Source organism: Pan troglodytes, chromosome 4 (assembly GCF_028858775.2).
Source record: "Pan troglodytes isolate AG18354 chromosome 4, NHGRI_mPanTro3-v2.0_pri, whole genome shotgun sequence".
NCBI lineage: Eukaryota > Metazoa > Chordata > Mammalia > Primates > Hominidae > Pan > Pan troglodytes.
In genome coordinates this window covers 46,346,230-46,490,408 of record NC_072402.2, presented here as the reverse complement: position 1 = coordinate 46,490,408, position 144,179 = coordinate 46,346,230, and the positions used below count along the sequence as shown (strand labels likewise).

The window sequence follows — 144,179 nt, the reverse complement described above, 5'->3', positions numbered from 1 at the left end:
CAAATTAGGCACTCAATAAATATTTGTTGACTATAAAACTTAACTGATTGACCTCTTTTACAATCTTGGTAGTTTTATGATCTGATGAGATGACTCTCAACCTTCATCCATCTAGACTGGAGAGGGCAATTTTTTAGACCCCTGGAACATTTGAAGGTGAAAGTAAGGCTCTTTATTGAAAACAGAGTGATTAAGGAAACATCTGCATACTGAAGAGTAAACCCGCCCCTTCCCCAAGGCCTTTCCAAAACGCTGGCTGCCAGTCTTTTATGCACACCCCTACCATCAGGCAACTGAATGATTCTGTCTGAGAAAGCTGATAAGCCCAAGAGATAAATCTTAAAGATAACTGGCATTTGGGATTCCACAAAGAACCAGATGGGCCTTGTGTACAGAAAGGCCTACCATATGAAAAGCCCCACCCTAAGCACACAGGAGAAACAAGGAAGATGGTATCCCACAGAAGAAGTGATGAGAATTTCTAGGATGATAGTCAAGGAAGTCTGGGGATAACAACTCTTCAGTAAGCCAGATTGGAATAAGAAGATGGAGTACTCCAAGAGGGATGTCTTCAAGGGGGGAAAAATGGAACATAGAAATTACCAATTAAATTTGACAATATTGAGGGGCGTGTTAGACACTTGAATGGAGAATTTAGGGATAACTTATTGCTATGTGAATAGAATATTATAAATACAAAAGAAGCAATTAACCCCTGTAAAATTTAGAAGTTATACAAGGAAAAAATGTGTTCACAGGGTACCACATGGTTCAACCGAGAACAATACTTACATGATCAAAATAATGTAAATACTGTACTCTGATTTGGCCAAAAATTGTGAAAGATTTATGTTGGGAACATAAAGATGAAGAAGTAATTGTGTGCAGTAAAGTCTAGGGATGGTAGTTATTAAAGAACTAAATCCTAATTTAATAGAGAAAATCATGTCTAAATCAAGAAGTAGCAATATAAGTATGTTTCTTCAAAAATGGAATTTAAAATCAGAAAAGCCTGAAAGTTGAAAGTAGTTCCTCTAGGTAGTGGAACTCAGGAATGGGCAGGGTTAGACAAGATTAATTCTTTTTCCTTGTAAACCTTATAGAGTGATCAAGTTAAAAAAATGCCTACATATATTACCTCAAATTACCTAATAAAAATTAAAAATAAGGCCAGGCACGGTGGCTCACACCTGTAATCCCAGCACTTTGGAAGGCTGAGGCGGGTGGATCACGTGGTAAGGAGATCAAGACCATCCTAGTTAACACAGTGAAACCCCGTCTCTACTAAAAATACAAAAAATTAGCCAGGCATGGTGGCAGGCTCCTGCAGTCCCAGCTACTTGGGAGGCTGAGGCTGGAGAATGGCGTGAACCTGGGAGGTGGAGGTTGCAGTGAGCCAAGATCGTGCCACTGCACTCCAGCCTAGGCGACAAAGCAAGGCTCCGTCTCAAAAAAAAAAAAAAAAAAAATTAAAAATAAGTTAGTAAGTCAAAGATGTTTTACTTTTCACATAGATGGATCTGACTACATAATCAGGCTTTCGCCTAAAAGTTTGTGGTAAACTATACATACTATTCGATTTTTTTCTATGTAGGCACAGAGAGCAGCCACACGTCAGACTTTCTTTGACCTCCTCCCATAAGAATGTATCTGCAGTGTGTCTTATCTTCTCAAAATTCATATATAGTTAATTGAATTAAGAATTTGGGCCAGGCACTGTGGCTCACGCCTGTAATCCCAGCACTTGGGGAGGGCAAGACAGGCAGATTATGAGGTCAGGAGTTCGAGACCAGCCTGGCCAACATAGTGAAACCCCGTCTCTACTAAAATTATAAAAATTAGTCAGACGTGGTGGCGGACACCTGTAATCCCAGCTACTCGGAAGGCTGAGACAGGAGAATCGCTTGAACCTAGGAGGCAGAGGTTGCAGTGAGCCGAGATGGAGCCATTGCACTCCAGCTCGGGCAACAGTACGAAACTCTGCCTCAAAAAAAAAAAAAAAAAAAAGAGAATTTGATCTAACTTCCTTTCCAACCTGATCTGCTTGACATATCCCATATGAACAATTCTCTCTAGACAGACTGGTCTACTTCTTATGATTTGATTATGCCATTTGGCCAAAGTTAAAATTTCTTTCTCCCCTTCTCCTTCCAGAGCTTTGCCTATCAAATTTTTGATAATAGTTCAAAACCCAATTCCCTGCGGAAACTACTCTTGCCCTTTTCAATTGGAAGTGACTGCTTCTTACTGTATACGATCTGGTTTCATTACCTTTTAGCGTTTTTGAGAGATCTACCTTAGATACAAAAAGTATGCATCATTTATCCTTCCTTACAACTTAGAATAAAATAAACATCCAATAACTCACCTCTTAGCTTAAGAAATAGAACATTACTCTTCATGACTGCGTCTTCTCTCCCCACCCTACAGAGAAAATTGCTATCCTATTTTGGGTTACTCCTTTTCTTGCTTTTCTTTATGGTTTTATCATAACTAGATATATCCCTAAACAATGTCTTAATTTGTTTCCCCTGGAACTTTATTTGTCTCAAATTTTCTTCTTTTGTTCAAATATTGTGATAATTAGCTACAGTGGTGCACAAAGCTGTAGGTCATTCTTTGTCATTACTATATAATGTCCAATTGTCTTAATATACTATGAGTTATTTATCGTTTCTGTTGTTGATTGCCATTATGGGTTGTTGCCAATACTTTTCTGTGATGGTCGATGCTTCTATAAACTTTCTTATATATACATTCTATACTATACTATAAACTTTCTTGGTGCATACGTGCAGGACTTCTGTGCAGTACTAGTTCTCAAGGGGAGAACATTCTGGGAATGGGAATTCTCAGGCCCCACTCAACCTACGGAATCAAAAGCTCAAAAACTCCCAGGGTGGGACCCAGCAATCTGTGTTTTGTTTTTTTTGGTTTTTTGCTTTTTTTTTAAGATGGAGTCTTGCTCTGTTACCCAGGCTGGGGTGCAGGGCACCATCTTGGCTCACTGCAACCTCTGCCCCCAGGGTTCAAGCAATTCTCCTGCCTCAGCCTCCTGAATAACTGGGATTACAGGCATGCACTACCACGTCTAGCTATTGTTTGTATTTTTAGTAGAGACAGTGTTTCACCATGTTGGCCAGGCTGGTCTCAAACTCCTGACTTCAAGTGATCTGCCCACCTCAGCTTCCCAAAGCCACCACACCAGGCTGCAATCTGTGTTTTAACAAGCCATCAAGGTGACTCGAATGCTCACTGAAGTTTAAGAACTGCAGATACAGTGTGACAATGGATTTGTCATGTCAGTTTCTCCTTGTAGCTCTTTTCATATTTATTTTATATATTCTGAAGCCATATTATTGCACTATATGAATTAGAGTAGCTATATCTTCCTGATTAATTAAAACTATTTCAGTATATTTGGTAAAGGCTTTCAGGCTTAAAGTCTACTTTGATACTAAAATAGTCTTGCTAACTTTCTTTTGATATCTGCTTATTGTCTAGTTTTCCATCTTTTGACTTTAAATCTTTCTCTGCACTTAAGTTTTGGCTGAATGTGGCATTTGTAAAAGAGTGAATTACCTTTTTAAAAAAATTCAATCTGATAGTATCATAATTGGGGATTTTAGTCCACCTACCTTTTAATTCATTTCTACCATCTCACTTTCACAGTCTATACACTCCGATTTTTCTTTTTCTTTCTTTCTTTCTTTCTTTCTTTTTTTTTTTTTTTTTTTTTTTGAGACAGTCTTGCTCTGTCACCCAGGCTGGAGTGCAGTGGCATGATCTCAGCTCACTGCAACCTCCGCCTCCCGGGTTCAAGTGATTCTCCTACCTCAGCCTCCCGAGTAGCTGGGACTACAGGCACTTGCTACCATGCCCGGCTAATTTTTGTATTTTTAATAGAGACAGGGTTTCTCCATGTTGGCCAGGCTGCTCTCGAATCCTGACCTCAGGTGATCCACCCGCCTCGGCCTCCCAAAGTGCTGGGATTATAGGCATGAGCCGCCGTGCCTGGTCGATTTTTTTTGTTTTGTTTTGCTTTTCCCCATTTTTACTTCTTTGGGTTGTTTCAGATTTAGTTTTTCTTCATTCCATTTTTTCCACTGTAGTTTTTGTGGTTATCCTAAAATTTTTAACTTGCATATTTAATTTTCAAAAGTCCAAATTTAATTAATACTTCTAATCTGAAGAGTATAAGAAGCTTATGATGTTTTCATGTTAAATGGCATTTCTCCTGACATATGATTTCTTCTTGTTTTGTTTTGTTTTTGTTGCCGTTTTGAGACGGAGTCTCGCTCTGTCGCCCAGGCTGGAGTGCAGTGGCCAGATCTCGGCTCACTGCAAGCTCCGCCTCCCGGGTTCACGCCATTCTACTGCCTCAGCCTCCCAAGTAGCTGAGATTACAGGCGCCCGCCACCACGCCCGGCTAATTTTTTGTATTTTTAGTAGAGACGGGGTTTCATTGTGTTAACTAGAATGGTCTTGATCTCCTGACCTCGTGATCCGCCCGCCTCCGCCTCCCAAAGTGCTGGGATTACAGGCATGCGCCTGGCAGATATGTGACTTCTTAATCGAGCATTTTGTTTTAAAATTTATTTGCAACTCCAGAAATTAGATGTTATTGTTTAATTCCATCTTTGCTTTTAGATATTAACATATTATTTTCTCGAAATTGAGATCCTCCAAGATCCGTTTTCTTCTTTACAAAATCTATCACGTAGGAGTACATCAAATCTTCTAAGTTTTGATGGTGGTAAACTTTCTCAATATTTGTATGAAAAATTCTTTATTTCATCTTTCTATTAAATGGTAGTTTTACTGCGTAAACAATTATATGATCATGGTTATTTTCTCTCCAACAATTTAAAAATAGTATTCCACTGTCTTCTCACTTCCATGTTGCAAGTCAACTGTCAAATTAATTGTTCTTCTTTGGTAGTAAAGCTTTCTCATTCTTTCTAATGGATTTCTTTTTCTTTTTTGTTTTACTTTCATAGTTTCCCTATAAGTGTCTAAGTACAGATTTCTATTTAACTTGCTTGAGATTTGTTGGGATGTCTGAATCTAAGAATTAGTCTTGTAATAGATATAACAATTAAACTCTACAATTTTTATATAACTTAAAGTCTGTTAAATTTTTTATTGTTTTCTTTCAAATATTGTTTTTCTTCATTCTTCCTATTATCTTTTTAGAAATCTGATTACATTAGATTATCTCGCCTCATCCTCAATATCTCTTGATCTCTCTTATATTTTCATTCCTTTTGAAGTCTTTCTATTTCTAACTATATTTTAATCTGATAATTCCAATATCTACCATCTTTGTGAGTCCGTTTCTATAGTTTCCTGTTTTGCTGATTCTTATTCATGGTGGCTTGTCTCTCCAAGTTATTATTTGTATGTATGTCTGTGTGTGTTTGTGTGTGTGTGTGTGTGTGTGTGTACAGAAAGTAAGAGAGAGAATGTTGATGCCAGATATTCCATGGAATTCAACATGTAGAAGTTCATTTGAGATCTGAATTTAAGGAGCAATACCAATTTGGGATCTTTTTCTTTTTTTTTAAATCATTACAGGGTCTCGCTCTGTTGCCCTGGCTGTAGTACAGTGGCACGATCTCAACTCACTGTAGCTTCCACCTCCCAGGTTCAAGAGATTCTCATTCCTCAGCCTCCCGAGTAGCTGGGACTGCAGGCGCTCACCACCATGCCTGGCTAATTTTTGTATTTTTAATAAAGACAAGGTTTCGCCATGTTGGCCAGGCTGGTCTCTAACTCCTGACCTCAGGTGATCTGCCAGCCTTGGCCTCCCAAAGTGCTAGGATTACAAGCATGACCCACTGTGCCTGGCCAGGATCTTTTTAAATACCATACAGATATTGGCAATTATGGTCCCAAACCCGTGTGGTTAGAAATTCTCAGAAGAAACATTTAACAATATTTTGTCCATCTTTATCTGCTATTTGTATTTCACTAAATCAATTGATAGTCTATTTTACTGCAAGCCATCTTATGTCCTCTTTGAGAACAGTTTAAATTGTAACCACAAAATGAAAGGAATAAATTGAAGAACAACTAAAGGCTAGTTGATTACAACATTGGATTATTTTTAAATAAAACTTTGCTAGGATCTCAGGGAACATAAGTCAATGTGCTTTGCTTTTAGAGTAAGTTTCAGGCCATTGCTTGAAGCAATGATAGCAGAATGAATTGATTTTAAAGAGCGCTTAGGCAGGCTCAAAGTCTGAGCTGGGAAAACATGGAAGTTCCAATTCAACATTAAATATTTACATGGCAGTTAAAATTTAAAGACTTAGAAACTCAGACCTGGGTTTGCTTGCCAATATGAATGGGCAGGTTGGAGTAGCATGGACTCTGTGTAAAAGAGAGTGATGAAGTTCCAAAATATGCTAAGTGAAAAACTGTAAATGCAAAACCTTTGTCTAGTGTGCTGCCTTCCATGTAAAAATAGGAGGAGCCTAGGCGTGGTGGCTCACGCCTGCAATCCCAGCAGTTTGGGAGGCCGAGGCAGGTGGATTGCTTGAGGTCAGTAGTTCAAGACCAGCCTGACCAACATGGTGAGACCCTGTATCTACTAAAATTACAAAAATTAGCCAGGCATGGTGGCGAGTGCCAGTAATCCCAGCTACTAGTGAGGCTGAGGCAGGTGAATTGCTTGAACCTGGGAGGCAGAGGTTGCAGTGAGCTGAGACTGTGCCACTGCACTCCAGCCTGGGTAACAAAGCAAGATTCTGTTTCAAAAAAAAAAAAAAAGGAGGAGAAGGATGTGAATTTACTTGTATGTGCATAAGATATCTACAAAAGGATACCCAGGAAACCAAAAATATTGATGCCTCTGGGGATAGAAACTGGATGGTTGGGACAGAGGTAACACAGATTTTTCCGTATGTACCATTTTGAACCTCTTGAGTTTTGAGCCATGAGAATATATTATCTATTCAAATAAGTAGACATGTAGATGCACAGATTCATAGCTATGAAGATATATAAGAAGAAAAGCCAATGAATGAATGAATAAGCAGGCGAGTGACTGAATGTGCCCCTGACTGGATGCACTGCTTGCTAGCTGTTGCCTAACTCCTGTGTTCCTTCATTTCCTCATCTGTAAAATGGGAATAATAGCACCTACCTCAAAGGGTTATTGTGAAAATCAAATGAGTTAAAACAAGGAATTAGAACAAAGTTTAGTCAGCATAAGTACAAAAAAAGTTAGCTATCATTATTTTATTGCTGTTACCCTTGTGACTTTCGGAGCTTACTTACCCAACTAAACACAGGCTTTATACTCAGCTATATCTGGTTTTTTTTTTTTAGACCAAGTCTTGCTCTGTAGCCCAGGCTGGAGTGCAGTGGTGCGATCTCGGCTGACTGCAATCTCCGCCTCCTGGGTTCAAGTGATTATCCTGCCTCAGCCTCCCGAGTAGCTGGGACTATAGGCGCCTGCCACCACGCCCGGCTCGTTTTTGTATTTTTAGTACAGAAGGGGTGTCACCATACTGGCCAGGCTGGTCTTGAACTCCTGACCTTGTGATCCTCCCACCTTGGCCTCCCAAAGTGCTGGGATTATAGGCGTGAGCCACTGCGCCCGCCCTATATCTGGATTTTAACCCATGCTTGCCTCCATATCTTCTGTGAGATATTGTGCAGGATTTTAAACTTTTCTTTCCCTCAGTTTTGTATTTGTAAAATGTGAATAATAGTATAACAGCAACAATAATAATTAATTCAGAAAGCAGACTTACTAACTTGATATTTGTTGATAGTAGGAAATTCTTGATATTTTAGATGTGATAATCATACTGAGTTTATTTTTATTTTTTAGAGACAGAGTCTCGCTCTGTTGCCCAGGCTGGCGTGCAGTGGTGTAATCTCTACGCTCACTGCAACCTCTGCCTCCTGGGCTCAAGCAATTCTCCCACTTCAGCCTCCCAAATAACTGGGACTACAGGCATGTGCCACCACACCCTGGCTTTTTTTTTTTCTTTTGGTAGAGATGCAGTTCTGCCACATTGCTCAGGCTGATCTCCAACTCCTGGACTCAAAGGATCTGCCTGCCTCGGCCTTCCAAAATGCTAATATTACAGGCTTGAGCCACTGTGCCCAGCCTATTGTGTTTAATTTTAATGAGTCCTGTGTTCTATAAATACAAACTAAAATATTCATGGATAAAAATATATAAGATTTGCCTCAAAATCGTAAATGGAAGAATGGGTGGGGGTATGAATAAAACAGAAGTGGTCATGTATCGATGATTGCCATGAGAGAGTGACGGGTACATGGGGCTCAACACTTGATTTTCTCTGCTTTTGTGTATATTTGAATTGTTCCCAGATAAAAAGGGTTTTTCTTAAGAGACTACAGTAAAGTGAGAAAACACATCATACAGTAGCAGGAATGCAGTAATAACTTTAAAAAAAATGGCTGCTGGTAGCCAGGTGTAGCAGTAGTTGTAGTATCGTGATAGTTTTTATTAGCTTCAGTTAAATGGTCAGGCAGAAAGGCTGATAGGCAAGGGAATGGATTAACTGATATGTGAGGAGAATCATCCCTTTTCAAGTTCTTCTAACAAAGATCCCACTTTTCTTATGTTTAAGGGAGCATCAACCCCCACAGGTACAGAGGTCTGCAGAACTCTAACATATAACATTCACAGAACTCGGCCACAAACCAGACCCCAAAACATGCTAGAATTCTCTCTCCATTGTTGAATGTTAGCAGCCATTTTGCTTTCATTTAGAGCTTCAATTAAACAGTATCAAATACGTCAGGTATTTTCTTTTATTTCTGCAAATGTATCTTTACAATCAAATGCCTCATTTTTAGCCATTCACTCTTGAAAAACTGAAAGTGATTTCAAATAGTGATGTGTGGCCAGCTTTAACTTGGACAGTCATTAGTATTAGAGGAGTGGGGATTTGGAAATACTGCCTTAAGAAAAGTTTCCCCCTTAACTTATTTTTTACCCTTCCCACCTCTGTCTCCATGGAAATGAGGTCAGAGGCCACGGAGAGCTCCCGGGGAGCCAGCAGCTGGGAATGAGAATTCTCACTTAGAGATTTCAGCTGAAAGCTATAAACTCCTTTACAAAGACCAGCTGAGTCTTTTGGCCACCATAGTCTCCTTTTTACACTAATAAATAGGTGGCTTTTTTTTTCTTTTGTCTTTCTCTTTTGGCACATACATGGAGGAAGAAGAGGTGCCACTGAGTAATAACCATTTTTGCATTTATACTTGAACTTCTGTGCATTAAATCAAGATGGAGATATTCCTTAAGAATTTATTTTCAACTTAATATGTTTAAATGATAGTGTACATATGGAATTAAGCAATTATCACTTGCTTGATCTCTGTCCTTTCAAGTTTATGATAACACCAGATATTTGAAGACAAATATATGTGGTTATTCATTACATGCTATCAGTTATAAATGATTCTAATAGAATGTCACCATGACATAATTCAAAATCACTTAATTAAAAGAAAAAACAAATCTCAAGATATGAGCAGTTGGTACCATTAAACAAAATGTTTTATGAATTAACGTATACTTTACTATTAGTACCTGTTTTTGTTGAACTGTTAACACAAGTCCATATGTTTTTGCACTTTAAGTATTCAGTTTATTTACTCATAAATCATTTGAAAATATCTGAGAAGGGTGACTACTCAAATATGCCAAACACTTTGTTATTTTTATAAGTTATATATTATTATTTAGTAGCCAAATATTTATTAAAACAATATGAAATGTAAATTTAGTTTAAAAAAAAAAGCCCTAACAAGTTCTTTTTAAATTTGGAGCTATAGGAGTCTGTGTTTCAAACTTTTTTTTCCTTCATGCCACACTTTGTTTTATGGTTCAAGGTTTATAGACTCAATAAGATTCAGCATTATTTCCAAAAACTTTTACGAAATTTCATCATTACTCTTACATAAAACACTGAGTTATTACTTTTAATCATCAATCACAGAACTGCACTGAATTTTCCAGAACTTAGCTTCAGCAAGCATCAGAACCACAGCACCTCTCTCAGACACTTTCACATTCTTTCTCTCTCTCTTTTTTCAGCGTTGTGGTCAGCAGTCTAATGATGCTGGGCTTTTATTCTTTACCATTTCCTTTGTCTTTGGGCCCTTTCGCAGGTCCCTGCTGAGCTCTCTCTCTCTCTGTCCTGGGTTGAGCCCTTGTTCCATTTTCCCCTGCTCTCAGAAGTGAAACAGAACATCGTGTTCCGAAGCTGCCCAGCACACATGCTTCACGATGCTGCCAAGTTTGCAGCTGACCAATTGGCCTACTTTAGAGGACTCGCATTTATAAAATTTACAAGTCTTTATTTCCACCAGCCCATCACCTCCTCCCCACCCCGCCGAAAAAGAGTATGCCAAACACACTGATAAATCAAGAGTTTTTTGGTGTTGCAACAAAATGGGCAGTCATTTCTTTGCCCTTTGCTGGCTCTCAGCCTTGCTCTTCCCTCCTGAATAGATGGAAAATATGGGTTGGTGTACGGTACAAAGACATTCAAAAGTGATTGCCTCTGTATTAATAACTAATTTCAAAAGAAACATACAAACGAAATGATATGCTCTTCTATTTTTTTCGGAGATCGGTATTTCTAAAGTAATTCCTTTCCAAAAACTGATCCAGGCAAACCTGTCTTCTTCCAGATTAGGAAGACAGAGTTAATGCTTTGCTTTTTCAATGAGATTGGGTCAGGCAAGTCATGGATTTAGATATTTTGAACACTCCTTATTGGCATTTGAATCTTCTAAGCTTCTATAATAGATTCAAGATCAAATAGGAGAGGGTAAGGATTTAATGGAGCAAAGAAAAGTTGTAGGAATTGGTTTCTTGTGATTTTAGTGATTCCTGCCCCACTCTTCAAGAAAAGGAACTCGGTCAAGGGTAGATCCAGGTTATTGCAAAGCTTATAAAATATGGAGCCCTCTTTATGAAAAAGAATATGAAATTAAGCCCAAGAGTAAATATCTACTTAGAATAAGAGAAGAAACCATAACAAATGACAAACTTTAAAAGGCATCCAGAAAAATAGCATCATTACCATTAGTATTAAGAATTATTGTTATTATTATAACTTCACTGTTTGATCCACCTATATAACACTTCTTTTCCCTACTTTTTTTACTTTATCCTCTTTGATCGTTCCTCAAATAACCAAAACTTTATAATACTATTTTGTGTAGAGAGAATAGAAAGATAATTTTGGTTTTTTTTTTCTGGCATGGCAGATAGAAATATGTTTTTTGTTATTAATGGCTTAGAAAATAATCTTTCAGCTTGAGAATTATTGGTCATGCCACAGCTGAAACAATCTCTTGCTCCAGAGGTGCTTCGTGCTCTAAGAAAATTCCTCAGAGACTCCAGACCTTTGATCTTGCTGGGCAGGGCTCCAGCTGACCCTTTGGCCATTGTCTCAGCAACTGATCCAGCATCCCATTTGGTGTCCTGGGTGGAAAGGGCAGGGCTCGAGATGCTGGTGGTGGGGCCTTTGTCTGGAGAACCCTGAGCAGAGAGTGGTGGAGCATCTCATTCCAAACCTTCTCCTTGGTGCCAGAGTTGGATTTCAGATACCTGGGGAGGCTCCACATGTTGCAGGGCATCACTGGAGGTCAGCAAAAATTGAGAGTACGTTCAACCTACCAGCCTTCCACACAGACCGAGAATGTAGAGATTGACCCTCTGGCTGGCGTGGCTCTCCATGCATCCAGCTATACCTTAAATCCCTGCGAAGGACACACAGAACCTTGGAAGGGCCTGTGAAAGTAAGCGGCTGTGAAACTAAAAGCTCATTAACTTTATGAAAATCCTCCCCTCTGTTCAGTGCTCATAATATAGTGGACATTCATGGAACTGAAAATAGAAATGAATTCTCTGGCCAAAGTGACCCCTATTTAGTAGTCTCAAAATTTTAAGCTCCACAGGGCAAGGATTTTGTCTGCTTGGGTCACTGCTGTATCTTCATCTTCTTCTGAATATTGTTCCATTTGTTAAGGGGACCAAAATTAGTTAGCAATGCCTTTTATTTTCCTGGGTTAAAATAGGCTGGCCAACTGGAAGCTACTGGATATTGCTCACTTTTAATTTCTTCACATACCCTTGAGATACTTGTTCTTACATCATCTGAGCTCCTCCGCTCCCCCATTCATTTTGTTGTGGGGGTGGGTTTTGAAGCATAGTCTAAGCATCATGTCTTCTTCTTTTCATTTTGAGTGCATGCTCTATCGCTGCCCAGATAGTCAAAAGTCAAGCCTTTTTGGCTGGGACTCTTCCAGTTGTATTACAGTGCTGGAACTTTTTTAAAGTAGAAAAGCCCTTTACCCTGTTTTTAAATACCAGTTTAAGATATTAGAAGAATATTTTTGAAAGTATGAACATATTTTGTTGTTTCTTGAGGATTCTGAGATGCTTCTTTTGGCCTATGGGGAGAAAATAATGCAGTCAATTTGGTCAGTGTGAGATTATATTGGGTCTCTTCATTTCTTAAGCTTGCAAGTCGCAATATGGCCATCTAAGCATTCAGATAGTGAGTCAGTAGGTTCTACTCCTCCTCACTATCTATACATTTAGATGGCCACATTGTGACTTACAGACTTAAGAAATTAAGAGACCCTGAGGCCAGGTGTGGTGGCTCATGCCTCCACAGCACTTTGGGAGGCCAAGGTGGGTGGATCACTTGAGGTCAGCAGTTTGAGACCAGCCTGGCCAACATGGTGAAACCCTATCTCTACAAAAAAAAAAATACAAAATTAGCCAGGCATGGTGGCACACAATTGTAATCCCAGCTACCTGGGAGGCTGAGGCAGGAGTATCGTTTGAACCCGGGAGGCAGAGGTTGCAGTGAGCTGAGATTGCCCCATTGCACTCTAGCCTGGGTGATAGAGCAAGACGCTGTCAAAAAAAAAAAAAAAAAAAAAGAAGAAGAAGAAGCTGAAAACATAGAAATGAAGAGACCCAAAATAATCCACACATTGACCAAATCAACTGTATTATTTTCACCCATGGGCCAAAAAAACTCATAGATTACACAGAATATTAGGGCTGGAATGACACAATGTCTTCTCCCCTTTACTAGTGAAGAAACTGACCCTCAAAGGGATAAAATTAATTGCTCAAAGTTGTAATCACGAGTAGCATCAATCAGAAGCTCTATTAAGGGAAGCATAATAAAGTTATTCTTCCAAATAAGTGTCTTGGTTCATTCAGGCTGCTATACCAAAATGCCATAGATACGGTGGCTTAAAAACAAGGAGAATTTATTTCTCAAAGTTCTGCAGACTGGGAAGTTCAAGATAAAGGCAGCAGATTTGGTGTCTGGTTAAGGCTGACGTTACCTTGGTGCATAGAGGGTGCCTTCTCACCGTGTCCTCACATGGTGGAAGGGCAAGGGGTAACCTTTGGGCCCCTTATTTATTTTTTTAAGAGGCAGGGTCTGACTCTGTCACCCAGACTGGAGTACAGTGGTGCAATCATAGCTCACTTGAACTCCTGGGCTCAAGTGATCCTCCTGCCTCAGCCTCCCAAGTAGCTGGGACTACAGCCTTGCACCACCACACGCAGCTAATTAAAAGAATATTTTTTGAGGCCGGGCGTGGTGGCTCATGCCTGTAATCCCAGCATTTTGGGAGGCCAAGGCAGGAGGATCACCTGAGGTCAGGAGTTCAAGACCAGCCTGACCAACATGGAGAAACCCTGTCTCTACTAAAAATACAAAATTAGCCGGGCATGGTGGCACATGCCTGTAATCCCAGCTACTCGGGAGGCTGAGGCAGGACAGTCGCTTGAACCTGGGAGGCGGAGATTGTGGTGAGCCGAGATCACGCCATTGCACTCCAGCCTGGGCAACAAGAGCAAAACTTTGTCTCAAAAAAAAAATATATATATATATATATTTTTTTTTTGTAGAGATGGGGTTGGAGGGTCTTGCTATGTTGCCCAGGCTGGTCTTGAACTCCTGGCCTTCAGTGATCCTCCCACCTCGGCCTCCCAAAGTGCTGGGATTACAGCTGTGAGCCACCACGTCCGGTTAGGCCTCTTTTATAAGGGCACTAATCCTGTTCATTAGAGATCCAAGTTCATTACCTAATCACCTCCCAAAAGCTTCACCTTCTAATACCATCACCTTGGGGATAAAGACTTCAACATAAGAATTGAGGGGGGATAGCCAGGCACAGTGGCTCACGCCTGTAATCCCAGCACTTCGGGAGGCCGAGGCGGGTAGATCACCTGAGGTCAGGAGTTCGAGACTAGCCTGGCCAACATGGCAAAATCCCATCTCTACTAAAAATATAAAAATTAGCTGGGTGTGATGGTGCACACCTGTAATCCCAGCTACTTGGGAGGCTGAGGCAGGAGAATTGCTTGAACCCAGGAGGCAGAGGATGCAGTGAGTCGAGATCACGCCACTGTATTCCAGCCTGGGTGACAGAATGAGACTTCATCTCAAAAAAAAAAAAAAGAATTGGGAGGGATGGCAGGGGGGACTCGCAAACATTCAGAGCATAGCAGTAAGTTTTGAAACTTTCCTTATCTCTTATTTTCATTTTTCCATCAGCTCTTATCTCTAATACCATGATAACTGTGATTAACTATGTCTGAGTCAGTAACATTTGAAACCCCAATACCTATATATTATAAGGAACACTGGGAGACCAAGAAAATCAGAGACATTATCTTGGAGGGACTCGACATTGGCATGGTGCTGGCCACTGGTAGAATACTTTCTGAAGTAAAATTGAGTACACTCGAACCTTGTCTCAGTTGCCTATACAGTACTGCAAATGCAGGACTTATTCATTTATTCAACAGACATTTATTAGAGCATTGCTCCAAGCCAGGCACTTTGCTCAGAGGAGCTTAAATAGATTAAAAAAAAAAAGACATGGATTCTGTCTTCCAGATCATAATTGAGTGGAGAAGCAAATACATAATGTACAGTAATGCTCCGCATAATAACGCTTTGGTCAATGACAGACTGCATATAATAGGACAGTGGTCTCATAAGATTATAATGGAGCTGAAAAATTCCTATTGCCTAGAAATATCATACCCACTGTAACATTGCAGTACAATGCACTACATGACTCAAGTCAGAGTGTTAAAAAAAAATTTTAGTTCGGAAAATAAAAATGTTATAGTAAGTTAAAGTTAATTCATTTTTGAAGAAAAAAATTGTTATGAACTTAATGTAGTCTAGGTGTTTATAAAGTCTACAGTAGTTTACAGTAATGTCCTAGGCCTTCACATCCACTCACCACTCACTCACTGACTCACCCAGAGCACCTTCCAGTCCTGCAATCTCTAGTCATGGTAAGTGTCCCATACAAGGTGTACTTTTATTTATTTATTTATTTATTTATTTATTTTTTATCTCTTTTTGAGACAGCCTCTTGCTCTGTTGCCCAGGCTGGGAGTGCAGTGGCACGATCTTGGCTCACTGCAACTCCGCCTCCCAGGTTCAAGCGATTCTCCTACCTTGGCCTCCCTAGTAGCTGGGAATACGGGCACGTGCCACCACACCTGGCTAAATTTTGCATTTTTAGTAGAGACAAGGTTTCATCATGTTGGCCAGGCTGGTCTTGAACTCCTGGCCTCAAGTGATCCACCCGTCTCAGCCTCCCAAAGTGCTGGGATTACAGGTGTGACCCACCATGCCTGGCCTATTTTTAAAGTCTTTTATGCCATATTTCTACTGTACCTTTTTAATGTTTCCATACACAAATACTGACCATTATGTTACAATTGCCTACAGTATTCAGTACAGTAACATGCTGTAGAGGTTTGTAGCCTAGGAGCAATGGGCTATACCATATAGCCCAGGTGTGTAGTACACTCTACTGTCTAGGTTTATGTTAGTACACTCTATGATGCCCACAGGACCAAATCACCTAATGATACATTTCTCAGAATGTATCCTCCTTAAGCAACACATGACTGTATTTGTTTCTCCTGCTGTGACTGCAAATTACCACAAATTTAGCAGCTTAAACCCACACTTGTTTCTAGCTCACAGTTCTGTGGATGAGAAAATCTGGGAACAATACAAATGGGCTCTCTGCTCAGGTTCTCACAGGACTAAAATCGAGGTGTCAGGCAGCCTGCATTCTCGTCCGGAGCTGGGATCCCATTCCAAGCTCATGTGCTTGTGAAAGAACTCAGTTCCCTGAGGCTGTAGAACTGAAGTTCCTTGCTGGTTGTCAGCCAGAGGTTGCTCTCAGATCCTAGATGCTGCCTGCATTCCTTGCCATGTGGCCCCCTCTGTCTCCATGTAAGCAATGGGTTATCGTTCTTGCATCAAACCCCTCTAATACTTCAAATCTCTTTTGAAGAGCCTCGTCTCTTTTAAAAGCTGACCCGATTAGGTCAGTTGCACCAAGGGTAATCTTACTATCTTAAGGTGAGATTTGGCATGTTAATTACATCTGCAAAATCCCTTTGTCATATAATAGAACATAATCATGGGAGCAATACCACATTGGCCTTGTTCACACTCATTGGGAGAGGATTTAGGGAATCATTGGAGGTCATTTTAGAATTCTGCCCACAGCCTACAGCACGTAACAAAAAGTAATGATATAGTGAAGCGAGCTACAAAGAATGCAGCGAGCTGTGAGAATGCAGAGAAGGGTAAATGTAACTCTGCCTAGTGGCAGGATAGAGTTAGGCTAAGAGAAGAGGTAAAGTTTGAGCTGATTGGGAAGAATGAGTAGGAGCAGAACAGGCAGGAAAAGGGCAGGCCCTTCTACTTTATTGCATGTGTCTGTTTTACCTCCGCCAGTACAGCTGACGACCTTGGGTATGTGGAGCAGGCCACTTCTGGCGACTTCCTTCCCCAACTCCCAACACACCAACCACAGTCATGGACTCCTAGATAGTGTTCAAGAAATATTTTGCAGGCAGGGCGCGGTGGCTCACGCCTGTAATCCCTCCACTTTGGGAGGCCAAGGCGGGTGGGTCACGAGGTCAGAAGATCAAGACCATCCTGGCTAACACGGTGAAACCCCATCTCTACTAAAAATACAAAAAATTAGCTGGGCGTGGTGGTGGGCGCCTGTAGTCCCAGCTACTCAGGAGGCTGAGGCAGGAGAGTGGCGTGAATCCAGGAGGTGGAGCTTGCAGTGAGCCGAGATAGCGCCACTGCAGTCCGGCCTGGGCGAAAGAGCGAGACTACGTCTCAAAAAAAAAAAAAAAGAAAGAAAGAAAAAAGAAATATTTTGTATAGATTCAGTATCTAATTAATTTTGTTTCTTTAAAAAATATTTATTTATTTATTTATTTAGAGACAGGGTTTTGCCATATTGGCCATGCTTGTCTTGAACTCCTAGGCTCAAGCAATCCACCCCCCTCAGCCTCCCAAAGTGTTAGGATTACAGGCGTCAGCCGCCATGCCCAGCCAATATCTAATTTGTGATAGCCGTGTAATCATGAACCTCTCACCTACCTTATTCTTACTTTCTCTGCATCAGAGGTTTTAAAACAATAAAATTTGAATTTTATAAAACATTTTCACACACACACACACACACAGAGGAAATATCTAGTTGATTTTTGGTGACTGACTTCTATTAATCTCTTCTGTCGTTTTTTTTTGCTCCTCCTACCCACTTTGCTCACCTTGCCCCAGCTGAGTCATCCCTGGTCGGATGTTGTCTCAATCAGGATTCTTCAGAGAAATAGAACCAATAGGAGACAGACAGATGGATAGATAGACATAATTTTAAGAAACTGACTCATGCAATTGTGGAGACCCGCAAATCTGAAGTCTGAAAGTGTAGAGCCAGCCCACAGGCAGCCTGGAAATTCAGATAGGAGTTAACGCTGCAGCCTTGAGGCAGATTTCATCTCCAGAAAAATCTTGACTTTTGCCCTTAAGAATTTTCAACGGTTTGTATAAAGCTTATTCCCATTATCAAAAGTAACCCCCTTTACATAAAATCAACTGACAACTGATGTTAACCACATCTACAAAATATCCTCACAGCAACATCCTGATGTTGTTTGACTAAATAACTGGGTAATACAGCCTAGCCAGGTTGACATATAGAACTAGCCATAACATATTTTTTCATCCAGGCTTGGACGTTTTAGACCAGTCAAGCCCCCCCGTGACTGAACCCTCAGCCAAAAGGTGGAGTAGCAGTGATGGCAGTGATCAGCTGCACCCAGTCAACTTTGAATTTTGTGAAATAGCTGGGCGCGGTGGCTCACGCCTGTAATCCCAGCACTTTGGGAGGCCGAGGCGGGCGGATCACAAGGTCAGGAGATCGAGACCATCCTGGCTAACACGGTGAAACCCCGTCTCTACTAAAAATACAAAAAAAATTAGCCGGGCCTGGTGGCGGGTGCCTGTAGTCGCAGCTTCTCGGGAGGCTGAGGCAGTAGAATGGGGTGAACCTGGGAGGCGGAGCTTGCAGTGAGCCGAGATAGTGCCACTGTACTCCAGCCTGGGCAACAGAGCAAGACTCCATCTCAAAAAAAAAAAAATATATATAGAGTTTTGTGAAATAATAAAATGGTGGTTGTTTTGAGACAGAGGTTTTTTGTTGTTGTTGTTGTTTTTCTCTTATTTCCCAGGCTGGAGTGCAGTGGCACCATCTCGGCTCACTGCACCTCCTGGGTTGAAGCAATTTTCCTGCCTCAGCCTCCTGAATAGCTGGGACTACAGGTGTCTGCCACCATGCCCAGCTAATTTTTTAAATATTTTTAGTGGTGATGGGGTTTCACCATGTTGGCCAGGCTGGTCTCGAACTCCTGACCTCAGGTGATCCGCCCACCTCGGGCCCCCAAAGTGCTGGGATTACAGGCATGAGCCACCACATCAGGTCAAAATGGTGGTTCTTTTAAGCCAGTAAGATTGAGGTGGTTTGTTAGGGAGTAATAGAAAGCCAAAACACCTACCGATTAAAAGAAGGCCTTGAACCACACATCCTTGGGTACAGATAAAAGGTGGAACAGCTCTGGGAACAGAAGCAAGATTTTCAGTCCCAGTCTTTGGAGCAAGACCATTAATGTGACTGTGCTCCAGTGAGCTCAGAACCATGTTCAAAGTTCTTCAGGTATCCATCAGACATGTGTTTTATTACCTTCCCTTTTCTCAAGAACACCTGGTTTCTGTTTGGGAATCCAAGAAATATACTGTCTCTTTCCCCTCAAAGATGAAGCATATGACCTTGGCTAAGCCAATTAGCATCTCCTTGGATGTAGTGATTGATTCAAAGAAGGACCTATGACCTAAACCTGTTCAATCAGAGTGACTTTCTGAGCTTTTGCTGAAAACGGTGGCAATGATACTCTTTCTGCCTTGCTGGATGTCAGTTTTAAAGCACACAGTTCCTTCCAGGAAATGCTGGTAGCCAGCTGTGACCTTGAAGGGAGTTAAGTATTAATCCAGCAGCCTGGAAGGAAGAACAGAGAGAGAGAAAGATAAGCCACATCTTTAGTCCTTCCACTTAGCTGCTGGAGTAAGCCTCACCTGAAGCTTACTTTCTGCTGGCTTTTCAGCAAATTTCCTCTATTACTTAATCTTACTTAAGGTGTATGTTTTGTAATTTGCATCTGAAAGCCTGTATGTATCAGGGCCATTCTTAAAGAAGAGAGAATTGTTATGAGTTCTGCAAATACCTCAAGAGGTGTCTACAAAAAGGCTGTAACTCCTTTTCACCTATATCAAGAGATATCTTGAAAGCAGGGACATGGAAAGAGATCCCATGACATCCCTACTGACACAAGGACTCTGGACTCTGCTTGTCACCTGTTAGGAAGGGAGAATGATGAATGATGAAACTGGAACTAAAACTTACTGAGCACCTACTGTGTGCCAGGCACTGGCCTGGATCCTTCACATACATTATCTTACCAAATATCTACAAAATCCCTTTGAGTGGTTATTCTAATTCCTGCAGATGTGAAAGCTGAAGCTAGGAGAAGATAATTAACTTGGCCAAGGTCATGCTGCTATTTAGTTTCAGGCAAGTTTCAAACTCTTGCTTGAAGAGTTCTTTCTGACTCCAGTGCTCCTTCCCTCCCCCTAGGAGTCTTTAGACTCCTACCAGAAACACCCTCTCCTATCAGTTCTGTTATGATCACATCCACAGTAACTAGCAGTGAGGATAAGGAAAGGAAGGCATAAAACCTTGGAGGCGGAGGTGTGGGTGTGGGGAGGAACGAGCTCTACCCTCAGCCTAACTGTAATAGTTGCACAGGCTATCAAGTCTCATAGCCAGATGTGTTCCATATAGATTCTTCAAATGTCAGAGCAGAGTCATCTACTCTGACTTTCTCCTTTTATAGTTGAAGAACTGAGTGAGGCCAGAGAGGTCAACTGACCTGCCCTAAAGCCACACAGCTAAAGGCTGAACTAAAACCAGGCTGTGCTTTGGCTCCACCTCTGGTTCATAGTATAGACCTGGTTTCATTGCTTGGCCCTGCCACTTACTGAATGGTTTGGGCAAGTTATCTAATCATTCTGGGCCTTGATTTGCTCACCCGTAAAGTGTGGAATTTTAGCAGCACTTATCTCTTGGATATAAATTACATAAAACACCATCGGGGAACCTAGTGAGTGCTAAGTGTTAACTTCCACTGATGGGCTCACAGCTCACTGTCTCAATGGCACTGATTCTCTTCCCATCCAGCCCCAACTTCAGCATCTCTCAGGTGTCTTTTTACACTCTGGTTACCTCCAGTGTGATCTAAATTACAGTCTGTCACTAATCTGCGTGTATCTGCTCTAGAAAAGAACTTACAATGACTATACCATGAAATCAGGGAGGCAATAGGGGAAGAGCCCTAATTTTAATCTTAATTTGTCTAACCTTTAGTTTTCCCTTTTTCCTTTTTCTGACTGTTGATGGAAGTAGGAAGAGGAAGGTTTTCCTGTTTCTCTTTCCATCCTTTCACTATTGAAATCTGCCACCAGGAAAGGATCTGATAAATTCATTCTGTGGTAACTTACTGATAAGGCTTAACTAGTGACTTTTGTTTTTAAGGGTATTTGCAAGCTTCATCAAAGGTCAAAGCCTAAACCAAGGATCTCCAATGTTAGAGTTTTGGTATCAATCAAGAGTGGGACAGGTTTGCATTTTGGTTTGTTTTTGCTGGTGTTGGATCAGGGAGAATGAAAGGAAGGAAACCCAGAAGATTTTTTATAAATCCAGGTTCCACCCTCCAGGCTGAGAGTGAGCTAACCATGTGGGCAAGTGGGAAGGGGGAAGTGTTGAATATTCCCCAGGACTTCCTGGTAGACAATCAGAATTGCCTTTGAGGGAACCTAGGGGTGGGAGTGGAGGACAGATCCACCAAGAACCAAGGCCTTTACCGAGGACCAAAAAGCCATGCGTCATATCCAAGGAACCAGAAGGGGACAATGTAACCCGTGAACAACCTCTGGAGTAAGTCTGAACCCAGAGCTCACACCCTTCTTTCCCTTGAGCCGGCTCTGTGCTGTGGGGTGGGACAGATTCAAGGCTCTGAGATGGATGACACTCCCTACTGTTGCTGCCCCTCTTGCCACCCTCTACTCTCAGGGTTGTCACACTTTCCAAAGAGCTGAGGGGGCGGGGTGGCGGGGCAGAGGAGGCAATAACCAATGTTACCAAGAGTCTCTTGGACTTTGGAAGGGCACCAGAGCTCCAGCCAGGTCAAAACCATCAGCCCACATGGTGTTCTATCAGCACTTCCTTCTCACATTCTCTGAAGACACAAGGAGGAAGTGGGAGTCCAGGTAGAACAGCTCCCCTACTAGAAGAGAAGACCTAGGTCAGGAACACAGGGCTGGGCATGGGAGCAGGAGAGGCAGAAGTAGCACCATATGCCTTCCTGGTGAGGGGCCCCTGTGGTCCCAGGGCTTTCTGCAAGGATCTATGCAGCAAACACTCTATACAGACTTACCAGATGCATGTCTTCACACATATATGCCACTGGCTTTTCAAATGTATACAGAAGGCTATAGTGTGATAATGTGATAATATCATCCCTAATTTATAATTTATAATTCTTATTTAGTCAATAACTGGACAGTATAAGACAACTGCTCTTGTATTTTAGTAGAGATGGAGTTTCCCCATGTTGGCCAGGCTGGAACTGCTGACCTCAGGTGATCCACCCACCTTGGCCTCCCGAAGTGCTGGAATTACAGGCATGAGCCACCGTGCCTGGCCCAATTTTGGCTTTCAAAGGGGATTCTCACTCTTGAAAAGATTAGACACATTAGGCTACATCATTGCCTTTTCCTTTCCTCTCCTTACCACTGCCACGTGTGCCAATTATAGCTTTATGAATGTGAGTCCTTTGCCCATCCCCTTCACCAGCAGAAAACAGCTATTTGTTATCCTCTGCTGCACACTGGATAAAACTAATCAAATAAATATATCTGTTTAAAACTTCCTTTAAAAATGCCTCAGTGTATTTTCCATTGAGGAATATCTTTTATGTTCTTCCCTGGGGGGAATTTAGCCTAATCCATCCTGCCTACCAGCTCCTTTACAATATGTTGATTTGGGGGCAGATTCTTTTGAAAAAAAAAAAAAACTGAACTCCGCTTTCTGAATTTTCCCACTCACAAAAAAATTTAGCTAGATATGATCTACAGGCAAGATATACCTAAGTTGTCTGGGATTGGCACTCAGATTGTTAGTTAAGTATCAATTCAAGGTCAAAGGCACACTGCTAACTTTGTTCAGTTTTCTTTCCACTAAAATAAATTGACCATCAGACAATTTTTGGTTATATTTCTAACATAGTTTTTAATTAAGTGACAAAATGTTTAAATTTACAAAAATATGCTTTAAAACATTTAAGCAAAATAGAAGTGTACAAAGAAAAATGCCCTCATTAGCCCATAGGCAGAAGTGATTATAATTTGAAATGTACTTACATCTAAGAGATTATTTTATGTTTTTTTTTCTTTTCTCCTATAAATACCGTAGAAATCCAAACAAATGCGTTTGTATAAAACACTGAAGAAATGGTACTACCTCCTTCTCAAACTTCTACCCCTACTCATCATTTTTGTCTTCCGCCTCATCATCACCAAAGAATCAGCTACCTTCTGTGTTTTGTAGGGAAATTTGTGCCTGTTCCTCTTCGAAGCAAGTGGACTTTGTTTCCTTGGAATAAAACTCTGTGGCTTGGGACAACTCACTTTCCCTCTCCAATTTCTCTGCAAAATATGAGGGGTCCTTAGGACTTTGATACTAAAACAACTATGCCCACCTTTTTGTTTTTGTTTTTGTTTTGAGACAGAGTCTCGCTCTGTCCCCCAGGCTGGAGTGCAGTGGCGCAATCTCGGCTCACTGCAAGCTCCGCCTCCCGGGTTCAAGCAATTCTCCTGCCTCAGCCTCCTGAGTAGCTGGGATTACAGGTGCGTGCCACCACAACCGGCTAATTTTTTGTATTTTTAGTAGAAACAGGGTTTCACCATGTTGGCCAGGATGTTCTCGAACTCCTGACCTCTTGATCCACCCACCTCAGCCTCCCAAAGTGTTGGGATTACAGGTGTGAGCCACCGTGTCTGGCCGCCCACCTTTTATATAATTCAAAATAAAAACAAAACTGGGTCCTAAAATAAATGTCAGTATACCCAACAATTTGATTCGCCCCATGATGACTGTTTCCTTGCTTTGGGGAAATATAGAAAATTCTTCCAATACATGTATTTCTGTTTCTTCTGGCTTTGGCAATCAAACCCCAAAAGAACAAGGAGCAATACATTGTCTCTGAGCTCTGAAAGTCTATAATTTGTCAGTTATAATTTGGAGAATAGAAGTAGAGGTGATGAGATTGAAAAACATAAATAATATCAAATAAAGCTAAATAAGAATAGATCATTTTGAGAGATTGGGAGAAATGAACAAGACTCTTGCTAATGAGAGCCCTACTTCATAGTGAATTCCAAAGAATACAATATGTAAAGGGGCAAAAAAAAAAAAAGTAACTTTACAGTGGAGAAACCTGACAAACGCTACTCGGTCAGGTGATCAAGGTCAACAGCAACGGTCATAAATCATGTAGATAGTATAAACCCTTGATTTGATGTGACAAAGTGGTATCTTACCTCTGTGGTCTTCTAGAATCCGTTACCCCTAGTCTAATCATAAGAAAAACAACAGACGAATCTCAATACAGGGGGGGTACCCTCTTACCTCTTTCAAAATTAATAATCAGTAGTCCTCAAAACTATCAAAGTAATCAAGACTAACAAAAGTCTGAAAAACTCTCACAGCCAAGTGGAGCCTAGGGTGACAGGACAACTAAATATAATGTGGTACCCTGGATGGGATCCTGGAGTGGAAAAAGGAATTAGGTAAGAACTAAGAAAATCTGAATAATCATGATCTTTAGGTAATAATAGCATGTCAATATTGCTTCAATAATTATTAAAAATTTCATTATAAACGTAAGATGTCAATAATACGCGAAACTGGCTGGAGGGTTGATGGGAACCCTATAGTATCCTCAATTGTTCTTTAGATCTCAAACTGTTCTGTTTCACTTTTTTGCCCAGGCTGGAGTGAAGTGGCAGTGATCTCGGCTCACCGCAACCTCCGCCGCGCCACTCCACCCCACCAGGGTTCAAGCGATTCTCCTGCCTCAGCCTCCCAAGTAGCTGCAATTACAGGCACCCGCCACCACGCCTGGCTAATTTCTGTATGTTTAATAGAGATGGGTTTTCGCCATGTTGGCCAGTCTACTTTTGAACTCTGATCTCGGGTGATCCACCCGCCTTGGCCTCGTAAAGTGCTGGGATTACAGGCGTGAGCCACCGTGCCTGGCCTAAAACAATTTTTTTAATGAATAAGTAGTTATTTAAAATAAGAATGACAATGGCCTGATGGCATTACACATTTTTGCATAGGCTCACGAAGCCCAGGCTATAGTGTTTTTTCTTATTCTTTACATGTTGGGAAGGGAGGCTTTTTCAACTCTGCCTAATGATTTTACCTTAACTGAATTTTTCCTGAAATTATCTGCAGTGAAAAGCTCCTGTGTGTGTGGGTGGGGTCCGGTTCGCCGCGCCCCGCCCCCACCGCCGTGCGCTCGCTCCCTCCCTCCCTCCCACGCTCCCTGCCGCCAGCCCCGCCGCCCCTCGCGTCCGGGACGCCGGTCCCATCCTCGCGAAGCCCCGGCCTCGGGGAATCGCCACGCTCTGGCCGGGCGCGGTGGTTCACGCCTGTAATCCCAGCACTTTGGGAGGCCGAGGCGGGCAGATCACGAGATCAGAGGATCGAGACCATCCTGGCTAACACAGTGAAACCCCGTCTCTACTAAAAATACAAAAAAGTAGCCAAGCGTGGTGGCGGGCGCCTGTAGTCCCAGCTACTCGGGAGGCTGAGGGCAGGAGAATGGCGTGAAACCGGGAGGCGGAGTTTGCAGTGAGCCGAGATCGCCCCACTGCACTCCAGCCTGGGCGACAGAGCGAGACTCCGTCTCAAAAAAAAAAAAAAAAAAAAAAAAAAAAAAAAAAAAAAACTCAGAGCAGATATTATAGCGTATGTGAATTATTAATTTACTTTGTTTTCCCATGGCCAACTCACCTGTTCTAAGCCACAGCCACCTGGCACCTTCAATTTGAAATGTATAAGGCATAAGTTATACGTTCCTCATGGAAAGAGTAAAAGTTATTTTATAGCCATACCAAGATTGGATTTCGGGTGTACTATTTATAAGCTGTGTAATAACGTTGGACAAATTACTTAACCTCTGTGAAACTCAGTTTTCTCTTTTATTTTGTTTTACTTTATTTTTTTTAGACGAGTCTCGCTCTGTCACCCAGGCTGGAGTGCAGTGGCGTGATCTCGGCTCACTGCAACCTCTGCCTCCCGGGTTCAAGCAATTCTCTGCCTCAGTCTCCCGAGTGGCTGGGATTACAGGCGCCCGCCACCACGCCCAGCTAATTTTTTTGTATTTTTAGTAGAGACGGGGTTTCAGCATCTTGGCCAGGCTTGTCTTGAACTCTTGACCTGGTGATCCACCCGCCTCAGCCTCCCAAAGTGCTGGGATTACAGGCGTGAGTCACCGCGCCCGGCCGAGTTTTCTCTTTTATTAAAAAAAGAAAATCAACAACAAAGTTTTGCAGGATTGTAGTGAGTGAATATAAAGTATGTGATTCGGTATCCGGAACATAAAAGTTCTCAGTAAATCACCATTAATAATAAACAGTAACAAATAATGATCAGTCCAAACCAAGAGAAGATAATCTCCTTTGGCTGTAAGAAAATATGACTTAAACAGCTCTTTCCTTCAAGTCCTCCTTCCCACTTTAACAGGCCACACTGTACTGAGCATCTAGAAGGCTCTCTGCCAACAGCAGCGCCGGTTTGTTATCTAAGTGAGCCTTGGTCATTAAGCAAAGTCAGGGTCTTTGTTATTGGTTTCATCCCCACTGGCCTTGCAGAGAAAGCCCAAGCCACAGGGTACATCTCTGCCTGCCAATGCCCTGTATTCCTGAAACAAAAAGGCAATAAAAAACACGACAGTTAGTGTCAGACACGGAGCCCGGGCTTGGGGGCGGGCGGGGAGGGCTCCCTTTTCTCCTTGTTCCGCAGCACCTGTCACGGAGACGGGAGATGGGGGCCTGGCCCGGGATGGGCAGCCCCGCTTCCTCCTGCCCCCGCCGCGCTCCCTCCCGAGCTGCTCCTGCCCCGGCTCCCAGCAACGCGGCGGCGGCCCGCTCTGCGACTAGAAAGCGCCCATTGAGGGCTTGCAGCTGCCAGTGCCGCTTGCCCAAATCCGACATAAAGCCTCGACTTCAGCTCCAGTGAAGAAGACACTACTGTGTTCTTCCTGAGCCCCAGTCACGGCTATAAAACATTAAAAGCAAACTGGCGATTGTTAAACACTGCATTTGTTTACACCCCGAATCTTGAATCACAATGGGGCATCTTGGGCTGCCCAGGCCCGGCGAGGCCGGGCTTTCTCCTAGACACTGAAGTCTGTTCTCCGACCCAAGGGACACAAGAAAAGTTGAGTAAATACCATATCGCTTTTCTGTTGATAGATGTTTGTTCACGGAGACTTCAATAGGATATTTGGTTGGGGTTGGGTGGGGGTGGGGGGCGTTGGGTTGAAGGACACGTCCTTGCAGAACCAAGATGCTGTCTCACGTTAGCTTTGAGGCTTTCTAAAGTATCCTGAAAGAAAACAAACAAACAAAAAAAGCCGAGTTACATAAAATATATCCGACCGAATTAAGGCATAACTGGCATCCTTAAAAACAAACAAACAAAAAAACCCAAAACTGCTTGGAAGAAAAAATGGGGAGGGGGAAATAAACGAAACGATGATGGCAGTGTGGTTAATTGGTCAAGCCAATGGAACCTCAATACACTATTCTACTCTTGCAAATTTCAAAACAATGTTTCATTTTAAAAATTACACTTAAAAAAGTCCCTTTGCTCTCCCTTTTTCCCAGGCTACAATACATAAAACAGATTTCCTTTTAAATGTCTCACTCTATTTCATTTTTGAATTTTTCAGGGGTTTTTTTTGTGTGTGTGTTTTTCTGTTTTAAAAAGTACATCATAATTTGGTAAATTGAGAAGATGCAGAAAAGAAGTATAATGAAGAAAGTAATTATAAGTCCCATGATTTCAATTAGCACTTGCTTATATTCTTATGTATTACCTTTCAATCTTTACATACACACGTGCACACACAGAAAGAAAGAGAAAAAAATGAACATACATAAATGGAATTCAATCCTACTTAGCTTTATACCATGCTTTTTTTTTTTTCCTTCTGGTAACCATTCCCCATGCCATTAGATATTCTTAAAAGGGTGATTTGTACTGACTTTGGAATATTTCTAGGCTATGTTTCTTTATGCTAGAAAAAGTTCAGACAGTTTTATTTACACCATGCCATACTTAGAAACTAGAAGAGGATGCTTATAGTTAGAGATTACAAGGAAATGTATTTTGCACTAGATATATACCACTTTCTTCAGAATCATTTAAGAATTGCAGCTGGATTCAGCATAGTATTTGGCAAGTACAAATATAGTAATACGATGAAGTTTTCTCACCTTCAGATGTGCTCCAAAAAGAGAAATCAGAAGGAATGAAAATAGAGCGTGAGGGTGGGGTGTGGACGTTAGGAGCAAAGCAAGAGAAAGGGAGACAATGCTCAGCCCACCCACCCACACCCACACATAAACACACATACACACATGCACACACACACAAACACACCAATTTCCGTAAGCCTCACATCAGCTGACGTGATTTCTGTTTCTTAATTAAGAACCTCAGAATCAGGCCGGATGTGATGGCTCACGCCCATAATCTCAGCACTTTGGGAGGTGGAGGCGGTGCAGAGCGGGTGGGGTGGGGATCACTTGAGGCCAGGGGTTTGAGACCAGCCTGGCCAAAATGGCCAAACCCCATCTCCACTAAAAATACAAAAATTAACCAGGCATGGTGGTGCGTGCCTGTAATCCCAGCTACTCAGGTGGCTGAGGCATGAGAATTGCCAGGAGGCGGAGGTTGCAGTGAGCCACTGTACTCCAGCCTGGGTGACAGAGCGAGATTTTGTCTCATAAAAAAAAAAAAAAAAAAGAACCTCAGAATCAAGACTCAAAAGAATCCAGTGGAAAATCACAAGGATTAAAGCGAAGAGACATATTGCATATTAGAAATGCACAGCTAACGATGTGACAGCAGACGGGTCCAATGACAGGACACTCGGCATTGCTTGATCACCTGTTGCACACAGGGCTGTACAATGGACATGGAAACGTAGAGATGAATAAATAAGTCACAGGCCTTGGTCCCTTGGAGTTCACAGTCTAATGGGGAAGACAGGATATAAGCAAGTAGTTTCAGCATAGCTTTGGAATTGCATGCAGAGAAGTGAGTGAAGTGAGTGAGGGCCCAGCCAAGGTAAGACCAGGATTCACAAGAACATCCCAAGATCTCAGAAAGGAAGGGAACTTGGAGCAAAGTAGAGAAGAATAAGACCTTACAAACATAGGGGAAAAGGAGACATAATGGGAGAAATTTTAACAGTTTGATTAATTTTTTTAAAAAAAGGCAAGTGTATTTTAAAATGTCTGTTTTTCCTAGGCTTGGGAACCAATGTTATTGGATACAAACTTGCCCTTGTTTTTGTAATAAGAGATATTCCTTTAAAAGTTTGGTATATGGCAAACTTTGATATTTTAAGCATATTTCAAAAAAAAAAAAGGACTCACCATGTAAAGAAACTGAACTATGAATTTGTTTGTTGTCTAGATAACACCTAATTTGACTTTTTTTTTTTCTTTTTTTTTTTTTGAGACGGAATTTCGCTCTTGTTGCCCAGGCTGGAGTGCAATGGCACCAGCTCGGCTCACTGCAACCTCCTCCTCCTGGGTTCAAGTGATTCTCTTGCCTCAGCCTCCCGAGTAGCTGGGATTACAGGTGCCTGCCACCAGTCCCAGCTAATTTTTGTATTATTAGTAGAGATGGCACCATGTTGACCAAACTGGTCTCAAACTGCTGACCTCAGGTGATCCACCTGCCTCAGCCTCCCAAACTGCTGGCATTACAGGCGTGAGCCATCATGCCTGGCCTATTTGTCTTTTTTTCATATGGACTTTACATACCACACGTAGTTAGTGCAGTCATGAAAATAGTATCTCCCCACTTGTTCCATTCATTAATGTCAAGCCCAAAAGGACCTTGAGTGAGTTTTATGTTTATTTGCTTGAGCCCATCCCCCAACCCCCCACCCACACACATTCACTTACCCTACTTATATGTGAATATTGCAATTAAGATGGCAAAAGGCAGGCAGCAGCGCGAGCACATGTGGCCATGATGAATGCAAATGTTAAAGATTAACCTTTTTAAAAAAAGCAGGTTTACTTAATTTTGAAAAGTATCATATTTGCAAAGCTAATTTAGTATTTTTAATTCCCACACTGATTTTTCTTAACCAGTTTGCAGCCTTCCCAACCTACACAGTGACTTTGACTTCTTTTTCTTTTTCTTCCTTTCTTTCTTTCTTTCCTTCTTTCTTTTTTTTTTTTTTTTTTTGTAGTTTAAGATCATTTTTTTGAACAACAAGAGACAGGGAGAGGGAGGGGGCAACTACATCCCCCAAGCCCTACCATGGGGAATGGACCTCTCCCTGCCTCCTGCCCCCTAAGCAGCTCCCCTTGTACTATGGGAGGGAGACTTTGTGCAAACTCAGCCCTGAGGGGGTCACAGTGACTCTTAAGGTTGGTCAGGGCTGTAATTACAACTTAGCAAACAGAGAAACCAAAATAAAGAGGCAATTTTAGCTGCTTTCTCAGGTAGGCCCTCAAATTGTCACCTGTTAGAGTGCATTTTCTGCAGTGACTAGAGCCTGCATCTTTAGACAAGTGCTCTGTCCATAGAGTCATGAAGCTGCTATTCTTGGGAAATGGATCATGCTCCACCCTTTAATTGAACAGAGTACTTGAATTCTTATAGTATTGAAAATCTCTATGAATTTAACATGGGAGGAGCATGTGCCACACAATCTGGCTGGAGGGGTGGGAGGCAGGAGTCTATGCTTATCTTCCTATATTTTTCCTCCGATCACCAGACCAGAATGTGTTTCACTGTGGTTAGAGTAAATAAAGACTCAGGATAACTTTTTTTTTCAAACAAAAACAAAAAATTCAGTTGTTCTGAAAAGCACTGATAATGTGAAATAAGACAACTGTAGCTGTAATTTAAAGGGTCATCTTTGTTTTATTTTTCTTAAATTGAATGTTGTTTTTTCAGAATACTCATGTTCCATGAATATATTTCTAGTTTGAAGAAACTTAAGCTGCTTTTCAAGGTTATACTTAAAAAAAAAAAGTCATTTAAAACATTGCATGATCCAGTTTACGAGGTTCTTAGGTCAATTACACCATTGTTATCTTTCTCTTCTTGAGCATAGTCTATAACCATTGGGGAAAATAATTAAATATAAATGTTTCTGTATTAACTTTGATTCTGGATGACTTATCTTTTTTTTTTTTTTTTTTTTTTTGGAGACAGGGTCTCACTCTGTTGCCCAGGCTGGAGTGCAGTGGCGTGATCTAAGCTCACTGCAACCTCTGTCTCCCAGGTTTAAGCGATTCTCCTGCCTCAGCCTCCTAAGTAGCTGGGATTACAAGATGCCTGTCACCACACCTGGCTAATTTTTGTATTTTTAGTAGAGATGGGGTTTCACCGTGTCGGCCATGCTGGTCTTGAATTCCTGACCTCAAGTGATCCGCCCTCTTTGGCCTCCCAAAGTGCTGGTATTACAGGCGTGAGTCACCACGCAGGGCCTGAATGAGTTATCTTAAGAATAATATCACTGAAGATACCATACTGGTTAACAACTACTACATAATAAATTACTCCCCCAAACCAGTAGCTTAAAACCTTCATTTCATTTTGTTCACGGTTTTCTGGGAATTCAGGAAGTACTCAGTCCAGGCAGCTCTCTGTTGGGTTCTCTCATGCAGTTGTAGTCAGATGTTGACTCTGGCTCCAGTGACATAAGGATCAACTGTCATAGGTCCAGCAGTTGAGGCCCAGCTCTGCCATAGGTCCAGCAGTTGACATGTCTGCAGTGAGCTTGGCAGAGGCTAATAAGCGTAGCTACACCAGCATGGCTGTCTCAGGGTAATCAGACTTTTTACATGGCGGAAGACTTTCTCCAGAAAGGCTCAAGAGAATCAGACAAGGGCTTTTTCCAGCCAGCCTCAGACATCACACAGCATCACTACAAGATTCAACTGTTTCCTATTGAGTCACTAAGATTGGACCTCTCTAGATGGGAGGAGTATCAAATAACTTGCAGATACATTTTTAAACTGCCATACATGTGCATTTGTGTTTTTCTTCGCAAACAGCTCAGCATGTATTCTCTTTAGCTAAAGACCCCAGAAGTTTTTGAGTTCATTTTGTGCTTCCAGAACCTAGCACAGGGTATGTGTTACAGCAAATGCAGCCAAATATTTGTTAAACTGAACCAAAGGCTGACAAGCCATGAACTCCTGCCATCCACATGAAGGAGGGATTTTGTGGCTGCCAAATTTTTCTTTTGATAAGTTAGATGGCTTATCATGCTGATAATACAACTATATATATAGATAATAGAAAACCTTGGTTTTTTTCCCAAGGTAAAGGAGTCTCAGAAATCCTGTAGTCCCACCCTTTACCTTGTACCTCCCAGCCCTCCTCACCCCACCCCAGTTTCATAGCTGAAGCCCAGAGAAGTTAAGTGACCTAACCAAGTGATAAAGGTATGGTCTCTAGTTGTATAATGTTGGTGCAAAGTATTTGCGGTTTTTGCTATCAAAAGCAATTCCAGGCATTGTTTCTTGTCCATAACAAAATATTGTTTTCTCGCTTACTGTTTGGGGTTATGACTTTATCAAAAATTGCAGGGACATTGTGGGCGTTAGGTCATTTTTATACATGAGGGTGAGGAAGTGATACTTCTGCCAACCTGTTGATCTCAGCAAGAATTCTTTTCCTCCCTGACCTTTCTATTTATTCCATCAGGCAGATAAAGAAAAGACCCAGAAAGATCTCACCAGGAGGCTGTGGGACTCCAAGTTGCTCTCTTCAGATATAGGTCAAAAAAACTAACTTCCTGACCCTTTCTTCATGCCTTGCAATAAGATCTTGTAGTTTCTATGTCTGGGGCAGTGCTGAGTCTAGAAGGCTTCCTGTGATTTACAAAAAGCCTGTGAGGAAATGGAGATGTCCCTGAGCCTGCCTAAACCTGTAACAGTGATCCATTGTATTTCCAGGGGGCAACCCATCATACTGTGATGTAAGACGTCGTTCCAGCCCTTTGGGGTCAGGAATGCAAAATGCCAAGTCATCTATTTTGCATCACAATGATGCAGTTTTGTCAGGAAGGATAGTATTTTTAAAGTGATCACCCAGTTGATTAACAAAAGAAAAGAAATCACACCTTCTCCTTTGAAGTTTGCCAGGCTTCCCTTAACTAAAGAAGGCTCTTTCCTTAGCTTGTATCAGGACCATATTCAAGACTTTCTCAATTTGGAAAATTTCATATTTATTAGGAAAGGTGAATAATAGAGCTAGTATATGGAACTAATTTCTTAGGTCAGTCAACATTTCTTTAAGTCAATTCATTGAACTGATGTTTGTGTGAATGTCTGGCTTATAGTGAGCACTCAGTACATGTTAATTCCGCTTCTTTTCCTAACACCATTGTATGGGGAATGACTCAGGTTCACAATGTTTAGTATTTCTCCAAAATACTCTGAGTCTTCATTACCAAAAAAAAAAGTTCCATAACATTTGACCTCCTGTATTTACTAAGGCAGAAAAACCTTCTAAGCACCTTGTATTGTTCAGTGTTCTCCAGAGAAACAGAACCAATAGGATGTGTGTGTGTGTGGTGTGTGGTGTGTGTGTAGGGGGCAAGAGAGTTATTTTAAGGAATTGACTCGTGTGATTATGAAAGCTGGCACATTACAAGAGCTGCAGTGAGCAACCTGGAGATCCAGGATACCTGATAGTATAGTTCCAGTCTGAGTCCAAAGCCTGAGAACCAGAAGAGCTGATGATGTGTCTAGTCTAAATGCTGGCAGGCTGAAGACCCAGAAAGAGCCAATGTTTCTGTTAGAACCTGAATGCAGTGGGGGAAAAAGCTAATGTTCTAACTCTAGGTAGTCAGCCAGAAGGAAATTCCCTCTTACACATGGTAGCACCAGCCTTTTTGCTGTATTCAGCCTTCAACTGACTGGATGAGTCCCGTCCACGTTAAGGAGGGCAATCTACTTTACTGAGTCAACTGATTCAAATGTTAATCTTGTCCAAAAGAACCCTCATAGAAATACCCAGAATAATCTTTGGCCAAATACCTGGGCACCCCATGGTCAGTCAAGTCAACATATAAAGCTAACTATCACACTCCTTTTCCGTTGAGCACTAGTCAAATTGAAATTTCATAGAATTTGTGTGTTTGTAATAGAAATGATTTTCTGGTTAACCCTGTTTTACCAAATATGTACGGTGTACCCAGTTCTCCTTAGGATTTACTCTTTGCTCAGAGCATTTCATTTTGGGGCATGCAAATAAATGGGATGCCCCCCTTATCCCTGCCCCATTATCCCTTATCCCTGTCCCTGTATGGAATACAATGTACACTCATAACATGAAACCAAAGGGAGGATGTTCTATGTAACATTACTGATTCTGTGACCATCCTAGGAAGGAATGCTGGTGCGAGCTCTCCATCTTCACTTCATGAATTAATAGACTTGTCATCGGAGGTATTAATAGGGCTTGGAGTTACAGCAAAGCTTCACAGACATTCTCAGACATCAATCACATTTTGGTGTTTGCAGCTCTAAGGCAAATCATCTGCACAATTATGATTTATATGAAATTCAGAAATCATAAATGTGCTTCACTTTGGTCTTATTCAGAAACCAGTAGCTTTTACTCATGGATGCTAGCAAGTTTGGCTTGCATGGTGGAGGCTGTGTGCTGTTGAGGTTAACAGCATGCAATTACCCGGGCTCTAACTGCAGCTCTACCAACACAGAAGCAAAAGTGGAAAACATGGCAGAGTTCTTAGAGTAGAAATAAAACTGTAAAAACAATGGTTGAAGAAGGATCTTTGTGCTTGTTTTAGATAGAATTCATTAAATTTTTAATTGCTATGCCAAAGAGACTATATCCATATAATCTTTAGACATGCAGTGAGGTAGGTACTGTTATTATCCCCATGCTAGAATTTGAAAACAGAAACATAGAGAACATAAGTAACTTGTCCTAAGGTCACTTTGATTTGAAAGTAGGGAGTGTGGTTCCAAGACTAACTACCAAACTAGGTGTTTCTTTGCTGGGTGAGTCCTCTCTCCGTCACCCAAACAAACACACAGCCTGGCCCAGTGATCCCATAGAGGTGCTGCCTTGCACTGCCAAGTCCTATGGGAATACTGGGCAAAGGTTCTTTTCTGCTTTCAGACCATACCCCTTGCGTCTCAGGTAGAATACTACAGGGGATAAATGGAAGACCAGATCCAGTTGGGTCAGAGGCCTCCCCTCCAGATCTTCCGCTCTCCAGAGCCTTTTTCCACCCTCTCCCCTGACCATCAACCACATGTCCCTTAGAGTTTCGTACTGTCCATTCCGCTCAAGACTTGGGTTTCCCTTTAACATTTTTATTGGTTTTGTAATAAACATCTTGGTGCTGATTTGTTTTTGTTTTTTTTTTTTTTTTTAACTGAGTTTCACTCTTTCGCCCAGGCTGGAGTAAAGTGGCATGATCTCGGCTCACTGCAGCCTCCGCCCCTGCCAGGTTCATGTGATTCTCCTGCCTCAGCCTCCCGAGTAGCTGGGATTACAGGCGCAGGCCACCATGCCCAGGTAATTTTTGTATTTTTAGGAGAGAGGGGGGTTTCTCCATGTTTACCAGGCTGGTCCCGAACTCCTGACCTCAGGTGATCCACCCGCCTTGGCCTCCCAAAGTGCTGTGATTACAGGCATGAGCTACCACGCCTGGCCGGTGCTGAATTTTAATTCCGCAACCAGCTGGGCTACCCTTGGTAATACCCTCAGTAATCATTACCCTCCCCCTCACGAACTGCTCACTTGATCACTCAACACATAGAGAGAGTCTCCTTCATTCCCAATGTAGAATAGAGAGCAGAGATAACAGTGGAGAGTAATGGCAACATGGTCCCTGCCCTCACAGAGTTTATAGTATAGTGGGGAAGACAAACATTATTCAAAGAGTTACATATAAATATAAAACTATACTGTGACAAATGCCACAAGGGAAAGGTGCAGAGTTTGATGACCCCAGGACCTGGAATTGACCTAGTCGGAGAGATCAAGGAAGGCTTCCCTAAGGAAGTGGTGCAGAGCTGAGATCGGAAGAAGCAGGGATGTTCTCCACAGGAAGAACATGCTCAGAAGCCCAGTCAGCAGCAGGAAGGAGTGTGGTGATTTTGAGGAACCGAAAGAAGACCAGCATGGCTGGAGAACAGAGGATGGGGGTGTGATATGTGACGAGTGAAGAGAAGTAAGCGGGGGGAAGATTGTGTAAGCCTGTGATCAGGATTCTGGCCTGTATGCCTAGAGCAGTTATTTTCAACTTCGGCTACATGTCAGAACCACCTACAAAGCATTTTAAAATACTGATTAAAGGATCCCATTCCAGAACCATCAAATCCAGATTTCTGGAAGTGAGAACCAGGCATAAGTATTTTTTTTAAAGCTTTCAGGTGATTTTATCGTGAAAACAAGGGTGAGAATCATTGACCTATAGCAATGAGAAGTCACTAAAATGTTTGAAGATAATATGTATGCTATGAATCTTTAGAGGGAGTTGGAAGCCATCTCCAGATTTACATTTCAAAAAGCATCCTCTGGCTAGAACCATGGAGTTATCAATGCTAGTGATTGAGAGTTCAAAAAGGAGACCAATTCAGTGACAACTATTTTTTTATTTTTACTTTTTTGAGATGGAGTTTCCCTCCTGTCATCCAGTCTGGAGTGCAATCTCACAATCTCGGCTCACTGCAACCTCTGCCTCCTTGGTTCAAGTGATTCTCCTGCCTCAGCCTCCCAAGTAGCTGGGATTACAGGCACCTGCCACCACGCCCAGCTAGTTTTCGCATTTTTAGTAGAGATGGGGTTTCGCCATGTTGGCCAGGCTGGTCTCAAACTCCTGACCTCAGGTTATCCACCTGCCTCGGCCTCCCAAAGTGCTGGGATTATAGACATGAGCCACTGTGTCTAGCCAGTGACTGCTATCGATGAATGGTGCAGGTGAGGATTAGGGTAGCATCAACGGAGATGAAAAACATACATATACTTACAAGATTTTTAGTTGGTTAAAACACTGAGACTGGCAGAATGATGAAATGATGGATTCTATAATGGGAAAAAAGAGAGCAAATGACTACCAGGGTTCTGCTCACACAATAAGATGGATAATTGTGCCACTTGTTGATACAGGGACGAGGACTAGAACCAGAAATGTTTAGAGTGAGGGTACGTTTTCATTTGGGCATGTGAGGTTTGCTTTCATTTTGTCATGCATGTTCTTTACCTCTCTTTTCTGTAGGTCACCCATACTTCATTTACCAGTCCTTGCTAAGGATTATTCATTAAAACACACAACAGCAACAATAACCACAAAAGCAACAATAAAAATACCTTTGAACTCACTCAATCTTGAACTATTGAACATGCTAAGTCCGTGTCATTGGCCTACTTAATCAGCCCTCGATTGTAACTTGAAGAAGCTTATTGATAAGAAAATAAACTTCTCATAAAGTATAACTACTTTCTTAGCAAAACTATTTGTTTCATCTTCTCTTTAAAATTTTTGATATTATGTATTTCCTTTTTTTTTTTTTTTTTTTTTTGGAGACAGAGTCTTACTCTGTCACCTGGGCTGGAGTGCAGTGGTGTTATCTCGGCTCAATGCAACCTCCGTCTCCTGGGTTCAAGCAATTCTCCTGCCTCAGCCTGCCGAGTAGCTGGAATTACAAGCACCCGCCACCACCCCCAGCTAATTTTTTGTATTTTTAGTGGAGACAGGGTTTCACCATGTTGGCCAGGCTGGTCTTGAATGCCTGACCTCAGGTGATCCATCCACCTCAGCCTCCCAAAGTGCTGGGATTACAGGCGTGAGCCACTGCACCCGCTCTATTATGTATTTCTGAAGATATTTAATGCCAAGTAACAGAAACCACACTCCAATGAGTTTAAACAAAAATAACATTATTATAAGAATATAAAGGTATCTTATGGAATATAAGAATAAATCTGTGGCTAGAGTTAAGGAAAAGCTAGAATCACGAACTCATGACTTCACAGTTCCCTCTCCCCAGCTCTTCTTCTCTTGTGCATCTGCTTTGTTTTTCTTTCTCTGTTCTCAGAAACTAGCTCCCATCACTTTTCTTCTTAACATGAACAAAAATATGACAAGTGACAGCTCCTGAGGTTTAAGCCCTAGAGCTCAGACATCAGAGGGAAACAATCTTAACTCTTTCAGTACAAAATCTAAAATCCTGGGGTAGAAACTCAAGTAGACTAGCTGTCCTTCTTCAGACCAATCCACTGTAGCCAGGAAGTCGGAGCTGGGGAAAAAGCTGTAACTATCCCACTTTGATTCATATATGTTACTGAACTGTGGCCAAAATGGATACCCCCCTTGATAGTCTCAGGGGATTCCCTTAGGACTTGATTTGCAAGACCCAAAAGAGCAGGGGCTGAGCAAAACATGCAAGTTTGCCATTACATCCCAACTAAGTAAATTAACATGTGTGATCCTCAAGACCTAACTGAAGACAATCCTAAAAAGGCTGATAGTTATGCAAAATATTTCATCTCCCTGAACTAGTGGATTTTTTTTTAATTATTATTAAGGCAGCTGAAATTTCCAAATTTTTAAAAATTTTATATTTGATAATGATGTATGCCAAGAGATTTGCATTTGTCTATGATATGAACTATGATGTTTGAACTGATTCTTTCAACAAAGCAATGCACTAGTTCTGAAATTATCCTAATTTTAAATATCATTTGCATTTCTGTAGATGGAAAATTATATAACAAATTCTAGTTCTTTTCATTTTCATTTGATTAACACTAAGACTCTCCAAAGCTGTAAAAGAAATAGCAGGAGTTGAAATTTCAATTGCATTTGGGAAAATATGTACTTTGTTCCTTTAGAAATAAAGGAGAACATGTGAGATGACAAGTCATAAAGAAGCTGGTCTCAATATGTATTCTTTTGAAGCTCTAAGATGAAATGAGGGCTATGCACACTACTGGTGATGAAAATGATCACAAATAAAGATCTTTTATGAGCCTTCTTGTGGAAGGACATTGAAAAATGTAAGGAAATAATCAGGCCAATACTTTCCTTCTGACTTCCCAGTGTACAGCCTTCTCCTGCAGGAAAGAGAGACAGACCATACCCCATGTGGTCATGACTTAAACGGACTTTCCCTCAAGGAATTTATAATCTAGTTAGGACTGAACATATATATGGCTAATGACATTTATAAAATAATCCATTCTTAAGTGTCCAGTAGACAACGCACATCAGTGTAAACAGAAGTCAGAGACTAGGAGTCCACGCAGGCTTGAGTGGCCCTGCCAGGGCTGGCCCTTGACAAAGCTGTGAAGCAGATATAATTTGTCTTGGGGGCTGTTGTGCCCCAATTATCAGCACAGTCCCTGTTTCCTCCCTTTTGGCCCCCTTGTACTTAACTTTAACTTCATTCTTCATCCACTGGATGGTATCTATCATTCTTTCCAGTTTTGCTCCTAACTCATTTTCAACAAATCCCTGCCATGGTACTGACTGAAACTTGAAACTGAAACATAACAGATCTGTGGGTTGCAGAATTGAGTCCTAGTCCTGGCCTGCACCTCTCATTCAGTGTAATCCATCACTGTACCTAGCGAATTTTTGTATTTTTAGTAGAGATCGGGTTTTGCCACGTTGTCCAGGCTGGTCTTGAACTCCTGACTCAGTTGATCCACCCGCCTCAGCCTCCCAACGTGCTGGGGTTACAGGCATGAGCCACCACACCTGCTCTGCATTTGTATTTTTTAAAGCGGGAGAAGGACAGTCCCTATTATTTTCCAGTATAATTTACTGCAAGAGTCAGCAAACTTTTTCTGTAAAGAACCAGATAGTAAATATTTTAGGCTTTGTGGGTCATACAGTTTTTATTGCAATTACTCAGTTCTGCCATGGTAGCAGAAAAGCAGCCACAGACAACTTCAAAAGTCATTTAAAGGACAGGTGGTAGGCCAGAGTTGGCCTGCAGAGTGTAGTTTACAGACGCCAGGTTTAGAGGATGCTGTCTAGAGCCGATTTGCTTGAGTTCAAAACTCAGTTCTACCTGCTTACTAATCTCTTTGTGCCACAATTTTCTTATCTGTAAAACATCTACCTCATAGGTTGTTTGTAGGGACTAAATGAATTACTATGTATAAAGCACTCCTCTATTTGTGAACTTTCTACCTGTAATCATAGATATTGCCAAATCTTTTTACCAGAGCAAAAACACACAAACTTGGCCCGCCTCAAACTATTGACTCTAGTGGCCACTTGCATGGTATTACTTTGACTCTAAAGCCAAATGATCTTGCAGCCTTCTGCAAGGTAACTTGTTGATAAGCCAAGAAGTTTCTGAAGAAAGTACGAAAAAGAAAAACTTGGCGAAGCCACCTCTGCCAAAGTACTGAGCCTTGTGTTAGGGAGAACGCTAGGTTTTGGATATTTATTTATTTATTATTATTGTTATTATCATTTTTTGAGATGGAGTTTCACTCTTTCACCCAGGCTGGAGTGAAGTGGCGCAATCTCGGCTTACTGCAACCTCCGCCCCTACTAGGTTCAAGCAATTCTCCTGCCTCAGCCTCCCGAGTAGCTGGGATTATAGGCACCCACCACCATGCCTGGCTAATTTTTTATTTTTAATGGAGACAGGGTTTCGCCATGTTGGCCAGGCTGGTCTCAAACTCCTGACCTCAGGTGATCCACCCACCTTGGCCTCCCAAAATGCCAGGATTACAAGTGTGAGCCACTGTGTCCGGCTGGTTTTGGCTATTTAGTATGTAGTAATACCAGGTTTATAGTATTACATGGAAATTGGTATGGGAATTAGGGAAATATTAAGATATCATTTTAATGGGACCCAATATGGATTGGCAAATGGAGGTGGTGATGGTGGTGGAAATGATGGTGTGTGCAAACACTCCCAGACAGGTAAAGGGCTTAGGAACAGATGTGTATTCTCTTTTCCCTCCAAATTCAGTGACTGAAAAAAGAGCAGTAATCGCCAACTCCTCTGCCACAGTCGTATGGTAAAATTATGTGATAGAGTATTTTATAGCATTTCAGGTTTAAGTGAGTTTTGCCTTGGATTGCAACATCAACCTGCCTGGTTCCTCCTGTTTTTCATGTGGCGTGGTGCCCAAATTTTGTACAAGATTATTAATCTTTTACAAGGGTATTGTTGACAGTCCTGTAATCATGTATACAAGTCATAAATCTTTTCTTCAATAAGTCAATGGTGCCTGCCATATTTGGCAGGTATTTCCCAGGCATTAGCTAAACTGGAATGATAACAGTGAGGCCATGAGCTAGAACAATGAGGCCTGGATTGATTGATTGATTGATTTTTTCGAGATGGAGTCTCGCTCTGTCACCCAGGCTGGAGTGCAGTGACGCAATCTCGGCTCAGTGCAACCTCTGCCTCCCAGGTTCAAGCAGTTCTCCTGCCTTAGCCTCCTGAGTAGCTGGGATTACAGGCATGCATCACCACACCTGACTAAATTTTTTGTATTTTTAGTAGAGATGGGTTTTCACCATATTGGTCAGGCTGGTCTCGAACTCCCGCAACAACCTTGTGATTGCCCGCCTCGGCCTCCCAAAGTGCTGCGATTACAGGCATGAGCCACCATGCCAGGCCCTGGATTTATTTTTTATTTTACTATATATATTTTTTTCAGAGACAGGGTCTCACTCTGTCAGGCTAGAGTGCAGTGGTACAATCATAGCTCACTGCAGCCTTGAACTCCTAGCCTCAAGCCATCCTCCTGCTTCAGCCTCCCAAGTAGCTGGGACTACAGGTGTATACCATGGACCTGGATTTAGACTTAGGTTCTTCTCATGGTTCTGTCACTAACTAGCTGTGTGACTTGAAGCATTAACTACCTTTGTATTATAGAGATAAGGGTCTTGGTTTTCTTATCTGAAAAACAGTTAAATTAGATATATGTAGCACTTGCCAATTCTATAGTTCAATATTCCTGAAGTAGAGAGATTAGGTGATCCAAGAGGTCTGAAACTCTGTGTTAATTAGCCCAAAGCCTTTTTGGGCCCCTTCAAAATTTATCCTAGGTTTGTGGTAATGATAGGTCAGTTAATAATTACAGAAGTTAGACTGAAAGTTACCTGGAAGGAACACAACACGGATTTAGAATAAGGAGCACATTAACCCAGATGGAAGAATCATCAGACAGTGAGGCAGCACGTGCTGCTCGAAGAGTCAGAAGACCCAAGGGTAGATTTGGTTCTGTTGCTTCCCACCTATGCCAAATCATGGAGTTTTCCCAAGTCTTTTTCTTCATCTATAGAATGAAAATCATGATACATGCTCTGCTTACCACCCAGGGCTGGTGCGTCAAATAAAACAATTCATGTAAAAGCCCTCTTTCTTTCCTTTTTTTTTTTTTTATTTTGAGATGGGGTTTCACTCTGTCATCCAGGCTGGAGTGAAGAGGTGCAATCTTGGCTCAATGCAACCTCTGCCTCCTATGCTCAACCGATCCTCCCACCTCAGCCTCCCAAGTAGCTGGAACCACAGGCTCATGCCACCATGCCCAGCTAATTTTTTGTAGTTTTGGTAGAGTTGGGGTTTTACCATGTTCCCAGACTGGTCTCGAACTTCTGAGCTCAAGCAACATGCCCACCTCAGCCTCCCAAAGTGCTGGGATTGCAGGCATGAGCCACCGCAACCAACCCGTAAAAGCCCTCTTGAAACATTAAAATTGAATACCACAACCATCGTAAGCATGGTTCCCTTCTTAAAACAGAAAACATAAGCTACCTTTTTCAAACACATTAGTATTTAAAGAATCTAATAACTTCTAAAACATCCTAAATTATCCATAGTCACTCTTTCCAAAGTCATTCTTCCAAATAGAAAGTTGTTGCTTTCTATTTATAACAGAAAGGAAATCCTTGTTAACATTGTGATGCATGTACCAACAACGAGTTTAAGTGTTTAAATGAAAAATTCTAACCCTTTTGAAAAAAATCAGTATTGTCAGAATACAGCTTTGCCTGATCTAAAGTGTTTTCTTTGCACATAGCTTAGCAGGATTCAGAGAAAAGTCTATATGATAAGAGCTAGACTGGGGAGGCTGATGGGAATGTGTCTCCTTTATTCTGTAAGCTTGTTTGAATGCTAGGGGCCAGGTTCTGTCGGCAGCACTGACATCTCTGGGTACCCTCCAGTGGAGGGAACAAAGGCTGGGGTTTCTTTTGAAAAATTCTTTCTGAGCAGTGAGATTGTCCAACACAGTTTCCTTGATAAAGGGCTCATTATCTATCAGTGTGACTTTGCCCTTAATTTTTACGCCAGCAGTGCCAACATGAACATACTCAAGCAAATCCTTTTACCCAGACAGTTGTAACAGCACCCTGATAATTTGCGCCAGTGCTCAAGGCTTGGGTGTGGAATATAATCAACCATGCGCTAAATTTCCTATTAGTTGAATCTCCAAGAAATATAATTTATTAGCTTGCTCTTCATCATGTTTACGTTCCTTGTCACTTTTCAAACACAAGCTCATTTTCAGATAAGCAGAGTAGAATGTTTCAGAATTGCATCTTTAGTTCAACTAACACATTCCTTATGGATCTAAAAGAGTTGCTTTTGTTGGAGAAAGGTAGGTCCAAAACTTTGGGAAAAGTGACCTTCTGAGAAAGAAATCAATACAACAATGAACACATGATGACTCAGTCTGACAGAGTCTTTAAATGGTGGAGAAAATCTGGTATCTCCCAAATCTGAACATAGGGATTAAGTTTTAGTCTCTAAGAGGTGGGACTAGAGTATTATGTTAACTGAAGAAGCTGAACGCTAAGTGTACCGTAAGTGTTGTAACACAGTTGTAATCTAATGGAGTGGCTGTGTAGAACCTACACAAAAGGAAGCCAGAGAATACGAGTGAGTTCATGTTTATCAGGCAGTCCAGGGGAGAAGGTTCCTGGGATGGGGGATGAAACATTCTGCTCACTAGGAAGATGGACTCGACTGGGTGACTGGGACACTTCAATAGGGTTTTCCAAAGCCAAGATGAAATATCCCTCAAGACTCTCCACCATCATTTACTCTGAATCTATGCTCTTTAAAAACAACTTATCAATGAATAATTCTGCTTCCAGGTTTTCCTAGTATTGGGAAGGGGGTTCTGTGAACATGATTTCAGGCTGCTATTCATGGAGGTACTGGCTGTGCACTGGACAAGAGCATCATGTGAAAGGGAGCGTCAGTCACAAGACAAACCTTGTAGATTTGAATATTTCTTATGACAACTTTCTGGCAGATATTAGAAAATTCTCATTGTACTTAACAAAATCAGTATTTCCTAATAATTTTCTGACTTGATGAAATTAGAACATCATGAGGAAGAAGAGCTTTATAGTTTTCTATTTTTCTTATGACTTCATTGAGATATAATTGATATATAATAAACTACACATATTTGAAGTATACAATTTAATGAGTTTTGACATATGCAAATACTCAGGAAACTATAGCCTTCACCCCCAAAATCTCTGCATGCCCTTTATAACTCAACCATCTTTTCACTCCTGCCTCATCCCAGCGAGGCATCAGAAACCCACTGGACTGCTTTCTGTTACAGATTAGTTTGGATTTTCTAGAATTTTATAAAAAATAAAACCAAGTTGTACATATACTGTTTTTCTTATCTTGTTTCTTTGTATTAACATCATAATTTTGATATTCATCCATGTTGTGTGTATCAATAGTTTGGGGTTTTCAGGGCTGTGGTTGTGAAGAAGATCGAGACCCATGATGGGAAGCTGGTGTCCGAGTCCTCTGATGTCCTGCTCAAGTGAACAGCCACAGCAGCCCCTCCCAGCCTATCCTTCCTGCAGCTGCCCCAGAGCCCATGAGAAAAGCCACTGCGCAGGGGAGCACAGGGAACAGGAGACCCACCTGAGGCTCAGCCCTATCCCTAAGCCCACGTAGGGGAGTTTACTCTCTGGGGCACCCCCCTTGCCCATGCCTCCAGCAACAAAACAATTCAATTGCTTTTTTTTTTTTTTTTTTGTCCAAAATAAAACCTCTGCTAGCTCTGGAAAAAAAAAAAAAAAGAAGTTTGGTGTTTTGTTTGTTTTGTTTTATTTTTTTTTGTTGTTGTTGTTTTTTTTTTTTTTTGCCAAGTAGTATTCCACTGTATGGGAATACCATAATTTGTTTATTCTTTCACCTGTTAATGGACATTTCGGTTATTTACAGTTTGGGGCTACTAAAAATAAAATTCCCATGAATATTCATCCACAAAATTTTGTATGGACACATGTTTTTATTTTTCTTGGGCAAATACACAGAAGTGGAATCACTGGATCTTACAGTGGAGGTATGCTCAACTTTTAAATAAATGGCCAAACTGTTTTCTTGATTACATCATTTTACATTACCATCACCAGAGTTATAGAGTTGCACCTGTTCCATATCCTTGGCAACACTTGGTATTATCAACCTTTATAATTTTAGCCATTCTAATGGATATGTGGTCATATCTCACTGTGTTTTCTTTTTTAATTCAGAAAGTATTTATTGGGTACCTAGAGAATACAAAATAATATCCTTAATATGGTTTGGCTCTGTATCCCCCACCCAAATCTCATCTCAAATTGTAATCCCCGAATGTTGAGAAAGGGACCTGATGGGAGGGGATGGGTTCATGGAGGCAGTTTTTCTCATGCTGTTCTCATGATAGTGAGAGAGTTCTTACTAGATCTGATGGTTTAAAAGTGTGGCACTTTCCCTTCATTTATGTTCTCTCTCTGTCTCTCTCGCTGCCTTTTGAAGTTGTGCCTTGCTTCTCCTTCACCTTCCACCATGATTGTAAGTTTCCTGAGGTGAGGCCTCCCTAGCCATGTAGAACTGTGAGTCAATTAAACCTCTTTCCTTTGTAAATTACCCAGTCTCTGGTATTATCTTTATAGCAGTGTGAAAACAGGCTAATACATTCCCTTTATATATATTTGGCCCTTAATTATTTTTTAAATTTTTATTGAGTTAAAATATATAAGATAAAATTTGCCATTTTAACCATTTTAAGTGTACAATGTAGTGGTATTAATTACATTCACAGTGCTGTTAAACATCACCACTATCTATTCCAAAATTGCTCATCTCAAACAGAAACTGTACCCATTAAGCAATAAATTCCCATTCCCACTCACCCAATCCCATAATCTCTATTTTCAGTCTCTATGAATTCATCTATTCTAGATATTTCACATAAGAAGACTCATACAATATCTGTCCTTTTATGACTGGTTTATTTCATTTAGCATAATATGTTCAAAGTGTATCCATGTTGTAGCATGTGTAACAACTTTCTTCCTTTTTATGGTTGGATAATATTCCTTTGTATAGATACACCACACTTTGTTTATCCATTCATGTTAATAAATACTTGGATTGTTTCCAACTTTTGTGTGTTGTTGAGTACTGCTGCTGTGAACATTGGCTTACAAGTATCTATTTGAGTCCCCTCTCATTATGATTTTAATTTGCATTTCCCTAATGACTAAAGATGTTGAGCTTCTATACATGAACTTGGTTGCCATCCATATATCTTTTTTCTTTTTTCAGAGACAGGGTCTCAGTCTATGGCCTACATTGGAGCGTAGTGGCTGAATCCTAGCTCACTGCAGTCTTGAACTCCTGGGCTGAAGCAATCCTCCTGCCTCAGCCTCCCAAGTAGCTAGGACTACAGATGCATACCACCACACTCAGCTAATTCTTTCTTTCTTTTCTTTTTCTTTTTCTTTTTCCTTTTTTTTTTTGAGATGGAGTCTTGCCCTGTCGCCCAGGCTGAAGTGCAGTGGTGCGATCTCGGCTCACTGCAAGCTCCGCCTCCCAGGTTCATGCCATTCTCCTGCCTCAGCCTCCGGAGTAGCTAGGACTACAGGTGCCCGTCACCACACCTGGCTAATTTTTTGTATTTTTACTAGAGATGGGGTTTCACCATGTTAGCCAGGATGGTCTCAATCTCCTGACCTCATGATCCGCCCTCCTCGGCCTCCCAAAGTGCTGGGATTACAGGCATGAGCCACCGCGCCCGGCAGCTAATTCTTAAATTTATTTTATTTTTTGGAGATACAGGATCTTGCTATGTTGCCTAGGCTGGTGTTGAACTCCTGGCCTCAAGCAATCCTCCAGACTCTGCCTCCCAAAGCTCTAGGATTATAGGCTTGAGACACTGTTTTTGTTTGATTATTTGCTTTGTTTTGTTCCCCTGGCCCTGGAGTGCAGTGGCAAGATCTCAGCTCACTGTAGCCTCTGCCTCCCTCAAGCAATGCTCTTACCTCAGGCTCCTAAGTAGTGGGGACCACAGCCACATGCCACCACTCTCAGCTAATTATTGTATTTTGTGTAGAGACAGGGTTTTGCCGTGTTGGCCAGGTTGGTCCTAACCTCCCAGGCTCAAGCAATCTGCCCACCTTGTGTTCCCAAAGTGCTGGGATTACAGGCATGAGCCACCATACCCAGCCCTATATACCTTCTTTCATAAAGTGTTGTGCAAGTCTTTTGCCCATTTAAAAAAAAAATGCAGTTTTTTAAAAATTAAGTTGTAAGAGTTCCTAATGTATTTTAAATACAAGTTCTTTGTTGCATATGTATTTTGAAAATATTTTCTCCCACCAGGCGCGGTAGCTCATGCCTGTAATCCCAGCACTTTGGGAGGCTGAAGTAGACAGATCATGAAGTCAAGAGTTTGAGACCAGCCTGGCCAACATGGTGAAACCTTGTCTCTACTAAAAATACAAAAATTAGCCAGGCATGGCAGCACGTGCCTGTAGTCCCAGTTACTTGGGAGGCTGAGGCAGGAAGACTGCTTGAACCTGGGAGGCAGAGGTTGCAGTGAGCCAAGATTGTGCCACTGCATTCCAGCCTGGGTGACAGAGTGAGACTCTGTTTCAAAAAAAGAAAACATTTTCTCCCAAGATAGGGCTTTTCATTGTCATGACAGTGTCTTTTGAAGATCAAAATTCTCAATTTTAATGAAAGGCCAATTCACTGATTTTGTTTTTTTCTTAAGTTCAAGCTTTTTTGGTCCTGATATTTAAGAAATCTTTTCCAAACCTTTTTTTTTTTAAATTTTTTGAAGTATTGTGTTAGCTCTTAAATTTAGGTCTATGATCCATTTTAAGTTAATTTTTTATATGGTAGGATATAAGGGTCAAGATTTATTTTGCCTCGCATATGGCTTTCCAGTTGTTTCATGCTCAGAGATGTTTTGGCACCACTTGCAGATTGGCATAATGGGTGGTCCTGTTGATCTGTTTCCAGATCTGGCTCTGACTTACCAGACCCTCAGAAGGATAATCTAGACAGCATTTGCATTCTATTGTTTCAACTGCCACAAATGTAAGAAACTGGTGTCAAGTTTCCTTTCACCCTTCAGACCTTTCTCCGTTACTGAGTGCCCATGATGTATCAGGAAGTCTGATAGCTGCTGTATTTTATACAAAAATAAAAATTCGCTCTTGCTTTCAAGAAAATAGCACAGAAATCTTCTACATTTCATATTTTATCAACTCAACTGGGATAATTGTATTTTAATTTTTTTCAGGTGAGTTTTTTTTTTTTTTGCAGGTGATTTTGGGATCAGATATTGAGTAAAATTTATCTGAAACTATAACTCATGAGGCTCATTTACTTCCATTCTATACTGGTTGACTTATTTTCAGAGTCTTATTCCTGAAGTATGAGGACTGAAGAGCTAAAAGAGACAAGAATCCCTAGAGCATACATTATGATCAGAGACCTTTGAGTACAGGTGATTATAATCTGACTTGCTCTCTGGGATACATTAAAGTTCCCTCTCCTTCTAATGCTTCAACATGAATAATAGCTTGAAAAAGCTCAGAAACAACAGAATGGGAATTACAGTACTGTTGGTCTTCTGAATTCTTACTATGGTAGTATATTAGTCCATTTTCATGCTGCTAATAAGGATGTACCCAAGACTGGATAATTTATAAAGGAAAAGAGGCTTAATGGTCTCAGAGTTCCACATGGTTGGGGAGGTCTTGCAATCATGGCAGAAGGTGAAAGGCACATCTTACATGGTGGCAGGTAAAGGTAGAATGAGAGCCAAGCGAAAGGGGAAACCCCTTACAAAACCATCAAATCTTGTGAGACTTATTCACAACCACGAGAACAGTATGGGGGAAACCACCCCCATGATGTAATTATCTCCCACTGGGTCCCTCCCACAACACGTGGGAATTATGGGAGCTATAATTCAAAATGAGATTTGGGTGGGGACACAGCCAAACCATATCATTCCACCCCTGGCCCTTCCCAAATCTTATGTCCTCACATTTCAAAACCAACAGTGCCTTCCCAACAGTCCCCCAAAGTCTTAATTCATTTCAGTATTAACTCAAAAGTCCACAGTCCAAAGACTCATCTGAGAGAAGGCCAGTCCCTTCTGCCTATAAGCCTGTAAAATCAAAAGTAAGTTAGTTACTTCCTAGATTACAATGGAAGTACAGGCATTGGATAAATACACCCATACCAAATGGGAGAAATTGGTCAAAGCAAAGGAGCTAAGGGCCCCATGCAAGTCTGAAATCCACCAGGGCAGTCAAATCTTAAAGCTCCAAAATGATCTCCTTTGACTCCGTGTCTCACATACAGGTCATGCCGATATAAGAGGTGGGCTCCCATGGTCTTGGGTAGCTCCACCCTTGTGGCTTTGCAGGGTACAGCCTCACTCCCGGCTGACTTCATGGGCTGGCATTGAGTGTCTGTGGCTTTTCCAGGTGCATGGTGCAAGCTGTTGGTGGATCTACCATTCTGGGGTCTGGAGGACAGTGGCCCTCTTCTCACAGCTCCACTAGGTGGTGCCCCAGTAGGAACTCTGTGTGAGGACTCCAACCCCACATTTCCCTTCTGTACTGCCTTAGCAGAGGTCCTTCATGAGGGCCCCACCCTGCAGCAAACTTCTGCCTTGACATCCAGGCCTTTCCATACATCCTCTGAAATCTGGGCAGAGGTTTCCAAACCTCAATCCTTGACTTCTCTGCACCCACAGGCCCAACCATGTGGAAGTTGCCATGGCTTAGGGCTTGCACCCTCTGAAGCCACAGCCCAAGCTGTACCTTGGCCCCATTTAGCCACGGTTGGAGCAGCTGTGGAAAAGGTCTCTGGCAAGCCCTAGAGACATTTTCCCCATTATCTTGGTGATTAACATTTAGTGCCTTGTTACTTATGCAAATTTCTGCAGCCAGTTTGAATGTCTTCTCTGAAAGTGGGTTTTTCCTTTCTATCACAACAGGTTGCAAAATTTCTGAACTTTTATGATGTGTTTCCCTTTTAAAACTGAATGCTTTTAACAGCACCCAAGTCACCTCTTGAATGGTTTGCTGCTTAAACATTTCTTCTGCCAGGTACCCTAAATCAACCGCCTCAAATTTGAAGTTCCACAAATCTCTAGGGCGGGCCAAAATGCCACCAATCTCTTTGCTAAAACATAGCAAGAGTCATCTTTACTCTAGTTCTCAAGTTCCTTATCTATATCTGAGACCACCTCAACCTGGTCCTCATTGTTAATATCACTATCAGTATTTTTGTCAAAGCCATTCAACAAGTCTCTAGAAAGTTCCAAACTTTCCCACATTTTCCTGTTTTCCTCTGAGCCCTCCAAGCTGTTCCAACCTCTGCCTGTTACCCAGTTTCAAAGTCACTTCCACTTTTTCAGGTATCTTTACAGCAGCACCCCACTGCTGCTGTAATAATTTACTGTATGAGTCTGTTTTCATGCTGCTGATAAAGACATACCTGAGACTGGGTAATTTATAAAGGAAAAGATGTTTAATGGACTTAGAGTTCCACGTGGCTGGGAAGGCCTCACAATCATGGCAGAAGGAGAAAGGCACGTCTTACACGGTGGCAGGCAAAGAGAGAATGAGCGCCAAGTGAAAGGGGAAACCCTTTATAAAACCATCAGATCTTGTGAGACTTACTCACTACCATCAGAACAGTATGGGGGAAACTGCCCTCATGATTCACTGATCTCCCACCAGGCTTCTCTCACAACATGAAGGCATTATAGGAGCTACAACTCAAGATGAGATTTGGGTGGGGACACAGCCAAACCATATCAGGTAGTAAGTATTCCAGTCAATAATTTTTTCATGTTTCTCTTAATATGTAATTAACCTGCATAACTCACAATAGGTGCAGATTTTAATCTAAGTAATGCAAAGATTCATTCCACTTTCCCACCCCCAACACATCAGTTAGCAGGCAGGAGAAAGAGAAAATAAAAATATTGCATAGAAGACCATAGTGTTTTGCCCCAGGGTTGCAAGCATTGATATCTCACCCATTACCAATTCCCAGTCATTGAATGCCTACGGTGTTTGGTTCTGTTAGAGAACAGAACATTTAAAACACTTGACTCTTTAGATCATGAGGCTTACATTCCAAGAAGCCAGTACTCTTCTTGGGTGAATTTTTTTTCCCCACTTTATTTTATGATGTGCAGCATCATAACATCACACTAACCTAACCCACATTTCAAAAAAATCACACGAATGTGGCCTAACCTATATTTCAAAAAATGTTGACTTCATTGCCAGCATTCAATAATTGGAAAATAGTCCATAAAAATCTGTATTTTCAGCTTCTCTAGGAAAATTGGAAAATTTGGGCTCACATTCCTGTGCGGTAACAATTAGCTAAACTCTAGTTCAGCTGCCCCCTTTAAGACCAGCCATTTGTACTCTACTGTACCCAGAGGGCTTTCCTAATGGCGCCTTTCTTAAGTGGCTCCTCCAAAGCAGTGGTTCCTAAAATCTGGCTTCCCACTGGAATAATGTGAGGAGCTTGAAAAGTTACTAATGCCTGCATTTCACCCCAGAGATTTTGATGTAATCCATCTGGGGTGCAGACCAGGTATTGAGATTTTTATAAGCTCCTCAGGTATTTGCAATGTGTAGAGAAAACTGAGAACCCCTGTCTAAGATAGGGCTTCTCAAAGTTTAACTTGCATAGGAATCACCTGATAATCTTGTTAAAACGCAGATTTTGATTAAGTATGCCTGGGATAGGGCCTGGGATTCTGCCTTTCTAACAAGCTCTTACATAGTGCCAAAGCTGCTGGTCTATGGGCCTCACTTGAGAAGTAAAGGTCTAAGCCATTTGTATTTCACATTGGCTTTGAACCCTAAGATACATTCTTAGGTTTCAAGTCTAATGAAAGCTAATTCTAGCACTCACAATATTGATGTAGCTGGAATGATGATGCCAAATGAGAGTATCCTACCATACTTTGGGGAGAATTCTTTCTCAGCCTGTAGCTACTCAGCCTTTCTTGACATTGGGGGGTCCTTGACTTCTTATGCTTTGTATGTGACACCCCTGTATCAACCCTTTCGTTGCAAATTGTACATCTTCTGCTATTTTGAGCTCCTTGCTGGTGTCACTACCTGCTGGCCAACAGTTTGGCCATTACTGATTGAACCATGGTGTTTGGGTACTTAATGTGAGTATTTTATTGCAGAGGTTTTCAATCAGTGTTTCCAGAAGCCTTAGAGTAATAGTTCTGAAACCATAGCATGCATCAGATCACTTGGAGAGCTTATTAAAATACAGATTGCTAGGCTCCACCCTCAGCATTCCTGATTCAGTGAGGACAATTTGAATTTCCAACAAATTCTCAGCAGATGCAGATGTTTCTAGTCCAAGGACCCAGAGGTTCTAGACAGAAGGAAGGGAGGTGGTGCAATGGGCCTCTTGGCCTTGTTACATGACTTCTTACCTTATAGTTGTATTTGGGGATTCTAGACTAGATTTTATTAAATAAAAAGATTATTTTTTAAAAAGCTTGAATACTGCTGTTTTGTTGCCTTTGCTTTTGTTTCATAGAAATCAATTGAAGGTGAAAATAAATAAAAATGCTAATACTAGTGATATGGGGAGATACCAGTTTAAAACAAATGAAATACTGAATTTATTTAGTATATGAAAAGAGAGCCTTATTTTCTTCCCTTGGGACACTCTTTAGACTATGATGAGAAAACGTAAAGGAAATACAATGTACGCTGGAAATAAATTACTAAAGACTGTGTCTAAATGAGGAGGTGCATTTGGGAATTTTATTGTTTTTAGGTTTGCGGGTGAACAGAATCCCACTGCAATAGTGCATAAGATTCTTTCCAGCTATCTCCAGAAGAAGGAGATAACTAGCAAGGTTTTCACTGTTAGAGTTTGTTCAGAGCGGAACCTAAAGGAAATACTGGGAAGGTCACAGCAGTTTCATCTCAGCTTATTGGATTGGATCAAAGTAATTCTACTGCAAGGCAAGGTATATCATTCCATTTACAGACAGAGAATGCATGAAGTCCTTCATTTCACACAGTAGGTGTGAAGAAGGTACCTTGGTAAATTTCCTATTTGCTTTCAGATAAAGTGTATTCTTAAACATGATGTGGGTAGCTGCCTGTTTTTGTGTCGCCTCTGCAAGAGACATCTTGGAATAATAGAAACACCAGTGTCTGAATAGCCTAAAGTGGAGCTTACTTTTCTGTTAGGTGAGTCACCTTTAAAAATGATATTTTTTAAGGATAAGCGATGAATTTTAGGACGTTCTTCCCTCTACTTCCAACGTCCACAAGAATAAACCACCAAATTCGACGTTTTACAGAGGCCAAGTGCTTAGGTTTTGTGTGTTTGTTTTTAAAAGGGTTTTCTTGCAAGGAAACTGGGAGGGAACTATAAAAGGGCTTTAGGCAAACAGGGTGGGCGGGTGCAGGGCTTTAAGCTGCAGAAAGGAGAATCTGGAAAGAGCTTTTAGGAAGCAGATTCTCACATGTTTTAATATGAAAGAGTGGCACACGGGGTGCTGGCATTCCATCTTACCATCAGTGGAAGGTTTGAACCAACATCAAATTTTTCTGGAGCAACTTAGGTAATTATTACTTGAAGAATCTGCATTTCAAAACTAACACCTTTAAGAGACAATGTAATTCACCTGCGCTTCCCCGCCCCCCCGCCCGCGCCAACCCCGCCCCTCGCCAACCCCGCCCCCGACCCCGCGAACGCCGAGGGGCCCGTGGTCTGCCTGAGTGACCTCCATTTGCTCTGTCATCTCAGGACTAGAAGCCATCAGCCAGCGTACGCCCTCAGAAAACTCTCTTCCCTTCTCGCGGGTCCGCCTGGCTCCCGGAGGCGGCGCTGCCAGGCGGCCGGAGTTAGCCAGCGGCAGGCTGCGGGCGCCCGTCCCTCCGGTTCACCCTTTCACCCCTCCTTCACCCCCGGAGCGCCAGGCGGGTGCCGCGGGTTTTCCGCCCACTCGGAAGGCAGTGCTGGCGAGACCAGGAATTGCAGGGCCTCTCCGCTTTGGCGAGCTCTGGAATCCGAGTCCTCCCCACCCCAGCCACTCTGCTGGGGCGCTAGGGGCTCGAAAAAGCCTGGGGTTGGCTGAAAGACACTCGGATTAGAGACGCAGCCAGCCTCCAGGGAGGTCTGAACTTGTCTTCGACCTCCCCGAACCCCTCCGCCTCTGCGCTGGGAGACGCCCAGCAGCCGGGCGGGCCCGGGACGCGCAGAGCCAGAGCACTCCGCAGCGGAGGCAGCGCGCAGCACGGCCGCCCGGGGCATCCCCGCGGCTGGGGGGGCGGAAGGCGAGGGCGGTGGCAGGAAAGGTCCGCCAGGCCTGAGCTCGCTCCCCCACTGCCAGCCGCCGGCTCGGAGGCCCGAGCCGTGCGGACGGAAAGGGGCGGAGCCGCGGGCTCTGGTTGGTGTGGGCTCGGGGGCGGGGCGCGCGGGGCCGGGCCGGAGGCGGGGCTAGCGCCGGGCGCTGGAGCTGCGGGCGCACGGAGAGGAGTCGCCAGCAGCTGGAGCGGAGTTGGAGGAAGCAGCGGCAGCGGCGAGGGCGGCAGGCTAGCTGTCGGAGACGGCAAGCACGGATCGGGCACGGCCGGCGGGTCGCAGCCGGGCTGGAGGCGCGTCGGAACCGAGCGGGCAGGAGGCCACCGCTGCAGCGCGGGCCCCGCAGAGGAAGGAAGCCGGCGGGCGGGGTAGGTAGGCAGCAGCAGCCCCGGGTGTGTGTGCTCGGGCGGGGGAGGCGGTGCATGTGTGCACGGCTGCCGCGACTCTCTTCCTGTCACTGGCAGCGGCTTCTCCTTCTGCAGAGCCCCGCCGGGGGGAAGCGGGCTGGCCACCGGCCCTCCCCGCCTCCGGCATCTCCTGGCCGCCGGGCAGCACTACCCCCGCGCGCGGCCGGCGTCCTGTGAGATCCCGGCCATCCTGACTCCCGTTTCCCCCGTCCTCCTGCGAGCTGGTCCTGCACGCCGCCGGTCGCATTTGCCCCCGGAGTTGCCGACGAGCTCGGGCTTCCTCCCACCCTGCGTCACCGCACACTTCCGAGGGTCCCCGCTGTCGCCTTGCTGCAGTTTTCCGGGGCCCCTCACCGGAGGAGAGCGCCCTGGCCGCTGCCTTCGTGTTGCGGGAAGGAGCGCTCCCTTCCCCCGTGGCCCTCCAGCTGCAGCCAGGGTCGCTGCCCGGGCCCTTCCCGGGGCGGGCGAGGCGGCGGTGGTCCCCGGAGCTCGTCCCCTAACCCCCGCCTTCCGAAGTTTGCCGCCCTCCTCTTCCGGGGTGGGGGAAGTGCGCCTCGGGGCGGTTGGTCGCTGGGGCCCTAACTCAGCGTTTAGTGCCAGCCAAGCTTGGGCAGGTTGTTGGAGGCATATTTAGTGGGGTCTTGGAACCGCCCGGAAATCCAGCTTTTTGGAACGTGGGGCGAGGCGGGAGGGACCTGCCCAGCAATATGGAGCCGGCTGGGGAGAGCCAGGGAGCCTGCAACCCGGAGCTAAAATATCGTGGGCAATTCTCTGGAAACCACAGCTCTAACACTAGTGAGCTCTAACCACAGCTCTAACCTAAGCTCAGAAACTGCCCCTCAGATCACAAGACAAAGAGAACAGAAAACCTCTGGCCAGGCACTCCTGTACAGAAATACACTTTGATAACCAGAATTGGAGCCTGAAATGCAAGGGTATATGCAGAATGGCTGTTACGTGTTGAATGCAGAATGTGTGTCAACTGGGTTTGGGGGAATTCTTCTGTTTCCCGGGGCGCTATTAATATCGGAAAGGTCTCACTTCCACCGTTAATCCCTTGAGCTGCAGCGCTGTTGGTGTCCGAGTGTGAGTCTGCTCTTTATTTGGGGGCTTCATGATTTTAGGTTTTTTTTTTTTCTCTTCTTTTCCTCTTTGTCAGCCAGTGCGAAGTACCAATGGATAAAGCAGTTCCGGGTTTTGAATGCAACATAAGATTGTCATTTTGGTGTGATGAGGCTCAAGTTTTAGTAATCAGGAGGGATATTCACAGAGCTTATTGGTCAAGGCTTGATGTGGAGTTATATTTTAATGCTTCATTAGTTCTGTTACGTTTTGGCAACCTTAAAGATGGTTAGATATTAGCTAGGAAGGGTTGGAGTGGGCAGACAGGTTCATTTCTTAAGCAGGCTATTAGAATATTAGATTGTCACAGTTTGAATTACTAGGAATTTGGTGACTTCTGCACAGAAGGCCACAAGTATCTTTTAACATTGAAAAAGGAAGAAAAAGCAACTCACTAGCTATATAACTTTTTGACAGATTACACTGTTCTTGAAAAACCGTTTAGAAGAAAGCAGATAAGAGTTTTCTTAGGTGCAAAAGTTGATTAAACTTTAGGAAGCAAGTGTTTTTGACCAGTATAAAGAAAATAAGAGTAATGTGTGGGGGTGTGTGTGTGTGTGTGTGTGTGTGTGCGCGCGCGCGCGCGCCTGCGGCTAAAGTTTGGGAAGAAATGTTGGTTCAGAGTTAAGGTTTAAGTTGGAAAGGCCAGTGGAGGAGGCTCCCTGCCTTGCAGAACTGCTGGTTTTTGTCACTGCTTGCCTCTTCAGCTTTTATATGCAGGTAGGTACTAGACAGTCATATTACTTTTTCCAGAGAAGTGGATAGATTTTTATGATTGGGAGAAAGTTTAATGTATCTGATGCTGGCTTGCAAAGTGTAATGTGCATTTACTTTTAACTTTCATCTTGACTTGGGACCTGTTCTTAGTTGCATAACAGAACTCTGCAGTGTACACACTGCTATTTGATGTTTTATCTGCTTTTTAAAAATAATGATATCAGTGAGTCTCTTCCTATCCATGATGCTGTATAGTCAGTGTAAAAAGCATTTTGTTTCCCATTTATTGAATGTTTTTTCTTTAGCGATTTCTTGAGTTTAAATGTACTAAGCGCAGGAAATCCTCACAGAATAAAGTTGGTTCTGGGAAACAGAAGTGGAACAATAAGTTATAGGAATACATATTTTGATTATAGACAGTGATGATGGTGGTATGCGTTTATCTTCTGGTAATGTCAGTTTCACCTAACGTGATTTTTGAAGGACTTTGAATTGTAAATGCAAACCTACTCAAAGTAACCCAAATTTTGTACTGTTAAAAGTTTTGGCCATTTCTTTACATTTTTCCACGACTGTCATATAATTTTTAGGTTGATATGTTGATTGAACATATCAACCTAAATTGATATGTTCAATCAACATATTGGTCGTTCAGGGGAGTATTGTAAAAAGGCATCTACTCTGAAAGATTGTTCACATGATCATTAAAATAGGAACAATTCTAGTTCAGCTTTTATTGTGTTTGCATTTTGTGATTTGCAAAATACATGTTTTATTGAATAAAGAGATGGTGAATGAGCAGGCTGAAAAAAAATTGATTTTTATGCTCAAGTAGAATATAGCCAGTTGAGATAATGTTTGTGTTGGGTTTTGGAATTCTCTCACGTCAAGGCATACACAATGCAAAAGATATTGTATGTTTCATATGAGCCCCTCCAGCTCTCCCTCTTGCAGGGCACAGGGTTTGCAAGTGAAGGCAAGAGAATGAAGCATTTTAATGAAGCCCTGGAAGACTAGAAAGTTAGTTATCAATGGAAGGAATTATCAAGTTAGTTTTTACTTTAGAAAGCAGAATATAAATTATATCACAGCTTTTTATCAAAACCTAGGTTTTAATTAATTTTCAAAGTATTCATATCATTTACTGCATTTTCCCATGCCTCCTTTATGTACACCCTAATGCCCTAATGTGATTACTTGCCATGATTCTGCCAATACTTGTATGGAGTTACTTGCTTAAAAGAGTGGCAATTAACGACCATTTCATGTACATTAAGCCACATGAGCTGAAAAAATAGACTATATAGTTACTTATAAACTTGTCTGTATGGCCTTTATTTATCCCCTAGATGTTAGGTGTTTATTTATTTGAAAGGCTAGAGTGATTGTAGTATAGTGTTATTGGAAAAAATGTCTACTGTAGAAACATCTTTGGAGATTTTATTCTGCTAGCATTGTTTTCCTTAAAGTAAATCAAATACATATCCACAGGCACCTGTAGTCAAAATAGTTGTCAGGTTAATGATCATCCAAGAGAGTATTGAAGTCACAGGAGTCTGGCCAAAGTGTGAGGAGACTCCACCAGTGAGTGTAGTGAGTTAATAAAGCCAAGGCATCTGGACCAGCCATTCCTTGCCTGTTGTCTTCCTCCCCGGATGTCCCAGTGTCCCAGCCTGGGGTTCTGCCCCAGGATCAAGGGCTGTACCATGAGGACACAGCTACTCATCTCTAAATCCTGGGGATGCACACACACATGTACACATCCCTTGGCCTCTCCCAGGCCTCCTTTGTCCTGACCTCTGTAGAGCCGTCCTCTACCTCAGGTAAGGAGAGAACTACATGGGCAAAGTCCACACTCAGCCTTTATCTATTTACTCCAAAAGGGGTTTAAGACAGCGGGAGTTTTATTTTAGCTAGATTCAGGATTCACTTAGAACTGTTTGCAGAGTTAAGAGGCAATGCAGAAGAAAATCCCTCACAAATGTTTGTTCCTCTGTTAAGTCTGAATTGTATAAATGGCAGTAGGTGACATTCAATACTAATAGAAATAATAGTAATATAATAGTTGCAATTTACTAGCTATGTAACTTTAGGCAAAATATTTAACTTTTATCTGCTTGTTTTCTCATCTGTAAAATAGGGATAATTGTTGTACTTAGAGTGATTGTAATGGTTAAATGAGTTGATATATGTACAACTCTGAGAACTATGTGCCTGGCACATAGTAAGTACTATGTTGGCATTAATTATCCTAAGCTCCTATTATCAAGTATGGAGCGAAGTGCTTTATGTATGTCATTTTGTTAATCCTCATAATGACTCTGTGGGCTGTAGGTTTGCTTATAGCTGTCTCACAGATGATAAAACTGTGCCACAGAGAGGTTTAAGTAACTTTCCTGAGGTTACATATTTAGGCACAATCTGACTGGGGCAGCTGCCTGAATCTGAAGCTCAGTGTTCATACTAACCTTGCCAAGAAGTTTACAGAATAGCATCTTTTTTTCAAAAGAAGAGAGACTTGAAATCATCCCCTTCAGTCCTCTCATTCCTGCCCCCTCAGGTCCTCTTCATTGTGATGATGCAGAGAACTGGAATGGTCAGCCTCATGGCCTTTTCTGGGTGATAGGATCTGTCTGTCCCTCAGGTCCCAGAAGCTACGTCACCCTTTCTCCCAGCCTCTGCCTAATGGCTACTGCGTGCCTAAGCGTTGCTGTCACCTGGGCCAGGGTCATTCCTCTGTGTTTCCTGCAGTACCTTCCCCTCATGTTGGCTGCTTTCTGAAGAGCCCTAGCTCCTTGTTGTGTTACCTGGGCTTGTGCTACCTGTTCTCCTCTCCCTCACCCCACAAACACAACACCAAAAGGGCTTGTAGGCGAGAATTACAGCCTATACAGCCTGTTTACCCACACCACACACCCAGCCCTGAGCATGGCAGCATGCAACACATTCTATTTAGTTGGTTGGTTTGGAAATGAATTTGATGTCTATTATTTGGGGTTAATCTGAGCCCATTATTTTCATTTTATTTTAATTGATATAAAATCCACATACCATAAAATTCACCCTAAATTCATCATTTCAAATTGAAGGCAATTTATTATGTTTACTAGGTGCTCTGGGTTGAATGTGTCCCCCAGAGTTTACATGTCAGAAATGTAATCCCTAATGCAACTGTGTTGGGAGGTAGGGCCTAATAGGAGGCTGTGCTCTCTTGAATGGATTAATGTCATTATGGCAAGAGTAGATTAGTTATCTTGGGAATGGGCTTGTTATAAACTCGAGTTTGGCCCTGTCTTGCTGTCTTGCCCTTGCAAGAGGACATAAGATGAAGGCCTTCACCAGATGCTAGTGCCATGCTCTTGGACTTTCCAGCCTCCAGAACCAAATATACTTCTGTTGTTTATAAATTACCCAGTCTCAGGAATTCCAGTATAACAACACAAAATGGACTAAGACACTAGGATATTTTAATTTTGTTCATCTTGATTTTCATGATTTCTGGGACACCATGATTTGGAAGGTAAACCATTTTTAAATAATGATTTTTTTAAAGACTGTATGAATTTAGGTGAGGAGCTTGACCTAGACTCTGAACTAGCACACTGAAGTTAAAAAGATGGACTGTAGAGAGATATGGGCTGTGGGCCCAGGAACCCTTCCATACCCTCCTGCCTTGGTTGAAGACCCATTTCGTGCTGCCATCCAATGCCTAACTGCTAATTTCATTGGGAGATAGAATCACATGACTTGGATATATTCTTGATTAATTTAATGTGATTTAAAAATATCCTGTATTCCTGCCTGTCCATCAAGTTCTCCAAATTCTTGTCATTTCTAAATGGAGAATGGAGTAACTCAACAAAGTCAGAGAGGGCTTTTTTGTTTGGCTCTTTGCCAAAATGCCTATAGGTTAGAGGGTTACACAGAAAATCTAATTTACAGCAGTTGTATGTTAAGTAGCTGTGGATTGCTATTTGTCAAACATCAGAAACAATTTTATTTTGGGGAATAGAAAGAGAATTGCTCTGTATGTTAGCAGGGACAGAAAACATGCTTCTGATTAATGGGATTGCAGGCAGTCATTAGAAGGATTGAAAGACTGGAGAAAAATTCCTTAAACAAAATTTTGAACTGTTGCATATGATATTATATAAGAGTAAGTTAGTTTACTTGTTCGTAAGATTCCTTTATACCCTTTGTTACAATAACTTATGCATGCACTAGCTTGGAGCCTGTATCACAAAACTGCCTTGGTTATTTGAAAATATTACATTGTAGATAATGTTATCTACATATAAAAAGCCTTTGCTATGTGAATAATCATGTCAGAACTGGGTAAAAATAGTTTAGTGGGCAGGTATATGTAGTGAAAGAGAATAGAGGCATGATAGAGTGAATCTGAGGAAAAATCCTGTTGATTCGGATAGTTTAGGCTCCAGGTCGATCTCGGTAGGGGTGGTGGTTACACAGGTATTGCCAAATACCTCAGGCTGCTGGGTCTTCTGCAGTACTGTGAAGAATTTGAAGATGAGAGAAAAGAGAACTTCCCAGTCCTCTAGATGTGACAGTCCTTGTGGCAGTGCCATATCCCCCTAAGGAGGAGCTGGGTTATTGGAAATTGTTCAGTGGAGGGGCCTGGGATAGTGGCAGGAGGCAGAGGTGCTAAGAAGGATACAGGTGGCAGAAGCGAAGCTCATAGAGCAGAAATAGGCAGTATTCCAGAAGCGGGCAGCCTTCCAGAAGTGGTGTGCCCAGTATTCTTTTATTCACTAGTTTATGGACTTCTTTCGCAGGGACACATTTTAATGAAGTCTCTTTGGAAGAAAATTTGCATGGCTGAGATGCTGGGTTTTGGAGTTGATGGAACTGCCGAGTTAAAATAGCTTTTTTGTGTGTGCAGGTAGTGTGAAAGAGCCACATACACTATCAGTAAAGCCGCTGTCTGAGAGAGTTAAAGAGGCAGACAGACAGTTAAGGTTAATTGGAGTGATCAGCTTGTGCAGGCCACGAACCTGCATCATCCACACCAAAGCAAGTTGAGTTCAGGCAGTAGATGCTGGAGGTGTTAAAAATGGGACTTATGGAGCTAGACTGCCTGGATCTGAATTCTAGTTCCTCTTCGCAATTGCTAAGTATTATCGTGACAGAGATATTCTCTGTCCTATGTTAAGTGAGACTACTGATAGTACCTGTTTTTATATAGTTATCTACACACACACACACATACATATATGACTATATATATGACTATATATAACTATATATAGTCAGCATCATCATATCATCTAATACTAATTGGGAGCTATATGTGTACAAACTCAATCATCATCATCATCATCATCATCATCATCATCATCATCATCACCCAATACTTAACCGGAGTTTTATGTGGATTAACCCATTCAGTCCTCAAGAATGACAGACGTCAAAATGGACATGGCACTCAGGAGAAAGTGTACAATGTGCAAAAGAGTAGGGGTGGCTGCCTTCTCTGTCTAGCTAAGGGCTCTCTACATCTTATCACCATGCTGTCCAGTCCCCACCCCAATGACTTGACTGCTCTCCTTTTTTTTTTTTTTTTTCCCACAACATTGCCCTCAGACCACTTAATTGACACTGACTAATGGCTGGCCTTGAATTAACGTCTGCATCAATGGATGGATGCCCTGTTTGTATCCATCTTCCTGGCCTTACTTTGGGGTCTCAGAAGACAGAAATGGTGTGTTCTATTTACCATCCTAGAGTCATAGAAGATTTGTGGTTCTTTTTATCAGATGAGGACCCAGAGTTCTGCACAGGGTTCTTCTTACCCACAAAGTAAGGTTCTTCTTACAGGTGGCAAGGGAGAGAGAATTTGTAGAGACCTTTAGTTCTCTGTCACTTCAGACAGGGATTGCCTCTCTGGTGTCTAGCCTCTAAAAGTCATCATGTTCCTTAGGTTTCTATTTCCCTTTGCACAAATTTAGCCTCAGGCAGACTCAAGCACAGCTTTTAGGTTTGTAAAACCTTGACAAGTCCTGGAGCCTTTTCTTAATACAGAGCCCCCTGGCAAGGAACAGCTTCAGAGGTAAGCTGTGAGCAGGGGCTTGCTTGATGGTTCCTGGAGGATTGAAGATGGGGAAGAGTTTGTTCATTATACTTCCCATTCTATTAAGAATCCCACCAAACTGGCCCACTGGGTGGCTGGAATAGAGGAAGTGTTAGGAAGCAGCTGGCATAAAGATCTACCCAGCCTATTGGTTGAGGATTTTTTTTTCCCCCCTAAAAGACATACATTGCCAGGAAAAGCTAACAAAAATTTCAAGGCAGATTTGGAGGAATTAAATTATTCTTAGGCACATTGCCTGGTTTCTAAGCATTTAGGGATATGTAAATGTTCATGTTCTTTAGAGGTCTCTGTCTCTTTTGTACAGAGTACATTAGTACTAAAAATGAGATTTGCTAGTTCTACATTTTCATGTGAATTTATGCAGTGAATATTCAATTTGATTCTGGATCTTTCAAAAGGAAAGGCTTTCTTTAAACAAATAATATAGCTTATTTTTCTGATATGCTCTATTGGTTGCTTTGATTTTTTTCTCCGACAACTGAAATGCAAAGTAGAGTACTATCCCCAATTAATATTCTTGCTCCACAAAGACTTCCAGTGTTTGTTTTTGCTTCTTTTAATATGTAACTCTCCTAAGTGTGTTATTGTATTACAGCTAAGAGGCTTTACCCATGTAAAGTTGAATACTTTACACTTCTGAATGCCAACATAACAATTAATCTATGATTAGATTTTGCTTCTTAAGATGCCTCCACTGACGAGTGCCTGTAATATTAAACTTCTAAAGTGTTCCACTCTTTAAAACTTATAAAAGCTCTCTTTGATATAGCCCACTGAAATTGTGTGGCTATTGTTTTTATTGCTTTATTGTGCAGCCAGCTTAACTGAAACCTTTGGGTGGCTTTTACTCTTTATAATAAAGATAACATTGAGAAATGCCTGGAGTACAAAGTGTATATGTGTACATGCTGTTCTCAGCCATCTCCTCTGACTTAGTAACTCTCTAATTCCCTTGCCTCCACTATGTTTAAGAACAAAAAAGAAAAACACTTATATTTCACATTTCCTCCATCAAGCTGTCTTTATAGAGTGGTCTGTAGCAACCATTGCTACTTCCTCTCTAATATTTTTTAACTCCTTAAGATGTTGTTGCTGTCCTCACTGCTGGACTGGAATCTGCGTGATGATTCCATCATGGGTGAAGCCCCAAATTATTTAGCCTTGACTCAGTCTCTCCTGTCTGGATGCCTTTGCAGGATTTAGTCTTAGGGATCACATTTTCCTACTTAAACTCTTCTTCCTTGTTTTTGGGATGTTGTCTCTAAACCTTGACTTTCCTTCCTCAGTTACATACATTGAACTTCACTATTTGGCCCTTGGATCTTTTTTTTTTTTTTAACTTTTAATTTGTCCTTGTGAGCTCTTCCATTCCATTGAATTCAGCCCTGCCTAATTGTGGCTGATTGCCAAATCCCTAGCATGTTTCCTCTTCTGAATCACAGACCAGGGTTTCATCAGCCACTAGCACACTTGCACAGGGGTGCCCAGAATCACCGTCAGCCCATCAGGTCACCTGGCTTCTCTTTGCCTGATAGTGCTCCAAACTCTCATTAATGCAGGATCAGGCACCCTTTGCTCCTCTCGTTCTTGCCGCACATTTAAGCATTTGCCACATCCCACATGTTCTTTCTCTGCAGTGTTTATTTCACTCCTCCCCTTTCCACACCTGCTGCTGCCACCCTGGTTTGTGTCCTCACTACCTCTTGGCCAGACCTCTGCAACACACCTTTCTCACACATTGTGGTTAGATTGATATTCCTCAAGTGCAGCTCTGATCCTATTGCTCACTTTTCACCAAGCCCTTTCAGTGTTCCACATTGTGGGCTGAATTACTCACAAACTCAGCATGGGCATGCGTGATGTCCTACAGCCCCTACCTAAATCTCTAACCCCAATCCCACTGCTCCCTCTTTGGCTTCAGACGGATTGGACTGCCTGTTCTAGCTCTTCTCAGAATATGACATTTTCTTGGTCACTTCTGTAACTAGCGTCCCACCACACATGCCATTCTGTCTTCAGATTCCTGCAGTTAGTGTGCTTTCTCCCTCGTTTGAACCCTGTAGTGTTTAGTTTCTGCCTCTCTTATGACATGTACTAGTGTTGTGGCTCTGTGTACTCGTCTTATCGCTGAGACATTGCCTCATGCCGACACTCCTCCCCTCTGCCCCCGCCCAGTGTTCTTAGAAGGCAGGGACTGCCTTACTAATCTTTGTTGTGTCAAGCAGTAGCACACTGGCCTGTGTCTGTCTGCCAAATCGATTAAGTACTTGTTGAATGGAAGTAGAAATTCCAATTAACACAGATGGCAAAGTGTGCTGTTCATTCTTAAGTCTCGTTTTTTTCATTCCTAGGTGAAGCTCGTGTGTGGAGTGCCACGGTACAATCAGACGACAGATGGACAGTGTGACAAAAGTGTCAGAAAGGATTGGGCCTCGCTGTGAGAGTCAGCCTGGATTCAAAGTGTTGACAAGTTGCTGAAAAGGAAGCCAGTGAGAGGACTGTGGCACGCAGAGGAAGTGGAGCCCTGTCTTCGGTCACACCATTGATGGAGGACAGATGGACAGCCGTATGGCCAGTCACCTCTCCTCTTAAACCTTTGGAGAGTGGTCCTTTGTCCTCTGCTGGACACATAATAGGAATTCTAACACACTCTCTGAATTCACTTTTCATAAAAACGTAAAATCAGACTGCTCTGTACAACTAGGCTCAACTGTTGCATGGTAGCAGATTTGCAAACATGAGTGCTGAGGGGTACCAGTACAGAGCGCTGTATGATTATAAAAAGGAAAGAGAAGAAGATATTGACTTGCACTTGGGTGACATATTGACTGTGAATAAAGGGTCCTTAGTAGCTCTTGGATTCAGTGATGGACAGGAAGCCAGGCCTGAAGAAATTGGCTGGTTAAATGGCTATAATGAAACCACAGGGGAAAGGGGGGACTTTCCGGGAACTTATGTAGAATATATTGGAAGGAAAAAAATCTCGCCTCCCACACCAAAGCCCCGGCCACCTCGGCCTCTTCCTGTTGCACCAGGTTCTTCGAAAACTGAAGCAGATGTTGAACAACAAGGTCAGTATTGATAAGTGGTTGCTTAATGACTCCCTTTCTTTTTCTTTTTAAGGAAAAGTCTTAAGTTTGGGTTGAGTCGTTATGTTCTGGGCAGAAGTTATCTTGGCAACTGCACCTGAATTGATGTGTGGTGCATAAAAGCTTGGTCAATCATTACACAACTAGAAATTTGTGTTTGTGGGGTTGGAAGTTGTTATAAAAATAGGGACACAGTATCCGAGAACCTGTTTAGTGAGTGTCGTTGAACACTAGTATTATAGTTGTCATTGAATTAAACATCTACTATATTTCTTATTTTTGTAATTGGCATTATAGGCGGAGTATTCCTAGTCTGAAAATATGAAATCTAAAATGCTGAAAAACCCAAAATTTTTTGACACCCAAAGGAAATTATCATTAGAGCATTCCAGAATTCAGATTCAGTGGTCAAGGGGTATAATGCAAATATTCCAAAATCCAGAACAACATGAAATCTACAACACTTCTGGTTCCAAGCATTTCAGATAAGGAATACTCAACCTGTGTATATCTAATAATAATTTTGGGAAAGTGGAGGGTAAGTCTAATATAAGTATATTTAACATGATTTGTATGGAAAAATGTAGAGAGTAAATAAAATGACCACAGAACTCGGCTGAGAAGAAACCATTGTTTTTATAACCTGGTATCTACCTCTTGGTTTCCTCTCCAGGATCGCTGTGGCCAAAGCTGAAACCCAATCCTATAGTTAGTATAAAAGTAAAGGGATTTCACTTCCTTTGTGGGTAGTGTCATTTGTAGCATTAATGCCTATAGTCTGGTTCGCCTTCATGAGGGGGAAGAAAAATTCACTGAATACTTTGCTTAAATGGAAACCACCTTCATTCAAAAACCACTTATTGCTTATTGGAGATGGTCCATACTTGCGCTTCAGGCACAGCTGTGTCTTTAAGGTTTATCTTCTGTTCGGTTTCACACAGAGACAAGCCTTATGCTCAGCTTTGCTGTTATCAGCTTTGTCAAATACCGGTTTCCTCACTAGTAAATCACACGCATTTTTCTTTTTTCTCTTGTGTAGTCTTCTTTCTTAGGGTCTAAGAAGGGAATGGGAAGGAATGGTTTAAGATGGGTGGGCCTAACTGCAGTAGTTATATATTGAGGAGACCTGACTGGCATCACAGGATATTTCTGGAAGAGATTCTGATACCACTAGTAAGCTATTATACCTTCTTTAATGTTGCCTTATTCTAACACAAGTGAATAAGACAATGAGAACAGAGAAACAGAATGCAAGGGTAAGAGCTGCCTTTCAGTATTGAGTGGTAATAGATTGGGAATATTGTGTTAAAATCAAGGAATTTATTAATGATACCTGAAGGGAAGCCCTTTTCTTTCCCATACCCAGCCCAAAGGGATACTTATTTCATAAATGTTATACTTTATAATGTTCAAATAATATCTTTTATTATATTGTTCAAAAGCCAAAGTTAATTTTTCTTTGCAGATCAATCAAAAAACCATGACTCTCCGCACATACATAAGTGATTTTATCAACCATTGCAGCACTTAGCAGATTGAAGATACATACGTAATCGTTTTTCTCCACCAAGTTATATATTTTCACCTTTTATTTTTTTTAAGTTAAAAACGCTTTCTTCAGTAGCCTAATTCCAAAGGAAAAGTGATTTAATTTTTCCGAGAATACAGAGCTTTACAGAATCATAAACATATCTCAGTTGAATTAGAGAAGATTATTTAAAAGGTGGAATAAGGGCACCTTGTCAAGATTAGTTACAAAACAATTTTATAAAAGCAGTTTCTAAACAAAATTTGCATTTGATAATTGCTATCAGGTGCAAGTTTCTTTGGCTCTGGTGTACAGAAAAGCAAGTCTTTCCTTATAGGAAAAGTCATTTTCTCTTTTTATATCCTAAACTATTTTATAATGCTTGCTTTCTCATGTAATGTGATGACAATTGAGATTTTTAGCAGCTTTTTCGTTTTTCTTTAATACATGGAAAGATGGAGTGAAATGAAAATTTTTAGCAGAATTCAAGAAACAGACCCATGATAATGTGCATAAAAGTATTAGAGCCTGAATATAAATGAGAAATTAGGAATAACTGAAAGATTGAAAGGTGAGTGTTGGGGGGGGTCATGTGGGGAGTATAATACTAAACATTCAATTTTCTAGAAGTGTTGGTCTTGTATTCTCATTTAAATATTCCTATGAAGCGAGAATTCAATAGCTCCTATGAGTTGCATGTTGAATTGATATGGAAAGTAGTTATAAGGACAAATTTTATATGTTAGAACCTGTGAGACTAGTTTCTTTTGCCTCCGTTTGTATTTCTTTGAAAAGCTTTTGCAGTGACAAATTGTGTGAAGGCAAGAAATGATAGTTCTGTTCTATTCTTACCATAATTGAATTCTTTATTTCTTTTCTTTTTTTTCCTTTTAACACCCTCCACCTCCACCTGACTTAGCCAGTTTTTCATGTTATGCTGTGTTTATTGCATTTAGAAGGTTATTCCTCACCAACCCCCCACCCCAGGTCTAGGAACCACATGCAGTTTTGTTTTGTGGACTTGGCACACCTCGTTAATGGGCAGCAGGGTAGACAGAGGGTGCGAGGACAGCCTGCATGCCAATTGTGTGTCTGTGTCCTGCTGAGCCTTGCTGCCCTCTCTGTTTTTAAAAGGAAATTGTCCTTAGACTCTGGCCAAGAGTACATTCTGTGAGAGATTCCTCCCTGTACGATAGAGTCTTATTTTTCCACTTTGCTTGTATGTTCTTGGAAATAAAGCTGTGATATTTAACTTTTTGAGAGAAAGAATCAAAAACCCATTAGGAAATCTTATATACAGCACTGTACTTTCTTCCAATACATTTTGCATGCAGTTTTTTAGGAAGCTCTGGCATATAGATTGAATGAATTGTTTTAATTGGATAATTTTGGAAGTTTTTGGACTTAAATACATTCAGTAAGCATGGTCTGAGTCCTTATTTTGTGCTGGAAAGCAAAGATAAAAGATGAAATCAAGGCTCAAGAGCCAGCATGCCCTGAGATGCTCTCTCATGCCTCTCTTCCACCTTTGGAGCTGTGCTTTTTCTCCTCTGCTAGTACAGCTCTTCCCCTAGACATCTGCCTGACTGACCCACTCTCACTTCTCTGCTCAAATCTTTCGTCTCATGGAGTCTGGCTCTACTCACGCTATTCTATGCTGGGACCTACCTCTCTGCTTTTGCAAATCATTGATTACTTAACCCATGATATCGTTTACTTATTACGTTTATTGTTCATTGACTGTTCCCTCTGTTAGATTTTAAGCTCCATAAGGGGAGAGATCTTTGTGGTCCCCCATTATCCTGAGTACCTAGGACAGTGTGGTAGTTTCCCAACATGCTGGTAAACATGTGCTGCTGCAGCTTATCCTACAGCTATTTCACTTTCTGCATTGCTTTTGAAATTGACCACGTGCTCTGAATGTCATGTGCAGTCATACAAAGCTTAATGGCCCATCTTGTTTTAGAAAATAACAGCTTATTTGTTATCCACATCCTCCATCTGAGGCATCCTGCCTTGGCCTTAACCATTGCCTGGTATGTCTCCAGAACTCTTTATTTTCTTCCCAGGGCCTGGGACAGGTAGTTCTGCTGGTGGGAAAGTGCATTAAGCTGATAGTACCTTCAGTCACTTAAGCCAAGTGAGTAGAGGGGCTGTCATGGTCAGCGAATATCCTCAGGGCAAATTCTGTGCCCTTTCTCCCATCCTTTTATCTCCTTCCCTTTGCATGGGGGCTAAAATTGCCAATATGAGGATGACGTTTTATTTTATTTTTCTACAAGCCAGTAGAGCCCTATGTTATGTTCTTTGGAGAGAACCTCTTCCATGTTTTGTTTGGATAAAGAGTGTGCTGGGTGTGCAAGGTGGGTGTTACATGTCCTTGGGTGAGGCAGCTATTGAAAGGCAATCTTATGGCTCTTTCTGCTTTAGCTTGCTCAGATCCTGGCATCCCATCCCGCTACACCAACCCCATTCAGCCAGGGTCCTGTATTTTCTCTTGTACACAACGAAATGAGTTGATTGAAAATGGGGATATAGGGATATGGGAATAAAAATATATTCCTCTGTCATATGTAAGCCATCCAGTGGGGCTATTTCTCAAGACAGTGGTTTTAACTCATACTTTGAGATCCTTTAATTAAAGTCATGCTAATGCAGAATATTTAGACGGGTGAGAGTCTGTGCCCATGTTAGTTTGTGTAGTGCACTGAAACCTGCTAACACAAGAGATTACTTACTGCATACCCACCTCCATCCTGACCTGCACAACCCTCCCTGGCTCCTCCTGCAGACTCTGACAGTGGATTTCAGCTGGTTTCAAACCTAAGACATAAAGCATGCATTTGACATGGCTTATGCTAAATTTTGATCAAAATCCCTTTTAAACAGAAAGAAAAAGGCCACCATTGGTGTTGGTTTTCATGGTTTCCCAAGGCATGTTATTGTTACATTTTTCACATTCAGCATTTGAGTGTCCCTTCATGGTTGTTGTTCCCTGTCCAGAAAGCAGGGCTGCAATAAATCACAAACATTGACTACACGGTACAGAGGTCACAGAAAATAGTGACCTGATCCTAAATTACACACCTCTCCTGAGCCCGTTGGTCATAACCTACGCTGTCTCCTTGAGGCAAATAGTGCTTGTGCAAGTAATTTGCTTTGCTTCACAAATTCCTGCCTTTATGAATTCTGTTTTCTTTCAGAATATACTTTCTCATAACATTCTTCACCTTCCTTCCTACTTAAGTCTTTGCTGTGAACTTGGAGGTTTGTCTTGTTAAGCCCAAGTGATGGGGAAAACCACCCAATTTATGGTGCTGACTGCTCATTCTGCATCTATCGACCACTCTGTTTTTGCGAGAAAGTTGGGTCAGTTACAGGATCTTAGAAGATAAGGGCCTTTGAGCTCTGTCTCTAACTTCTGACCACAAGAAAAGTTCATCAGGACATTATGGAGATTTTTACCCAGGCATGAAAATTTAAGTGTTTGCCCTCTGTGTTTCAGTAGGAAATGAAATATATTTCTACTGAAATATAATTGATTAAAGAGTGTGTCTGGAAAAAACAAATGTGCTAATTATTTTGAATAAAATCAGATTAGCCTAACCACTTAGGGTCACAGAATATGTCATTTGCATATTAAATTACTTATTGCAACACAGTTCACCCTCTCATGAGCATTTATATTTTCAATACATTCTTGATTTTTTAAAAACATTTTTTCTGTTAACTTTGTTTCCCTAAAAATGTGTAAGAGAAAGGAAAGTAGCCCTAATTAGTGATTTGTGTATCCGTGGTTTTTTGAAAATGAAATTGACAAAAAGAGACAGGATTCTCACTTTTATTGCTTTTTGCAGGAGGGTTCTTACCCTGAGCTGGCCTGGCCACTTTAGGAATTCACAGGCACGCTCTGAGGGGCCTGTGAGTAGGGAGGCTCTCTTACCCAGAGGGGAGAGGAAGGCATTTCTCCCTCCTTCCCTCAGTCTGTTATTTGAAGGGAATCACTTGAACTTCTCTCCTAGAGCTGTGGTGACAGTTAAGTCCAGGGTTGCAGAATAAGACAGTATTTGAGGAGAAGAAGCTTTCTGCCAGGTGTCTGTTTCTGCCTCTGTCCTTTAGAATCACAGGGTTATGGTAGGCAAGTTATATTTTCTTATTTAAGTGAAATGTTTGTTCAGATGCTTTTGTTAAGGCTTCTGTTCTATACACTTCTTTCTGTGTTCTTTTTTCAAAAATGGGAAAAGGGTCCAGTGTCCTTGTATGTATATCCTAAGTAAAGCCCTCACACACCTCTGATTCAAATAGGAGTTATTTAATTAGAGGGAGCATATTTTGTTTTCTGGCAACTAAGTTAATGTTGATATTCTAATACAATTTTCTTTGTTATAAATATGGAACTCTCTATTTAACTTGTCAATAGATTCTTTGATAAATTTGATGTCAGTCTTTTCTGGTTTCTAGGTGATGCATCTTTGTCGACAACAAGAGACATTCTGATTAGTAAGAATTTCTTCTCTGAGTTAGAAAAAAAATTAGAAATTCTGAAATTCAACAACAAATGCTGACTTACATCTGCTAAGTAGCACCCAAAAAGGGGAGAATTTTTTACCTATGGCAAATAAGAGTGCCAAATATGACATCATTTACATATCCATGTTTTGATTAGTAAAAACCAAACAGATGTTAGCAGTACAGCTGGCTCTTGCACATATGTGTATCTTTGTTGCTAACAGATTTCCATGGGGAAGGATGTAGCACTGGTCTGAAGTCTCAGATAGGAGAAAATAACATGGTGTGATAGCTTGAAATGAGAAGCATAATTGCATGATGGATTATATCTGAATGTTTTGAGGTCTTGAGTTTATAGCATTCGATATCAAAGCAGTCCTTAGGCTTTCAATAGAGGAGGACACATGGAGGGGGACAAAGTGAACTAGAAATGGGCTTTATTTCAATTGCTTGGGTATAGTGTACCTAAAATGTCAAGTTGTTTAACAGAATATCAGACTACTTTATAAATGTGTTATTCCTTCTTACCAATTTATGTAATATTTTATTTTTACTATGAAAATTCCATGCAGTATACAAACAGTGCGTGGAATTGTAGTAGAAACATTGTTAAAATATAACTTTGAATTAAAAACAAAACATGGTATACATTGTTATATAACGGATAACATAGTGTATACATTGTTAAAATATATCCTTGCAATTAAAAACAAAACAAATCAGCTGCAAACCTTTGTTTAATTATGTATGCAGAACTTTCTCCCCATGGCTTTATACCACCTAAGGCATGGCTGTGATTTTCAGGAATACCCTCTCTGGACTGTTTCTTGCTTGGAGGTGTTTGCGATGTATGTGTATTCGTCTATCTATCTATTCTCAGTTGGTAGATTATGTAATGCCTATAGATTATTCTGTCCTGTCACAGTTTGATTCATTTTGAAGTTATAACTGTGAATTTATTACAGCGTATTGCAGGAGACGTAATTTGATGATCAAATCTGATATCCAAGATCGTAAAGAATATAGGCATAAATGAAATATAAATCTGTGATATATTATTTGAATCAGAAATTCCACATTGCTTTGCTTTCTATAAATTCCTTAACGTTCTAGTTCCAGTGTTCTCTAATTGTAAGATGAGAAGCTAAATGCTGCTGTCTCTTTTGAGTTTCGGCAGTTTTTGTTTTAATCCTTCTCTTCCCAGTCAGAAGAACTGTCGGAGAAATAAGACCCAGAAAAATTGGTTCTCACTAGTAGTGTTTCCCCAATAATGCAACCCAGAAGCCCTGTATATGAGAATAAGGGAATGTAGTGAGAGGATTTATGCAGAGAAACAACCTAGGATGGTTGGAAAGATGTACTTACATGACCTCATTGCACGATCTGATTGGAGACTGGTCCATGGATTGTATGGGATTATTGCTTATGAAAGTGCCCACCTGGTATCAAGTTTTTGCAGATGCATGCGGTGTATGGTTTTAAGACATGTTTCACCAGTGTGAATATTTAGGCTCTACTTCTGTTGGTGGGCAGTTAGCAATTGCTGGTATCTAAACTGGTTTGAGACTTACTGCCTCATTTGAACAGTATCTGTGCAGTAGCGCTAAACTCGTTGACATGATCTGTGCTGAGAGTTCCTACAGATTTGTTTCATATATATTTGTTAAATTTTCCAAGGTAAGTAGAGAGTGATGGTTATAACATTTGTTTATTCAGATCCCTCTAAATCTACCTAAGAGGTAACATGTTAGCATAGGCATTAGACAAGGCTGCATTGTGAAGTCAGAGTGACTGTCTGGGGTTGTCACTGTCATCTTCCAAGCTTTCTCCTAAAGAAGAAAATTGACATAATGCTCTCAGACTTGCACATGGGACCAGTGCCACAGCAAGCACTGGTTCTAGCCTGCTACTGGTTTTTGGTAAAATGCAGTTTTCAGAACTACTCAAGGGTGTAATAAGATTAATTTTTATGATATTAGATATAATATGTTAACTTTTTAGCTATTAATCTTAAACACTGATGGCTTTATTTTTATTCTATTTAAAAAAATAATTTTTGAGGCCAGGTGCAGTGGCTCACACCTGTAATCCCAGCATTTTGGGAGGCCAAGGTGGGCAGATCACTTGAGGTCAGGAGATCAAAACCAGCATGGCCAATATGGTGAAACCCCATCTCTACTAAAAATACAAAAATTAGCTGGGTGTGATGGTGCATGCCTGTAATCCCAGCTACTAGGGAGGCTGAGGTAGGAGAATCGCTTGAAACTGGGAGGCAGAGGTTACAGTGAGCCGAGATTGTGCCACTGCACTTTAGCCTGGGCGACAGAGTGAGAGTGTCTCAAAATAAATAAATAAATAAATAAATAAATAAATAAATAAATAAATAATTTTCAATGCTTAAGAATTTTTTATCAGTAAACAGTTCATTTGAATTTTTTTTTGCATTCTTGTTTCCCAACTATAGAAACATAGCTGAAAATTTGTGGCATCATTAATGCATAATTTCAAGGCATTTTACACATTGTTAATTAAATCTTACCATGTTCTTTCAGGTAGCAAAAAGTAAGTTTATTTTTGATTCAGAAGTATTTGAAGAAGTTAGAACAAGATGATTTTATTGCTAAATAATAAGGAATATCTGTGGAGTACCAAGGAATGAGATATAATGAATTTGGTTAGAGTATATCAAAGTACATCTTATAGTTTTTGTCTTACACTTCCCTGTGGGTCTGTTTAACTATTGAAAATGTCTTCTTCAAAATGAACCTTAAACATTTGCAAACTTACTCTTTGCTAGTTATTCTGCCAGGCATTTTTTTTTTCTTTTTTTTTTGAGTCTTGCTCTGTCGCCCAGGCTGGAGTGCAGTGGCTCAATCTCAGCTGACTGCAACCTCTGCCTCCTGGGTTCAAGCAGTTCTCCAGCCACAGCCTCCCAAGTAGCTGGGACTACAGGCACATGCTGCCACGCCTGGCTAATTTTTGTATTTTTAGTAGAGACAGGGTTTCACCATATTGGTCAGGCTGGTCTCGAACTCCTAACCTCAGGTGATCCACCCACCTCGGCCTCCTAAACTGGTGGGATTACCAGCGCAAGCCACCACGCTGGCCCTGCCAGGCATTTTATAGACATTTTTCATTTGACGCTCACAACCACCCTGCAAAGATGGCATATTATAACCTTTTTTTGTTTTTTTGTTTTTTTGAGATGGAGTCTCGCTCTGTCGCCCGGGCTGGAGAGCAGTGGCACGATCTCCGCTCACTGCAAGCTCCGCCTCCTGGGTTCACGCCATTCTCCTGCCTCAGCCTCTCCAGTAGCTGGGACTACAGGCACCTGCCACCATGCCCGGCTAATTTTTTGTATTTTTTGTAGAGACGGGGTTTCACTGTGTTAGCCAGGATGGTCTCGATCTCTTGACCTCGTGATCCGCCCACCTCGGCCTCCCAAAGTGCTGGGATTACAGGCATGAGCCACCACGCCTGGCCCTATAACCGTTTTTGAGATTTAAAAACTGAAGGTCATGTGATTGTGTAAATATTTAAAAAGAAAGGGGACTTCATAGTGATGGCACATTGATAAGATTCAAGAACATTTTGGGCAAGGCAGGCAGTCGTGAGGATCTCCTTAAGCAGTCTCTTGTGAAGTGATCGGTAACTGAATTTTGCTTTTTGGGTGGTCTTCAATTATGTCTGCTTTATCTGTTAAGTTTCACTAGCTATTACATTCATGCAACTCCAGAAATTTACCTCCAATTTATATGTGACTTACAACATTTTCTTATGTCTGGTAAATATTTGAAAGGATTGAATTACAAAGAGACGGATAAGGCCATGAAGCTAAGACAAAGTTTTGGGTATGTGCATGTAAATGCAATTTTTCTCAGGAAGAAATACACCATGATCAGATAACTCAAAAGTTTTATAACCTTGATAAATAGATTTACCTTCGTTTCTGTTGTTTTTGAAGAAGTTAAATGTCTGCTTTAAATGTTTCCCTGAGTTTCAAGTTTTCTTATTTCAGACTCATAATTATATCATTTTGATTAAAATGGAGCACAGACTGGAGTTATTACTTGCTTAAAAGCCAAAAACTTGAGGGTATCCAGCATAAGAATTGTGTGTTTTGGTCTGTGGATAGCAGCTGCTTGAAGTCCATAAAAACAAGAAACCTGAAGTTGATTCAGATGAATCTGAAGTCTTGTACCTGAATTATGTCAAGGTTAGCAGTAAATGCCATTTAAAAAGACTGAGTACAAATTGCCAAATTCCTTTGAATGCCAAACCATATTTCTCAGGAAAGTTGGCCACTGCCAAATTTATAACATTTGTGTTTCTGTTACCTGAATTCCAAGGGCAGAGGGGTGATTGAGGGGGTAAGGGAAAGGCACAGGTGAATTTTATTTTCAGATGTCTAATAGGACAGTGTGACATTGCCCAGAGATAGTCTCTCAAAGGTAGTGAGTGCCAGCAGAACTTCTCGAATGCGAAGTTGAGAAATTTTACTTATTTACTTATTTTCCCATTGAAAAAAAAAAAAACCTTTAAATGTTTTCTGAGTTAAAAAGGCCTCTGACTGGTAGTCCTGACACAGCTTCTTGAGAGTCTCCGAGAGAGCCTCTTCTCAGTACAATTCCTAAGAAGATAGGAAGAAAAAAAATATTCTTAACACATAAAACTAGAATTAGTGGGAAGAAATGCCTACTGTAAACTCAACAGAACCGGGGTTAAAAAATATAGGATAAGTTTTGACTACCTAAAAGTAGCAGGGCAGACCCATCTCTTCCCTAACTCTGTCCATAATTCAGAAAGGGCCCAGGGAACTGTCCTCAGGAATGCTCTTCCCCCCTCTTCCTTGTCCTCTCCGACAGAGCCTTTCCAATCAGTAGGAGGTCACAACTTAGAAAATAACCAGAGAGAGCTGGAATGGTAAGTTAGGGGCTATTACTGTTATATTCTGAGAATCCTGATCCATGAAAATGAAGTGCTGAAGGTGGGGTAGAGTTAGAAAGACCTGTGTTCACTGAGGGTTTTGAGTATTACAGGCTCTCCATCACTCAGAGCATCAGAAAGCCAGGCGGTGAACGCAGGAGATTTTTCTCTCAGGCTAACCAAAACCATGTTGAAATGAAAACCACTTTGGAATTGGCCTTTTCATCTCAGACTGCCAAACAACCAGCACCCAAGTGGATCCCTTAGCTCAGAGCAGTCACCAGGCATGGGTAGGTCTTTCCTTGTTTAGTGATAAACAGGAAAAACCTAACCGAGCCTACTGAACCATGTCCATCTATAAAAGAAAAAGGGAGATCATACTGGAGATTTGAAAGAAGGGTAGACCTCCAGAACTGATTGATTATAATTTATTTCTGTTATAGTATTTCCACTTAGTATTATGATTTATTTCTGTCCCTCATGAAAGGGACAGAAAGTAGTCAGGTGGTTATGAGATGAAAAGACAGTAAGATGGGATGAAATCGGAGTGAAACAATAAAAAAAAGACTAAGTTAAAAATGTAATAGCATATTAAAATTCATGTGTAAGGGGGTAATGAGCTGAAAATAAAGTCTGTGTTGTGAAGGAGAAACAAGATAAAGCTCTTTGGAATCCAAAGGATAAAAACGTAAAATGAGGGAGAAGATATATAGAGAGAATATCTAACAGGAGAATTACAAGTGTTGATAAACAGGGAACCAAGTGAAATAGAACAACATCATTATAAGAAGTTTTCATGCACATGTGCAGATTTGAAAGTGTTGCCGTATTTTTCATGTGAAATCAATGAAAAATATGTTTGGGCATTTCTATTTAAGAATAATGTTAAAGTACCTTGCCAAAATATCTGGCAAGATATTAGCTACCAGGGAACAAAGTTGTTTTTCTTCTCCTTTCTAGCAATAAATGCCAAAAAAAAAAAAATAGTGCATTGATTTTAGTAGAGTTTTGAGGAGAAAAGATGGTGACTTAAGAACTTACTGAGCTTCCTCCTTATATGTTATATGGAAAGGCAATTGAGAGGCATTCACTGATAAGCAGGAGCTCAGGAAAGCTACACTAAACCTCTTGTTCACGTGGGAGTACCTAAAGGTTGCCTTTTTATTGTTAAGCTTTATAATTTAAAAAGGTGTAAATTTAAACGTAATTCATTTTGGTTAACTTCAGTAATTATCAAAATAATAAAACTATAAAGTATGTATCTTCTAAACACCTAGAAATATATATTCCAAAAGATAGGCAACAAAGAAAGAATAAAAATAATACAGGGAAAATGTTTACTATATATGAATACTTTAAAGAAATACAGACATTAACATATGTATGTACGTATATACACATACATATATACATATAAAATTGACCATATACATATATTTGTGTGTTCAACACACGCATTATTTTTCAGGTACTGCACTAACCTTTTATTCCATTGACTTGTTACTTTTCCTAAGAACTCTATGACACTGGCCTTATTATACCTGTTTTAAAGATAAACAAGTTTAGTTAGAGATGGCCCAAGGTCACACAGCTAGTGGAGGAGCTGGGATTTGACCCCAAACAGTCTGACTGTTGACCCAATGCTCTTAAGCAACTGTGCAATACAGCGAAAGGGGCGCCGGGGGTTAATGTTCACACTGCTTGATGCTGCTGACTTCCGACCAGCCACAAGGCACCCCGGAGCCAAAGGCAGATGACTCCCTGGCTTGCCAGTGACGTATGATGCGGTCTGATATGACAAAGTGAGTTAAACAAGCAGATTTTTCCTCTCAGGAAACAGACACAAGAACAACTGAAAAGAATAAAGCAGATGTGTGAGTTACTATTCCTTACAGCAAAAGAACCTCATCAGAACCGCAGGCTGGAAAGAGGTGATTACTTTTAAAGGGCAGTTCATTCCTTCTGCATGTTGGAACCTGTGGCTCTTAACTGGCTAAAATTTTAACTTTCAGTGTAGCCCCCACTTGGCTTGTGCTTCTTAATGTTGTAGATAACATTATAGATTTATATAATATTCAACTTTTATATATATATTACTTATATATAAATGTTTATGTATAAATATATATTTGTATATAATATGTATTCGTATATGATATATAGTAAATGTTATATTTAAACCATCATATAGAAAAGCCATTATTGGGTACACTGTACAAATCTGCCTGTATAATTGAGTGTACTGTTCTACTAAAAGCAGCTTTAGAGAAAGGATTGAAAGCCAGCTCTTTCTACTTCACTAGCCTTCATTGTTTGGATTGGCATTACGTGTACAGTTATATTGTAACTGTCACTTGTGGTCTAATCTTCCCCTTAGGGGAAACTTGAGAAACCTGGTCAGCTTTAACATTTAGAGGAAGTTTAAACATATTGGAGCATAAAATTCACAGTTGTTTAACTGAAACTCCAGTTCTTGTCAGACCACATCTCTCCAGCCCTTCTGTGATTGGAATCATCTAACTTTGGCCCTCACTAAGGAAAACTTTGACAAGATGCAAAAAATGTTTACTCTTGTTTTCTTTGCCAGGAACCTGAGTCTTTGCAGCAGACTCTGAGACCTCTTTGCCTACCCCAAATAAGTGTATTGTCACTGTAACTGTTTTTTATCCCCATAACTGCTTTCGGTGAATGCCAATCTAGTTGTTACATCCCTTTAATATTTTGGGTAATTATGTTCTTTAAGAATGAAAATATTTTTTCCTTCCTTCCTTTCTTCTTTCCTTCCTGGTTTTGTTATAGTCTAGCTGTGAGACCAGCTGCCTTTCATATATTCTAGAAGAGAAGGATGAGGTGAGTTTCACAGTGATCTTTTTCCAAAATACAAAACCATTGTCACTCTCCACTTCCCAGGCAACCCCACTCATTCTATTTTCTAGTGAGGGTTTTGCTTAGATGATGACGAGTCTCTTGATTCAGTGGACTCCTAAGGGACCATCTTTCACCAGCACCAAATGCTGTTTAGTTCACATATTGAAATGTTTTAAATTATAACTTAGCAATTGTAGTTAGTAATCTTCACATTATATTGTCTCACATTTAATGTATAATTTCCTAAGAGAAGGAAATGGTCCTGGTGGGGGTTAATAGTTATAGTAACTATTAATAATACTGATGACTACTAGTTAATAGTAATTAAAGCCTCCTAAAATGAGAGGAAAAAAAATCTTTTGTTTATAAGGGTTAAAAAGAAGAGTTGAGACTTAATAGTTTTAGTAAAACCCCAGTGCATGTTCGATTAATTTTGTTACTTTATTCTGGGCATGTAGTTGAATAATTACCTGCATTTTTGATTTGCTGAAAAGGTGGTGGTTACAATTTTTTTTGTTTTTTTTTTTTACAGTACTGTTTTTAGTTCATTACATTGAGGTGCTACATTTTCCTTTTCTTAAATACATGCAAGATGAAATGTTTTACCTCTGAGATGAAAAATTTGAAATTTCTTTAATGTGTCTCCTTACTAACACAATTGCAGGCAAGCATTGAACATTTGCTTTGTTCCAGGCACCATGTGCTGTGTGCTCTACCTACCTAATCTCACTTAGTCCACTTAGTGCTATTTGCAGGTTGAGGCTTAGAAAGAAAAAGAAACTTGCCCAGAGTCCAACACTAGTAGCTGGTAAAGAGCTGGTCTTTGCATGCAGCCTCTCTCACTTCAGGATGGGTGCTTCCCAGCACCACACTGTACCACCCTCAAGACGAGTTGCAGGAGGAAAGGAACCTCTAGTGGTATTAACTAAATCTTAGCAAGTAGTTGCCTGTAAATTGTAGACTTTTAAATACAATCTCACATTTCTGTGATCTTTACCCATACACCAGTTACCTTCAAACTAATTTAAGAATCTTATAGATATTAAAAATGCTTGATTGGCCAATATCTCATTTCTGTCAAAATCATGTACTAGAAGCATGTATCAAATCAGAGACTTCTTTCAAAGTTTACTTGAAATAAAAAGGGAGGAATACGAAGTATCACAGGTTAAAGCAATGCCCTCATTCCATTTAGGCAAAAGTGTTGTGCTATTTGAATATTGTTAGTTTGAGAATATGGAGTTGTACTCCTTATAGCAATTCCAACCTAGAAAAATGTTTGTGTTTTAATTGATGGGTTAGGCAAAAAGTTAATCTTTGCATAGAGGAAAGAAACAGCTCTGACTTAGAGGTCTTGGGGCTAGAACATGGATCAAGTGTCTGAAGTTTTTCATGTGGCCTCAAGTTGAATCTTGGTCAGAGAATACACGGTGGTCAAACTTCACACCATAGTCATAATGTATGAAGCCAAAAGAAAAGTCCTAGTTGCTGGGTGCTTCCATTATATCATCAACCTGGGTTTAATGATTTTATTGGAAGCACGACTTCCAGTGAGGCAAGGCAGTAAGCCCCAGAAGAGGGCCTTCCATGGGTAGATAGGAACTCAAATGCTTTCCCAGGCCGGACCCAGGAGACTGTGTCAGCTACTGTGATATGGCTTGCCACCAGGACAGATCATTCTACCCGTCTAAGGAGTTAGGGTATCCCCAAGAGCTGTGATGGGAGGTGGAAATTCACACCTGTGAAATGGGAGGTATGCTGAGTTGAATGGGATAGCCCAAGGCCTGTCCATGAACTGAGCCATGGCCAAGGATTTCTTAATTCTAGAGGCCTCCTTCTTGAGCTTGCCTTCTTTTGAACTTGGCCCTCAGTGTCTGGGTAAGTTGGAGCGTGACTATCCAGGGAAAGCCCCTGGTTTGTATTTAGTCAAGTTGGCCAGAGAAGACTGGATCTAAGCGGGAATAAAATTTGCTGACCCCCATCTCAGAGGTTAACATTTTCATTTGTGTTTTGCATGACTCATTTTAAATTACAGTGCTCTACAAGTATAGAAAGAAGCCTTCCTCTTCCCACCCTCCCCCAGACACCACATAATGGAAAAAGCAAGAATTTTCTGCATAAGCAAGGCCTTAAAAAAAAAAAAAGCCAGCCTCTGATGGGACTTCTTTCCTGCCAGAAATCCCACTGGTCCACGGTCGCAATTTTTACAAAAGGCCACGATGAAAGAGTAAGGCCCATTTTGAGCCCTTTGCTTCTGTATTATGTGAAACATAACTTGTATTTCTGTTCTTGGTATCCGAAGAATTGTTAGTTTTTGAACATGTAAAATCTACTAGGGTCTCTGACTGTTAAAGTATAATTTTGATTAAGAAAAGATTTGTTCCACTGCTTTGATTAGACACATAAAACTTTGAAAAGTTTTGATGTTCTGTTTCCTGTTTTAAAAAAACATGTCCTCTCCTATGAACTCTAACTAGATGAGAGGATTTTCCTCAGAGAAAATTCAGCCCTGGGAAGAACCATCTATGGAGGTCATAACCTAGAAAATTCTTCAAGGGAAGTTGCAGTGAATTAAAAGAGGGCGGAGTTAGAAAGTCCTGTTCTACCAGATTTGTGCTAATAGTTGCACCTTTCTTTCTTTCCCAGAATGGTCACTGGAGAAAATGTGTAAACCAACTGCAAACAAGTTTATCCGTTGCCACCTTTCTTTTCCTTTAGTGACAGTTCAATTCGTTAACCTGAAGAAGCTACTGTACCATCAAGACTAGCTCCCAGCCCAGGGCTTCAGCATAAAGCAACTGCTCAGTTAATTTTGGTGGATCACGGGCAGAAACAAGTTACCTTTGGGATGCAGATTCTGAATAGTCTGCCATGAAATGATTAAATGAATGAGAGTGATGAGGGGCTACTTAATTGGACTATGTAAAATGGCTCCTTAAGCTTCGTGGACAATTGAGTAATTTCAGTTTCCTCTCTTCACTCTTGTTTACTTCCTGCTCTTCTAGAATCAAGTGTTAGGTATTCTGTTCTCTTACAATGAGAAGATTAAACAGCTGTAGTTTAAATTAAAGCATTAATTTGGAGTGTTCTGTGGCTACATTAATTATATTTTCTACTAAGATTAAATTGCAGATGGATATAAGCAGCAATATATGTTTATCCAGGGCAAACCAAAATTCTGTTAACCAGCCATCCTTGGTGACTTTTTATTTATATATAAAAACCTTTTTAAACTGAAATAATTTAACTTGATTTTTCCCCCCAGTTAGGTAGAAGAAAAAATAATTGGATGCAGAAAACAGTTGTATGGAGCGTATTTGCATAGGTACAGGACTTGAGTGACAGAAAATTCCTTTTATTTTTTTCCCCAGTGGGATTTAGCAAAAAGCATGTGTTGAAAGTCTCTTGACTAAATGGGTCATAATTAAAGACTTTGGGATTTATTTATGGGTATTTTAATTAGAAACATTAAGTTCTCTCAGTGGTCCTTGTGAAAACTTTTTTCTAACTGCTTATTTTATATCAAGTAATAAATAAAATTTCTGTGGGTATGAAGATGAGTTTTAGGGCCGCCTATTTCTCTGGGACCCCCCCCCCCCCCCCCGCTTCAGAGAGCTTTTCTCTTTCTTTCGCCTATTAAACTTCTGCTCTGGACCTCAAAAAAAAAAATGAGTTTTAGCTGTAACCACATTGTAATTCGTGCTGAATATATGAATGCTGCTGTTCACTGAATAGTTAACTGGTTATATCCCTTGTTAATTTGAAGTTTTCTTCCTTCGTTTTGGAATGATAGTTATAAGGCAACATGCATTTTAGAAAAATGCACTTGTTTGAACTTCTCAGATCTAATGTGACTCTGTGGGACTAGATGTTAAGAAACCATATCTTTAACTGAACATCATCTATGATATTCCATCTCATAACATGTTCCATGAGTTTTATGGACAATTTCTAAGAAATCCAAAGTTGCATGCAGTTTTATCAACCTCTCTGCATCCCTTGGCACAAGGAATAATTTTTCTGTTATTGAGGGGCAAAACAGAGGGGTAAAGGCACTCATACAGTTAAATGCCAGATTAAGTCAGGCATCCAAGTCACTCTGCTTTGGGTTGATTCTCTGAGACTCAGCTGGCTGACTTCAAAAGGACAAAATAGATTTCAACATTGGAAAAGAATACAGTATAGAATATATGATGGGTCTTGTTAGCTATCTCTTATTTTCTAATCCAAAGAGCCTCCTAGTTGGAGGAAAAACTTGAACTACATAAGTATATCAGCAAATTTTCATTATATTTTGTAATTCTTTATTGCATTATACGTGAATATATTTAGCAGTGGTAGTACGTCTTGGAAAGTTTAAGAATTTAGACAAATATGCTTTTTTTTTTTTTTAAAAAAAATAGTTGCGTTTTGAATATGCTGTTTGGGTCCTTATGAGCATGTGGGAGATATATAAGAGAAAGAGTTTGTTGCTGATGTTATAGAATCACCAATGCAGCATTGCACTTTTGTTCTTTTCCATTCATTGTTCTTGCTTACATGGAGCACTTGCAAACAGGCTGGACGTCTCAGAGTTCTGAACAATGCCCTTGGCTAACCGTTAGTCCTAATTGCTGTGACTAATGTGCTGTGTGACCTAAAGACGGTAACATACTTAACCTTGGTTTTCTCATCTGTAAAATAGAATTGATGACCTCTACCAAGCCAAGGATTTCAGTGAGGCACTCAAAAATAAAAATTAAAAAATACATTTGGGACAAACATGAAAAAAATTACTTTTTAGACTTAAGCAATGCATTTAAACCTGACGAAAATGAAAGGAATTGAAATTGTTTAGCCACAGAAAATAAAGACCAAGGACCAATTTAAACAGTTGAAAATTATATGAAGCAGTGTTTTATGGAGAGTAGTAATGAACTCTTCTTCACCTTTTTTGAGGCTGTCCAAAGAAGAAATGAAGTTAGATTATTGCAGAATTACATAAGTTAGTAGGCATGGACTGACCAGTTCTTTCTAAGACACATACTTGAGTATTCTCTTCAGTTGTAATGAAGGTGACAGTGAATTTGCTGAATAGCTGTGTACATGTTTCCCCAAAGAGACCACTGGAATAAAGTTTTGTTTCTTGAGACAGTTTCCATTGCACTTATAAGTCTTGTCCCTTGAAGGATGTTTTCTGGTAAACACCTGTATTCTTTTTACATTATATATCTTCATTACCGTACAAGTTGGTTGTGAGCCATTCCAAAGTCTTTAGTATGCTGTATGGGTGTATTCTATACTTTATGCCTTATTTGGAAGTCATAATAATGTCAAAACCATCCCTAGCCATCCCCTTCCCTGCAGAGTCTCTTTTGCTTTGTCCACTTGGTGTGTATCTTTTTTTTTTTTTTTTTTTTTTTGAGACAGAGTTTTACTCGTCGCCCAAGCCGCAGTGCAGTGGCGCGATCTCGGCTCGCTGCAACTTCTGCCTCCCGGGCCCAAGCGATTCTCCTGCCTTAGCCCCCCAGGTAGCTGAGATTACCGGTGCCCGCCACCACGCCCAGCTAATTTTTGTATTTTTAGTAGAGACAGGGTTTCACCGTGTTAGCCAGGCTGGTCTGGAACGCCTGACCTCAAACGGTCAGCCATCCGCTTCAGCCTCCCAAAGTGCTGGGATTACAGGCGTGAGCCACCGCGCCCGTCCATGTGTGTCTTTTTTATTTTTTATTTTTTGAGACGGAGTCTCGCTCTGTTGCCCAGGCTGGAGTGCAGTGGTGCGATCTTGGCTCACAGCAAGCTCCGCCTCCCGGGTTCACGCCATTCTCCTGCCTCAGCCTCCCGAGTAGCTGGGACTGCAGGCGCCCGCTACCACGTTGTGTGTCTTTTTAAAAGATTTCCGGGACTTCTTTTTCCTTTACAAATCCAAAATTGCAGTAGCTTAATAAATAACAAATATTTTGGTTTTATGATTACTGTCAAATAGCTCATTAGTAAGAGAAAAAAAGATGCCGAGCCTTAAGAGGGGAGAGGAAAGGCAGTCTTTCTGAAGCTGAATCCTTTGCCTAAATTGTCTTAGCAATAAATCTTGCCACCTATTGGTAAAAAGGAAGAACTGAAACTAAAAGGTGTTTGCCGTTCTCACAGGTAGTTAGTAGTGTGATCGAAATAGAATTCTTTCAGCGGTGCTCTTGGATAAGGGACTTGGAAATATGTGATTTGATATGGAACTTTTCCCTGTGCTTTGAATTTATCATGGCTCATCTCTAAGTCATAATAGTTTTTTGAGTAGAGGAGGTATGCTGCTCTCATGGTCTCTCTTAAAATTATTTTTTTTGAGATAGAATTCCATTTTAATAGATCAGTGGATTTTAATTGGACACATTTTAGAGGCTTGATTGATTTTGAAAACATTTTTCTTTTTTCTTTCTTTCTGTCTTTCTGCCTTTCTTTCCACCACGGCTAACTGCAGTCTGAACCTCCTGTGCTCAGTTGATCCTCCCGCCTCAGCCTCCTGAGTAGCTGGGACTACAGGCGTGCGCCACCATGCCTGGCTAATTTTTCTGGAGAGATGGGGTTTCACCATGTTGCCTAGGCTGGTCTCAAGTGATCTGTCTGCCTCAGCCTCCTAAAGGGCTAAAATTATAGGTGTGAGCCACTGCACGTGGCCTTTTTTTTTTTTTTTTTTTTTTTCTTGAGACAGGGTCTTCCTCTGTCACTCAGGCTGGAGTATAGTGGCATCAACATGGCTCACTGTAGCCTTGACATCTTGGAGTCACCTGATCCTCCTACCTCAGCCTCTGGTGTAGCTGGGACTACAGGCTGAAAACATTTTTCTAACTCTGTTGTTAGTTTGGGCTTTCCTTCATTCCAGCCTCTGAAATCCATTATTTCCTGCCCAACTGAAATGGGACAGGCCAGTGGTGACGTTGGCCTTTGGTGCCAGGGCCTGTTTTTCCAGATCATGGGCACCATACAAAGACAACTGCCCTAAACGGCATCGTTGCCCCAGAGTCATTGAATGTCCTTAAGGTGCATTTGATAAAACAAAAACAGTTTTTTGTTTTGAAAATTCTCAAGTATTTCCATACTGGGAAAATGTTCTTTTTTTTTTTTTGACAGGGTCTTGCTCTGTTGCCCAGGCTGGAGTGCAGTGGCGGGATCTCAATTCACTGCAACCTCTGCATCCTGGGTTCAAGCAATTCTCCTGCCTCAGCTGGGACCACCGGCACATGCCACTAAGCCCGGCTAATTTTTGTATTTTTAGTAGAGATGGGGTTTTGCCATGTTGGCCAGACTGGTCTTGAACTCTTGACCTCAAGAGTGACCCATCTGCCTCGGCCTCCGAGAGTGCTGGGATTACAGGCATGAGCCACCATGCCTGGCCAACAATGTTCTTTTTAATGGTGTTTTCCCCACTATTTGGATAGATATATGAATTCAGTTACTAAGATGACTTAGATTTAAATATAAAACACTAGCGTAGCAGTTTTTGATTCTTAATATTATCTTAAATCCACCTCCCTTCATTGTCCTCTGTATCTAAACACCCTTCAATTCTTGAGAAAATTAAGATTTCCATAGATTAGTAATCTGTTTGTGATTGTGTGTGTTGGTGGACATCCTAACAAATTTATGAATAAAGCCAATACTGTTTTGTTAGTGTCCTTATTTTTTCTTTACGTCTGTTCATATTTGGAATTCTAAGTTTTTTTTTGTATGAGGCACTACCCAAATAATCATTTGATACCCTTGGTTGGCATGACATGTTTGGTCAATTGTTTTGGCAAAAATTATGTATCCACCACTGGGAACTAAGCACTGTAACAACTAAAGAAAAAGGTCATACAAGGGAAATTGGAAGAACTATATGTTATTTGTTTCAATTTTTATGTAGTACACCTATATATGTGTGCAAAAAAATGTAAACTGTTACAAAGCAACATATTGATGAATTTAAATGAGTAGAGCATAATAAAAGCAAAAACCAAACAGAAGAGTGGTTGGAGTGAGGCCATAATAAACCAAGAGATATTTTCTGAAGGAAGTGAACATGTTTGCATTTTCCAGCATACTGCTATGGATGTCAGCATTAGGCTCATACATAGTATTGCAGCGTGATTCAAAAAGGTGAGATAGAGGGGAAATAAGATAGCTTCATAAATATTACCAAGGAATTTAAGACATGAGCATTTTATGTAGGGAGGTTGAAATGCATTGTTATAATCAGGCTGTGTAATTTCCTTCTGTCAAGACCTACCCATTTACCAGTAATGATACCTTCTTTCTCTTCTATTTTTGTCTCTTCCTTTAGGAAAAGGAATATATGCTTACTCATTATTTAAAATTCAGAGTCATTTTCCTGTTCCAGTTGGTTTTGTTCCTGGAACCACCAAAGAAGAGTAGAATTAGGTGCATGTGAAACTTTTATTTCTGCTTTTTCTACTCAATCAACTTTTATCCCTTTTTAATTTTTACTCTCTCAACCATCAGTTCTATATCACGGTATCTCTTCTTGGTCTTTTTGTATTATATTTCCATAAAACCAGATGTACGGGGTTGTTAAAATACTGCCTGGACATATTATCTACCCTGCACTAAGTGGTCCTATCACAAAATCCAGTTAAACACACACTGAAGTATTTAAATTGTTTCTTTTTTAAATAACATCATATTGGGCATTGGGCTTCTTAACTAAACTATTTCTTTCACTAAATGACATTGGTTAATTCAACAAGCCATTGTAGGAATTCTGTTAACCCAGTAGCTTCTACTACTATGTTACTATGGTAATGACTTAGCTTCCCATAAAGCTGCATTTAAATAGGTGTTTATAGTCACCAATTACCAGGTATTTCAAGTACTCTTTGAAAGGGGACTGCTTGTGGTGGGGTGGGGGGCGTTAACATAGATACTTTCTCAGTCAAGTAGCCATTTGAAGTTTTTCAGGTAGAAGACAGTTGATAGACTATTTGGTGAGCAAATGAATAACTGGATGAATACCCATCTGGGAACCCCTAAAGAACTGAAGATAATTCCCTGGCCACCACTGTTCAGAGTCATCTATTATGTGCTTACTCTATGCCAAGTGTTGGGCTGGATTCTGGGGTCACCAAAGGGAAGAGAAAATTTTCACTGCCTTGAGGGTAGCTAAAAACTTAATGGAGGGAAGCTGAGAGCATGAGCGAGCATGCCACCCCAGCTGGGTGAGCAGCACACCTTGGGAACAGCTGGGAGACCCCCAGTGGTGTGTGTCTTCCTTCACCCTTAGCACTTGCTCCTCTCCAGCTCACTATGTTTCTTTTCTCTCTGGGGTCTAAGGAGCTTAGGCTTCACTGCCTGCTCCTCAGATTGTGGGAGCAGGAGCAGAGAGTGGGTGCCTGCCACGGGACATGGGGTCCTAGAGACAGGCCCTAGCATGGGAAGGCAGTGGAAACCTATGCATTGCTCTCTGGCATTGCCACACGTCTTCTGCTGCCTGCCTTCCAGCCCTTTGCTTTTCCCCAGCTCCGTCAGCTCCTTGCCTCTGACATCAGTGATGAAAGTCAGGCGTGGGGGGATTAGATTATTTCCATTAGCCTTGATAGACTTAGACATATAATAGAAGCTATGATAAGTGAGTTAGTTTTCCATGTTTGTTTACTGAAGTTTATATTACCCTTTATGTCACCAAAACATGCCCATTTGCAGTCATTGCCAATGTAGTCATGCAAAATCACTTGAGTGAAATAGACTTTGGGGATCTAATCTCAGGACCTAACCACCATTTATAATGCTTTTTTGGGGAAAATGTGTTCTGGATTTCGCACAGCCAGCTTACAAATGAGCTTTGGAAACACAATCCACATGTAAGTTGGAGACTTCCTATTATTAGCATTCAGCCCTGCGAGGAGAGCCCTTGCTTTGTTAGCAGGCCTATGTATCCTCAGCCCTAAGTTCCTAAAACCAACACTACTTGAGGAGCTTGAATTGGTGCTCTTGGAGTTCTTTAAATTAGTTATGAGACTTCAGAACCTGCTTACCAGCAGTACTGAGCTCAAGGAAGCCTAATTCATATCCTTCAGAAGATAATTTTAAGAGAGTGTGTATGTTTTCCTTTTGTGAACAAAGGAAAGTTAATCTGGTGCTCCGTGTCTGTTTTGTAATTCCCCAAGGGAGAAGGAAAGGGAGGGAAATGATTGATTTCCAGATAGGATAAAAACCAGTCAGCACACAATGGGTTACTGCCACCGCTTTCTGATAAGGATCCTACTTCAACTATCTGAAGAGATTCTTCAAGGTGGAGGATACAGTGGTTATATTAGTTACTCTCACCCTTGTTATTATGGAAGGTAAAATTCCTGGATCCTAGATTTAATTTTAAAATAGTAATTTAATAATGTCTGGTGGAAACCTCTTTAAAAAAACACTTTGCAGCACATCTCTGGTAGCCCTGTGCTTGAGATGACTTTTAGGCTGCCAGTTCAGAAGGTGGAAGATATAAACTGTGTTGATGAGTTGGTTTTTCAGTGGACCCTGTTAGGTTCCTTTTTTTAAAAAATAATAATTTTTATAATGAGTATGTCTTTGTGAGCCCTCACAACCCTTGAAGTTTTTACTTGTTTGGCAGAACTAAGGGCACTGAACGTTTGTAAGCCATTCACTAACACTTACAGGAAGGGCATAAAAGGGTGCTCAAGTCAGTCTGTAGGTGGTGGGGGCGGGGTGGAAAGAGGGGATTCCTGTAGGCCTGGATGAATCAGCCACTGATTTCTGATGGTAGCCCCAGCTGCAAAAAAGTAGGAAGCTTTTTTTATGGACAGAACTACAACTCCTTTCTTTCAAGTTTTTCAGCCTTTTCACACTTTTCCATTCTTCAGACTTTGCAAGTTTTTAAACAAAATGTTTGTATTTCCCCAAAGGAAATCACACAGTTGACTGCATTATGAGAGGGAAAGGAGCAAACTCTGTCTCATCTGAGGAGGGGCTCAGATCAGGAGTTGTGTAGGGCCCTCACCCGGTTGGGGGTGGTGGAGCCTTGGCTGTGTGCAGGAGTGACTGTTCTTGGAGATGTTCTGGTTGGATCATGAGTTTGCGCTTGGAAAGCACTGCCTCAAGTTCATCAGCAGGAATGAGGTAGAATTCACTACTTGCTGTCTTAAGACCTTTCTGTCTGCCAAGTGTTTGAGCAATCCCTCACATCTCCCCCTTGAACTAAAGAGCAACAACTGGTCAAGAGCCCAGCAGGGATGAAAAAGGTTGGCCCCTTGCATCCTTCATCTGCTGTTTAGACTAAGGGCCGCATTCTAGACCACTCTCGGCCATGCTGTCCTGAACCCGAGGATCAGCAGAATTACAGGCCCAATTTCAGGCAGACGTGAGCTTGCATCTGATGACAGGCAAGTACCTACATGTGTCTTTCATTACTCCGCTGCCTTAGGAGATGCTGTTTAAGTTGGCAGATATGCTTATTGAAAGCAAAGCTTGTTGCTGGTGAGATTACTGAATTTACAAAAAAAAAAAAAAGTGGGGGGATCAGATGCCGAGGGAGAGGGAAGGGAGTGTGTAGCATTTAAAAGTGTGGTGAAGCCATCAAGTTAACAAGAAAAAGTAGAATAAAATGTGGTTCCAATTTGTTGTACTGGGCTCAAGATGATAATATTGCAATAGGAAACTGTAGGGATGTGTGCGTGCAAATGTGAGCACATGTGTGCTTGCTTTCTGAATTTCAAAATCGTAGAAGTTATTAGAAGTTCTAATTTTAGTTCCCAATTTAATTTACTCTGACAGTAAATTAGTAATTTTCAAGGGATTTACTGATAATCAGAACAAAGATTTGCAATTTCTAGGACAGATCCCCAATTTTGGGGGTGGGAAGGAGCTACTTTGTATTTCCCTGAAACCTTGAGTTACTGGGGCCGAACATGTAGGGCAGATATTGAATGACCAATCCTAATGCTCTTAGCAACTTTGCTAAGTAAAACCCCGCTGCCATCCAGTGGCAATTGGCTATACGGCATGGTAGCTGTAAAATATGCCCTTTTCTGCCTTTTCTCCCTCAGATTCCACCTTTCTCAGATGCTCCCAGTTTTTTTTCCCAGATGGCACCTGACACAGTACTTGACAGGAAAAATTGACTTTATGTCTGGCTTAGGTAATTCAGGGCAAGTGTGCATTTATTTACCTTGTCTCTTCTCCTAGCAATACTAATTTTTATCTCCGTTGCATTTTTATTTTCTCCCCAGATTTGTCGTAACACACATACTTTTTCCTTGAATATTTTTGTTACCTTAGCTAAAGAATTAATGCATTGTGGTATTTCTGCTTGTCATAGTTTTACTTTAGAGTAGATTTCGCTTATATCTTTGTATTTATGCTTTGAGCTGTGGTTTACCAATTTCCTAGCATGTTTCATGACACTTATCCTACATTTCAGACAAGGATTTATGTGTCCCATAGGATTCAAGCTGGACTTGGAGAAAGAGCCAGCTAGCAAATGGAATTATTCTGACTTGTGAAAGGTTCCAGCCTTTTAAAACTAGGCTCTGAGAAATAAAAAAACAAATATTCTTGGGAAGAAACTGGGTTTGTGAGTACTTGGCTAGAAATTTTAGGAAAGGAAAGAACATTTCCTCTGGCCTCGGGAGCACATTCAATGTGAAATATTGCTGCCTTTAAAAGAGCCAAACTTAAATTTCTATTTGGATCATTTACTTGACTTAAAAATAAAGGGATCTATTTTTTTTTTAAGGTTCAGAACCCTATTTTAAATAAAATGACATTCTAGTAAGTAAGGCAAGATGCCCCCAACATGAGCTATTAATTAAAAACAGCCGGAACTTCTGGAGGTGTTAGCAAGTATCTACTATGAGCTTGGGGACTGGCGAAATCTGGTACAAGTTAGTTCCAGCTGCGCACATTTGCCTTATTACAGTTCTTTATGATAAATTAAATGCATGCTTCATACATCCTTTGGTGTAGTCATATTCTCTCAGCACTTGACTAAGCAGGTGGAAAGCTTATTTAGTCAGAGGATGACTGAAAACAATGAACTATAAACCCATGTATATCCACTCCAAGAAAAGAGCTAATAAATGTCATGTTTTTTATTTTCCCGTGGACCCCCTTTTTTTTTTTGTATTTTATAACCTTTCCAGAATCTTGAGTGATTTTTAAATGTTTGCCCTTTGGTCATAAATGCAGCAAGTAAATGTGAGTCTGCACACTCGAATGTTATATAAATCAGTTGACCAGTCAGTGTTGGAGCAAACTTCTCAGGATTGCTCTGTGAACTCCCTGTTCTCTGGCAGTTGCCAAATACAAAGATAAACCAGGAGAGACTTATTCCCAAGAAAAGAATGATTCTGCATCCTTAACTTACATATAAACTGTTGAGATGTTTCATTGTTTTGTATGGTCAAGCCCCTTCTCTTGTTCTCTCTCTTCATCAGTTAGTATGGAAAATTGGAAGTTTACTGAAAAGAGTTTCGAATCATGGGATTTTAGATTTGAAAAGGACCAGAGGGATCATCTACTCTTCCAACAAATAAAAAATAAAACCCCCAAAGGAATGAATGATCCATTGCTGGGACATTGGAATCTCTCTATAAAGGAGAAATCATATTAAGGTATTTTCATCTTAGGCCTCTAACCCCAAGGGTATCTTTACAAAGACTTTATTTTAGTGAAGCCTTCAATAAACAGTGACCTCATGTCAAGAATTCTAAAGAGAGGGTTATGGAATATTGGTTTGATATTAAAGTCATTGTTATCTTGGAGCTGGCCTGAATGGACTAATAAGTGGCCTGTCACCAGTTGTAACTTACTTTTACAATTTTAATGTGATTTAAGGGAAGACACTCTTGGAAATGCTTAGTTATGGTTCATACCCATAATCGTGTTTCTTTTAGGTCTTAAAATTTTATATAATACAGGGGAGTAGATTGCATCAGTACAGTCTTTTTCTTTTTTCTTTTTTTTTTTTTATGATGCAAACAAAGCAGTATCTTAAATTAAATCAAGGTTTCTTAAGGTTCCAGATTGTTATTCCTAAATTTTCCACTGAGTAACCTCCAAATTCTTCTCCTGCCTTTGTCCCTAGTTGACACAAGTCAGGCCACAATTTTTTTTCTGCAAATGGACGAGCTGCTGCTCAGAGGCTGCACTTACTGGTGAGAGATCCTTCAAGGGAAATGAATCTGGAATGGCCTGGAACATTTGTCTTTGGGTTGCTCCAGAGCTTTATTAGAGCTTCTGAGATTTCTAAGTAGGTGATGAAATTTAGCAGCATCTGATTTTCTAAAATGACCAAAGGAGAATTGTTTCAGTCCCTGATTTGCAAAGTACTCACTTTTTGGTCCTCTCAAAATTTTTGTCAGATAAAGATTTTTCCGTGCCATGGATATAAGAAATAACCCACTCTTACCGATAAAGGGAAGTTAGTGTTGTAAAGGAACAAATGGTGATTCAGGGCTCTTGGGAGACTTTGGAGGTATTCATTCTCCACTAAGCTATATCCCAATACCATCATTATCTGGGTCAGCCTCCGATTCAGCCTCATCCTGTGCTTCAGCAGTGGGGTAAAACAAATGTCACTTGTTAGCTGCTTCTTCATGACCTTCATAGACTATGCATTAATTTGAAGCCCTGCCCCCAAAAATAGTGCTTGGGGGGGGAAATGAGTTAGTGATTTTGTGAAGATAATGGGAGTTGAGGAAAACACTTAAGTTTGCTTTTCTGAGCTCTAGCTTCATTTTACTTCTCAGTCTCAGTATTTAATTGTCTCCACTGTTTTTTCTAACTTGGAAGGAAATCAGATGGCGAAAGTGAAACATACGGCTATCAATGTGAAAAAGCTGCTCCCTATAGCACTGGAATTCTCTTGTCATTAATAGCTCTTGTAGTCGACAGATTATAATGTACAGAGTCATAAATGTTCTTGTTGTCATTTGGAAAATTACAAATTCCCAAAAAGTGGTGATTATTTGGGGCTTTGGGTCTGCAAGACGTTTCACATTAGAATGCTGATAATATCTTCAAAAACCACAGAGCCATGGGCCTTGCAGGCTTGGTAACTGACTGCCTTTGTGGTGTGGTTTTATTCTTTCTACTGAAGCACCTGGTTGAAAGGAGTGGGATGCTGAATTCATAGGGGCGTGTTCACAAAAATCTTTAACATCAAGTATCTGTTTATTCAAAATAGTGCATAGTTCAAAGCAACCTTGATTCCTTAAACTAGATGTTTTTCTGTTCTTTAATGAAAACAGCCTGAACGTGGTTATTAATCTGAGTCTTTCTCCATTCTGACCACCCCACTCTGTTTTTCTCTTGAGTATCAAAAAAAAAGGATAAAAACATTTTGTAATTTTTTATTTATTTATTTTTGTTGAGACGGAGTCTCGCTCTGTCGCACAGGGTGGAGTGCAATGGCGCAGTCTCGGCTCACTGCAAGCTCCACCTCTCAGGTTCACACCATTCTCCTGCCTCAGCCTTCCGAGTAGCTGGGACTACAGGTGCCCACCACCACGCCCAGCTAATCTTTTTGTATTTTTAGTAGAGACAGGGTTTCACCGTGTTCACCAGGAGGGTCTCGATCTCCTGACCTTGTGATCCGCCCGCCTCGGCCTCCCAAAGTGCTGGGATTACAGGTGTGAGCCACCGCACCCAGCAACATTTTGTAATTTTTTAAAGGGCTACATAAATTCAAGGTATTATTGCTATACTTCTTTTCTGTTACCTTATGAAGTTGATTGTTGTTGAAGCACCAACAGTATGCATGCATGGGTATCCAGAATGACCATCTAGTCTCAGTTGTGCAAAATTCACCATGTAGTCTCATGGATTGAGAGGGGCAATTAGCAAGAGTGTGAGATAATGGAGAACAAAAAATAATGCCAAGCTGGGTTAAAAAAAAAAAATTGGGGAAAGAAAAAACAAGTGCTCAAGACAAGCCTCCTATTTTTCAGTTTGGCGTAGCCCTAGCCCTGTTGAAGAAGGTTAGTACATTCACCTGGCCAGTTTTAGCTAACTTGGTTACCTGGCAAGTGGCAGGGATGCAGTACATTAGTACTTGTCCTGTGGTACAGAGCATGTGTCTCAGGGTGTGGCCACTCCAGGGAGAGGGAAGACGTGCTTTATGGGGCCTCCTCAGCCATCACTGTGATATGTGCCACCAGGAACCCAGGACCTTTCATGGTCCAGTCTGAGGTGGGAGCACCACAGAAGCAAGAGCTGCCTGGCCCAGCCAAGCCCAGATTACCCTAAAATCTTACTGCTTTTTTCCCTTCAGCATTTTAAATTATAGGAGCAAGTAAAAGTGTACATAACGCAAGGCAATCTGAACAGGTGGCTGATAGCTGCTCCATCCAGAGGAAGAGCCATGAAGTTCCCCCGACCCACACATTTCACCCCGTCTTGTCTACCAAAAATCACGTGAAAATGCAGACATAACCATGGAGGAGTAACCCATGAACAAAGGGCTGGTAATTACAATTTAATGTTGTTCTTTTTACCCCTTTGGCTGGCTGGCTGTGCAAAGGCAGGCCCCGGTAATTACGGTTTAATGTTGTTCTTTTTACCCCTTTGGCTGGCTGGCTGTGCAAAGGCAGGCCCCACAGGGGAGTAATGTATTTGTGACAGCCAGTTGGGGTGGGGAGAGATGGGCTGTACTACACTTTGAATTTATTATGTTCTGCTAATACTTTTACTCCTATGCTGGAAAGTTATGTTTTCCTTCCTTTGTTAGACAATTTTTGCAGAGTAGTTTAACATTTTCAAACATTTACTATATATAGCACTTTTAAAATCCAGGAACTGTCATTTCCAAAGAAGATTCCATGTCTATAATATTAATTCCCTGTCCTCTCCTCATTGCCTTTTTCAGACATCCACTGTAGATAGCCTCTGTTCCCCAGGAACTAACATTTCCAAAGGAAACTCCCTTGCCTATAATTCCCTGTTATCTTCTTGTTGCCTCTCCTGAATAATAATTTTTGATTCAGTACCTTTTAGCTATTTATAATGTTATCGTATAATCTGAGTTTGGGAACTGCTTGCCACTTCCAGTTTCTGACACCCAAAACACATTTTATGCTTAGAGAAAACAATAGCATCCTGACTTTTTAGAAGACATAGTTTTCCCTTGGGGATCCAAACTGGAAGCAGATATTTGAGCTGTGAACACATTTTTTCTTAGAAGAGTCAATTAGGAGCTGGGTTGAAGCTTCAGTCTATGCACTTAGAGTTAGGTTTTAGGACCAAGAGCAAGCACTGTGGGCACCTGTTGTAAGAAAACATCTGACAGCATGAGGTGCTAAATTGCTTCAAAATCCTCCATAGCTCGTGGGGATGCTACCTTTTTAGTAGGAGTTTGAAGCCCAGAATGCACTTTATATTGTAACCAACACAGTTGAAAAATAGGTTCCATGTTCTATAAGAATGGATTCATTAAACTGCATGTTCTGGAAAAAGGATGTATTAGAGACTTTGAATTTGAGGATCCTGTGTTATATACATCTCTGAGCCATCTTATCAGGAAGAAAAGCAGCTCCTTAAGGTGCCTGCCTCTTCCTCTAATACTATGTACATATTTCGACCTCTGCCCTCTTTAAGTTATTTTCATTTGTCTTGTAGCCAGTATCAGACATGTTAATGACCACTAACTTTGTAAATGAAATTATTGCAGCTCATAATGTCAAGATGTGAACCTAAGCAGGCCTTAGGTTTTCTGACTTAATAGCCGAACCATACCAGTCTTTCCCTGATCATTGAACCTTCTGTCTTCTGCAGTCAGCAGACCGTCTCTAATGAGAGGTGCACAGACACTTTTGATGCTTATTTTAACGGAAGCCAGTGGCAGATGGAGAGCCATCAGATGAAACTGTTATTAATCACACCATTTCTGAAGCTGTTCTGACTCCACACCCTGCATTGTGACAAACGCCAGGATGCCAAGTTCCTAGTATTGCAGCAGGTTCTTAGTATATAACAAACACTATCAGTGCCCCCAGCTCAACTTCGACTAAATGCCTTCCAATAGAGTTAAGCTGTTTTTATCTAATACATGCTAACAGTAAAAGGACACAGACCCTCTTATTTGACCCTCTTAGCATCTAAGGAATATGATACTTTTTTTCTTTATACTTAGCTGTGTATTCAAAGCTAACACATTCTCTAAGTAACCAAGTTCACACTAAAGAAAAATTGAAGGCCATCCTGTAAAGCCATGCTGCTCAGTGTAGGAGCCACCAGCCACATGGTCAAAGCCACACAGAGCCACTGAAAGGTGGCTGCTATAAATTGAGATGTGTTATGAGCATAAAACAAGAGAGAAATGAAGACTATCTGCTTCATAATTTTTATATTGATTATATGTTGATTATATTTTGGATATGTGGGGTTAAATAAAAGATTAAATTTCACCTTTTGTTTTTGCTTGTGATGTGGCTACTAGAAAATGTAAAATTACATGTGTGGCTTACAGCGAGACCCCACTATTTACAGGGCACTGAAAGTCATTCTTCCTCTTAATTCCTCATCTAAACTCTACTCATTGACTATTTTGTGTATCTGCATCTTTTCTTCCAAAATGAATGATCAGCTGCTAGAAGGCATGACTGTGGAAACAGTTTATCTTCTACTGTGATTTTTCAAGAGTGAGGAAGTTTGGCTATCACCATGGGCGTGGGGAGAGGGGTTCTGTTCTCATTTGGTAAACATACACCAGATATGCTAAACATCCCATAGAATATCTTAGACAAAGAAAATTACAGTAAGTAGAGAAATGGATCAAAGAGTGGCTATTCTTGAACTCTCTACTTTCCAGGTCTTTTTGGCTAGAGAACTCTTTTTCTAACTTTGTTGCCTGGCTCTTGGCAGTCAATGTCCAAAGTAGTGCATTGAGCTGCCCCCCAAAAGGGGCACAGTTTGTAAGGAAACCATATGCCCTATGGGACCTCATGGGATGACACTCAGTTAGTACATAAGGATCTCTTGGAAGGGAGCTGCCTTTATGTCCTCTAAACCAGGTCATCTCTTATCAGCTAAATCCTGGTGCTGACTAGTACAGCTGTATGAGCCTGGACAAATCACTTCTGAGCCTGTTTTTCCTCTCTGTACAATGACAATGATGATAGAACCTTTCTTATAATGTTATGAAAGATTATATTTTCTGAGATAATTTTAGTAAAGCAACTTAGCATAGAGCCTGATAACATGTTAAGTACGTTGTGTATATTGGCCATGATTATTATTGGCTTCTTGGTAATGAAAGCATCAAATACTAAGGGCAGCTTTTAGTATATTATTTCTGATCTTGTGTGATCAGAAATACCACATTTTTGAGAATGTATTATTTTCCAAAGAATTAAAATGACTCTCAGAGGGGAATGGATAAACCCACAGAGGTTCTGGAAATGGAGCAGTTTCCTGTAAGTATCATGACTTCTAATTAAGCCCCTTTATCTGTTTTATCCCTGACACTTGTACTCACTGTGTAGATCATGAGCTAATTTTGCTTGGACTCTCCCCTCCCGCCATCTCTTAGAGCCCAGCAGTGCTATGCATGCATGGGTTAAACATTTCAAACTGTCCAAATGAATTGCATTTATTGGCAATTTAATGCTGAAACTCAAAGAGGGAAAAGAGGAGAAAAAAAAATCAAAGATGAAGTGGAAAGACAAGGGCCCTTGGATGCAGCCGGACAGAGGTTGTAATATCTGCTCTGCCAAACACTAGTTAAGTGATCTTGGTGTAGTCACCAAACCTCTTGAGTCTCTTTCCCACATACAAAGTGAGGTTGATGTATTTCACAAGGCTGTTATCATGACTCAAGGAAATAACCTAAATGACTAGGGCAGTGACAGCTCACCTCTCTCTCTTCATGTTGCTCTCAATTTCATGATCTTCTTCTCCCCGCAACCCCATGATTTATAGAAGCCAAGTTACATTCTCTGATGTATAGCTGTTGTAACTTTGGAATACATTTAAGAACATGGAATTAGCTGTCTTTTGTTAGATCCACATACAGAAGTCACAGAAATGTTTTCATCATTTTGAATTTTACTGTTCATTCTGGCAAAGTGAAAATGTATACCAAAACACTATTTTAAACCACCTATCCCCTGGGTTAGAAATTATAAGTTAGTGTAGCCCAGTGAAGTATAATTAAATGTTGCCATTCTCCCATTTATTTAACTTCCTTCCCTCCATATTTGAAGTAATTTTCGCTTGGTGCCAACTCCAGTCATTCTCCAGATGCCTGTGATTTCTTCCAGATTTTCAACACACTGTGGCTAAAGATAATATAGAATTATTTTTTAAGTAATTTGTGATTAAATGTAAATTTAGTAATTTTATGTTGGGACATGTGATCTCCTTGACATTTTCTCCAAAACACAGAATTTAAGAACTAGAAATGATTTTAGAACATCTAGTTAAACCATTACCACTTCACTGTTATGACAGTGAGGCCTGGAGACATTAAATGTTTTGCCCAAAGTTACCAACATGTTGTTGGCAGAAAAATCTGGAACATATGGCCTCATCTATTGTCTAAATTTTTTCTACTAGTGCACAGTGCCTTTTCAATTGCTTTTTATTTGATATAGTGACAATCATAAATAGGGGATTTAATCAATACTCTTTTTTAAAAAAAAAAAAAGTCACAGAAAGAATGCAATTGTATTGAAAACCCCTCTCTAGTTTTTCCAGTAGGTTACATTAAATGGCCCCAAAAAATAATTTATGGGCTAAAATGAATGTCTTCAGAAGGCTAACATAAAAGATGACCAACAGGGGGAAACCTGAAACAGCCTTTTAGGTAATTTGCTTAACTTCTAGCCCTTTTAAAAAAATTACTCAAGCTCCTGTTAGAGCCAACAAAAAACATCTGTTGTTTTATTTATAGCCACAATTTCTAAGAAGCATATTCTATAGCAGATGAAAAAGTAGTTGACAGCTTATAATTCATAAAGTTACTGAGGCCTAATCTGATAGAACAAAATGTACAAACTCCCTCCCGTGGTTCAGACCCTATCACTTCCCTTTCGGCTGAAGACAGAAATGGTGCAACAGAGGAGTGGAGCATAGGTTATTACGGTTGTTAAGGAAGAGGCGACTCTGAGATGATAATGCAGAAAGGAGTACCCCGCAGTGATAAATGATTGCTTTCACCTCTGGGCCATCCACCAGCCTGAGTCACTGCTACTTTTTCATTAACATTGTATGGACTTTCATTATAGGAAGCCAACATTTTGCTGTGTTCAATCTACAGATTGTTAAGAGCGTATTTCCATCAGGAATCTAAAGTGTTAATTAAAATGACTGATTGAATAGTTCCCTCTCTGAGGGAAGCTTTTAGTTTGCCCCTTCCTTTCACCAGTTAGCTCTAGTCTATATTGACATAACTTTCTCCCTGCTGACTCTTAAGCAATTATTAGAATTCACTCATTACTCAAATATCACCTATCTGTATCTGTTGGCTTATTTCTGAGAATCTTTTTGAGAACATGACCAGGCTTCTTTCTATAATTTTTATATATATATATATAACATATATATATGTAGAATACATATATATATTTATATATGTACATATATGTACACATATATATCTATATATGTGTACATATATATGTATACATATATATCTATATATGTGTACATATATATGTATACATATATATCTATATATGTGTACATATATATGTATACATATATATCTATATATGTGTACATATATATGTATACATATATATCTATATATGTGTACATATATATGTATACATATATATCTATATATGTGTACATATATGTATACATATATATCTATATATGTGTACATATATATGTATACATATATATCTATATATGTGTACATATATGTATACATATATATCTATATATGTGTACATATATGTATACATATATATCTATATATGTATACATATAGATACATAGATATATAGATACATATCTATATGTATAATGTATACATATATACATGTATATACATGTATACATATGTATATAGATACATATATAGATACATAGATACATACATAGATATATAGATACATAGATACATATATATGTACATATATCTACATATATATACATATATCTACATATATATCTACATCTACATATATCTACATATATATCTATATATGTAGAATATATATATATATTCTACATTTTAGTTCTGCTATATCTATAGGGCCTTCTATATATCACAGTTTTGTGTGTTGTTTTTTTTTTAAGTGCATTGGTTTGGCACAAATAGCTATAGTACTATTTATTATCCTGAGCTTTTTTGAGAATGTAGTGATAGGGTTCAACATCTGCCCAAATTGACCCATCTAGAATTATAATTCTAAAACCATAACCAGAAGAAGCCCATTAATTTCTTTAGTAGAGAGGTGAGTAGCCTCTTGTTTATTTCACTACTGAACATAGTCTATTGTGAGATATGAAGATGTATTAGCCCACCAGAATTAATCACCTTTGTCTGAAGTAGTTAAAGTATATTGCTTCATTTTGTTAAACTCTGATTCCTTACACAATTGTTAAGGATTGTGTTTACTTTTATCTCAAAATTGTTACCTTTTAATATATATAGTCTTATATCAGTGATCTTTTCAAACTTTTAAAATGAAGTCTGAATAAATATTATTTTCTTATGCATTTCTTCTGCACCAGCTGATAGGGAATTTTCTGTACAATGTTTTCAGGCCTCTTGCCTTTCTTGCCTTTATTTTTCTCTGCAATTCCACACACAGGTCATTGCTTTCCCTTCCTCTCCCTTTTTGATCATGGGTGCTTCAACTCCCTTCATATATTTGTTAAGCATATTTTACTAAGATTTCATTTTGGGATGCTTGCAAATATACATTACAAAATATATACTTTTAAAAAGTGATTTGAAGGGCCCTCTGTGCATCTGATGATTAACTAGAAGAGTCTTTTGTACCTTGCTAAAAGTGATAAGTTAGCCAGCTATATTTAGCTGGATAAAACCCATTACATCCTTGGGGAAGAATGTGCTTTGTTTAGCTTTATGAGAAAATATTTAATAAATGCTGTCTTGAAAATATTTAGCCTGGCTGAGTGGGCTGGCAAGGCTTCAATACCGATAAAGCAGAGGTGATGGTGAGAAGCTGGCCTGCCAGTCCAAGCTCAAGTTGAAAAAATGCACCTCTTGTCACTAAGGGTTGCAACTGTCACCAAGTGCTTGTCCATCAGTGTCACGTAAAGATTTTTTAACCTCACATATGGCGTCATGCAGTTTGTCTGCCTAAAAAGGCAACCTAGATTCACAGAGTGGTTACAGTTGGCTTTGAAGTCCCATCTGTTCTGTAAAATCCTAGCTTTATTTCTTACTGCTGGTATGACTTTAGGTAACTTGTTTAACTTTTCTTAATCTCAGTTTTCTCATCTGTAAAATGGGGACAATGATAATTTCTTAGAGCGTTGTACAGATTAAATGAGATTAAACGCTGAGCAGAGTTTCTTACACTAAGTGTTCACTACATGGGAATTAATCAGCAGTAGTAGTGATTTTTAATCAGCCTAACATTTTCGGTCCCTCCCTAACTCTTCCCACCCCACAGGAAATACAAAGAGCAAAGTCCTCTTGAATGTGGCGAGGTGGGAAAGGCTCTGGCATGGGCATCAGGAGGCCTGGGTCCTCGGCTTGAACTTCCTGTGGGACCTTGGGCAAGTTGTGGCTCACATAATCCCTCCCCACTCATCAGTACACAGTGCACAGGGCAGCAGAGCTCCTGGCTGCTAGTCTCTCTTTTGATACCTAATTCGTTGTGGTATCAGACCAAATTTGATATGATAGCTAGACCCTCCAGTCCGTCAGTATCATTTGGGGTCTGGTGTAAGGTCAGCCTGTGAAACTCAGGCATGTAGGCAACAAGTTATCAGTAAGAAGGTCAATCATTGGGATTCTGTCTCCCACAATGGTCTGGATTTTCTCTCTGTGGCTGGTGGGCTCAGCCCCAATCCTTGCTACTCAAAGTGTGATTGTGGTCTGAGGACCGACAGCATGGGCATCACCTGGGAGCCTGTTGGAAATGCAGAATCCCAGACTGCACCCCGACCTCCTGAATGAGGCTGTTAATATGTACATTAAAGTTGGGGAACCACTGCCTCAAACTACTGCCCTTGGGAATATTCTGACACGCAGAGGGTATTTATTTACTAAATACTTACAGAATTTGTGTTTGACATCGACATTTTCTAGACAAGGTTCCATTCCTCTCTTTGGGTGTAGTGTACTGATGTGTTAGGTCAGGGTTACCATAACAAAACACCACAGACTGGTGTTTATGTCTGTACCACCATAGACATTTAGAAATCTATTTCTCACAGGGTGCCAGTGTGGTTGGGTTCTGGTGAGGGCCTTCTCCCTAGCCTCCAGGCTGCCGCCTTGTCACTGTGATCTCACATGGGAAGGGTGGGGAGAAAGGTCTCTGGTGCTGCTTCTTATAAAGGCACTAATCCCATCGTGAGAGCACTTGCCCTCATGACTTCCTGTAAACTCAGCTGCCTCCCAAAGGCCCATCTCCAAATATTATCACATTGAGGGTCAGGGCGTCAACATGCATCTGGGGGAAGGGACACAATTCAGTCTGTAGCAACTGACTTCCACATCTGACTTTAAAATGCATCTTTAAAAAAAATGTGCTGGCAGATAAATATGTAAATAAAGCAAATATGAAAATGTTAATCGTAGAATCTAGGTGAAAGATAATGTGGGCGTTCACTAACCAATTCTTTCAACTTTTCAGGATATTTTAAAATGTCAGAGAAAAAAACCCCCTACTCTATATAGTTATTTAAAAGGAATCTGGTGCTGCTTTTTTCTCCTTATTTCCATCCAGGCTTTCTTAAGAGTGCTTGTTCGGTCTGGCTGGACAAACTTGCCTTTTTGGCAGTTTCTCTCTCTCTCCCCACTCACTTTCTCCTTGGTCAGCCAGTGGCCTGCTTCTGCACTGTCAGTGAGGTCCCAGCCTGGATCCAAAGCTTCTTTCTGGTCTCTAGTCTGCCAGTAGCATCTTTCTGTCCAGTTCCTCTCCATCCCCCTGCCCTCTCCTAATACTAATCAGGGGATCCTTCAATTGCTTGTGACATCGCAGCTTCTCAAGTTACATTTTACAACTCTGCTTTATTATTTTTAAGCATTTCTAACATGACATTTTATAAGTTTGACTCTGAAATTTATCATCACATGTAAGTAGGAAAGAAGTGTCTCCACAAGTTTGCCCTCAGCCAGAGATAGTGTGGTTCATCTGGAATGCCCCTGCCTTTCTCTGGTTATTAATAGGGGCTCCTATTGCTTTTCCATTTACAGTGTTAATTATCTGCATTTCAAAGTAGTTCATAATGAGAGGGAATATATTAACTTGTTATTTGGGGAGGAAGTACAAAAACTGCTATTATCAAGATCATTTAACTTGAGCATAATCAGAAAGTATTAAGGTTATTCCCTTGTGGGATTGACCATCAGATATCTGTGTGTTTCATAACACCCTTATTGCAGATACCTTTTAAAGAAGGGAGGCTTGCAGGAAGTGTTGGGAAACTTACTATAAGCTTCTTTCCTTGACTGGCACTTGTATACTCTGGCGCAGGGAAGACAAGCCCAAACTAACTACATAGGCATTACTTAAGAGCTTTGTGACGTTGGACAATTAGTTTCCTTGCCTTTAAATTGGGGATAATAGAGACTATACACCTTTGAGCTGCTATGAAAATATTTCTGTAAAATACTTTGGGAATGTGGCTCCTAGTTGATGTTCAGTACTAATCATTCATTCAGCAAACAGCCTACCGCCCACTGTGTGCCATGGCCTGTGATTTGTCTTTTTTCTTTTTGGGGGCTTCTGGGTCAGACTTCGTATGAAATCTTTCTTAGCACACCGAAAGACCAACTTTCCTTATAAATCATTGGCTTCAAAAATCCTGTGGACTCAGGTATAAATTATTTTTCTGGTGAGGAGAGGAGGAAGTCCCTTTCTTCCCCATTTACATCCTGCCTAGCTATTTTAATTTGCTGTACACTGTAAATTGTAATCTTAGAATCAAACTCCAATTTAGGTGATAAGGATCACAATTAATTAGGCTAGCCTGTCAAAGATTAAATGTAATCTTGCATTTCAGTTACCTCTTAACTCTGAGGCTTTAGCTAAGGCCGTCAGAAACAAAGCTGTTAGGTCTGCTTAGGTTTAATAAGATCTTTGCCTGCTGTTTGTTTTCTATGCCAGTCTGTTGTCTAGAAATAAAACGAATGGACAGAGGATCTCAAATCCCTTTCATTTGTTTTTAGCTGTGCAGCAGGAGAGATAAATGAGAGAAGATAAACTTAACGACATTAAAGACTAATTAGGGTATCTGAGGAGATTTGCAAACTTCTAGTTTAAATCTATCGGCAACTCTTTTAATTCCCTCCTGCTAGTTATCTCTGAAAATAATGTAGTTATGGCTGAAGATTTATTTCCACATCTACTCTTTGTACTCTCATTTTCAGTTGCACATACTTTTTTTCTCCTTCCTCCAAAAAAAAAGCTCTTGTTTCGGCCACACTCAATATAATTTAGCACACAGTCATTCCAACTTCATTTTGTCTTCACATTCAGAAAACTGAAGTCTAATATCTCAAATATATTAGTATTGTGGTCCTTTTGGGGAAAAGTATGATAAATTGAAAATATTTTGGTTTTGACTTCTGAAGATTTTGAGTATTGTTTATATATACAAAGGCAAAATGCAAATATATACAAGGCAAAATGCAAATGTGCTTCCAGCTTGCTTCCTTAGAAAAGTATTGAGAACAGTCTAAGTATGATAATTTCTGGTCTTAAAACCTGCAATTGCAATCGGGTATTTCCATAATCTAAACAATAATAAAGATTACATGACTAATTCTGACAATAATAACTACCTATTTGTGCTTTCTACATACTGGGCACGATGCCTGTCATGTTTATATATATATATAATTCATTTAATCCTTATTACTGCACATAATTACTCCCATTTTACAGATGAATAAATGGGATTCAAGTTAACTAACTTGCCCAAGACTACTGAATTCAGTAAGTGGCAAAGCAAGGATTAAAACCTAAGCCTCTTTGGCTTTAAAGCTCTGCTTCTAATCACTTTTTTACTACTGATTAAACAGATGTGTCCCAAAATTAAGGAAGTCATCGTTGGATTTTTTTGCTTTGTTTTTGCTTAGTCAAAGAGCACAGGCCATCATTTGTTGTAGTGTCGCCCGTAAAGCTTAATAAGTTTAAAGATCATTACAAGCATAAAGTATGAATATGCTTTAAAGGTTTATTTAAGAAAAGAATTGGGATTAGATTTGCCCACCAGAATATACATTTTTCACTTGAAGTCCTGAGAGAGATTCAGACAGAAATAGCTTTGACTCAGCAGCAGTTAGCAGACAAACATCTTGATATAATACTGATCCACACTTTGCATATACACTTTCTTTTCTTTGTATTACATTTTTAGAGGTAAGTGGTAGTTTTTCACACACTTCCAAACTGCTTCCATCAGTAATGAAATATTTGGCTTGGGCAGCCTCTGGAGTCCCAGTGTTTCAGCTTAAACTTTCCACTGGGCCCTGCCAGGCACTAACTTCAAAATATCTTTTTTTATGGTGAATGCCTCCCGAAGGTGCAGCTGTGTGGTGGTTTCATTTTGCACTTCATAACGGTGTTGGCAACACTTAATGCAAAGAATGCCACTGTCTCCCACACACTGCTGATGCCCAAGGACTGTCGAGGCCTGTCCATGTTAGTGGTTTGGGAAGGGCTGAAGTTTGGAGAGAAGGCTCTTTTTCTATTCCATGTGATTGGCTGTCACCAGGGCAAAGGGGGAAAACTAGAACGAGTGGAAAATGCAGCATCGGATGTGTCATCAAATATTCTTCCTACAACCTGGGACACCTAGTTCATTGGTGTTCTGGTCAACATTGAAGGCTGAATCCTCCTTTCTTTTGAAATAATGCGTGTCTTGGATTCACTACTTTTAAACCTTTCTGCTGATCTTTATCCTTTTCTTTCTAAGCAATACTGATTTCTTTCAATGCAAAATGATTTAGCTAGTGAAAAACTGGGATTGGGTTGTAGTAAAGGAATCAACAAATTTGCCCAGATTCTTAAGAGTGGAGTTGGTTCTCCAGACTTATACGCTGTGCTACAGCAAGCTTCACAACCAAAACCCATTACTTATTCAGGTATAAAAATCAAAAGCTGAACTGTAATGAGAATTTAAATGTAAACTGTTGGAGGATGGTGCTCTGTTAATTTGTGTTTGCTCCATACCCCACCCTATATAATTGATAATATTTGCATCTTTTTGTTTTTAGTACTATTATTTTTTGGTTTATCAAACTTTGTAACATGGTGCTTTATTGTGGACTTTTCAAAGAGCAACTTGCCAAATTTGGTAATTCCTAGCAATTGTCATTTCCTGTTGGAATTTCTTAAAGTGGAATCTAATGGAAAAGTAATTCTTGACCTTGTGTATTTAGTAAAATTAAAGGCATAGTTGATTTTAGGATTGTCATAAAAATTAATATTTTGTTTTAAAAGACTTTTTAGACTTTCAATGCTAATTGATCCTATTGTTGGAAGTAGATGATATAAACTTTAAAGCTTTTTGGGTAGAACTTTCACATTCACCATGTCTAAATATTTTAAAGAGGAAATGGATTGACTCGCAGACATTTTGTACTAAGGAATAGAAAATCTTTGAATTGCTATTTAAAAAAAAAAAAATCCCTGTAAAATTTACCATTTTAAACTCCAGTTGCAAAATCCTGATCAGCTATGATGATTCATACATTTGAGCGATAAAGCTTTTTTCAATATTAAAAATTCAGTGGGGAGTCACTCAATACATTACAAAAAGAGTACTTACACTTCCTAGTACCCATGTGTATTTTTTTTTCTTTTTAAAGCAATCTGGTGTGCCTTTTGAGAAAAGTTCCAGTGTTCTCACAGATCCTGACTTGGTGTAGCACAGTGCTTTTCAGAAACTTGGTCCAACACCTGAATGAGTAATGTGTAAAACATATAATGTTTTGTAGCTCAGGATACTGCAGGTAAACTAACACTTTTTGCCGAAAAAACATTGAAAAGACAAAGGAAAGCAAGGAAGTTTTGCTTTTTAAAAAAATTTTTTCAAGCTTAATGAAGAAAGAGCTGGAAACCCTTTTGTATGGAGCATTTGCCAGCCCAGCAATATAACAACTTTTGGGTGCATATTTCAATCACAATTAGATGAAATCTTTAATTATCATTTAATTTGACTTTCATATTTGCCTGCAGAAATGATTGTGTTGATAAGACTCTGGAATGAGACAAACCTTTATTAAGTAATTCCATTTTCAGAGCCAACATTAAAGTTTTTTTTAATTAAAAAAAATGCCTGTGTAATTTATGAGAAAAGGGGAAGAGGAATTGGCATGTTGGTTGCATGAGAGTTGCATGGATATGTATTTACTATTTAATCTTTAGCTTTTTGAGATTTGGGGTGTGCTAAGTCTTGTTAGTTTGAGAGGCCTAAGGAATGACACAATAATGGATCTTAATAAATAACACTTTTCTACATCATTTCTCTACCTTTATATTTCCCTTCTATTATATATGCTGATAGGATGATATTTCATTGTATTCAGTGTAGAAGGTGTTTGTGAGAGAGGATACTTTTGTGAGTTGATATGAAGGCAAAGGGAAGTGGTTTATAATTTATCAGAGGAAATGAAATGGTGTGCTCTTTCATTTTATAATATTTCTTTTAAAATTTTATAATGCTTTTAATTGGACTGTGAAACCTTTAAGACATTTGTATTTGAAGTGCTTTTCAGATATATTTACATTTTAACGTACAGGGATTTGAGAGATGTCATTGCTGGATTTTTTCATAGGATCACCCACATGAATTTTCTTATCAAAAGAGTATGTCCTAAAGCTTATTTCTAACCCCAAACAGGTTACTAGCCCATTCCTGGATGTTCCGATTCTGAAGATTTAGGGTGGTACCTGGGAATCAGTATTTCTAGCACGTCCTCCAGGTGGTGCTTAGCTCTGGCAAGTGTGGGAGACACCGGAGAGAGGTGAAGTTCCCACCCAGCCCTCTGCACAGTGACTGGAAAGTTAATGGCCAGTCGTTTGTGCTTTTATGAAACCTAAGATGTGTTACAGTGATGTTGCAGTAGGACAAAGTCACTCAGGAAATCGAGTGGTAAACATTGCAGGGCTTTGAGTTCAAATATTGATTAGCTCTATGTTAAGATGCCTTGTCTTCAGGGATAGCTTTAGAGTGGGATCTCTAACACAAAGCTGACTCGGGAATCTTTCATCTGCCGTTGACAAAATTTGCCCTTGTGCAGGCAAGTAAGACTATACTCTCTAATTTTATGGGCACTAGCCACCTATGGTTGTTTCCATTTAAATCAGTTAAAATAAAAAATTCAGTTCTTCACTGGGAATGGCTGCATTTTACTCAATAACCGCTGTGGCTAGTCATTGCTTTATCGGAGAGCACAGCTGTAGAACATTTCCATCATCACAGAAAGCTCTAATAGTGCTACTGTAGGATTTTCCCTCATAATATAGCTCTTCTCTTTTTATCCTGGGTAGTTGCAATGGCTAATAGAATTAGGTGGAAAGATCATGCATCCATCTATGTACTGCACATTGCATACTGAAATCTGAAAGAATGTTTTTGCAAAATGACTTAATCATACTTCTCTGAGATCAAAATTTAATAACATTACTTTCATAACGTGAATTTGTTCTATGTTGACTTTTAGTACTTGAAATACAGGCTTAATTAAAAATTTGTTGGCCAGGTGCAGTGGCTCACACCTGTAATCCCAGCATTTTGAGAGATTGAGGTGGGTGGATTGCTTGAGTCCATGAGTTCGAGACCAGCCTGGGCAATATGGCAAAACCCCGTCTCTACTAAAAATATACAAAAAATTAGCTGGGAGTGATGCTGTGCACTGTAGTCGCAGCTACTCAGGAGGCTGGGTGGGGAGGATCACATGAACTCAGGAAGTTGAGGCTGCAGCGAGCCATGATCACGCCACTACACTCCAGCCTGGGTGACAGAGCGAGACCCTGTCTCAAAAAAAAAAAGAAAAGAAAAAGAAAAAGGAAATTTGTTTACCATAGTATATGGCTTCTAATAAAGAGCTATATTGGTAAAATCTCACAGAAACAAAATTGCAAATATTTAGTCTTTCTCAGATTGTATAAATTATTCCTAGAAAAGACTGCAAGCGATGAGGCTAATAAACAGGTTGTACTTATATTTTCATAATGACTTTAATTTACCTTTATTTTGCAGTTTCACAAATTTAAGATGAATATATTTAGCTCCCTCTTCTGGCATAATTTGAGAATTTTTTTGCTTACAATGGTCTTATTTATTTTTTTTGGACTGAGAATAAGGTTATCAATGTAATGTTGAAGAATGTTATTTATGAGTGTCATCCAGTTAGATTTTTTGGTATCATTGTAAATGGTTAAAACGCATGCAAAAAGTTTATGAAAACACCACATTTTAAAAACTACTAATTGACCAAAAAATACATAAAGGCTTTGACAAAGTTATACAGAAATTTATTTTGATATCAAGTGGGCAGTGATCATTCATATTGGCTTCTGGATCTGAGACTCAGCCCATACCTGGCATTTGTGAGGCTTGGGGCAAGAATGCAAAAAGAGGCCCAAGTACCCTGTGCCTAAGTATTTTTGTTATAAATCATGTCAACTGTTCAATAAAATCTGTCCCATCCTTTCTAGGCAGTTATTTCTTCCTAATGACCAGGAGGAGAGATCTGAATTCAGGTTCTTGGGCTCCTGAGAGTTCTGCCCTAGAGTGTGGTATTATGGGGAGAGCTGGATCCTGGTTCATCCCTGGCTTCTCCCTGCACATCCAAACTCCCATCCATCCTGCCACTCCCCCCACCTTTGGGGCCCAGGGGTGTACCTAGACAGGGGGGTTTGTCCTGGGGAGGGTGGACCCGGGGGAAAGGCCATAAGAGGCCATTTAGCAGGAAATCCTGGAGCATTACTCTGAGTAGACCTTAGGTGAGAAGCAGTGGGCATATCACTTTGGCCTGGAAAGTGCAAAAGCCCAGAGCAGGGGTTCTTCTTGCTTGGGCCTGATGTAATTAAATTATTTTGTACGTCCTTCATTGTGGTCTAATGCATTCAACTATCCAAATTAAATACAATGGTGGGATTTTGTTGTTTGCAGCTTTGACTCTCCCGGATCTTGCAGAGCAGTTTGCCCCTCCTGACATTGCCCCGCCTCTTCTTATCAAGCTCGTGGAAGCCATTGAAAAGAAAGGTAACCAGACTGCTAGAGGGCATCAGTTCCTTTGTTCTACCCTTACTTCATGGCTCTTATTATTTGTCTCTTGTGCATTCATTAAGTAAATTTCCTACTACCAGCTATGTCCAGATACTCTGCTGGACACTCAAACTGTTTGGGGCTAAGTACTGGGAAAAATGTCTCGGTCTATAATTTCTAACTCTAGATTATCATGTAGTTTCCATATGGAAACTATTAAATTCTTCATAATTTAATAAATATGATTAACTTTCTTCTTAGAGGCCAGATGGTTTTGCCAAAATTATCGACGTGCCAGATAAGATTAATAGTAGGAGTTGACTTCCAAGAATATTTGGTACACATCTAGAACAGATACTGGATGGAAACTGGAATGTCTCTGGCAGCAGCCTCACAGGTTCTCCAGAGAGCTGTGTTTTGCATACATGGTCTGTGGTCTGTTTTGTGTCCTAGGTCTGGAATGTTCAACTCTATACAGAACACAGAGCTCCAGCAACCTGGCAGAATTACGACAGCTTCTTGATTGTGGTGAGTGTCACAGAGCTAGAAATGCAAATGGGAAAGACAGGTCTTGGCTTTCTGTTTCAGGTAATGCACACACACAAAATTGAATTTAATCTATGCAGTGTTCTAAATTTAAAGGGAACTCAAATCATGCACAGTTCTCCCTGCCCTGTTATGGTAACAGTGCAAACCTTTGAAATTTTTCTCCTGAGTTGGGCTGCAACTGTGTGCACGCCTCCCTGCAGGCATGTTGGTCATCATCATAGCCATCAGGCCCTGGGTCCTGCAGAGGAGAGAAACCACCTCTTGGTGTTTCTCTCGCTCTGTGTATCTACCATCTTTCCTTGACCCTGAATTTGGCTACATCTAATTCGTCTGAATCAATTAAAAAATATTTTTAAGCCTATGTCACTTAAGAAATGTCTCTTCTGACATCCTTTTTCTTTTATTACCTTTCCCTTCCATTTTCCTTTTCCGTTTCCCTTTCTTTCTGGCTTGCCTTCTTTCTTTTTTTGTGTTGAGTGCATTAAGTAACATCATGATATTGTTATGTTCAGTGGTGTGCTGATAAACCAACTCTCTAGGAAGAAAAAGGCCCTGGTTTGTAGCGTCTGCCCATTTTTGTGGCATGAATATTCCCACCGGGGCTTATTTCAAGCTAACCAACATGATGTCACTGGATGTGGAATTGGGAAGAATTGAGGACAGTTTGTTAAATAACACTAATTAATTTAGCCAAGAGGGCTTTAGTACCCCAAACACCCACTCCCTCCTTTGGCATAGAGGAAAAACTACAAATCAATTTACTCGCCAGCATTCCAGCAAGTCATCTTCTTATAAATCTCTCAAGATCCTTCATTCCCTCATAACACTTAAAAAAATTATATATACTGCCTCACATCATTTTAACTGAAATTAGGTGTTTAAGCCAAAAAGAGTGAAACCCAGTTTTGGACTCCTTCAGAGGTATAATTGTACGAAGAATGCCCACATGACAGTAAATGAGAATTTGAAGCATGAGGCAGTTTCAAAATGAGGCAACTTCTGAGACTTTTAGAAAAGAGGTTTTTTTGGAGAAAAGGAGGAGACTAGACCTTTATCAGTATCAGTAAATTCTTACACTTGAAATGTTCTGACCAGATGTTTTAAAAGTTAAAAAAATGTTTGACTCCATTTTTCCTTTGTACATGGAAATCAGTTGCATGCGAACAGAGCATATCCTTTGCTGCTCTGCCTCCTGCACTTCCCACAGAGCAGGTCATTAGAAGTTAACATGCAGAACACTCAAGGTGAAAAGGCTTGTTTTTCGGTGTTTCTGACAGCTTTATCAGGGCTTTAAGGAAACGCTGAATTTTGCCCTTAGCCAATTGAAATGAAGACACATGTTTGGGTCAGAAAATTGGTCAAATTATGAACACGTTTAGTCACAGGAAGAGTTTAGACATCAGAGCCTGATGAAGTGGAAGTTATTTGAGAAATAGTGGTTAGGTTTATAATGTGATCAACACAAAATGATGCAGTTTAGTTATTAAAAAAAAAAACAAAAACTCTTCACACCACTCGTGAGATAGAGTCAACAACCAAGATTCACGTCAACGGTACATTTTGACCAACAGGTTTCCTTCCCCAGTGAGATCAAAACACATAGAAAACTGGTTTCATTTGGAGTCTGTGCTAAAAAAAAGTGAAATTTGTGCCCCACCCCAAAAAATATAAATAAATAAATGATGTCCAAACTTGGGAGTGGATCTGCCAGATCTGTTTCCAACTCAAAGATTTTTCAATACATAAAAACATTGTATAATATCCTGGAGGAAGCTCCAAAATAGTCACTTACACCTAAAAAAAAAAAAATTATGGCTTTTAACTAACCTTGTGAATTACCAGTCTTTGAAAAGGACAGACATGGCAGACAATAGCCCACTTTTATTAGCACCTGTTATGCTAGTTCATCCACACATTAACTTTGTGATGTATGTCCTAGTAACTTTAACTCACCAGAAAAGAAAGCTGACCCTCAGGTAAATAATTTCTTTCACATTTTTCAGTGGCTGAGTGGCTAATTTTTCTGACTCCAAAAGTCCTTGATTTTTTTCTCTTTTTTAATTTTGCCCTAAAATGAATTGTTTCTTTGTCTCATGCAAGTTTTAATGATTCAGATCATTAAAACTGAATCAAAACAAAAAACCTGACAGTTTTTGGTTTCATTTAACCTAATTCAGGCTTTCTTAGCCTTGGTACTATTGACATTTTAGGCTGGATAATTCTTTGCTGGAAGAGTGGGAGCTTGTCCCGTGCATTGTGGGAAGCTTAGCCACATCCCTAACCTCTACCCATGAGGTGCCAGCAGCATTCTCCCCCAGTTGTGACAATCAGAAATGTCTCCAGACATTGCCAGATGGCTCATGGCAGAGGGCAGGATCCCACTCCCACTGGGAACCACTAACCTAGGGAGAGACCTAAGGAAGAGGAGACTCCATTCCAGGGGGAGGGAGGGAGGAGTGAAGGGTTGGAGAGTTTACTGGGTACCTGTCATGAGTAGACTCAGTGAAAAGTGAGGTAGGAGAGAATGCAAACTCCTCCAACCCAGACCTAAAGATTATGTAGCTCTTCAAAAGTCATCGCATGACAGGTGGGAATAGCTAATGGAAGAGCATGTTAGGCCAGTTTCAATGCAGAAAAGGATTCTTAGAGAGCAGAAGTCAGATAAATAGAACAGACTTTGTCACTAGCTCTAGTAGAATTTGACATAAGGTAAGGTTACCCAAAGACCTGCATAGGATAATTTTATTCATATACTATGAAAGTTCTTTTGATATACCTCATGTGTTAGAAAAGGGCTTTGACGAATTAACTTCACTTGTGGATTGAGCCTTCTAGTTCAATCCACATTTAACACGTTGTATGTGCTGGACACTGAGGGATGCCAGAAGAGCAGGTGACAGCCACAGTCCCTGCCCTTGACGTACCTTGGTCTAGTAGGGAGACACATAATCCCACACGATGATTATACTCCTTGGGAAGTGTCTTGTTAAAGGGGTGGCTCATTAGCACTGCAGAAGCACAGAGGGAAACCCTGCCTGAGGGAGGGATGTATGCATATTTATTATCTTAACGTTTATACTGCATCACCAAATGTTTTATCACATATTTTAGGATAAGAAAATTCAGTAATATTAATTTTCCGGGCAGAGAGACATTAGATGAAACACGCGGGGCAAAGTGTATGGGAAACCAGAAGCACGGCCAAGAGTGGTGACCATAGAGAATTCCTATAGCAGCACACACACAATTTTATTTGACAGTATTTAATTATGCTCACAATTGCATTACCTTCAACATAGATCCTTTATGCAGAGCATCTACTACAGTGGTATTGCCCCTCCCACACTTGTTAAACATGTGATATGTCTCTGGTTGGTTGGTTGTAGGACATTTAAGTGATTTAACACTTCGCCTCTTCACCTTTTAAATTTAATAATTCTTTTCCTCAAGTTGACCTATCCATATCCTATTCCAGACCGACTTTTCTTAGAGCTGTGTGGTTGTGTGACTCACTTTCGGAACGTTGGCCTACCTAGTGGGGCAAGTTTGGTTTATGATGATATGTCCAAGGAATTTTTGTAGTCTTAGGCTCAACCTAGAATGATTTGTACTGTCATATTTCATTCAAGGTTATCTAGGATACTACCTTCTCCCACTCATTTATACTCAAACACTTTGCAGTAAACTTTCATACTTCCTCATTCTCTCCTAGGCCACAGCCCAATGCAGTCAATCACTGAGTTATATGAGGTCTCGATAATATTTTGTACATTTCTAACTGCATTAGAATTCAGACCCCCATCACCTTGATTCAGAGAACTAAATCTGGTAGTTTTACTTCTAGCAGCACTCCCTTCCAATTTATTCTTAACACTGTCGTTAGTAAAGCTGTTACAAACGTAGTATCTTGCCCATCAGCCCACCTTCGCTCCACTGAGTACACAAGTCCCCAGATTACTTTCCTCAAGTTATCCTTCGCATTGCTAGTGTACATCCTTCAGCAGCAGCCAAAGTCCTCTCCTTTTCTAGAGGCCCATGGTCACCCCTGCCCCCAGATCTTTGTTTCTAGCATCCCTTTTTTCTGCTGGGCTTTGTGTCTTTTTCCAACCCAAGTACTTAGAGTGCCATGCGTAGTGAGTGCCTGGAGGGTGGTTTTGATTAGTTTTACCCCCATTATTGGATCGCTTGACCTGTTTCCCAGCTGAGGGATTTACTGGACAGGTATGCTCATCTTATTTTCTGAGATTGTCTGATGTCCACAGGTTAGATTAGTAATAGACAGAATTAGGGAGAAACATTCTAAAAATGTTCAAATTATTTTCATGGATATTCTTGAGATTGGTTGCTAAAAGTCTGTAGTATCTTACTGTTGAATCCATCACTCTGTTGGTGACATTTACATGAATTCTGAGACATATCAACTCAAGTCTTAGGAAATCTGGGAATATGCATTTTTAAATTTTTCCTGTTGAGGTTTTAGGAAACATTTACTATATGACTAACCATTCCTAGTTAGAACCCTTTTCAGTCAGGGCAGAACCACCCTCAGAGGATGTTAGGAAATGTTTGGGTTCTGTATTCGTTTGCTCAGGCAGTTATAACAAGTTACCACAGACTGCGTGGCTTAAAACGCAGAAACTTGGCCAGGCACAGTGGCTCACACCTGTAATCCCAGCACTTTGGGAGGCTGAGGCGGGTGGATCACGAGGTCAGGAGTTTGAGACCAGCCTGACCAACATGATGAAACCCTGTCTCTACTAAAAATACAAAAATTAGCCAGGCGTGGTGGTACACACCTGTAATCCCACCTACTCAGGAGGCTGAGGCAGGAGAATCGCTTGAACCCGGGAGGTGAAGGTTGCAGTGAGCCGAGATCACACCAGAGATGCACTCCAGCCTTGGCAACAGAGTGAGACTCCATCTCAAAAAGCAGAAACTTACTTCTCGTGGTTCTGGAGGCTAGAAGTCCGAGAAAAAAGCATGTTTGGTTTCCCCTGAGGCTTCTGTCCTTGGCTTGTAGATGGTCACCTGCTCACTGCATCCTCACAGCGTTTCTCCTCTGTGCCTGTGCATCCCTAGTGTGTCTCTCTCTGTGTCCTCATTTCCACTCCTAGAAGGATATCAGTTACATTGGATTAGAGTCCACTCTAATGGCCTCATTTTAACTTATATGCAGTCACTTTCTGAGGCACTAGGAGTTTGGGCTTAGAGGGGTGGGACAGAGGATGGGGTAGGTAACCACTGAAGATGCAGCCCAATTCAGCCCATAACAAAGGCATTATTTTTTGTTGCCCCAAAGTGTGGAGGTCTGCTACTGGCATCATGGGTAGGGGGTCAGGCATCCTAAGTGCTTGCAATATGTCAGAGAGGCCTCCACAGGAAAAACTGTTCTACCCCAAATGCCCGGAGCAACCCCTACAAGAAGTACGGCTAACGAATACTGTGTCTTGTATTTATCCTCATATTGCTTCCTTTTTTTTTTTTTTGTCACATGTGAGTCAAATTGTTCAGAAAATTAGCCCAACTGATGTATTCTATAAAATAAATTTCTGAAATATTTCTTAAATTGTTTCCTAGATACACCCTCCGTGGACTTGGAAATGATCGATGTGCACGTTTTGGCCGACGCTTTCAAACGCTATCTCCTGGACTTACCAAATCCTGTCATTCCAGCAGCCGTTTACAGTGAAATGATTTCTTTAGCTCCAGGTTTGTTTTTTCTCTTCTGGGAACCTCATTGAACATACATGGAGATGTAGAGGTGCTTGTATATGTCTTGCATATATAGAGATAGTGGTTAGAAAATAGTAGTAGTAACCTGTCCCTCCCCCAACAATACCACCTCAAATTTCCTCCTCCACCCAAGCATCCAAGAGAAGACCCAGATTCTCATTTGCTTGGGAAGCCCGTCTGCATGTCAGAATCAGAAATGGCTCATTGTTAACCTATTGGTCTTAACAAAGTTTGTACGTCAATGAAGGACACGGTCTTCCAAGTACTAGTGTCAGATTCAAGGAACTGGGACTAGAATCCAGTGATGGGGGATGTTCTTGTCATCTTTCCTGAGTGGCCATAACAGAATGTGTTGAGGGAAGAGGGCTCTCAGTTTTAGGAGATAAGGTTTAGTTAAGTGCTTTGGGGACAGGAAACTGTGGTTCGTAACCTTCAAAGTTAAAACCTGTGATACTTATCTGATGCTCCTCTGAGTTAGCCAATCACACTTGAAGCTGCTCAATACTGGGTAAGTTGCTGCCAGCACACCCTGAACAGCTTGTGGTTTCTTTACACACTGAGCTTTTTGCATTTCCATTTGACCTGAGATTTCTACTTTCTCATAATGCGTTTTCTAATGAGAAGGACAAATGTACTGTGTGCTTCTCCCAACAACTTTTTAAATGACTCCTATAGCTTGAAGAAAGAGCAGAACTTTTCTAGGTGTTTATTCACTGATACCTGGAAGTAGTCGCTTACTCATTTCTCTCTTTTTTTTTTTTTTTAAACTTGTAGAAGTACAAAGCTCCGAAGAATATATTCAGCTATTGAAGAAGCTTATTAGGTCGCCTAGCATACCTCATCAGTATTGGCTTACGCTTCAGTATTTGTTAAAACATTTCTTCAAGCTCTCTCAAACCTCCAGCAAAAATCTGTTGAATGCAAGAGTACTCTCTGAAATTTTCAGCCCTATGCTTTTCAGATTCTCAGCAGCCAGGTAAGTGAAAGGAGACAAACATGTATTTTGGGGTGATGAGGGTAGTCCTAAATGGATTGGTCATGAAAATGTATTCTGAATATACTACTCCAGAGATGCATGTGCAGATGCTATCACACACATTGACTTGAGTGTATATAAATGAAAATGAGTTTGCTTTTAGGGAAAAGGTTTCTAATAAACTCTCTTTCTTACAGCTCTGATAATACTGAAAACCTCATAAAAGTTATAGAAATTTTAATCTCAACTGAATGGAATGAACGACAGCCTGCACCAGGTAATGCTTTTTGAGCATTTAACATTCTCTCATTGTTCATTTTTTAGAGCCTTAAAAAATGATGGCTATAAACCTCCTTTGAAGTAACACAGCTTCTTATGGAATTACAGTTGGTAGTAATATGTTACCTTGTGATTTAAAGAAAAAATAGCTGAGTGGTAGTGTATATGTTAATTATTATCCGAGTTTCAACATTTGTGGATTTTAAATTATCTTGGTTTTAGGTGAGAGTTTGGAGAGTTCCCTGTACCCTTCAACATTTATGCTTCAGGTTGTTGAAGAGATTTATGGAGTTCATTTTAGTTGTTGACATTTTTGTTTTTCTTTCTAATACTTACAAAGTAGGGGATTTATAATTACTATATAATTTAAAGTATTTTAGAATGTGTTTTTTGGAAGTGGGTATGCTGAGAAATGCCTGTCAAAATAAACATTTTCAATAATGCAAGCAGTATGAAACCAGAGTGTTCACTGCAGCAAGTTCGAGCAAGCCAGACACTTCTTTGAAAGCAGGCTGCTGTTCAGTTAGCCATTTAACAAAGCAGGAAATGTAGACCATGTTAGCAATGCATTTAATTTAAACTGATGTATTTTTCTTCTACCGTGGAAAGTCTAAACAACCTCATTTTGCTATATACCAGTTAAAAGTTAGCTAATCGACACTGGTCATTTAGAATAGTAATTAGGGTACTATACGTGTGAAGTTTCAGGACCAGTAAAAGGTGTTGCTTGTAGTCTTAATTTATGCCTGGAACTTAAAATGAAACTCCATGAATATATTTATTATAGGTAATATATGCAGATTACCATATTTATCTCTGTATGAGCAGGCATGGGGACTCAGTTTCATCTTCATGCAATGGAGAGTTAAGTTGTGCTTTTTCTTAATTGGGTATTGCACAGCCAGGCTTGGTTACTTGCATCTGGATGGGGCAGCCTAAGAGAGGCCAGGGCCTAGCCTCAAAACCCACCTGCAGCAGGTAGGATAGAGGATAGGGTAGGTAAACACTGAAGATGCGGGTATTGGGAAAGGTTTATGTGGACAGGCCCAAAATGTACCAAAGGTGAGAGAGAGGTATCCAGTATAGTAGATAAGGCAAGCATGGGATGTTCCAAATCACAGCAAGCAGAATGTTTTAACAGGGGTGCCCAGAATTCTAGGTAAACTACGTCAAAGAAGACTGTCAACAGGTAGGGACTAGGACTTCAGTCCAGGGGTTGGCCAAAAGGCTTCATCTCGTGTGAATACACAGGTCACTGTGAATGGATTTGGGAGCTCTGTGCTGGTGTTCAGAGGCTGCCTTTGGACTTAGTGGAAAAGAATTGGGGTAGGGGTGTGGCACATGGCACTTAAGTTGAGGTTTATGTTAGAGACTAGGGAGAGCTGGACCCTGCTCTCAGTGAAGGGCTAGTGGGTAGTCCTGATCTTTTCAGCGGCCACTCCTCTAGAGAGAGGAGACACATGGAAGCCAAAGCCAGACAGGGTTTGACAGATACCCACAAATGAATTTATCACATGGAATTTTGGAGAATTTCTACTACACAAGGTATAGCAGAATCAGTGGTAGAGTTTGATTAGCCTGACTGGTGTAAACTAGTTAAACGCCTTTGTTAGTTTCATCCTAATTCCACCAAAGTAAAAACGGGTATCTGCACTATTTTCATAATGCCACCGGGAAAGCTGTTTGATATGTCAAAGGACCCTACATTTCTCTGCTGAGCAATTGGTGCGCCTGTTTCAAAGGAGGATTAGTTCCATCAGCTCTGCTAAAGAATGACAAAGCCTTGAACATTTGCTAGATCATCCCAGTATTTATGTGGCCTCTGAAAAAAAAATTAAATCCAAGTCGGTTTTAAACTCTAGTTTGAGCCGTTTTCCCAGGAAGTTTGTGTGATTTGTATAGGACCTTTGGGATTAAATGGCTGTTTTAGTATCTCTCATGTGTGCATACATTGTACTGCCCACTCCAGGAACAAAACGTCCCCATCCAGAACATCTTTGTATTCAGGAATGGCTCCAGTGCAAATGACTGCTATGGCAGCCTGGGTTGAAGAAATGATTCTTAGGCCTGGTTTAAAAAATGCAATAATTTCTTAGAGTCCTTCAGCATTGCCACAGCATGTGCTAGTACCAGACAGAACTTTGAAAGCACAGCACCTTACATCTCCAGCGAATGGCCATTTACAGTAACATTGTTGTGAACACAAATGAGTACCTGAATGATGTTTAAGGGAGACAAAAGCAAGACTCTGTTATAGGGCAGATAGACAGCATTTCTAATTATTACCAGATAGAACTTGAAATGACAACGCTTATGATGTTTGAGGCAAAGTATCAGTTCAAATAAGAGCCATTAGCACATAGTATCTAATTAAATGCTAGGTGGGAGTGCACATACTCTAAGTACAAAAAGAACTTTAGAAATGCAGCTGGTGACTTTCTAGGGTAACGGAGTAGACAGAAAAGGCTCATAGAAGAAATAGGGCTTGAAATGTGCCTTGAAGAATAGGTACAATTTGAATAGGCAAAGGAGAAATAGCATTTTGATGCATGGAGTTTAAAGACTTATTCAAAATAAATTACACAGTACAAAATAATGGCTTGGTATTTTACAAAAGCAGTACATATTTTAAGTGATAGTATCACAAAAACATCATTTTAGAGTTGAAAGCATTGTCCAGCTTTACCAATTTGGACATGAGGAAACCGAGGCCCACAGATAGAGGTTCGCTCTGTGCCACCCGGCCAGTATGGGCCCAAACCGGGTCTGCCCAGGAGCCGCCTCCTACACTCCAGCCCATTCTATCTGCCATGCCCTGCTGCCTGGATTTTTGGAAACTTCGTGAGCAATGAGGCTGCTTTTAGTGTCCAATCAAAAACTCCTCTGAAGTTTCCAGCATGTAATAAACTAAAAATATGTGAAATTAGCCCCCATGGGTCACATATAGTAAACAAAGTCAGGGCAATGTTTATACTTTTCAGGATAAGGCTCCAAATCACTCCATGAGCCGTGCAGTGGAAAAAAAAGTGGGCTTCTGACTCAAATAGATCTGGATTGGAATCTCAACTCTTTCGAGTAACTCAGCTTTTCCAAATTGTTTTCCAGACTGTGGAATTGGGTTAATGCCTCTCTCCTGGGGTTGGTATGAGATTTAATGAACTGATAATTTCTCTGCTATCTATCGCATCAACTCTAGCTTTTGAGGCCTTATGGGAGCTGTCCTCATTCAGCAGGTCTGATTCCTTCAGTCCACCCATTCCTCATTAGTTGTGTGAATCCTGTCAGGCCTTTTTCCTTACTGACGCCATGTTCCCAGCCAGCAGAGCTACTACGGCCTCTAGGAGCCTGTAGGGGCTAAAAGGGACACTTGGGAAGTTGCCACCCTGATGTGGGTACATTGCTTGGAGGGAGGAAGGTGCCTTTGTATGAATATGTGGCTTGGTGAATGGAGCAGCCTAGATTTCATCACCACTCCTCCATCTTGCCTAGGTGCCTTTGCACAGTGCACAAAATATGCAACCATACGTCGCTGCCCCAAGCAGTGCCATCCACTTTATCTGCACTCAAGTAGGTCCTTCCCGTTTTATATGCAAGTTAAGTCGACCCATTCAGTATGTTTATGCCTTTAAGCTTCCTGTCACCTTATGTTTAACTGTCTATAGTTTTTCCTATTCATCTGCTGAATTACATTTCTAAAGGGTAGGGGTAAAGGCTTTTTCTCCTTTTGAGCTCTTCCTAGCAGAGAACTAGGTACAGCATAATAATTATCTAAATTTATTCTTTGATAAACTTCCAACTTTCAAAGAATAGTAATACATCAACACATCTAATACACCCAGCAATCCTGGGAAATAAGGCTTCTCCTCATTTACAGAGGGAAGCTAAGATTTGGAAAAGGTAGGGCACAGAGTAAGCTCTCTAGACTTTGTTGATAGTTTGCTGTTCTATTTTGTTACTAAAAAGTCTTAACTTGTCGTTTGGCTTTCAATATTTTTTTCTTGAATCATTGTGTTATCTTTACCCAATTAATGCTTAGGCAGGTAAAGTAGATTTCTGTAGGCAAACCAAGGTAAAAATAAGTCTATTTAACACAGGGTGCCTTTGAATGACACCCATTATAAGTGTATTTACATATTTCAGATTTCATGGATATATTCAGAAATATTAATGTAATATAATTGAAGTCTAACATTGCACCCTCAAGCCCAGAGTGGAAAATAAATGACTCTTTCTCCCCCTTGCCCTTCTACACCTGTCAAAGTTAATTTTTAACCACTGGCACATTGCAAAACATTCATCCTGAAGAGCCTGATTCATAAATCTTGTTTTAAATGCTCTGGGCTTGGTTCTCAACCCAGACTAAAGGCAAGCACTAAGGTAGAGGGAAATGACATTCAAAGAGTTTTACTTGTCTCTGATTTAATTTTTATTGGTTTAAAATGTGGTCTGACATTAGAGGGTTTCTTCAAAGGTGAAAAATGAAACTTTGAAAAATTACATGTTTGTAGATGCGTAGAACTAAACGGGCAAGCCACACTAGGTTTTGTCAAACAATAGTTTTATTTGTGTCCTGACAGACACAGGTATTTTGGTATGTATGTGTTTAGGAGGGGTATATAGTCAGTTTTACTTTTGTTTTCACAGTGCAGATGTCTCTTTGTCTCAAGGGACAAAGATCTGAGGGAGAATTGCAGGGGGGACTACTTTATTCTGCTAAGCAGTGGGGATGCCTTTTCAGAAACCTGGTAGAATGTGTCAGAGTTTATACATATGTAAACCTGGGCTTATTTATATACTTAAATGGATGTTTTCCTTAGCATAATGTCAATTAAGACCAGTGGATATGGAGCAAATAATTTGAATTACCCTAAAAGGCCCTCTAAGTTGTCTTAAGTTAAAATTATGAAGAGAGGTATTCATTTTACCCTTAGATGAAGATTTTGGTTAATTTTTGTTGTCTATTCTTTTTTTCATGGTCTTTGTTCATAAATGATGTCCAGAAAAAGAAGAAGTTTTCTAGGTTGAAAGCTGCTTGTGCAACATTTGCCACTTGATGGTGACTTGTACATATGAAATATAGTATTCAGTGTGTAACTTTTGAACAGTTTAAGGATCAAGAGACATTTTCCTGACTATATCTGCTGAGAAGTGAAACAATGGGCTGTATTTGCCTCTGAAATGAGTTTTACGAAACTTTGAGGAAAGGGAGAATGATACATATTGTTTTAAAGAATCCAGAAGGTAAAGTTAGTTTTCCAGTGTGTCTAGGCCTTTGAGGTCCCAGAGAAATGCTGACATTAAAATAAAAGTTTTCCTACAACACTAGCAGCTTCGTGAAAACTGTACTTTTGATTTACTAATTAGTGAGTCATATAGATCAAGTGACAGTAATACAATTATGTACATTAGTTGGTGTCAAATTTGGACATACGAAATATACAGAAAGTTGATGGTTTTCTCCCAAAGCAGGAATTACTGATTCAGTTCTACCAGCAGAGGGCTCCCTTTTTTAAGCTAATAAAGAACATGTGTCTTGCAGATCACTTTTTAAACACTAAAATTCAACGGGAAAAAGATTCAGCTCACACTTTCCTAATATAATAGGACCTCTTTGGTAGATGATTGTACATATTGTGAGAAATTTGTTTAAGGCAAAGTTTTTCCAATCTATTTCAAGACTTTCTTTCTATACGTTGAGGGAGTACTGCTTTCCAGTGGCTTATTTTCTTCTGAAACAGAAAATATACTGGTGGACTTAACAGAGCATTTTAATCTTAGAAGGTTTTGACATGAAACATCATGTGAATCCAGACAGGTATGCTTAGGAGACTGATGTTTCCAATGTTTCTAGCTTTAGAAAGGCTATTTTTAAAAGTAGGGCAAGATTATGCAGCTCAGGATGCAAGGGTATTCTCTGAACTAACCATATGTCCCTATGATCAGATGGCAGATTCACTTATAGACTGTTATTTCCATTGGGAAAGTTTTTCAATATTATATCAGTTGCACTAAAGGAAAGTTTGTAAAATCACTTTCATCGTGGGTTTAACAGCACTTTCCAGATATTTCAAGTAACCCTGAAGCTAGTTGCTGCTGTTGGCCTGTGTGGACTTTATGTGACCACTGGATCACTTTCCCATGCAGAGTATGAGGGTATTATTGAAAGAACCTATGTCTTCAAAGGGAATGAAATGTTTTGTTTTAATTTAAGCAAGCTAAAAACAGAAAAAACCAGAGTTTTGTTAGGGGTGTGAAATTTTTTGCATGTGGCTTAAAAGATTAACTTCAGTTTTGTCCATTTTTTTTTACTTTCTCTAGCAAAGGGAAGTGAGGAGCAGGGACAATGGGTAGAGAAGGGCATTTGAAACCATCAGAAGATTGGGTTCTAGTCTTAGGGCTATAATCTTCTGCAAACCACTTCACCTCCCTGGGTCAGATTTTGTTTTCCCCTCTATGGCATGCAGGAATTGATTGAAGTGAACTCTAAATTACTTTCTGGTGTAAAGTTTGGTGATTTCCCTGGATAACCTTAAAGCTATCTATGCTCCTGCAACTGAAAATTTTCTTAGATCAAATTTTAATTAAATAGTAGTCAATAATCCCAAGTCTGGTCCATTGCCACTTTCTCAAATAAAGGGCAAACATCCGCTTAGAAAGGTATGCCCTTCTCTGCCCTTCTATCCTTTACCCCATTAGCTGGCACATAAACCTAATGCAGAGACACCTTTTAATTAGCAGGTCATATGGCCATTTAAATGCGAGTTGCAATCGACCTCATAAAAATAGCCGCAGTGTTGTTTTATTCTGAATCGTCACATGATCATGGAGTATAGTATGCATATGGTGTGGGGTTTAATATTCGTCCGAGGATGCCCTCCGACTACTTACTATTGAACATTTTTGTAATCTGCTGCCTGCCCGATTTGCTCACAAGGGCTTTCCTGTTACACCTGCAGGGCTGTCTGTGCTGGTGTGTGGGAGGAGGTGCAAGAGGTGGACACGAGCGAGGCACTGTGTTCTGGGTTGTTCCAAGAGGTTCAGGCCTTTACAAGTGAGGCTTTGATTCTATTTTTTGCTGAACTAGCTCAGCCACTTCCTGTGTTTGGCTGTGCATAGTGCCTCGCTTCACTGTCGGCTACTTGAGCCCCGCGAGCCAGCCAGCCAGCGCGCTCAGCAGCCAGTGAGACTATTTTAGGTCCCCTCACAATGGCCTTCTCATTTCCCAGGCGAAAATGAGCAAGTTGGTCTTGCATTGGCCACTTGTCAGCCGATGACAACTTTGACTTGGGCTCCCCTCCCCCTCCCGAAATCCCTAGCTCAGCAAATATTTGAACCTGCCCAAGTTAATCATGAAGCTGCGATCTTTATCTAAGGGAGACGTGCGAACGCCTGGGCTCCTTTCCTCCCCGATACAGTAGCGAAATCCAGTTGGCTTCTCAATGAGGAGCCGGCAGTGAGCGGCGGTGGCCCGGACGCACTGCCGGGCGGGGCGTGGGGGCGGAGGGACGAGCCGAGCCGAGCCGAGCGGAGCTGGGCCACTGTGCACGCCCGGAGGGTCCTGGCGGCGCCCCCGCTCCTGCGCGCACTCTCGGCGCCGGACACGAGCACTGCCTGCCGGGAACAGGCTAGGGGGAGGTGCGGGGGCTTGGCCCACTTGGTGGAAGAACAGCTTTGGGGATTTTTTTTTTTTTCATTGTCGGATACAGGCATTTCAAAGGGAAACCGTTGAAATGCATAACCTGCAAAGTAAGTTGCCTTGAATTTGTGCACTTCTCTGTTCCTTCCCTGTGGTTTATCTGAGCGGTGCCTTTCTGTAGTTTGTCTTGGAGTACGTGTGTGTGCGTGCGCCCCTGCAAGCGCTGCCTGGGGAGGACAGATGGGAGATTAGGGGAGACACTCCCCCTGTCCTCGAGGGGGACAGTGGCTGGGAAAGATAGGGTTTAGGTTGGAATTTCAGTAAGAAGGTACTAATTACAACGTGCTTGGTTGGAAGTTGGTGCCAGGCCAGGGCTTGGAGAGACCATGGGAAAATCACCTGTCTCCCTGCCTTCTCCCTGAGTTAGTTTGCCACAGAAGATCCAACAGCCAGACTGGTTTGCACCGACGGTTCCCAAATGCATGGACTGGCACTCTGGGCTGTTACACCCGCCACAGCTGCTCGGAGAACTTGTCTCCTTGCTTCGGGGGAGGGTCGACATTTTAATTAAACTAAAAAAGAATGTTTTTCTGAATCTTAGGGCATACAGCCACTTTTACCATTTTTATCTGAATTTGAGTTCAGGTAAACTTAGGCAAATAGAAAAGTGGGAGAGGGTGGGAAGAGACAAGGTGAGCCTGCTTTTCCCAATAATGGGAAAATGAATTAAACTAGACGGGGGACGTCAGAGAACAGAATGCCTTGCCTTTGGTCTGCTTTTTAATATATTTTATGATCCCAAATTTTACAGAAAGTCTCAAGGGTTTCTGTGTTTTTTAAATGGTCAAATATGTGACATACATGTGTACATAGATCACAGAGCCCCACTGTAGTTTTTTTAAATGAGCCACATTTACCTGGGGGAAGAGCCCCTCCCCTCCCCCGGCATCATAATATTGTGAATGTAAAGAGAGATTGGTTCACAATGAGAGTGTACAGTAGGCTCCTATAAGGGTGACAGGATTATATGCAGAATGACTTTGAAGAGCCAAAATTGATTTATTTATGTTAAGTAGTGCTAAGAAGGAATATTTGTCCCCGAGTGAGGCATTTGAGATAGAGGGGAAAAAGCAAAAAAAAAAAAAAAAAAAAAAAAGTGATTACATCATCTTCCCGTTCAAGCAGTATTAGTAGCGAAGATGGGTTCATCAGTGAAATATTTTGCAAAGATAAATATACCTCTACTCTGCATTCTGATCTATAGCCTCTTTCTTTTTGGAAGAAGCATTTTCTTTGCCCAGTTTTTTTAGGCAGTCACATTAAAATTCTCATTAATAATGTTGACAGACAATTACGTTTATTATTTCTGCTAATAGGCATCTGCATTCCTATTCAGAATTTTCATTGTTAGTCTATAAAGTCTAGTTTTAACTTTGGAATGTTTGGTAGAGGAGGACATTTTATCTATACATTTTCTTTTAACTGTCCTTTCTAATGTGGTACATTTGTGACAGTGTTTGAATTCTGGGTTTTCAGTGAATTATGGAGGACTAAAATACCAGGAGTAGTCCGTACTGCTTCTCTTATACATGAGAGATATCTAAGGACTATAAAACATAACTTAAGTATACCCTTTTAATGCCTTTGTAAGATTTTTAAACCAAGGAATGACTGGGCTATCTATAAACCCAGATGCACTAAGTGGGGAGAAAAGCTCGGAGCTGCAGCATATCAGCTTTTGTCAACCTGCCAACAGCAGAGCGTACCATGCTGCAAGGAGTAATAAACAAGGAATTAGAAAACTCGCTGCTGGAGAACAGTCAAATTAAACACCTTTTTGAAAGGATGAGCATGTATATATTGCAGTTCTATTAAATGTAGCTTCTCAGTGAGGTTGGCATTATGTTAAGGCTGGTATGGAAGAGAACTGATGAAGCAGGAGTGGTCTGGTGACATTTTTCTGACTTGATTGGCTGGGGCGTGTGATGTAATAGGTTTCAGTGCAGCCCCTTATAGGTTTTAAAATGAATTCCAAGACACCATTACAAAGAAAGCCGGACTCTTTCCTTATAACTGAGCTCAGCCAAGGAAACTCTTGCACAAATGTACAATACTGTTTGGAATATGGAAGACCTGGATTTAGAATATGCCAAGACAGATATAAATTGTGGCACAGACTTGATGTTTTATATAGAAATGGACCCACCAGGTAATACTGCAGTATTATTGTAGAGAGTTAGTTAATTTCGTGGCTTTTTAATTTTTCGAAAGCTACTGTAAAAGATCCTTTTTGGATTTCTGTTTTTATTAATTTGTTTCATTGATAAAAATTAGTTTGCTCATGGCTTAAAAATTAAACAGATTGTTTGACTGTCTGTGGAAGCAAGCAGCTCAGGCTGTGTGTGGTAAATGCTTATCCTTACTTGAATGGATATGAATTGAACTCCAGTTTTTCACTGGTGTCTTTTGTTAATCGAGATCCTTCCCTGGGTGAGTTATGTTGTGGGATATTGTCCCTGTAATTAAAATGATGCATCTTTTGTGCTGCTTTTCTCTGTTGCCAGTGGATGAGAACAGTGTAGCACTTTGCAGTGATAACACTTGGTACTTTAGAAAGCATGTAAAATGTAGCAGTGATTACAACTCAGTTGTCTAAATGTTGAGACTTTGCTTGCTCTCTCATATTAAGATATTATAATGAAAAAAGAAGTTGACTTTCCATTATTGTTAGTCTTTGTAAAATATTCTTGGTAGATACCTGAAATCGTTTTTTGCATAAAATAGTAACAGTGCTTTAAAACTTATGACAGAATTTACCTAAAAATCCTAGATTTATTTTGTTTCCTAAGTTGTTTTAATTCCAATGTTAGCTCTCCCCCTGCCCCCATTTAAGGTATTCAGGAATACTGCAGTCTTTTATTTGTCACCAATTGGTATATATGAATACTGATTTGACATTGAGGAAGGGGGATATCGTTTTTAATCAGACCTAGTATATAGAGCACAATTTATCCAACAGAATATTAACATATTAAAGAGATTTAGGGCACAGATGAGAGTTTCTTAAAGTGGCTTTTGGCAGAACAGTGCCTGAAATACTAAGATTAGAGAAACCCAATTGCTCCTCTTAAAACATACTGCTGTAGATGAGCCTTTTTATTACTGCAACAGAGTTTGTGGAGGACAGAGACCAAATTTGTCTTTCGTAATTAAATAAGAGGAAATTAAAGCCAACTCATGTTATTCCTGCTACTCATATGTTCATAGTTTCTTACTTTAGATGGATTTGACCAGGCATGAAACTTTAATATAACTAGAATCTAGAAGTACAGAATGTCATGACTCTGGATTTACTTTGAAATTTATTCACATGGCCAGCCCAATTTATTTGTTAGTTTCTAAGGCTCTCTCTCTTTTCTCCTTTTCAGTTTCATTTCTTTTTGAGCCATGCTCTGAAAGATTTTTTTAAGAAAATTATCTTCCATATTGCATGGAATTGTGAACAAATGCTATATATTTCAGTTACTCTAATTTTTTATTTTTTTAAAGTAAAAGTATTCATCTAAAGAAATTTAGTTCTAATGTAGTTGGGATTGCGAACAACTTTTTCTTTTTCATCTGCAGCACTGCCTCCTAAACCACCAAAACCCACTACTGTAGCCAACAACGGTATGAATAACAATATGTCCTTACAAGATGCTGAATGGTACTGGGGAGATATCTCGAGGTAAGGCTACAGAAACTTCGTTTTCACTAGATACAGAGAGTTTTAGATTAAAAGAAAGAAAAGCACCAGCTTGCTAAGTTCCATTTTTAGGATATCATCCAACATAAGCATGAAGCATAGTTGGTTCTCTTCCAAAGACGACCAGAAAAAGTCACTGAGCACTGGAGAACTGTGGGTGCTGGATGCCACAGGAAATTAAATACCCGGGAAGTTTCATTATTGACAGAGATGTCAGTGAAGTGCCAGAGTGAAGTGGCACTGCCTAAGAACAGAGTGTGAAGGCACTCTATCTATTAAGCACAACTCTAAGTATTCTTGCCTTAAACACAATAAGAAAACAATGCCATTTTATGTTAGCTTTGGGAAGGGGGAGTAAGGTTGGAGAAACCTTTTTGAGATCATGAGTTTCTGTGCTCATTTGTCAGAGAGATTGTAATGTTTGGTTGAAAAAATAAAAACTTAGTACCACAGATACACCAATAGTGAAAGTGATATGCACCTGTTTGTGATGAGACTGCAATTGCTAACATTTCTATTTAAACAAATTATTAGCTCTTATTAGTAAGCTCTGAAAATGCAATTCATTAATTTAAATCTATGTGGGCAGGAGGAATATGGGCACTCACTGTACTTTCCACTTGATTTTGCTGTGAACCTAAAACTGCTCTAAAAAATAGCCTATTTTAAAAAATATAAATCTGTGGTCACTAAACCTTAAGATGAGCATTGTTTTGTGTTTTCATTTCAGGGAAGAAGTGAATGAAAAACTTCGAGATACAGCAGACGGGACCTTTTTGGTACGAGATGCGTCTACTAAAATGCATGGTGATTATACTCTTACACTAAGGTAAGCCAGGGAATATAGCTGAAATTAGGGTTTTGGGCTGATATTAAAACATATTTCCTTATTCCAAAATGTTAATACCTTTATTTTTATTTTGTTTTTACAGGAAAGGGGGAAATAACAAATTAATCAAAATATTTCATCGAGATGGGAAATATGGCTTCTCTGACCCATTAACCTTCAATTCTGTGGTTGAATTAATAAACCACTACCGGAATGAATCTCTAGCTCAGTATAATCCCAAATTGGATGTGAAATTACTTTATCCAGTATCCAAATACCAACAGGTAATAAAAACTGAATGAATTATCCAGTTACGATGTTTAGACAAGATCCTTTTAATACTTAGAAAACATTTGAAGCAGATGAATTACATGTAATCAAGTCTAAAAAACTTGACACTCGTAATTACATAATTGCAATTTTAAAGATGTTTCCATGTCAGCTATTTTGTTAAACAATTGTTATTTGATTAAATACCTTATCCATTGAATTTATTTTAATCTTTCTAGGATCAAGTTGTCAAAGAAGATAATATTGAAGCTGTAGGGAAAAAATTACATGAATATAACACTCAGTTTCAAGAAAAAAGTCGAGAATATGATAGATTATATGAAGAATATACCCGCACATCCCAGGTGAGTTTTCTATGAAAATCAGATTAAAAAATAAGAGTTCTAAACTTTTAAAGACTAACATGGAAAAAAGAATTTAAAAGGTTGACTTTTTACGAATGAGGTGGGGGTGAGAGCATTTATTTGTGAATCATTGTTGATTATTCTAGCGTAATATCTCTAAAGCTTTAAACCAAAAATTTTAAGTATCAGAATAATAAATTAAGTTCACGTGATAACTGAAGCAGTCACTGAGTTTCAAGTTGATTTAATTCGTGATAGAAGGATCCTGTTTAGATTGGAAGTTAGTTATAACTGGAAGTTTCACAGACTTGTCTAATTCCTGAAATGGAGATTTAGGCATTAATATATATCCTACCATGAAAAGGAAGGGCTATATACTGCTGTGCTTTTCTAGACCCTTATTCTTCACTGGTCACTCATGTATCTGGGAATGCCAGAGGGAATAGAAAACAACAGGGATGCTATAAACTACAATAGCTTTTAAGAAGATAAAAACTATAGGAAATTGCCACGCAATCATTTTTCATAGATTGAGAAAATTCTCCAGAGGAAATACTTGTTTCTGGGATACTGTTTTAATGGATTTTATGAATTTGAGTCCCACTCTGCTAATAATACAGATCAAATGTCCTGGTAGTGTCTTGCAGTAAGAAATTGTTCTATGAAAGGTATGACATTATCTTTTTAAAATTATGTTGCAGGAAATCCAAATGAAAAGGACAGCTATTGAAGCATTTAATGAAACCATAAAAATATTTGAAGAACAGTGCCAGACCCAAGAGCGGTACAGCAAAGAATACATAGAAAAGTTTAAACGTGAAGGCAATGAGAAAGAAATACAAAGGTTGGTGTTTCCCTTGTTCTTGTGCTAGAGATAACCAAAATCCTCTAAAACCATTTAAAGATGATCTCGCTTTCTGTGCTTTGAATGATCACATGGACACAGGAAGGGGAATATCACACTCTGAGGACTGTGGTGGGGTGGGGGGAGGAGGGAGGGATAGCATTGGGAGATATACCTAATGCTAGATGACGAGTTAGTGGGTGCAGCGCACCAGCATGGCACATGTATACATATGTAACTAACCTGCACAATGTGCACAGGTACCCTAAAACTTAAAGTATAATAAAAATAAAAATAAAAAAATAAAATAAAATAAAATATGTTGAGCCACTCCAAAAAAAAAAAAAAAAAAAAAGACAGGAAGAGAAGCCACGCTTTACCTAAGGAAAACTGCTGGGAAACCATAGTGAAACTTTTCATAAACTTTGGGGACCGTTCCTGATGTACCCAGATAATAACAAATACATTTCTTTTGCCTGCAGGATTATGCATAATTATGATAAGTTGAAGTCTCGAATCAGTGAAATTATTGACAGTAGAAGAAGACTGGAAGAAGACTTGAAGAAGCAGGCAGCTGAGTATCGAGAAATTGACAAACGTATGAACAGCATTAAACCAGACCTTATCCAGCTGAGAAAGACGAGAGACCAATACTTGATGTAAGTATTTGAAATGGAATCCTATACATGAATAATTGGTGATTGCTACAATTCAGGATGAGTTAATGCGTTCTCTTTTCAAAACTGTTTTTCAGGTGGTTGACTCAAAAAGGTGTTCGGCAAAAGAAGTTGAACGAGTGGTTGGGCAATGAAAACACTGAAGAGTAAGTAGTTACTAAAGATGGTGATAGCAGAAGATTTTTCTCATTTTAGGAAAATGCATGACTTGCTTTGTTTTTAGAACAAGTGAGGAATTTTACTGAGTTTGGAACATCTTGTAGGAGAAAATGTATAAACTCAGTGCCATTATCCAGAATTTTAAAAAAAGAAAGCTTAGCTAAGGAGGACTAGGATTTATTTTTACTCATAATGCTGTGAAACAACTCTCTGTGTCCATAATGATGTCCCTGAACATCTGAAAAATCCCAAAATATTTTTGGAACAGTCAGAGAAAAAATAATTATGCTTAATATATTTTAAAGCTTAAGTATATACTTTGTTTGAATTAGTCAAAAACTGGCAATCTGCCTAGTCAATTTCCTGATCTAAACTGGATAAACGAGATTATTTTAATACCTTCCACTCTGCCCAGGTACCTGAGTGTGGTTGCTTGAAAACAGAAATAGTACAGTTGATTGGTAACTCTTTGTCCTGGGAGGTTGCACTGGAGGCTGAATACCAGGAGAGGAAAACTCAGGTCGGGCAGAGGCAGGCATGTGATGGCCAGTCTGACTGGCTTGGTAGGGGCCAGGAGGGAAGTGAGGGGGGTATGCCTAGGGAAGACAGCAAGGCAGGCTGATGGCTCCTGCACTCTTCATTTAGAAACTTTCTGTCCTGCCTGCCTAGCCAATATTCACTGGTGGAAGATGATGAAGATTTGCCCCATCATGATGAGAAGACATGGAATGTTGGAAGCAGCAACCGAAACAAAGCTGAAAACCTGTTGCGAGGGAAGCGAGATGGCACTTTTCTTGTCCGGGAGAGCAGTAAACAGGGCTGCTACGCCTGCTCTGTAGTGTATGTATCTCCAGCAAACTTTTCTTTACAACATCTCATGAAGAGATGTTTCATTTTTATTCATTCATTGAGTTTTGGGGGCAAAGATTTGACATAGTTTTAGTCTTGAATAAGCTTACAGTACAATAATGTAGAAGAGAAACCAAAGCAGCTGTAATACCATTTTAAAGTCTAGCCAGAAGTGTATGTTAATACAGTCTAATAGATACCTACTGTTTAGTTGGAAGACTAGGTTTGGATTCCCATTCAGTGCTAATTAATCATGAGAAATCGCCAAGTCTTTTTTTCTCATCTTTAAAATGGAAGTGGCAGTGCCTGCCTTTTTTGCCTCTCAAGGCTACTATAGTTAGAATCTGAGGTAATTTATGTGAGAACATCACCCATAGGAAAAATACTCATCAGGAACAGGTGAAAAAAAAAAGGATTCTGATCACTATCCTTGAGATAGGTACACCCACATTGGATCACTGACATCACCATTTCCAAGAAATTAATGTCCTCTAGTAGGGAATGGTTCTAAAAGTATGTTACACTCCATGATCACCTTTCATTTAATGAGAGAAATAGTCCTACAGCAAAGAAGGGTACTTTTGTCCTTACTGTGCATAAGGGCACATGCAGAGATGGAGAGTTGTGCAGACACCTCAAGGACAGCCAGAAAGAAGGAATCCTATGAATAGTCATAATGGGAGTAATAGTAACACTGCTAGTCATGGAGCACTGCAGATAGTTGTCCTCATCATGATTGGAAGCTACCACTTGTTGCATGCTTACTGCATGTCAGGCATTCTATCTAGCATATTGCATGCATGATCTCATTTCATTTCTCAAAGTAACTGTATTACATACATTTTACTATTGTCTTCCCTTTAAACCATTTTAAAGATGAAAATACAGTCAGTGAAGCTGGGTTACCTACCCAAGGCACTCGGCCAGGTGTCTGTTGTAACCTAGGACCCTTTCCCCAAGTTGAGACTGCACAATAATGCTTTTTATTAAAGATGCCCTGAAGAGTTGTGAATTGTCTTGGACAAGCTCAAAAGACAGTTTTTCTTCTCTCCTCTCTAGGGTGGACGGTGAAGTAAAGCATTGTGTCATAAACAAAACAGCAACTGGCTATGGCTTTGCCGAGCCCTATAACTTGTACAGCTCTCTGAAAGAACTGGTGCTACATTACCAACACACCTCCCTCGTGCAGCACAACGACTCCCTCAATGTCACACTAGCCTACCCAGTATATGCACAGCAGAGGCGATGAAGCGCTTACTCTTTGATCCTTCTCCTGAAGTTCAGCCACCCTGAGGCCTCTGGAAAGCAAAGGGCTCCTCTCCAGTCTGATCTGTGAATTGAGCTGCAGAAACGAAGCCATCTTTCTTTGGATGGGACTAGAGCTTTCTTTCACAAAAAAGAAGTAGGGGAAGACATGCAGCCTAGGGCTGTATGATGACCACACGTTCCTAAGCTGGAGTGCTTATCCCTTCTTTTTCTTTTTTTCTTTGGTTTAATTTAAAGCCACAACCACATACAACACAAAGAGAAAAAGAAATGCAAAAATCTCTGCGTGCAGGGACAAAGAGGCCTTTAACCATGGTGCTTGTTAATGCTTTCTGAAGCTTTACCAGCTGAAAGTTGGGACTCTGGAGAGCGGAGGAGAGAGAGGCAGAAGAACCCTGGCCTGAGAAGGTTTGGTCCAGCCTGGTTTAGCCTGGATGTTGCTGTGCACGGTGGACCCAGACACATCGCACTGTGGATTATTTCATTTTGTAACAAATGAACGATATGTAGCAGAAAGGCACGTCCACTCACAAGGGACGCTTTGGGAGAATGTCAGTTCATGTATGTTCAGAAGAAATTCTGTCATAGAAAGTGCCAGAAAGTGTTTAACTTGTCAAAAAACAAAAACCCAGCAACAGAAAAATGGAGTTTGGAAAACAGGACTTAAAATGACATTCAGTATATAAAATATGTACATAATATTGGATGACTAACTATCAAATAGATGGATTTGTATCAATACCAAATAGCTTCTGTTTTGTTTTGCTGAAGGCTAAATTCACAGCGCTATGCAATTCTTAATTTTCATTAAGTTGTTATTTCAGTTTTAAATGTACCTTCAGAATAAGCTTCCCCACCCCAGTTTTTGTTGCTTGAAAATATTGTTGTCCCGGATTTTTGTTAATATTCATTTTTGTTATCCTTTTTTAAAAGTAAATGTACAGGATGCCAGTAAAAAAAAAAAATGGCTTCAGAATTAAAACTATGAAATATTTTACAGTTTTTCTTGTACAGAGTACTTGGCTGTTAGCCCAAGGTTAAAAAGTTCATAACAGATTTTTTTTGGACTGTTTTGTTGGGCAGTGCCTGATAAGCTTCAAAGCTGCTTTATTCAATAAAAAAAAGAAATGAAAAAGATATATGAATATGACAAAGTATTGCTGAGTCCAACAATGTTGTTTTAAGACTCTTAAAATACGGTACCTGGCAATGTTTATTTCATAAAGAATTGTGAACTTCTTGAATCTAGGGAGGGGGAATGTAGTGAAGGGATGTATCAAGTGGGGTGGTGGGAGGGGGAGGCAAGGTTATATGCACTTTCTCATGATTTACAGAGAAGTGAATAACTGCAAAGTGAAGTTGCTTCTTCTACTTCAGTCTTCTCTCACTTTGATTTGCTAGTTGTTATCAATTAATGACAATTACAAACCTATCAATTAATGACAATTACAAACCTACTGTATCTCTAATACAGTGTGACTGGTCAGGTATTTCAGTTCTTAGGAAGGAAGTGCCAAGTTTGTTTTTGGGTTCCTGGAACAGCGTTCACCTTTGTTTAGAACACTGGTTTAAAGCGATAATCATCTCTGTCACATTAGACTATCCATCATGACCAGCAAATACTCATTTTAGGAAAAAAAAAAAAGCATGATCTGAAAAATACTTTTGGTGGTATGTTGGTTACCCTCCTAGCTTTCCATTTGGTTTAGAACATAAAGCAAATAGACACAGTCATACTGTCACTGCTCTGGACTGTGTGGAGCTCGCTAAAGTCATGGTCATTGCAGGAATCCAAGTGGCAGTCCTTCTCATTCATTCTAATCATTGTATGTGCTTCACTACGGGGGGGAAAAGGAAACGTTAGCATCATGTTTCCCATTTAGGGCAGGAGTGAGAGGTCTCTCTTCCTGATTTAGATATGCAAAAGCTGGTATGTTCAGTAGGAACTGTACATGTGTTGGGAGGAATAAAGACTAATTAGCAACCATAATATGGTCACTACCCTAATAGACTAAATGAAATCTTGCAATTTCAAATTACTCTTTCTCCATATTAGATTTACCCACAGCTATATTTCTGTTTAAGTACTAGGGTGAGGGTTTTCTGTTACTTTGTTTTTTAATGTTGTTCCTTTTGAAAGAATCAGTCTTGCAGCTGAGTGAAAAATCTGTAGAATGTATTATTTGTCCTCTTTACATGAAGCTACTCATACTTAAGCAAAAGTCAGTCTTATAGCAAGACTGTTAACCCTCAAACTTGACTCTACTGATCTGACCATTTCCCTCTCATCGCCAGACAACTGACGATTTCCCTGGTTTTAGTCTGCGTCTCTGCTTTAAAGTTATTGTGATATCCTTCTAGATCACACACGAGTCTAACAGTTAATTAGTTAACAGTTTTTAAACTAGGTTTGTGGGTATTTTTTTGGTAGCACATGTATGCTATTACATACAAATTTTTATTTCTAAAATATAAGATCTGAGATTGAATATTTTCATTAAAAGCTACAGTTTTGTGAATTTTTGTGCTTCAACATTCTTTGCAAGATGATACGGTATTTAGGCATTTGCCTTATTTTTGCATCTCACAAACATAAGTGCAATAGATCTTTTCATTGAACAGCAAAGTAGGATTCATCATTCCATATGACTGAGTTACACCAGACCTATTCTGCCCAATGCCTTTTTGATTGCAGTGTAGCTTGCTCACCGCATTTGTCGTTTTAGATACTTTGCTAGCCGGCCACTTTGGATTTCATCAGACAGTCCTAACAATATTGTCTGAACGGCTGAATATGAATAGATACAGCAGAGGCACTCCTGATATATGATTTTTATCCATGCATCAGTTTTTCCCACCCAGTGTAGCATCCTAAAGATAAAGCCAGAAGCTAAGCTGCAGTGAGGCTGTGATTGGGCGTAGAAGTGGGAGCATTGGGACCTCACATTACACACACGAGAGATCATAACCACGTGAAAAGGCAAAAAGCATGTGTTTGCAACATCTGATAACTTCATGGCCTTTGATAAATGTATATATGTATATGTGCATGGACTGTGTTTCCAGTACACCTTTCAGCCAAAACAGATCCACAGTAGTTGTTGAGTTCAAGTACAGAACAAGCGAACGTCTAGTACAATTCTTATTTATGTGTATGGGATTTTTCCCTTTGAGGTTGCTTTGTTTTGTCTTACAAAGGTGAAAATTATTTGCAAGTGAAGTGAGAAGTTCATATTTCTTTGGCTTTTTTGTGTTTTTAAAAGTTACTCCTTTTAGGGAGCTGGTCTGATGACTTGCTTAGCTTGGAAATCCTTGTTTTCAGTGTGTCGAGTCAAAATGTGTTTATGTGAGCTGTCACTGTGGGGAACCAATTGCTTTGTCATATAGCTGGTTATGAACTAGTAACATGTTTGGGAAGTCCTACTGATGTTCCTTTGGAAGAAAAATTCTGCTGGTTTTAACAACTGTGCTTTTGCTATGCATGGTATCCAAGTTAGTTGAAACGCAGACCCTGTGATCTGTTTGAGTTTAGGGTCATTTTTAGAAAGGGGCAGTTTAAAGCACAATGTCTCACATGGGACAAAGTTCCAAAATGCCAAATTCTTATTTTTTAAAAAGCTAGTTCTATAAAATACTGGTATTATGGGTGGGGAGGAAATAGAATTGAGTCAATTGGAAAGACTATCCAACTTAACATGAAACTTGTCACCATGAGATAGCATTAGCTGCCCAGGATGCTGCTATATATATATATATATATATATATATATATATATATATATATATATGTATTTAAAAAAATCAAAACAAAAAAACTCATTTATACCTGTGTATTTTTTAAAGCTACAATCTGTTCAATGTTTTTACAAATCTGTTTATATGACATTGTTAAAATAAAGTTGGTCTTTTGACGAGAGGGAGGATGTCACAGTCAGTTGTAATTTTGCCTTCACAAGGCAACTGGGGTGGGGGGTGGGGGTAGTGTGCCTCCTTGACATTTCGTTCAAGTTATAGATTCAATGGAGCTATGTCTTGTTTTAAGTTGCTTTAATGCATTGTATTAGATCTTCAAACAGAATAAAGGTTGTTTTGAAACTTAAGTTTTGGGTTGAAATTTCACTTATCACCTAAGAAATCTTTCTAAAACAGCTACCTTTTGGCTTATAAATGTTGCTGCTATTTCTGTTGTCTCCCACCCACCCCCTTTTGATTGTTATCACAGTATCTCATTTTTGTAAAGTTGAGAAGGACATTGAGTGGTCACATGTAAGTAATACATATGAGCTGTCTTTCATAATTTCACTGTTTTTTGAGACGGAGTCGGAGTCTCACTCTGTCGCCCAGGCTGGAGTGCAGTGGCGCTATCTCGGCTCACTGCAAGCTCTGCCTCCTGGGTTCACGCCATTCTCCTGCCTCAGCCTCCCGAGCAGCTGGGTCTACAGGCGCCCGCCACCATGTCCGGCTAATTTTTTGTATTTTTAGTAGAGACGGGGTTTCACCGTGTTAGCCAGGATGGTCTCGACCTCCTGACCTCGAGATCCACTCGCCTCGGCCTCTCAAAGTGCTGGGATTACAGGCGTGAGCCACCGCGCCCGGACAATTTCACCATCTTAAATGAGGAAATACCTCTAGGTGATGTCCTTTCAAGGCACGTTCTCGCTATAGGAAGACTAGAATGCCCATCATCCTTCAATTCTCGCCTCCTCCGCATTCATCCCCAAACCTTGAGAATCATCCTCTAAGAACCAAGTGTCCAGTTTTGTCTCTGTTGTGCAGTCTGCATATTTTGAACACTCACAGTGCAGGGATGACATGGGACTGTAGACAGGGAGCTAAGTTACACCTCAAATGCAGATTTTACATTGTATCACCTAGTCAAGATACACAAGTCTTACTGTAGGATAACTTTCCCATTTGTTTTGATTGCTAAGTGGACTTAAGGCAATACCACTTTGCATGTATATGGTGTTTACATGTAGACACAGTGAGGGTCTAGACCTGAAGACATAGTCTAGTAGTAGAGGGGAGAGGGACGTACAAATAATTACTCTCAGGGCAACAATGACTAATATTTTTTGAGTATGGCAGTAGCTCCCAGACTGATGTTCTGCTTTCCCCCTGCTCTATTTGGTATCACAGAGAACTATATTCGCTGGAGCTCTTGTCCTGGGGCTTCTAGGTGTCTCTTCCCTGGCTCTAGCTCCTGCCAGGTAGACCCTCATTTTCAGGTCTGAGCAAACCCCCTCTGCTCTAGCTCTCAGGAGAAGGCTCTGGAAACATTACCTACTCCCATTTTTTACTCTAGCCCAAGAAGTGGTTGCAGCTTTATGCTGTTGCTAAACGTCTGGTTTCCCTCACCACCCCCATTTGGTTTCTGAACCCTTCCCTCACTCAAGTAATTATCATTCAATTATTCCAGTAAGAGCTAGGGTAATTCCCCCCCACATACACACACTGGTCTCTGACATATCAAGTGATTATTATCTGTTAAACTCTTTGTTTTACTCTTTCCACAATTACCTGGGTAAGATGATTATATTCCCATTCTTTAGATGAGAAAACAAGCATAGATGTGAGATGACTTGCTCAAGATCATGCAGCATCTGAGAACAGAGTTGAACGCATAGGCTTCTCAAGCCAGAGCTCTTTGCCCCTCTGCTGTAATGTAATAGACTTTCAATGGAAAATGCACAAGAGAATGCAAAAAAAAAAAAAAAAAAAAAAAAGGCTCACTGGTAACTTTTTGCTGGGGAGGTAACCATGTGGCTTTCAATTAGTAGACAGTGCACAGGTGGTCAATGATGAATCACAGGAAATAGCCTGGGCTTGCTTTAAACCAGTGGTTCCCAAAGTGTGGTTCCCAGACTAACAGCATTCACATCAGCATCACTTGGAAACCTGTTAGAAGTACAAATTCACAGGCCCTACCCCTGACCTACTAACTCTGACACTGGAGCCCAGCAATCTGTTTCAACAAGCTCTCTGAGTGATTTTAATGTATACTAAAGTTTGAAGATCACGACTTTAGATCACCTGCTTACTGAAATAGTACTTCTAGCATTTTAACTAAAAACCATTACCATTAATGAGTGATATGTTACTTTCTAATTTATGTTCATAATGTAGGCCATAGGAAAAAGAAAATAGATTGATTTGCAGTTTAGGAGACCCAGTCTGGTCTTTTTATCTGTCTTTAACCAGCTGTGGGAAGTGGGCCAATTCAAGGCACCTTCCAGGCCTCCAACTCCTTATCTGTGAGATAAAGGTATGGGTCTCTGGGACTCCTTCTAGAGCATATGCTGTGATTAAGTGAGCTGAATGAAGATTCCCAGTCCCCCAATTCTCCATTTACAACTTGACCACCAATTTTAACCCACAACTAATGGTCCTTTATGTTGCCAGTGACTATGGCCAAGTGAAAGCATGCCTAGAATTGGGGTATACTTTTCTTGCTGACATCTTAAAAGTGACACTTGAGGCGAATCTAAACTGGCAGCCAAGTTCTTGACAGTGTGGAGACAGTGTATTTGGAAATGACACTCTGCCCATCTACCTGAAGCGTGAAGTGCTAAGAGAATTTGGCCTACCAAACCCTCTGGGGCATGGTGGGAGGCAGGAAAGTAGAGTCTGTTAAGACCTGATACAATGTCAGTCAATTTCAAAAACCCTTTTTTTTCCCCCGAACTTGTCCCTTAAAAGGTCTATTTAAAAATAAAAATCAGTTGCAATATCTTAAAGAGACAGAATTGATTATTCACTCTCCAAACTTCAGATTATCTTCTCAAAAGATAGCACTTTGTAACCTCCAGTTTGGTATTGCTGTCATAAATCAACTCAACAGAAAACCGCTGAGATGCTTTGGGGGAGGGAGGGTGTGGAGGATAAATGAGTAATCACCAACATGCCAATCTGCATTTTGCTTTCCAGAAGGAAAAGAGAAATTCCCTTCTCTCTGTAGCACTCAATCATAACAGTCTGAAGCATAACCTCAGGCTTAACTTGTTAAATAAAATATTCTAAATCTATACCTGTCTTGACAGGTGTAAAGGTTTGGCCTATAATATGAGAACAGGACAGTCAACCTCTAACTACCACCACTAATCACATTAGGAAGAAAGTTACAAGGGAGGTCTATTCATCACCAAGACTGCTCATTAGAATTAGAGTTTTGACTGTGAAATATACCATACGTTGTAAGACTAACTCGCTGGAACCAATTTATTTATGGAGCTCTCATTTCAGAACTCAGTGATTTATAGTCCAAACCCTCACAAATCAAAAAATGGAGATAACTTCATCACAATGGAGATGATGTGCTAGTCACTTTATGTCATATTTACTGTCCTCTAACAGAGGCCCAGTGCCATGTTTAAAACTATTTAAAATAGTTTTGTTGACAGTGATGATAATCTGTTTCTTTGGACCTGCGAGGATAAGACATCCAACGAGATGTCTAATGTACTGATTCATTCAAAGCTTTATTGAGCACCTACTATTTGCTGGACACTATTTCCCTCTGAAGGTCCAGTGATAAGACAGGTGAAATCAAAGATTACAGTCTGCTGGTGAAAGCAAACTCAAACAACTGCCCTCTATCATGAGATACAGAGAGGAATGAACACTAAGTCTCAAGCAGGCCTGCATGAGCAGCTAGGCCAAGCTTCAGAGAGGAGTTGACATTTCAAATGTTTCCTACTCTAGTAAAACAGGCCCATGTACTCCTGGTGGTTGCTCCTCCCACCAGCCTTCATGGAAGCTGGTTCTATTGAGGCTAGACCATTGTACTTCTTTAATATAATCACTTTTCAGGTGACATGTTTGGTTTTTCAATACTGTCAAAGGCATTATGTCCATTATAAGTTCTCTAGAGTTCAATGTTCCCATCTGCAG

At 40.3% G+C, this 144,179-nt stretch overlaps 1 protein-coding gene and 1 long non-coding RNA gene across 7 annotated transcripts; both read left to right on the top strand.

Moving 5' to 3' along the window:
* Positions 1-26,907: 26,907 nt before the first annotated feature.
* Positions 26,908-137,426, top strand: PIK3R1 (phosphoinositide-3-kinase regulatory subunit 1). 6 transcript variants are annotated; one of them, XM_054684299.2, is made up of 17 exons: positions 26,908-27,000; positions 35,263-35,382; positions 65,198-65,917; positions 112,017-112,109; positions 112,566-112,640; positions 118,239-118,370; positions 119,169-119,370; positions 119,568-119,647; positions 130,910-131,012; positions 131,761-131,859; positions 131,963-132,143; positions 132,369-132,494; positions 133,196-133,338; positions 133,821-133,997; positions 134,093-134,161; positions 134,844-135,014; positions 136,083-137,426. In XM_054684299.2, the coding sequence occupies exons 3-17, from the start codon at positions 65,584-65,586 to the stop codon at positions 136,270-136,272; spliced, it is 2,175 nt and encodes a 724-aa protein (XP_054540274.1). In that variant the 5' UTR covers positions 26,908-27,000; positions 35,263-35,382; positions 65,198-65,583; the 3' UTR covers positions 136,273-137,426. The 6 variants fall into 6 exon arrangements, with proteins under 6 accessions (XP_054540274.1, XP_009447342.1, XP_517729.2 ...); XM_009449067.5 differs by lacking the exons at positions 26,908-27,000; positions 35,263-35,382 and adding an exon at positions 54,612-54,863; XM_517729.9 differs by lacking the exons at positions 26,908-27,000; positions 35,263-35,382 and adding an exon at positions 54,669-54,859.
* Positions 81,802-82,849, top strand: LOC107974715 (uncharacterized). The gene is made up of 2 exons (XR_008547964.2): positions 81,802-81,993; positions 82,413-82,849. It is a non-coding gene; the product is annotated as an uncharacterized LOC107974715 (long non-coding RNA).
* Positions 137,427-144,179: the final 6,753 nt, after the last annotated feature.

Excerpts from the sequence above, each read along its gene's own strand:
- PIK3R1 (XM_054684299.2), top strand. The coding sequence starts at position 65,584 with ATGAGTGCTGAGGGGTACCAGTACAGAGCGCTGTATGATTATAAAAAG. Across the intron at positions 132,144-132,368 it reads CAGTATCCAAATACCAACAG|GATCAAGTTGTCAAAGAAGA; the intron begins GTAATAAAAACT and ends TAATCTTTCTAG. Across the intron at positions 133,998-134,092 it reads ACGAGAGACCAATACTTGAT|GTGGTTGACTCAAAAAGGTG; the intron begins GTAAGTATTTGA and ends ACTGTTTTTCAG.